This window comes from Anastrepha obliqua, chromosome 1, assembly GCF_027943255.1.
Source record: "Anastrepha obliqua isolate idAnaObli1 chromosome 1, idAnaObli1_1.0, whole genome shotgun sequence".
Classification (NCBI taxonomy): Eukaryota; Metazoa; Arthropoda; class Insecta; order Diptera; family Tephritidae; genus Anastrepha; species Anastrepha obliqua.
Genome location: NC_072892.1, coordinates 69,855,518 through 69,977,117, shown reverse-complemented (window position 1 = coordinate 69,977,117; position 121,600 = coordinate 69,855,518). Strand labels below are relative to the sequence as shown.

Genomic DNA, 121,600 nt, shown 5'->3' with positions numbered 1-121,600 from the left:
TATATATTTACTTATATTTATAAGCAGAGGTAGATATTAGGCAGTGCGGGAGGGTTTTCGGAGGCCCAAGTCTCCCTATTTCATGACAAGGCAATCTTAAAGAATAAAAAATAAAGAAATCAAAAGTATAAGTATAAGTATAAGTATAAGTATAAGTATAAGTATAAGTATAAGTATAAGTATAAGTATAAGTATAAGTATAAGTATAAGTATAAGTATAAGTATAAGTATAAGTATAAGTATAAGTATAAGTATAAGTATAAGTATAAGTATAAGTATAAGTATAAGTATAAGTATAAGTATAAGTATAAGTATAAGTATAAGTATAAGTATAAGTATAAGTATAAGTATAAGTATAAGTATAAGTATAAGTATAAGTATAAGTATAAGTATAAGTATAAGTATAAGTATAAGTATAAGTATAAGTATAAGTATAAGTATAAGTATAAGTATAAGTATAAGTATAAGTATAAGTATAAGTATAAGTATAAGTATAAGTATAAGTATAAGTATAAGTATAAGTATAAGTATAAGTATAAGTATAAGTATAAGTATAAGTATAAGTATAAGTATAAGTATAAGTATAAGTATAAGTATAAGTATAAGTATAAGTATAAGTATAAGTATAAGTATAAGTATAAGTATAAGTATAAGTATAAGTATAAGTATAAGTATAAGTATAAGTATAAGTATAAGTATAAGTATAAGTATAAATAGTTTTAAAGATTAATCCAGACTATACATACCTAAGATACCATACCCCTCAGATAAAATTTGTAAGAAAAACTTAAGAGCTGCTAAAAACTATTTTTGGTAATTTTTGTTAATTTTAGTGTGAACATTCACGTATTTGCAGCTTGCGTCATCTGTGGATGAATGCCAGTTAGCTTACACATGGTTTTATTTTCCGCTCCAAACGAAGAAAAAAAAAAATGTTTTTCGTAGCAACAACATTTTTCTCTATCGATACCCCTTTTTGTGAGTATCTAGAAACACCAGTGCGCAGATTACAATTTGGAATGATTTTTGGCGTTTTTCGAACTGCTGATTGATAGAAATATGACTGAGCTCAGCTATTTCGATTAGATAATTGCGCTACTCTTTGCATGCATATGTAGGTGCATAAACTATGCAAGTGTAAATGAAGTCCGTATCTACACTAATAACAAATCTAACAGAAAAAAATATATATAATGTACTTTTATAGGTTGAGATATTGTATATATTGAGATATATATTGAAGACATTTGTCAAAATTTTTCTTGTTTGGCTGATTAGAAAAAAAAGGGGGTTTTTTTTATTAATTTAATAAAAAAGAAAGTGGAGCAATAAGGAAAGAAAATCATTTTGAAATTACTCTTATCAACAATATTGAACAACAAGGTAGCAATTAACAAAGTTGCGGATGAAGTATCCATAACTAAGCTCCAAAAAAGTCTAACTCATTTATGTATTTATATACATACTTATATGTGATATACGAATAAATATTCCTATATATTTATAAACCTTTTCTTTCCAGAGCCCGGAGAACCTAAAAGAAATAATTTTCGACAGAGTTGAAAAACTATTTAAAATATTTATAATATTTGAGTGAAGCAATAATTTTGCGGCCCAACTCCTTAATAAAGTAAAATTCCAGTTTGCGTGCATTCGCAACTTTTCTTGGCGGTTCAATGATTTTTTTGTTTGTTAATTAAGAGTTTACCTGAATTAAGGGGCGCTGCAGCCGAAATATTCCAAAAAGTTTTATTTAAATCATACTCGGAAAAATGAATTGGCTAGGGGGGCTGATATCAAAATGCTTTGAAAAATCGTACTTATGGTTTGATTGAAGCTGGGCTGGGCTGGCTGGTGTGTATATGGTTCAAATGTTTGTTGTTATATAGAAAATATTCTTTGCCTTTTAGGATAGTACTGCTTAACATTTTTGTGAGTAAATCGAATAAATCCTTCGAAATCATTAAAATTCCTTATCTTACAGCACTGCCCTTTATTCTTGCATACTTTTACAGATCATACGAAATGTCGTCGCAGAAATGAATCGCAGTTAGAAATTGAGAATATTGCGTTTGCATTTTAGGTGTCTATCGGTCAGATCCTAAATCTGAGTATAAAAGGTGGGAAATTCATCTGGGAATATATTCATTAAAAATTTTCGATTTTTTGACTGGAACAGAAAGACGACCATACATTTCTTAAAGTAAAACATATTATTATTATTATTATTTTGAAGTGATTTAGCACTGCAATCGGAAAGATCTATTCCACCCCTTCATGGATTCTATTTCAATACATTTTAGTATTTGTCCTATTTTATTGAATTTTATTTCCTGCTCTGATAAAATATGTTTACCCAGATGTTTGTCCCGCTTATGCGTCAGTGCTGGGCACAATGGGAGTAAATGGTTGGCGGTTTCATCTTCCTCCCTCCAGAACCTGCAAGTTCCATTGGAATCCCAGGTTAGTGAGATGAAAATTCAATCTGCAATGCCCTGTTAGAGTTCCTGGGGTGGTTCCAAAATTCATCTTATTTAATTCTTCTCTAAATCGTTTTAAGTTAAGGCTGACTTTAAGTTACCCTTACTAAGCCACCAAATGGCTCTTCGCCTATAAATGAAGAGGCCGTCCCTTTCCTGGTTAATTTATCTGCTATTTAGTTCCTAGTAATTCCCGTGTGCCCTGGAACACAAATTATCCGTACCTGATTATTCTAACCAAAGACATTCCGGCACCAGCTTTGATGTAACCTTGAAACAGTTGAGAGCTTTGATTGCTGCCTAACAGTAAGAATAACTATGCTTTTGTTGTTATAGTTATAGTACATCATGAATAAATAATAGAATCATAGAAATGTTTGTATTGTATGTAAAAAATATGATAATTCGATTGCAGATGGAAATAATATTCTCAATATTTTATAGTAGAATTTCACGAGGGTTTCTTTTGTGGAACATTTTAACTCTCTAGCTTCATATTTGACAATTTTTTGCGAAAAATCCAAAAAGTCCTTCATGTGGGATATTTGAAGACTAATATATTCCCCGAAAGCATTACCAGAAGATTTCAGTGACAGTTACCAAAGACACAAAAGCCGCCTATATAAATGTTTAATTGGAATTAAGGGAAATACTCACCTTCCAATAAAGAATGTAATATTGAACGAAAAGTATAGTTATAAATTTTAAAAAATATTTTCTGATGAAAACGCAAACCAACTTTAAAAGCTTAAAATGTACAATATATACGTATGTATGTCTGTACTCGTGCGTGCTTATGTGATATATTCGGCCATGTATACAAGCAATTTCAGAAATATTTTATGTTCTACAAATATGTATTTCTACATTGTCTTTTATTTTGCATGTATATTTGTATATCATAAGAAAATTTGGTTTTTTTATCTAATCTAATCTTAATTATCTATATTCAGTCAAATATATAGCCGAACTTTATCAATAAAACGAATAGTCTTCATTTAGTGAACAAAATTTATTTTGCCGCCTTCAATAACAATAAGTATATAATAGCATTACACATATATGTATATATATATATATATAATTGACGCTTACACCCTTTTTGAATGTTTGACCGAACTCCTCCTATTTGTGGTGTGCGTCTTGAGCTTTTTCCACAAATGGAGGGACCTAAGCCGTCTTCGAAAAGCAAATATTTTTTATGAGGAGCTTTTTCATGGCAGAAATACACTCGAAATAAAGATAAAAAGCTGGTATGTGGCTCGGAAGATGCAAATATTACTTTGCAACTTCTATATGAAAACAGACTTTAGAACGTTAAAACAGATTATCTGTCTGTCATAGTAAAAGTCTGTCATAGCAAAAGTATTAACCAAAAAAGTATTATTATATCTGAAAACAATTTAAAATGTGCACAAATTAAAATAAATATTATTTCCTTCAATGTCAATGGCCTTGAAAACAAATATATCTTTCCTATGTTTTTCGAGTATATTAAAAAGCATGAAGTTTTTGGACTTATAGAGACCCACCTAACCGAAGAGAAAATAAATCAAGCAAAGAAATATTTCTCAGATTTTGACACTTACTGGAAACCAACAAGTCGGAGCAGCTAATTTGGAAGAGCGTCTAGAGGTTGCGTGTATTGAGTCAAAAAAGAGTTGCGAAAAAAGGGCATACGACATAGTTTCAAACCCGAAAATGGAGTTGATGTGATAAGATTCCACGTAAATGATGACATAATAACATTTATACCATTGTATATAAGAGGAGCAGCTTGGCACGAAGAAATTGAGATGGTCAGGAGTTCTTCAAGTAAAGCACAGAGAAGATTTCAGTACAACAACACTAAATATACAACAAAATATCGAAGGCATGTACGCAGCTACATTCTCAGCAGATATTGGAAAAAGGAACTCAAGAGACGCGGTATTAAATAATAAAGGCAAAAATTTCTGTGAAGATATGGTCTAATTATATTGAATGGCAGAACAACTGGTGATGAGGAAGGTAATTTGACTTACATAAGTGCAGTTGGTAATACTGTAAACGATTTTCAGATTTTCTAGAATTTTTTTTCTAAAAAAAAAATTGTTTTTCTAAATTTTTGGCATAACTTGAAGGGACTCCAAATTTGTAAACAACTTATTAACCTTTAATTTATTGTTTCATACAACACACTCTGTGCCGTTTGTGTGTTTGTTACAGTTCCGGAAGTTCCGATCATCTGACAGCTGCGCTACTAGGAGACGTATACTTTGACAATTGTTTTGAGTTCTGTTGCGCGAAAACGTTTTTATGTATATTTCATCTTACGAAAAATGCAGTGCCTGACTCGAAATAACTTTTGTTACGTTTGTGGCTTATTCGCGCCAAGTAAAGATTTTAAAAATATTTCGAAAACAGTGGTTAATTTGGTTCAGAAAATATTCAAGACTGCTTATGTTCCTTACTTGTGGTACACTCCGGAAGTCGTGTGCGACTATTGCTATAGAAATTTATGCAAGTTTACTGATGGAAGGTCAACAATAAAGTACTCTGTACCAACAATTTGGCTACCACCTACGGAGCACTGCAATAAACTGTGCTACTTTGCGTAACTTTTACTCAAACTAAATACTTTCGCCGCAACAAAATTCGCTATGCTAATGTAGAATCGGTTATTCCAGCGGTTCTGTACTCACCAGAAGAACGTGTAGCGGCTTCAATGGACATTTTTGATGATGTTCCCGAATTAAGGGATGGAGAAACAACAGTAGCACCAACAATGCTATCAACATTTCTTGCATCGAATGCGAGATGCGGGGAACCAGAAGTATCGGAATTTGTACCAACACCCAGTGAACTTGGGACTGCAGTGCCGCATTTAGTAACGCAAGCCGACTTCAATGACCTTGTACGAGAAGGAAATTTGTCAAAGAGAACAGCCGAACTCTTTGCATCACGCTTTAAGCAGTGGAATATAGTGGCGGCTGATTTTAAAATAACAGCCGCTCGCGATCTACGTAACAGTATTCCATATGACGAATTTTTTAAATTGCACGAAAATCGGGGAAAAATATAAAAGGCCTAAGTTTCTTTAAAAGCATTAAAATGTTTAATGTAACAATTTTTAGTTTTAATATAACAAAATTAATAAAAAAAATTCTGGGTTTTATATCTCTATTGTAATGCGGAGTGAAATACCTTTCTTTTGATACCCACATCGGCATATCTCATGCAATTTTTTTTTTTAATTTCGAACAGGTGGCAACCCTGTGAAACATTGTCAGTGGCAACACCTAGGTGAAAAGTCTAGAAATGTGATACACTATCTGTGTGCCCAATTTCATTCAAATCCGTTAAGCTAATCCTGAGATCGTGTGGCTATACAGATATGCATACAAGAATTGCTCGTTTAAAGTTATAAAATACAAAAAAAAAAATTGTGACGTGTACATGAAAATCACCGATACACGTTATTTTTATTTTTTATCCCCTTTCCGAAAAAGTATATTTGGTTCATAGGACAGAATGTGTGTAACGCGGTGTTATACTCAGTTTCATGGGAAATTTCACTTCGTAACAACGGAGTGGGGCGCTAAGGAAAATTACAAACAATCATGTCATTACTGTTTAAGAAGCCACCAGTGGCTAAAAACCAATGATTCTGGGCTCATAGCCGCAGAATATTGGCTGTCTAGAAGTCCAGATCTAAATCCATTGGACCACAGTTTGTGGTCAGATTTGGAGAACACGGCCTGTCGAAGACCTCACAGAAATTTGGAAAATCTCAAACAATCTTTAGTTGGGGTAGCGGCGTCAATCTCCATGGAAACTGTGCGTGCTGCAATAGCTTAATGGCCTAATCGTGGGAAGGTTTGAGTAAAAGCAAATGGTTACCATTTCGAATGAAACTTAAATTTTTTTTTTATACTTACTTAAATAAATTCAACTAACTCGATTAAAAAAGTATTATAATTTCATATCTATAACGAACTTAACTTGTAATAGAACTAATGGCAGGACTGAGTACATTACTCACTATGTAGAGGAGTAATGCAAATATTAGATGAAATATTTTAGCAAAAAGGGTGACCAAACAACAACTGCAGTTTTTCCAATTGTTAAGTTCAGCAGCTATCAAAGGTAGCCATGACAGCTGTCAAAATATTCAGTAAAGTTTGGCGCTTCATTATGCATGATTTCATGGTCCAGTTTTAAATACGCAGGTCCGGATTTTTGCCACCAAATCATCTTCTCGGAAAAGTTTCCTTTTTTCGCTCAGCGGCTACGTCAAGCACCGAAATCGCCGTTATTTGAGTAAACATGACCCACAAGTATTCTATCAATCACCAATAAATCCATCAAGATTGATTGTTTTGGTGCTTATGACATGGCATAATGCGTCATTACCACGAATGGCCATCGGTATAGAGCGACGTTAACAGTCTTTCTATGATCAGTGCTAAACAACATCGATATATCAAAGCTGTGTTCCCATAAGCAGCTGTTGCTCAGGCTTGGAAGTGTCTATCAATTGTCCGCCGCGATCATGTAACTGGAATCCTCCTTTATTTTCTTCAAAGCTACGTGAAGCTCTTAGTCTAGGCTAGCAAACAAACCACTTTAGACAAGCTCGTGATCAAAATCCGCAATGGAATTTTTTTCCCCCCTATAATTTTCTTAATGCACACATACGAGTATTAACACTAAATTCATATTTGTGTTCAATTCATTTTCTAGTTTTCTCAAGAAAAGTATATGCCATATTTTATATTAAAAATTAGAATAGTTCTAAATTGCATTACAAGAAGTATTAATACATGTACCAGCAGTAGGGTAAACAATATGAATAATAATCATAGAAAATATTGATGTAAAACTAAAAAATTAAAACAAAAATTTAAAAATATCAAACGAGGGTCAAGAGAATCGAAAGAAAAATCAAACAAATAAGAAAAGTACTAAAATTAGACTATTTTGTTAAACGTTGGGAATACAATATTGACCTTAGCAAGACATAGTGGTATACATTTTTATTAAATAAACTAAGAAGCAGGGAGAGAATTGAACAATTTGCACGAAACATACACTCAACGACAAAAGAAATTGTCCACCATATATTGACAAGTGACTAATTATTTATGTTTTGTTTATAATTTAAACTATTCTTTTATGAAAGCACAGTTCATACTATAAAAAAACATGTAAAGCAAAGTTTCAAACCTTCAATTTTCAAACAAATATCAAACTTTGCACTAAAAATTTTTGAAAAAATTGTAAGTATCCAATTTCATAGCTGATTATATTTGGTACCAAAATGCAAGTTTCAAGTAGGTCAAAAATTGTACTGATTTTTGCCATGCTTTCGGTCGCGGTCTGATGCATTTTCTTTATTTAACGCCTACTCCACATTTTTTGTCGTTACAACATCAACGTTGTGGACTGAGTCAACAAAAATTGGATCGACCGCTTGAGGCGCTGACAGCGAAGCTAAGGCGGTCGATTGAGTGCTGTGCTATTCAATGGCGAATGCCAAGAATGTGGATTAAAAATGTGCCATCTCACACCGTTTCGGTGTTATTTTAATTTATTTTATTGTTTTCTTCAATCTTATCTGGTCACCCTAAATATCAGTATAAATTTATAAGCAATACTCTATAAATACGTAATTTTTCACAATTTTATCTAGTAAATATGGAACTATCGTTAGTGCAATCAACAGCTCCATTATTCGGGTACTTTTAAATAAATGCACAGACACACGCAACAGTGTAGCATTGGCTGCGGTTAGTTGGTGGTCACTACTATTTACTCATCTCTGAAATATGTCTCGGTATTTTTTATTTTCTGTTACTACGCTGAAACGTTTCACTTTGGAAGCGTGAAATATTTCGAAATTGAATTTTATTATATGAACGAATTTTTTCGCGCTATTACCCCTTTCTTTTCATTTAATTTTAATTACTTTTTTACGCTTGTCTGTTGATTTTATTCACTGCATTTGATAAGTTATAGATATAGACGCGTACAAAGTTGCACACTGAACACAAGCGAATTGAGGAAAAAAGAAAACTTGTTGCAAATACTTGTGTACGTTCAAAAAGTATAGGGTGTTTTTTCTTAAATGAACCACACATAAAATTTTGTCAAAGTCAGTTAGTGTGTGCATAAAAGACTTGTAAATACATAATTGTTTGATTTCGCATTCTTCTTGATTTAACAATACAAATTTTACAATATTTGTTTGTGACTTCAAAGTAGACATTTCCAACATTTATGGCAGCTGCTTTTAGCCCACATAAACAGTAGACAAGAATTCAGCTTTGGGCGGACTTTGATGACTTTTTATGTCTGAATATATTTGGTTGGTTAACTCAAAAATGTTTTTTGAATGCCAACATACTTTTAAATAAATAAAGGGTGCTCCATCTTTTATGTCGGTATGTAAAAGCTGAATAACTTTGTCATTTACCAACCGATCGACTTCAACACACATGTTTTCGATACGCCAATTCAGTACAATTTCAACCATGGATCGCTTTACACCGAAACAACCAAAATCGACGCTATAAAACCCGAAATGCTTGACAATGTGATGACAACGCAGTTGTGATTGCTGATAAAGGGGGCCACTTGATTGATATTGTATTCAAAAAATAGTTTTAATAAATTGTAAATAACCAAACCAAATAAAAATACCTCACTTATACAAATCAGTTGTTTTTCTTTTTTTCCAAGTTACTTAATGTTTTCATACCGACTTAAAAGACGGCGCATCCTGCAGACTTCGAAGTTGTAATTTCTGGTTTTCGGCACTTTTTCCCTTTTGTTTGATAAATTTATTGGAGATCACGCCGTTGAGTTATAGTTTTAATTTTATAATTTATAACATTTTATTTTATTAATTTTTTCTATACAAATATCAGCTTTTCTTTGAATTTACAAAAGTAAACGACTTACAAAATTTGGGTTTAATACAAAAAACAACATTAAAGCGAGTTTTTAAGTCAAGTGACCCAAATGTTTTGCAGATTTTCGTAAATTTTTCTAAAAATTGGTTTATTTCTAAACATTAGTAAAATCAAAAGTAATCTTGAAAAGTATTCAAAAAGAAATTGTAATTTCGAGATTCGAAAATTTTGATATAGAGTTCTTTAAAGAGAAATATCTTCGGTTCTATCTAAATTTTTAAAATTTAGTTTCTTTTAATGTGTTAAAATGAAATATAATTACAAATATTGTTGTTGGTAAAAAACTAAATTTTGAAAATAAAATAAAATATAATGCACATACATTATTTTGGTAAAAATTTTTTCTCGAAAATTTTTAAAAATTTTTTGCGTGAAATTTTTTTTTTTTAATTTTTGAAAAACACCACAGTTTTTTTCTTATTTCTTCTCGTAAATAACGGAGACTATGCTCTGTAATCCCTGAAAGTTTCTCAGTGAGCACCCCATAACTTTCCGAGTTATATTTAAGTAGGAAAAATCTTCTGCACGCATGACTAATCTCTTCCGCTGGAAAGACTTGCAACGCACGTCGCCTTGTTATCTGCTCTAGACTGGCAATAACGTCCAATGTACGTGAAATGAATTAACTGTAAAGAAGCATGATCTTTATTTCGTAAAGCAAAAGAAATTCTAAGTCTAAGAAATATCCATTTTCCGAATTTCGGCTTGACATTGCAGACGAACTTCTACAAAATGTTAATATGCCTTAATACTCAACACGTGGAAGGACTTTTACAGATAACAAACCCTTGCGCTTGCAGGCAAAACAGTGGAGACATTTCCCAAGAAAAAGGTAGCCTAAAATGCCTGAATGAAGCTGTTAGGTATGCGCGAAATAGAACATTCCTGATTGTTTTGAAATACACCACAGTAAACAAAATTATTAATAAAATTCTGTGAAATATTATTAATTTTATTCATATTCATTTAAATGTTGTGGCTACATGTATTTATAAAACACAAAAATGTTTAATAGAAATTGTTCCAAGCAAGAGCTCGTTTACAAGAAAGAGGCACCGGATTTTGGAAATTAATATCCAGAACAAGAGGTTAAGAAACCAGCCGTTACTCATTTGCGTCACATGCTGGTTTTCAATTTTCCACCTTCTATGTCTTCAACCATTTTACACTTTAGGTCTTACCTTGTACCAGTTATTTACTGCAATGTTCGCATCTCGACTGTGTATATTTTTGGCTTCCTTATTCTTGTTTCTTTACTATTGATGCTCTTTACTTTATTTCTCTATACAACCCAACATATACATCCAGAAACATATGCAACTTTTTCTGTTTGGTTTACACCTGTACTATAGAACCGGATTTATCAATCTTTATAAATTAATCTCCAAGCAAAACGGCATGAAATTCTCAAAATTTTAGTTCTTTTTATTTTCAAAATACTTCATAAAAATATCTCGAATAAATATAAGCCGTCAAAAAAAATTTTGTCACCACGATTTTTTTACAACACTCATAGTAAATTCTTTTCGTTAATTTTGAAATTTGGCTTTTTTCCCCTGCCAAGCGTTCAAGGATTGTTTGAAAGAATAAGTACAAGACTGCCAGCAAAAAAATGTTAAAAATCGACGTGATTAGTTATATTACTCTACATACCAGAAAAAAAATTTAAAATTTATCTTATAATAAAAATTTGAAAACTTTGTTACAAATTTGATGAATTTGTTTTAATGTTGTATCAAGTTTGAAACTTTAAAATATGATGCTTTTGTTGTAGTACGAACTATATTTTTATTGGAAATTTACGAAAAAAATAGCATGAAAAACATTGCGTTCTGAAAAAAATTTACCATTTTTTGACCACTATATGCATATTTTTTCGATTAAAATAGGCAAACAACATTTCGGAGTAAATCATTCACAATGTGCAGGTCACTTTTCTTCCAAATCTGGCCTGTTTGCAAAAGCATGCCCCATCTGCTCACTGCGTTTCTAGCTCTGCAACGTTGCGACAAATGTGGCATGAATTAATTACCGCCATTAAAATGTAGTGTTAGCCGCAACAGTTTCAGTGTACTCATCTAAACACACAGACATACTAAACATCATTTTGCTGTAGCTCAGTTGTCATGCGACATTTTTTTTTTCTTTTAATTTTCTTTTTTTCGAAGTGTTGGGGAAGTTGTGGTGAGCAAAGTAGTTACTTACTTAGTTTTGTATTGCATTATTTTAATTACTGCCGCTTTGTAAGTAATTGAAATTGTTGTTGGTGCTAAGCTTGCGGTAGAGTCGTTAATATGAGGCAAAGGAAGTTGGAATTTTTTATATAATTGCTGTTTCTTTTTCACTTTTTAAACTTTACTTTTCATAAAATTTTTACTTGGTAAATAAGTTTCTTGGCAAATACGGTTTCTGGTAGCAACTTTGTGTTGTTGCACTAAACCATAAGCGCGCAAAACAAGGCAGACAGTAACAGTAATTATAGTGATTACCAAAAAGTTATATTTAGCCACACTTAAATCCATGCAAATATTGGAGTAACTCTGCATACATCCATGTTTTTTGTATGTGTGAATGAAGCTAAAAAGCCCACGTTTCAAATAAAGTAGCTTTATGAGGGCCAAATGTCGAGAAGGTTAAAATTATGTGCGCGCTTGATTGTGAAAAGTCAAATTTTGGTTTGGGCCAATGAGCTCTGGCGGCTTGCCGTACAATACAGTTGCGCAAATGTGGAGCAATAAAGTTGCGAAAGTGAAAACTCATAAAGCCAAATAGTCACCATGGCTGAGTGTGCCTGTGAGAGGTAGGTTAGCTAAGATTTTGCATTCTATGCCAATCAAGCGATTCTTTGTTTTTATCGTTGCTATGCAGCGGTCGCGGGTCGGCAGTTAATGGCCAACTTCTGTGGTAAAATATAACACTTTTCATAAGAATCATTTATGTTCTTTGGATGCAGTATAAACTTTTAAGTTCGTTCATTTGTGGAAAGCAAAAGGCACTCATCGTAGTGTATTGGCTGATCAAGTTTAAAAATAAAATCAGAATTCTGTGATGAAGTTTTTGAGCTGACTAGTCTGGGTTTTCTGCGCTAAAGTCATTCCGACTTCTCAAATCCAGAGTCGTGGGTTTTGAGAACCAAAAGGCTTTTATTATATATTGCTACAGCTCCTATTCCTTTTCAGACCCCATCCCTCCTTACAGATAATTTTTTAATTAACCTAATATTCCTTGAAGGAATAAGGCTTATCCTCATTCTACATTTTGTGTTTGCGTGTTAAATGGCTATGTTGATTGTCCGTCCCTCACTACTGCTTGCTATTCTTGTTTGAATCTGAACTTTTCATACTTATTATCCTTCTCATATCAAGAAATTATGCAAGGTATACTTCAGTAGCGCGCTACCTTAGAGAATCAAACAAGATTTGGAATTATATTATGCCTGATTTTCCTTTGCTAAGAAATGTGTTTTCCAAATGACTTAACTTAATATTATTTTAGTATTTACCCGAAAATGTTTTAATTCAGATTGTCGTTTTAGTCAGTAAGAAACTTAATAAGTAAATAATAAAATAAATAGAGGTTAAAAATTTAATAATTGATGAGAATCTTTGAATTGTCAACTCTTTCGGGTTGACCATTTTCATTATAAGTTTTAATAATTTTAACGCATTGTTCTATCTTGCAATATTGTACATCTGTCTTCTTCGCAGATGTCAAAGACGGCGTAGATGCAATCTAGGTGTCACTTTGGAAAGACCTTTTATAATATATAATAATATTCCAGTTTAACTAGACATGACTTTGGAGTTTATATTGATTCATATGCGGGCCTAAGCTCTAGGTGTGCTTAAGAAATGCTTTGCCATAGCTCAATCAATTCGACCATCAAGGGGTTAAACATAGTACTTCAACTGCACGGATTTTTAAATACCCGTAATATATGTATAAATCGCACGAAAAAATTATAAGACCAAGATATTATGATGATAAAGCAATATAGAAAAATACCCCAATATCGTTTCGTTGATTGTATATTTAAAACGGGAATTATTCTGCATTTATTACTGGTATTTTAGTAACGCGCAAATTCATGTTCTGTGCAAAACGAAATAATTATAAGACTAAAAGCGTTTGCTTTTAATGTAAAAGTGTGCAATGTAAGTTATTACGGTAAAATTATTATTATATCTCGCTCTCAATTTTATGTGGTGGTTTTGGTTTAGAAACAAAAAATATGCCATGGGGAAAGGTTTTGTCATAATTTGAGCAGGAGCATCTTTTAGAGAAGCCTTACAAGGCGAGCGATAGCTTCAAAGTAAAAAAGGAGCACAAATGGGATTTTACGTTACTTCCGAAGTGGTTGAAAACTAAAACTCATCGCTAGAGATGTTCGAGAAATCAAACGTTTAGCTTTAAATAAATCAAATAGCCCTGCCGAAAACTAAACACACTTTTACTTTAGAAGTTACTGTCCGTCGTGGGCAACAAATTATTTTTTGATTATAATTTCAATGAGGAGTGAATTTTCCACCATGATAACGCAGCCGTTCATGCTTCCAAATCAATAAAAAAGTTTTTAGTAGCGAGAGAATACCAAATTTAGAATGGCCTGCCTGAAGTCCTGACCTTAACCCAATCAAAAAGATATAGGAAATAATTTTTTAATCGGTTTTCAAAAATGGAAGACAGTTTGATAGCGCTAAAATCTATAGTTTTTGCGAGTAATGTTGAGTGGTCAAAAATTTACCAAAATATTATAAAAAACTTAATCAAATCAATGCCTCAAAGATTTCAACTAATTATAATCAAAGTATTAATATAACACATTACTATGCTCCAAATTATAAACTAACCCCAAGAGTTCTATTTATTTATTTTAAATATGTATGTGAGTGTGTATGCCATGTTTTTTATTTTCAAAAGGTATATATATGTATAGGTATATACAATGGGTACTTAAAACTATGGGAAGGTATGACTATAACATTCATATGTAGTGAGCCGAAATCATTTAAAATAAGCAAATGGTTGCACATTTTCTGCATTTTTAATTCATACGATTCTCATTCAAGTGTATTATTACAAAATGCAAACGATAGCTAAAGCTTCAGTACGCACAAAATATAATTATTTAAACTCAAAAGTGTAGTTATGAAAATTCATTTAAAATTATTCCCCGCCCAGTAGAATAAATATTTTTACAAAGCTATAATCACAGCGATTTAGGTTATTTATAATATTATATAAGATAGATCTAACGTATTTTCACCAAAATGCTCTAAATGAAAATGTTTATAAATAACGTGTTGGAGGGGTCACCCAAGTTACAAACCATGCTGGCGGTAGAAAGTTCATTCTTAAAAGGTCGCGCATTTAAGTTAAGAAGACTTTCACTCGCACGACAAATTAAGCTAATAGCGTAGGCAGAAAAATCATCACTCTAAGTGTTAAGTTAGCAAACAAATCGTGTGATTCTGATTCAACAGCAAAGTCCAGAAAAGACGAACGTTTTTTATTATTGATGGCGGTTTTAAAATCAGCAAGCTTCAAAGTTAAGTGTTTCGCATAAGAGAGTTTAACATATAAAGCAGCACCAAATACTTATATTCATTAACAATATCGATATTCTCGTCGCCAAGCTTTCAATTATAAGTAGAAGGAATTCTGTTACACTCTCTAAACACCATGTATTTCGACTTAGTCAAATTTACTTTAAGGCCCATGCTATAATAGGGGATTGCATTGATCATATCCTGCAATTCGCTCGGAGACTCAGCAAGAAGCAAGAAGTCATCGGCGAACATTAAAAGTTTGATACGAAGAGTAGCTACTTTAACCCCACCAGGCAGGAAATTGCTTAAATCATTTAAATACTTATAGAACGAGGTTGGGCTTAGCAGAAAACTTTGTCTTATGCCTTGATTTCCCTAAAAAGGGAGGGGGGAGAGTTTGACGCGGAGCCAAATGTGATTTCAAGTGTCTTCGCATAACAATTTTAATATTTCTATCATCCATAAGATGCTTTATAAAAAATAAATCAAATAATACAATAATAAAATAAAAAATGCAAAAGTTTTCTTCTTAGCCTTAAAGTTTAGATGCATAATTGAAGACAGCTTAAAAAGATTATCTGTTGTTGAGTATCCTCTCCAAAAAACCGCTTGAAATTCAGTACTTATTTTGTTCACATTCACCCAACCATTGGTGCGTGGTAAAAGAAGTCCAGTAAAGGTTTTGTACAAATAATCACGCAGGGAGAGCTCTCTATAATTTGAGGTGAGACATGGATCGCTTTTTTTTTTGAATAGACCAAAAATTATGGCTTTTCGGAACAAGGTTAGAATTTGCTATTTTAAAAATATTGTGTTGAAAATTTATAATACCACATACAAAAAGCTATCAGGTGCATATTTATAAAATTCCTAAATTATTCGATCAAGGCCAGGGGCTTTATTGTTTTTTACTTCCTTTAACACAGATTTTAGCTCGTGCATTTCCAAAGGCGCATCCAGAAAAGGATCCGAGATGGCCGGGGTGGTCCAATGTATAGGAAGCCCGCCATTCTGGCGCAACAATAAAGCTTTGAAATGATCGTGAAACTCAGATATTGAAGGTCTATTATTAACTCTGGGCAAAGGTTGTTTTATGTTATTAGCGAGACGCCACCATTCACTGCTATTACTGACTGTATTTAACTGGTCGATCTGATTACACTGCCTCAAGCTTCTTCTGGCTGCATAATTTGTTGCAAATGCTTCGGTAGTTTAAATAGTTTACTCTGTCTGAATCTAAGTTACATTATTTTACGAGCATTGTAACATTGGCAGTCGAACCATTCATTTTTTGGTTCAAATATCTTCTTCCCCATCATCTTACTTAAAATATAATGGCCTATAATTGGTCTTATACTGTTTCTTTGTAAAGATTTTACTTTTCTTAATAATTAATTTAAGTTTCATGAAATGTTTGCTTGTTTTTGGATGTTTTTAAAATATTTACCATTAGAAGTTTAAATTTTAAAAAATTGTTAGGCAAATAATAAGTAATTTATAAGGCAAAATATAAGTAATTAGTTGGTCTTAAAAATGTTCGTGTGGTGTATGTGTGTATGAATCTTTATGATATTTCAGCTTTGCCGACATAAAGATGTTACAATTTTCAATTGCAGTTACTATTTAAAGCGTGAGTATCTTCGCGAAAATTATAAGCAAAGCTGTACATATCTGTTTTTTTTTTTAATTTTATTGCATTATCGTCACGATGCAGCGATTTTTGAGTTTAATGTCTGCACACACACTTTTTCTACGATGGATGTCTCTGTAGCGCAACAGCCTCACTCTGTTTTCTTTGTTGTTTACTTATGTATGTATTATTATGTATAAGTACGTATTTGTCTATTTATTTATTATTATTTTTCTTTTGCTTTCAGCCAGTAATTAATTAATGCATAATCGTACGCTTGCCATTTTACGCGCTTGGAAGTGAGTCACTACATAGTTGGTAAGCTTTGAGCGGTTGCCATGTTAGATTGTGTATGTATATTGCATGTGTGTGATAGTGGTTACTTGTGTTGCCAATGAACTTGACGTTAATCATTCACATTTCTCTTTTCGGCATGATTTCTTTAGTGCCTCTGCAGCCTAGACTTCGCATATACACACACTCATATGCATATGTGCACATGTATGTGTGTTTACCGTTTTCTAGTTCATTGCAATTTTATTTTTAGTTTATTTGCATAACAATACAAATTGTTAAATCTTTTATAACAAGCGATTAGCTCCATTTGCAAGCCCAGCCGTTTAACAAACTGCATTGAATCGCGAATTTTTTGCTTTAACCCGTTGCTGACTAACTGGTATTTAAATACCCATGAAAGAGTGCTTCAATGAATATTACCATTGTGCCGAAACTGAAATCCATTTAACTCTTTTTATTTAAAAATATGAAATGACTAGTACAAAACCAGTACACATTTTTGAAAAAAATCCAATATTAGAATACTCCAAAAAGAAATGAGTGGAAAATATCTGAATTTATATGTATGTTTTATTTACATAAATAAAATAAAAAACTACTGGGTGGATTCTAATATTTTTTTTCAACCTGCAAGATTATGCCGATGACATCGACATTATTGGCCAAATCGACCGCGCTGTGTACTCGGCATACTCCAGCTTAAAGGAAGGGGAGATTATCTTCTGTCAACACAAAAGGAGTCTTCGCGTCATGGCCAATATGTCACTGCTGACAACCAGCAATTTGAGGTTGTGAAGGTCTTTCTGTACCTAGGGACCATCATCAACTACAAAAATGACGTTAACCCACTTTATCTAGTGGAAATCTCTTACCAACAGGTGTTACAGTAGACTCAGTTGGCAAAGAGTAAGGCTTTCTCTCGAAGGACCAAACTCACACTTTGCAAAACGCTCATCATTCCTGTCCTGCTATATGGCGCAAAAGCATTGACCATGCCAACGGCAGATGAGGAAGTTTTGGGAGTATCGTGTATGACGGAACAGCGAGCTGTATGAGCTATATAGGGGCATGAAAATAATTAAGCGTGTAAAAATGCATCGGCTACGCTGGCTTGACCACGCCATACGTATGAACGAAGAGGCTCCAGCAGGACGAACCTTCGAAATGGGGCCCCAAAAGAGAAGACTAGGAAGGGGAAGGCCACATCTTCGTTCATCTTCGTTGGATAGACCAAGTACTACAGGACCTGGCAGCACTTGCGATTTCCAACTGATATCAGTGAGCGCAGGACAGAACAGCTGGCGGATTATTTTGGATTCGGCCAAAACCGACATACGGTTGTAGCGCCTCCTAAGTACGTAAGTAAGTTATATAATATAAAAAATAACATTTTTGCTAAAAATGCCTAACCTAGCTTGACTCTACTAACATATTGGAGAACACTGAAAAAATAGTGACACGAAATGTTGAATAGAAATAAATATTTTCTTTTTGTCGAAAAAACTAAATTTTCTTTCCTAAAATTGTGTCTGAAATACGAAATACTTCTTTTACAAAAAAAAAAATGTTTCCTAAAAAAATAAAAAAAAATTTTAATTATGTTAAAAAGAACCGAGTATGCTTTACTTTAAAAACCTCTACAGTTATATGAAAATATTCAACACTGCCTAAAACGCAGCATTATTAATTTTTTTTTAATTTCCTTTTTATTATTTTAGATTAGATTAGATTTGTGGGGGGGCTGGACAAGTCCAAGCACTCAGTCAGTATACCAATGACCTGCACCCGGATAGAAATCAGTAGAAAGAATAGAGATAGGAAAGATAAAAGGTGGATAGTAAAAACGGATAAATTAGTTGAGGTCACTCTTCCACAAATCTCTTGGATTCATTGATGAATTTTAAGAGATCCGAAAGAGGAAGAGTATGAACTTTGTCCATACTCAGTGTATCGCAACCCAATATCATAAGTCTGATTCTAGAAAATGCAGGACAGCTACAGAGAAAATGCCCTGCAGTGTCGTCATCTTCAAGACAGGATAGGCATACCGGGCTGTCCACAACCCCCATGGTAGCTATATGCTGGCCACAGACGTTGTGCCCTGTGATTACACCCACCAGTACTCTCAGATCCTTCCTGCTGAGTTTTGGGAGAAAGGTCGCTGTTTTCCTGTTTGATTCTTTCACAAAGCACTTGGCAACTCTGCACGAGTTCAACTCAGACCAACGACCTCTGTGGGTAGACCTCATGAAGTCCTCAATCCATAGTTGAATCGATGTGGAATTGACACCTAGAGGGTTCCGGGCCTAGTGGCATACGTGCAGAGCCTTCATTTGCCAATTTATCAGCTAATTCGTTCCGTGCAATACCACAATGTACAGGCACCCAAATAAGTCTTACTTTGTTGTGTTTTGCAACACTGTTCAGTTTTATCTTGCATTCACCGACTAACTTCGAAGAGCAGCATGGGTTAGCAAGGGCTTTCAGTGCAGCTTGACTGTCACTACAAATTCCAATACTGTTGCCCCGCCACTTTTTCTCTATTAGGAAGTACATCACATTCAAGATGGCATAGACTTCCGTAAGGAATACCGTGGCCATCTGTCCTGTAGCATAGGAGTACTTAGTGTCTTCGTCTAAGTACCATCCAGATCCGCTTCCATCATTGGTTTTGGATCCGTCGGTGTAGAAAGTGTGCTGATATCCCGTTAATAGGTTCTCTGGACTTAACCAATGATCTCTATCTGGGATCAGAACGTCATACTTCGTACCGAAGCTAACGACAGGCACCCGATTGTCCACAGGCATCGAGAACAGTGTGCACCGCTCTGACAACTGGTGGTATATTTGACAGTGGTCAGTGCTTACTTCATTTCCCTAGACTCCGTTTAACTTGAGCCTGTACGCCGCCGAAGTTTTCCGGAGTTTGGAGAGTTCGGCGTTCCACCAAGGGACTGTCTTACCCTCTGTTCTCCTACGTTCCAGCACACCTTGTTATAACACTCGATCAAAGCTCGTCGCAATGAGTTTGTGGCTTCTTCAATCGCAGTTATTGTCCAGAGTTTGGGAACATCACGGATTTCCTCTTTAGTGAGATTCTCATATCGTGTCCAATCCGCTTTTCGAGGATTCCGGCCTGCTGGGGTCGAGGTTATCACGGCCGCAAGACTGAACTCTATATAACGATGGTCCGAAAGGGAATCTTTATCGAGTACTTTCCAACCAGTGATATGATCTGATATTTTATCGTTATATAATGTCATATCAATCACTTCCTGCCTTCTGCTGGTCACAAAAGTCATACTGGTGCCAACGTTCTGTATGACCTTTTTATTACTCAAATCTTCAAATAAACAAAATTCCAGAAGAATCAGCGAAGAAGTAAAGTAATCGTTCCCAGCTGTGCGTCTCTACCACTTCCTTGGTCGGTACTGTCACCAAGAATATTCACTTTTTGCTGCCTCTATTTGTATTCGCCCGTTCTTATATCAGAACTTACTTAAATCCGAGTAATTATAGTCAGCAGGGTGACCGTTAACAGCGTCACCTGCTTTTAGAAGCACATAGAAGATTACACTACGCTGATCTCGGAGAATACAAAGCATTTCTCGAAGCGATTTGACTTTAAGTTCTTCGAAATTACACATGACCGAGCGGTGTAATCCACCTTGGTCACAGGAGATATGGCACCTTAGATTAGATTAGATTTGTGGGGGGTTGGACTGGTTCAAGCACTCAGTCAGAAAGATCATTCAAGAATCTTTTGAATAATTGAAGAATCTTGAGAAGTCCAGCAAGAGTATGAACTTTATCCATACTCAGAACATAGGACCTCAATAGCCTAAGTGTGATTCTAGAAAATACGGGTCAGCTACAGAGAAAATGCTCTGCAGCATAAACATATTGAGTCGTCAATGATTCCCATGGAAACTACATATATGCTGACCACAGGCGTTGTACCCTGTGATTACACTCACCAGTACTCTTAGGTCCTTCCTACTAAGTTTTAGACGAAAGGTCGCTAATTTGCTGTTTGGTTCTTTCACAAAGCACTTGGCTACTCTGCAGGAGCCCAACTCTGAACATCGTGTTATATGGGTAAACCTTATGAATTGACACTTAGAAAAGGTTCAGGGCCTAGTGGTATGCTTGCAGAGCCTTCATTAGCCAGTTTGTCAGCAAACTCATTCTCTGTAGTACCATAATGTCCGAGTACCAAAATAAGAAAAATTTTTTTAAGTTTTGCGACTACGGCTCTTAGTGCAGCTTAACTGTCACTACAGCAACCTTACTGGCAGCTAGCCCCTTCTTCATTCTGTTTTGGTAGATAATCTTTGTTGACGTACAGGTTTCATACCATAGAGGTTCTGTATACAACTATTCGTGTATTTTGAATGATCCACTCATGTCCGCTAAGTCTCCATAACCCTTACCCTCTGACTGTTTAGCTGCTACTGTCAAGTTTGCTGCCACTTCTTTCAGGTACAAATGAATTTGAACTTAGTAATGAATGAACCAATTCAGCTCTTTGTGAGCTGTTTTCTCTTTGCTATATTTTTCTGCTAAAAATAAGTTTGTATCGCAATCCGGTGGGTCAACTGACTAGCTAATGCTCAAAACAATATGTCAGTTGTTTCACATTCCACGGTTAACTTTTTTATTTTCATTAATTTCTCTTTTTGTATTGTAACTTTGCAAAGTTTTCTCCATATTCCAGTTTTAAACCAACTGTCAAGAAAATCATGCTGCGGCTTCTATTGGCTGGCAGTAGCGGGTTAATGATATTCACTCATGGAGAGGAAAAACAATGTGTACACATACACATATGCTACAGGTATTCACTTCGATATTTCAAACTTACGTATTTATTGATTTAAACTTTTTGCACTTAATTACATTAAAAACGTTGGTAATATCCTACAACATTAAGGGTACAAGCAAAATTGTGTACAACTAATGCTTAAACCACTTCTTGTTTTATTGATCTCGCTTAGGTCTCTACATATACGATCGGCCTCCTTCACTTTATATTCTTCACTGACTTTTGGACTCCGCAAATGTTTTCATTTTTATTGAGTTATTTTTTAATACTTTTCTATTCTAGTAGGTCAGTTGGTTTATTGAAGTCAAACAACCGGAAGCTTGTCATTAACCATTAGAAGCTAAGTGAATAATTAAACTTATAATACAGCTTAGAAATGATTAAAAAGTGAAATCGTGCAACACTTTACATTTGTTTAATAAACTAACAAAGTTCAAGTAACTCTGTTAAGTTCATTATTAAAACAATATGAAATCTTGCAGTAATTAATAGAGCATATCGATTCAGATAAAATTTACTTACATATTTACTTTTCGATAAATAAATATAAAATATATGTCTACATCTACACAATTCAACAAGAAACCCGCAAACAGTTAACTGCTAAGTCATCGTTTCTGAAGTGTTCGAGGATTGAACGATAAGCGAAGGATCCACTGTAAGGGCAGATTTTTGTTTCAGATGACAGAAAATTGTATACCCGAGGGCACTATAGTACTTTGTTCAGGTTGCGATTGTTTGTATTATTATTATTGTTGGGCTAGAGCACTGCTGCTTTAAAATCTCCCTGTTTCAGCGATTTGTAGAATGACCTTTCTTGAAAGGGACTATTTAGTCAACTCTCTTGAATTCATCGTTCCGTCCATCATTATATGGTTTACGCACTTCTGCTCAAGTACGAATATTTTCCTTCATTTTCGTTTTCTTACTCTGCAGAATCTGCAGATTTATTTATTTATTTGCTTATTTATTATTTATCTTCTTAGAGACTAATTAAATTGTATGATTTAAATACCTAAAAAATAGTATATAAAGTAATTAACAATACACTTTTCAGAGACGAAAAATCTAGTTGAATGGATTCCGAGATTGAATTAAATTCACTTAAGGCTGGAACAAGAGGAGTATTACGCGAATACTCTGTTTTACATTCACCTCCATAGAAAAGCAAATAAGACAGTTAAAAGAATGCTGCTTGAAAATTTGCATCCCAATTTTCAAAAAAGGTGACAAATGTGACCAACCAAATTATCGGGATTATCGTCGTTTCAATCCACTCAAAAATTGTTCTCAAAAACATTGCTGCACAAACTTGCACCATATCTGAGCATGCAAGAAGAACAGCAAGGTTTCAGAAAGAACAGAACAAAAAGATTTAATAAGTAGGTATCGACTGAAAAGACAAAGAGCTTAGTCATATCAAAAACCCAAAAAGGTGCAGACTGGAAATAGATCGAACTGTTATTGAACAAATGATGAAATTTAAATACTTCTGGGTGAAGATCTTCAGTGACCGCGGCATTATTAAGTACAGCAAGGCTTGGCTATCAGAATAAATATAGAATTCTCTAAAAGTAGTCACATTTTTGCCTAACTAGACATAAATGGCTAGAATTTCAGCCCAACGCTTTCTTTTGGCTTTATCCAGTGGAACTACAAAAGGTCGCTGGATATCTAGCACAATGATTACTAGCAATCTTCAGAGGTTGCTTTCTTTACGGTCATATATCTCTTAAGTGGAGAGAAGTCAAAATTGTTTTCATTTTTAAAAGCTGGTAAAAACTCACATACCCACCCAAAAGACCCTAAGACCGATATCTCTTTCTTCTTTCCTACTGAAAACTTTGGAGAGGTTGATAGAATTTCACTTAAGCCTAACTATAGATAGAAATCTTATCTCTACGTCACAACATGCCTACACGAAAGGGAAATCGGTAGAGACAGCTCTAAATAACCTTATGTACACGGCGGAGAGTTCACTGCACAAACATTAATTTACTTAAGCTCCTTTTCTTGATATTGAAGGGGCCTTTAACAATGTTGAAGGGGGGAGTAGAGGTACACCGCAAGGTGGAGTCCTCTCACCGTTTTTATACAATGCAGTTGTAAATAAACATCTGTTAATACTGGAATCGGTGGGCTGTAAGGTGAGAGCTTACGCCGATGATGTTGTTATTGGTGTCTCTGGTAAATTTGTATCTACATTAAGAGACCTGATACAAAATGCGCTAGATATACTTTCTAGGTGAGCAGAAAAGTGTGGTCTAGGAGTCAACCCACGCAAAATAAAACTAATATTGTTCACTAGGAAACACAGAATCGCTCAGCTAAGTCCAATTATGCTCAAGGCGGAAGCTCTTGGGATTTCGGAAGAAACCAAGTACTTCAGACTAAACATAGATAGGAAATTGAGTTGGAAGTCAAACATCTTAGAAAGAGTTAGGAAAGCGAACCTAGTTCTTTATGCCCGTAAGAGAGCTTTATGTAAGGCCTAGGGAATTAAACCTAAGGTCGCTCATAGGCTTCATACTGCTGTCGTCAGACCCATTCTTCTATATGGAACCGTTGTCTGGTGGTGTGCTATGCCGAAAAAAACCTATTATAATTTATTGAATAAGGTGCAGAGATCAGCGGAATAAGCAATATGTGTCCATTGCTTTGGACATCATGCTACATCTGCCACCCCTAGATCCCTTCTGCAAATACTCAGCAGCCTGGTATAGGATCAGGGTTATATTGCGAAGAGTTTTCTATCAGTGAATCCCGGATTACTGTAGTGTTTTCAAAGCGGAAATAACCGCTATTCATGAAGCCTTAAAATGGTTAGAGATAAACAGAATATCATCAGCATTCTACGGTCCCTGAATGCGTTCCAAATAACATCAAGGAGTGTCTTACGTTGTCGCCAATCTCTTAATGAGATGGCCAAACAATATCATATCATCTTATGCTGGGTTACAGGCCAGGGAACTGTAAGGCTGATCACCTTGCGAGAGAAAGTACCTGTATGGGGGTACTTCTCGCAACTTGTAAGCTTCTCATTAAGGACGCACTAATCAGTTCTGTAAATCAAAGATGGATTAGCGTCAATACCTGTGAAATTGCTAAGCAAATATGGCCAAGGCTAACTCTACGTCTGTCCAAGAGTATTATATTATAAAATTGAGTAGACTCACAGGGCATTGCCTCATAGGAAATCATGCGAGGAGATTAGGCGTTTACATGCATGATTTCTATCGTAGCTGCAGAAATGAGAAGCAGTTGGAAATAATTCAGCACCTTTTTTGAACATACTCTAGCCAGAAGCAGGAACCGATTTTTAAAATCCTACTTCTTAACGAATATAGATAATCTATACACTTTAGATATCAACAACCTTCTACGCTTTGTCAAAAGCTCAAGATGGTTCAATATGGAGAGGGAAATGTAGCCCAGCTCCTACTGCTCACAACGGACCCATTTCATGATCTAAGTGGCATCGTTGTCTCTATGTGCGATGCGGCTGCCAAACTTAATCTAACCTAACCTACTTTTGGCTTCTTACGGTAGACACTAAACCCAACTTTATTGCTAAAATTTGAGCCATCAGCAAAGACCCGTAAGCCGTTTTTTCCGCCAAGTATATTATCAACCCATTCATATCTAGCTGGAATTCTAATATTAAATCGCCTATACAAATATAGTTCATCCAAACAATAATCAACAGCGTTAGTTAGACCCAGACCAAGTGCCATGGCCGAGTGTCCAACACCTAAATCGCGCCATTGATTAGTTGCGGCAAGTCGACCAGCAGTGTTATTTGATTTTTCTTGCCAACCAAGTAAAGGGGAGGTAAGAACCAAAGAGAGAGAAATCATTATAGACGCAATCAACCCGAAATCACACACAGTATTCACTAAAAATAGTAATATTCGCTAAGTAAGATGAACCATTATTTTTGGTGCAATCAGAAACTTCGACACTGTAGATTAGCTTAGAAATAAGTAATTAATTGCAAGCATCATTCTTACTGCCACCTTTGTAAATCGGGCTGATTGAGGTACATTTCCAATCATCTCTGAAAATTCCAGAGGATAATGACAAATTAAAAATTCTTTCTTTGTAAGGGTGAAATTAATTCGGGACAGTTTTTCAATAAAAGAACTGAAAACCCGACAATATGTGTTAATGCCTGTAATAAAATCGTTAGTGGAAAAGCTAAGCGAACCAAAATTTAATGCGGAGCTCAAGTTAGGTAAAATCGGATTTAAAGTGATTAAAGGCCCAGTTTAGTCAGATAAAAGTGCAGCCTAACACGTCTAGTAAGAGTTCCCACGATAATTATTAGATTGTTCTTAGATAAGCTTGCACGCTCCATACAGCGCTTCCAGTTGTGAGATGGCAAACGTACTCTGGAATGGGGTAAGCCTGGCAGATTATTCTAGTCCAAAAAAGCAAAATGATCCCACTTGTCTGGAACAACAAACAAAATTATTTTTCGGGTTTTCGGTATTTCACGGACGTGGTCAAGTGCACTGGCATTTAAATATGTATTTCTCAATAGCTGCTAGACCGATTTTATCTAAACTTAGTATGTCCACGTATTCTTGTAATATGTTGTTCCACAAATGGAGGAACCTACAGTTTCAAGCCGACCCCGAATGGCAGATATTTTTTATGAGGAGCTTTTTCATGGCAGAAATACACTCGGAGGTTTGCCATTGCCTGCCGAGGGGCGACCGCTATTAGACAAAACTTTTTCTTCATTTTGGTGTTTCACGGAGATGCAAACCTACCTTCTTCGAATTCCTAATGGTAGTCACGAACCAAGCCATTCGGCCACTCCATAACTCTTTAAAACTTTTTAAAGTCATTATTTAATTATACTGAATTTCTCAGGTTTGCATTTATATTCATAAAATAGCGTAGCTCGTAAGAATAACTAGGTACCAAAACATTACTCGTGTATAGGCAATGCAAAAGTGAGTGCAAACTTGGTGTCCTCATACAAATGGCTTTTATATTTATTAGTTGATTTTTTCACTCACATATCAATTTTTTGTAAATATATTAGCTTTAATGCATTTTTTACAATATTTCAATCTTACCTTTTTTGCAAGAAAAGAAAAAAAATTTGTTTATGCTTATGTAGAAATATAGAGGGTAGAATTCTAATGGAAAATAATTATTGGTCGAAAGATAGCAATTACCTTTCATTTAATGCATCACTAAGTTTGTTCGGCTGAGGGTTTATTCAGGCAACCTTCGGTAGCAATACAGGAATGTGAGTCACCCTACAAAATGTTTGATATGTTGTAGTTTGTTTATTTCTAACATCTGGAAATATAACTTTAACTGTATTTTACTATCGAAATTCACTAGTTGGGACGCACCAAATTTATGTAGATCTAAAAAGTGATTGGGTGAAATTTAGCACAGTGTGTAGTGCGCGTACTTGTTTTGCATATACAGTCATCGTTCTTTAAGAGGCCGACTTCTAGGCCAATTTCTTAACTCCGGGAGTTGAGGGTCCTACAACAAGAGCGGTGGTTGCGCCTACGAGGGTTGCTTATAGCGAGATGGCCAGGGATCACCTCCAAGTTACCCTCGTAGACGGAAAATTCTATAGTGGTAGAGAGGTGCTGGCCAATTGGGGTGCCATTGAGGGCTGTCAGAAATTATGGTTAAATACCTCATGGCAAATCGAGGACAAGTACCTCTTTTTGACTCAGGAGACATCTGCCGTGGCTGTAGGGTGATAAAGTGTGCCGATGAGTTCTCCAGGGGTTTTCTGGAGAAGTGCGTCAGCAATGCTCGGCGAGCTTCGGCCGCCTGCGACGGACGCGGTACCCGAAGCCAAGAGCTCCATGAAATCCTCGGAGCTCGGCCATAAAAAAAGCTCAGGTGACCATCCTTTAACAAAGAAATGTTAAGGGTAGCTCAAATTAACCTTCGCCACTCTGGCTTAGCTACCGATAACCTCTGTGTCATCGTCAGGGAGGAAGACATAGATATCTGCCTGATCCAAGAACCACAGGTTCGGCAGTCCAAGATTATGGACCTCCAGAGTAGACACTATGATCTTTTTTATGTCCAGTCAAAAGGTAAACCTAGGCTTGTATCCTCGTTAGGAATACTATTAATGCCTTTCTGACATCTCATTTCACCTCACCAGACGTGACAGTAGTCCATGTAGAAGCATCCAGTGGCCGCTGCTACTATTTGGTTTCTGCAAAATGCAGCACCTCCTGAGGAAGTGGGGCGTTTGGTGGACTCAGCTTTATTTAATAAAGAGGTCATCCCCATCGCCTGCGACGCCTATACGAGACATATCATTTGGGAAAGCAGCGAGATAAATGATGAAGGTGAGTCTCTTTTTGATTTCATTATAAGTCGAAATCTCCTTATTTGGAACAAGGGCAACATCCCCACGTTTGTATTTCCAGCATCGAAAACATCAAACGGTTGGGAGGAGGTTGTTGATATCACTCTCTCGACTAATTCGCCTGCCATTAGGGTTGATAATTGGAAGGTTTCTCAGAGAAATTCCCTATTCGGATCACAGGTTGATCCTTTTCGAAATCAATTTCGCACGGTCTCTGTTATAGGGTTTTCAATAATGAATTTAACAGGCGAACTTTTCCCTTGTCATCCACTGTTCAACTGGACAAGCAGGTGGAACACTTACAGCGATCCTATCGGACGGCCTTCAAAGTGGTTTGTCCAATATCTTTTAGCAAGAAAGACTTTCCTCCCTGGTGGAGCAACACGTTGACTGACTTGAAGAAGAAGGTTAGGAGGGTTTTTAACGTATGCTACCAAACTAAAAACTTTAAAGATGACCGTGTAATTTTGAATAAATACAAAAAACCCATTAAATATGCGAAACGCAACTCCTGGAAGGAGTACTGCGAGTCCATTGAATCCGTCAAGGTTTGTGCCAGGCTAAGCAAGATCCTTTCGAGAAACCACTCCTGCAGAACTCTTGTAAAAAGAGAGGACGGGGAGTGGGCGGAATCTGCAGAAGAGTCTTTGACTATCCAGGTGAATAATCACCTGCCGAAAAATTCTATTACCCCACGTGACATTGTCGACACGAGTCGACAGGTAGGGCTACTCGATGTTTCCCTGGAACCTATTCTGTCAGTTGACAGAACCACGTGGGCAATAAATAGTTTTTCTCCTTTTAAATCTCCTGGTTCTGACGATATCTTGCCTGTGATGCTTCAGAAAACAAGTACCTCGATGGTTCCTGTTCAGCAAGAAATCTACTTGGCGTGTATCGCTCTTAGTCACGTTCCCGCCAACTAGAAGAAAACGAGAGTTGTTTTCATACCCAAGGCAGGGAAGAGGGGTCACGACTCGGCCAAGGACTTTAGGCCTATAAGTCCTACCTCATTTATCCTAAAAGTGTTTGAAAGATTGATTGATTATCATATCCGAGAGCACATTGAATCCAAATTATCTCCAGCGCAACACGCTTACCTGAAAGGTAAATCCACGGAATCAGCCTTACACGAGGTCGTAGGGACTGTGGAAGAATGTCTGGAAGGCAAACAATTCACTTTGGCGACCTTCATACATATAGAAGGTGATTTTAATAACATCAGGGCGGAGTCAATTATCACTGCGTTTGATAGACTAGAGGTAGAAACCCCTATGTGTCTCTGGGTCTCGTCCCTGCTTGGCTGCAGGGAAATTAATGCGGTCGCAAGAGGGGCTAAAGTCACTAGATCACAGGGGGACGCCGCAGGGAGGTGTCATTTCGCCCCTACTTTGTAGTTAGTTGTAATTGACGAAGTTCTGATAATGCTAAAAAAGAGTGAGATTATGGTAGTAACATACGCCGATGACTTGGTCCTGATGATATCGGGACCGTTTCCCTCAGTCATGACTGAGATTTTGGAAAGGTCACTCTGACTTTCCAAATTAAACAACCATGTTCTCCCGCTCTCATCGGAAGTTAGGTATCTTGGAGTGATACTTGACTCCAAACTCCATTGGAAGGTACACATTGAAAATCGGGTAAAGAAGGCCAGTATAGCCTTCGACTCCTACAAATCTATGTTCGGTAAAAAATTGGGACTCAAGCCACATGTCGTGCTGTGGATGCACAACGCAGTGGTTTTGCCAATTTTCACGTATGGATGCCTGGCTTGGTGGGAAGCTCTTCGAAAGGGCTATAATATAACTAAACTGGAAAGGATGCAAAGGACTGCATGCATTGGCATCACCGGAGCAGGTAAAACTTGCCCCAGTACTGCCTTGAATGTCGTTGTGCAGCATCGGTGGGAAGCACCGACTTTTACGTTATTTCTATCGCAGTTCAAAGTGCAATCAGCAAACTAGAGTTTAAGGGTCGTGCTAGAGCAATCTTTCCAAATAGGCAGGATTGGGTCGAGGGGAAATCTGCGCCGAAGCTTGCTCCTCTGTCTTCACTGACGGTTCCAAGGTGAAATCGGGAGTCGGAGCAAGGGTTTTATCGAAATCAGACGTCGCCATGGTGCAGAACGAAATTAGTAAACTCTTGTTAAGAACAGATCAAATCCCTTGAGTGTGCAGATAGCACTTCTCTGTTCTGGGTTCCAGGACATAGGAACATAGAGGGAAAAGAAATTGCTGATGAGTTTGATAGGAAGGGAAATGAATTGGCCTCAGAGACCTCCTACCCAGGCATCGGAATCCCCCTGACAATTATTAAAGTGGAACTGCACAAATTATTTCTCAGGAAAGCTCAGGAAAGATGGAGCTCCATTTCTTCATGTGCTATTTTGAAAACCCTTTGGCCCCAATACGATATACGAAGGACTCAGAAAGTTCTTTAAAATCCTCGCCATTCAATTTCCAAACTCGTAGCTGTGTTTACCGATCACTGGACGATCGGCACACACCCGGAAAAGCTAGGGTTACCATCTAACCCTCATTGCAGAAGCTGTGGGGATCTTTCAAAGAAGGAGGTCACTGGGAGCTTTCTTCGACAGCCTGGGGCAGTGCGCCAACCTAATTCCAATCAATCTTCTTCATTATATCAACAGCTCTGGCTGGCTGTAGATATCTGCCTATTGGAGGTCAGATAATGGTATCAAAACGTCGCTTTTGTGCTACTTGAGGAGGGGCTGGCAGACTGGCACTTCAATCATTTCACCTACCTACCTAAACAAGAAGAATGTAAATTGCAACAACTTTTCAATAAGTTTCTGTGCTGTAGTTACTAAACACAATACAGATTCTGATATTCCAAAAATATTGTCCTCAGGGCATATTGGCAAAATTGTATCTAACTTACTATTACATTAGGCATTTATTCTGAAGCCATGAACTCTCATTCGTACTGAATTTAAAAATGCGATCAATTAAAAAAAATATTTATTCGAGCTTAGGTGAAAAACAGGTAATGCAATGGAAATGAAAATATAAATGCCAATCGAGAGTAAACAAAGCAATCAAAATGATTTGATATAATCATTTTTTGCATTTAACACAAAGCTTAGTTTGTAAAAGAAAGTAAACATGGGTCACAAATAATAATTGACTGTGGTGTATTTATAATTTTTTTTTTTTTTCAACTCAGACTCAAACTTGAAATGAAGGTGCTAAACCAGTCCCAACTGGAATAAAAATTTTTGATTTCTAAGATTTTGCAATAAAGTAGACATGCAAAAGAGTTATTTATGTTGTTGTTGTAGACATTTAGAAATTTATTTAACAAACTTTGAATTGCTTATTTCTTATTCTACTTATTTATAACACCCGCCACAAATTTGGAAGGACTACTGGGTATAGTACCGTATTGAAAGATAAGTTCATTTGCCTAATCGTGACCTCATAAAAATCCGCAATCGATGATATAAAATGTTCCTCAAGTGGTCAAGTAATGGCGTTTATCCATGGACTTATAAGCGTGAATTTGTAAATATTATACCGAAAAAAAGAAAAACAGCGCCACCGATTCTTCTTCCTGCATTCGATAAGCCACAGGAAGTAGAAAATGAGATTTATGTAAACTCATCTAGAAGAAAACTCGTTTCTCTTCTTGACGTATTTTCGTTATTAAAATTAATTTTGTGGCAGGACTCTAGCATTTTAAAGTATTCTATATCCTTGAACTCTCTCCTAAGAATACTTCTCTCTTGTAGGACCCATGCTATAATTCTTCACTACTTCCCAGGTATAATTATCTGTAATCGCACTTGCCAAATTCTACAATTTTACTTATTTCTTTTAGTGGTGAAATTTAATTTGTGCACCAAACATTAACACTAAAAATATTCCTTATCCAATGAAATTAAGATTGGAGCGGGCTGTCACAAATGAAAGTAGGACTCATTGAATCCGCTCACAAATAATTTGAAGTTGGTTGAAATGATTTATGGATTAATGGATTCGAAAGAAATCAAGAATGCTTTTGTTGCAGATATTTCGAAATTTCCGCCTTGAAAGAATTTGGCTTCCAACCAATTCCCAAACTAAGGCAGGGAGCATTTAGGTTAAATAGAACCTGATGTAATGAATTTAATGGCAGTAGTGTCAGTCAATAGGACGAGCAATAACTACTATTAAAACATGTTATATCGATTGGTTGCTGACCAGCATAATACCATTTAATAAGGTAAGCATTTATTCTTATAACCAACCGGAAATTTAGATCCAGCCTCATTGATGGCCTGTTCGAAATTAACTGAAGTACTCACATGCCACCTCAATCGCATGTGAGTTCTTTACTCTTTAGATTTAACTCAACTTTTGTGGCTACTAAGTCAGTGGAGGCATTTCCGCAAGATGTATGGCTGATGAACTAACTCAGCAAAGCACCTTTTAGGAAACGCCTTGCTTGCCACTAATCTCTCGCACGATGCTCTCCAACATCTTAAACCTCCTTTGGTATCAAACTGCTCGGAAAGGTCCTTCCCAGTTCTGATGGCGCTGCTGGTGTTGAGCAACGCCATCTTGCAAAGCCGTATTAGTTTTGTGGGGATACCAAATTCAGACATCGTGGCATACAGATAATTCCTTTTCGTACTGTCGAATACAGCTTTGAAATCGACGAAAAGATGGTGTGTGTCCATTCTCCTTTCGTGGGTCTTTTCCAAGATTTGGCGTATTGTGAATATTTGGTCGATGGTAGACATTCCAGGTCTAAAGCCACACTCATAAGGTCCAATCAGTTGGTTGACGGTGGGCTTCAGCCTTTCACACAATACGCATGCTAGAACCTTATAGGCGATATTTAGAAGATTAATCCCGCGGTAATTGGAACAGATTGCAGGATCACCTTTCTTATGGATTGGGCAGAGCACACTTAAATTCCAATCGGTAGGTATGCTTTCATCCGACCATATTTTGCATAGAAGCTGATGCATGCACCTTACCAGCACCTCGCCACCATATTTGAATAGCTCAGCCGACAGTTCGCGGCTTAACACCTTCGATATAGCGGACTTACGAGTATATATATAAATAAATATATATACATATAATATAATTGCGTACACTCGTACATTCTTTATTTTGCGTTTGACCGAGGTCTTCCTCCTATTTGTGGTGTGCGCCTTGACATTTTTCCACAAATGTGGAGACCAAAGTTGTATGTTGCCTCCAAACAGCAAATGGTTTTTGCGAGGAGTTTTTTACGGAAGAAATACACTAGGATATTTCCCATTGCCTGAAGGCCGACCGAAATTATTACTAATTTATTACCATTAAATTAAATTAAATTAGAAAAAACATTTTGTATAATTTGGTGATTCAAAAAAAATGCTACAGGCCTATCTTAATAAATAATTACCGATGGTATATGTCGAAGTTTATTTCTGAATTTATTTACTCTTTCTACAGTTGAGTAGTTTAAGATCTCCACACTTAAAAAGTCTTGCCTTTCTTGATTCAGCGTCACAACAAAAAGAGTATACTCGCACCATGCGAACTCGTTTCGGCTGGGCGGCAAGAGGGTAAACGTCGATTTATTATTACTGTAAAAAATACGTAATATTTTTTTCAATTTTCTTTCATACTCCCTTCACACCTTCTTCTGCTGATTATGTATTTCTGCACTAAAATTGAAAATACTTTTAGAAATGAAATGTCTGACCCGTGTGTGTACTACGAGGGGGTAATAAAAAGTTCGTGAACGAAAATAATGAAGAAAATAATCAGTCAATTCGTCTTTGAGATATCGTCGGATAAATAAGTAAATCAGAGAGAATTCAGTTTCTTAGCAAAATTATGTACACCAGAGGTCACATTATGAAAGGTAATTCGTCTGTTTAAGAAGACAAATATAAAAGAAAAACCATGGTTTATAAATAGCATATCCAATTCATGCAAAATAGAGCATGAATTAATACACCATCAATGCGCGATTTGGCTGGTTGTGGTAACGTTCTCAGACATTGTTGTAATAATCGAAAAACTTTTTCTGAAGGAAAATTCCCCACAATTTGCGATAATTTGAAATATATTCTATTCCCTTATTTTGGTATAATAGAACTGGACATTTATTCATTTTTATATTAAAAAAAATTTACTGCTTCCAGCAAAAACCATATAGCCCAACATTTCACACTTTGTAAGAAGTTTAAAAAAAATTCAAAAAAATTTCATGAAAACTCTAAACTTTTTTATCAGAATTTCTACAAAAATCCTTGGCATGAAGTTTTATAGTTGATTCAATTTTAGGTTATTATTGTGCAAGTTTAAGGTGGTTCAAAACTCGCATTGATTTTGGATACTTTTTTTGTTGACGGTGCTAAACATTTCCTTCCAATAAAGGCATGCTCGATATATTTTCGGCTTAGAGTTGTTTTTAAAATTTTGTTCACTATTTAGAGGTTTTCGGTGGTTGACTATTTAGAATACACCTTGTAAAAAATTCAGATTTCACTATATCGGGCGTTCACTATTTCAGATGCGTCTGTATAACATAAATAAAAATTCCACAATATTTAGATTTTCAGTTGAAAAAAAAAAATAAATGAAAAAACTTTTCTAATCGCTATGCTATTATTTGGGCCAAGTCTGTATGTATCTTAGGCAGAGAGAACAGGAATAAACTACGAACCAGACCATTAGTGAGAACTAAACGTAAATTCATCAAACCTGAATCTGAGTAGAAGCAGCAGTCGGAAAAGTGGCTTACCAAGCGCAAGGGTCACAATTCATTTGAAAGATAATGCTGTCAATACTGGAAATTTTTTCAAGGAAATTGAGTCAGTTGATTCTACAAAAAAGTGGGTAAATCTTAATAGGAAGTACAATGCAACACTTTTGTAAAAACTCAAACGATAATAAAAGAAAACCGGAGACAAAAAGGGTCTGGAGGCGGGACAAGAGTTATATTGCAATACCTGTTCCACAACTATAGTTCAAATTTAACGACGTTAGATTATTATTTACTTCCATAAAAGAAAAACGGGTTTCGACAAAAACTTTTCGGATTTTTCCGTCAGATTTGAAGCACTAGACAAAACATATTTTTTCGGTGGCTTCTATTAAGTTAATGGACATATAAGAAGTATGTTAGGCGTTAAGAAACTTATAGTGAAAAAACTGTAATACATATTTTTTTTATTGTTGTTAGTTTTTTTTATATTTTTTTAAGAGCTGAAATAACAATAAAATTTTTAAATAAACAAAAAGGATCGCAACGCTAGCAACGGAAGCTTTCAGCTGCTTTAATATTTAATTTTACACCCCTTCTCTTACATTTTTTCAAACTGTTTAGCCTTCCCTCGTACCTTCACAAGCCCCAAAATATTTAATTGTCATTAGTAGACATTCACATTTTTTACAATTATCAAAAATTAACTTCTTTCTCTCAAATTAACTGGAAAAAAATAGAAAAAAATCAATTTTGTACATCAAATAAAGAGTTCCGTATCGAATATAATTACCAAAGCTAATTTCTTCGCTTGCCTGACTTTGGCTGACTTTATGTGAGACTGAGTGTAGACATACCAAATACTGATGCATAAATAAAAATTTTCTACGCGTATGCCTACACATTCACACATAAATACATACGGGCTTACGTATAGCGAGCACATTTTCCAGCCATGATTCAAATGTGGGCAATGACAAAAACAATAAATAATATCATTGAGGGAAGAAGAAGGCAAAAACAGAGATAATATACATATAATATATGAAATTAATTAAAAATAAAAATATGAAAAACCTTAAAATCAAAAACCAAAAATAGAAGTAGGTACATGAAGGAACATCGCAGACAAGTTTTCGAGTGATTCCAAAAGGGACGAGGGATTTACTGTAAGCAGCCAAGCTAGACCAAGTGTGTTATGGCCATTTCCTTGGCTACTTCTACTAACTAGTTAATGTAACGCGTTATTAGTTTCGGTAAAATGTACATATGCATGTGTTTATATATGTATTTGTATGTGTTTTTAAAAGATGTGAAACGTCCACGTTCATTTGGCGGCTATTGACTTTCGCATGTGGGCCTGTTTGCGCGGCACTGGGTGTCGACAGCTGGTTTTTTGAGCGCATGCACTACATACGAGTATATATGTGTGTTTTAACGAAAAGTCTACACGTAAGTTTGTATGTATGTATACATGCATACAAGTATTTTAGTTTTGTTATTTTTGTTGGCTTTGTTATTGTGACCACAACTGCATATGCACTAACGCTGTTACACTTTAAATGCTAGCAGCATTTGTTGTTGCTTCTTTCAACACAGTTCATTCGCGTCTTCTTCGATTACTACTCCATCTTCTTCTCTAACAACAACAACAACAACAACATCGACAATAATACGCAGACTGACATAAAAACAGCCACAGTATCTGTCCAATGAACCATAAACGGTAAAAAAATATGAAAAGCTCTCGCTCTGTGAATGCCATGCACGGAGATCAATACATAGCAATCACTAACAAAGAGCCCGAGTGATCTCGTAAGATTTTGTTGTGGTAATTTTTTAAGATGAAATATGATATGAAGTGCCCACTTTAAGTATAGCTGTGAAATGGCCCCTCTAGACACCAATCTCTCAAGACTACTCACCCAACTCCTCTCTCTTTGATCTCACACCAATGAAACGTCACGTTCTTGATTCTTCATAGCTTGGTAGATGACCTGGGTGAAAACACTTAGTGGATCACCAACCTAAGCGAGCATGAGGAAAGCTCCAAACAATCATCCTGTTTTGTTACAGTAGGCATTATTTTTTCGTTGGTATCCGAGTACGTTCTCTAGATGGTAGGTCCAATAATTCTCTATTCTCAAGTATATTATTGGCGTTAACGAACTGTGGCTAAATGATTGACACTGGTCTGCAGAGCATTTCTCAGCAGCCGAAATCGACCGATCTGAAAACATTAGGCAGGTAGGTGAAATGATTGAAGTGCCAGTCTGCCAGCCACTGCTCAAGTAACACTAAAGCGCCGTTTTGATACCATTATCAGACCTCCAACAGGCTGACATCTACAGCCAGCGAGAGCTGTTGATGTAATGGAGAAGAATGATGGGATTTAGGTTGGCGCACTGCTCCAGACTGTCGAAGAAAGGAGCACCCAGTGATCTTAATCGTCTGGCTGTCAAGCCCGGACATTTGCAGAGAAAATGCTCTCCAGTCTCCTTCTCTGAAAGGTCCCCACAGCTTTAATAGCGAGGAGTCCAAAGAACTTTCTGAGTCTTTTGTATATTGTACTGGGGCCAAAGGGTTTTCGAAATAGCACATAAAGAAATGGAGCTCCATCTTTCCTGAGCTTTCCTGAGAAATAATTTGTGCAGTTCCACTTTAATAACTGTAAGGGGAATGCCGATGCCTGGGTAGGAGGTCTTTAAGGCCAATTCAGTTCCCTTCCTGGCAAACTCATCAGTAATTTCATTTCCCTCTACGTTCCTATGTCCTGGGACCCAGATCAGAGAAGTGTTACCTGCACACCCAAGAGATCTCCTTTTTACAGGAGCTTACTAGTTTCGTTCTAATATCTCCCTAACTCCCGCGTTCCCTAAGTATTGTGCATGCCTGCAAGATCGCAAAGACTTCTGCTTCAAAAAAAGTAGCAGTATTCGGTAGTTTAAAGGAGATAGATAAATTGGCTGATTTAGAGAAAACCCCTGCTCCGACTCCCGATTCCATGGAACCGTCAGTGAAGACAGAGGTGCAAGCTTCGGCGCAGATTTCCCCCTCGATCCAATCCTGCCTATTTGGGGAGATTGCCTTAGCACGACCCTCAAACTCTAGTTTGCGGATAGAGAAAAAGCATTATTTTTCAAGGAAATTTACTGTCCCAGATTCTTCACTCAAACTACAGCTAATTAATAATACCGAAGATGAATGGGTTGCTTTTAGAAAAGCGGAAGCAGTAGTGAAATACATCTCTTTCCCTTCCGTATCTCAATTACAACCTTTGCCACACAGGTTCAATGCGGCATTTGTCACCAAAAATTACTCTCAAAGAAATAGTAAGGAAAACTTCATTGCTCTTAATACAAGGGTCCTAAAAATATTTTTTGGAAGCCCGTGGCATTCTTAATTCTTTGAACAGATGCTGTAACTCATTTCTTTGCCAATTTCTTGCATTCGTCAATAGCTCGCTCGCGTTCATCTGTTTGTCAATTCGTTTATTTCGTGTACGTTTCGGCTTTAACTTAGTGATGTGGAACTGTGTTGTACCGCTGCGCATCGTTTAAAAGCTGCGCAACACGCAGTGCACTGGCAACACACACACACATACTCAAGCTTATGTACCTACATGTTAACACATTTTCTGTATGTGTGTGTGTAGAAGAGCAAAGTGGCGCGACGTGGTGCTTAGATGGCCGAATAGATGTCCAATTGCAAATAACGGCAACGACGGCGACGCAGCAGCAGCAGCAGCAACAGCAAAAGGCCGCATCTAGACCGGACTTATATAGCGGCAAAACATGTTTGGCAGTACTCAGTTGCAGATTTAGCCACCAACGAAGCGGTTGTTGTCGTTGTTGCTTGCGGTCGTGAAAATTTCAATTCTTGCCAAAAATTCAAAACCAAATAAAATAAAGAGCGCGTAACCAAGTGACGTGACGCTACAAAAGGATTAACACTTCAATTTTTTTATTAAATTTATAGAGAAAACTTTAAAAACCTCAAGGTAAGAGAGAGCGCCACAATTTATAATTGAATAATTAAATATTTGTAAAAACAAAAGACTTAAGCAACGAACTGGGCAGTGGATATATAAAAAAAATTAAGGAACCAAATTTAAAAGAAGAAAATTAATAAAAAAATAGTATAAATTTAAAACAAAAGTGTATTGAACAAATTTAAGATACGTCATATTTTTAGACGATGCCTTAAATGCAGTTTGTTATAAATGTGCTTACTGAGCTAAAATCAAACTACTCGTATAATGGACGTTTTCTTAAAACGAAGTTTGTTTTAAACATTTTCGAAGCCCAAAACTTAAAGAAACAATGAAAAAACTGTTTCTGGAATAATCTCACATTTTGATAGAAGTTCTCCACAAATTTGTACTATAATAAGGAGATACTTGTTCTTAGTTTCGGGGGCAATAATTAAGGAGAAATAGAATACCTGCAATATTCATGAAATAACATACTAAAAAGTGTACTTTAAAAAGTTGTATTTTTCTCTTTTAGAAAGTTTTTTTTTTGTTTTGTATGAAGAGTGCATGGCAAGAGAATATTTCTTATATTTATTAAAAATGAAAATTGTTATGCTGTGTTTATTTTTCTATACTTTGGTAGAATTTGTACAATGTGATCTCAAGTTTTAGGAGCCCCTGAGAGTAGGTGGAAGTTACGCGCTGCTAAGCAACACCTCCTGTTAAGGAAAATTTAAGTAACCAAAGCAATGAAATTATAAATTTTTGTCAAAATTACTACTTCATAGAAATGTTTCGGGAATTAGCAAAAATATTATTAAAATAAATTTAAACTATCGTCTCTAAAAAAAATTAGTAGTGAAGGTATTTTTTATTAAAATCAATTTTGAAGAAAAATTTTTCCAATCCGCATGAGAAAAAATTAGTTCAACTAAGTATTCAGAAAAACATGTTTAAATTAAAAAAATTTTGGATTTAATAAAAAAAGTTTTAAATTAAAAAAAATGTATATCTTTAAATTTTAAACTAATTTAAAAAAAAAACTTTTTTTTAAATAAATTGTTTTTTTTTTAAATACAAATTTTCTGAATATGAACAACTGTACTGTAAAAAGTAACTAGAAAAAAATTAAAAGTGAAATTAATAAATAAGACAAATTTTTTTCGAGAAAAATTTAAGGAAAAATGTACAAAAAGATTATATAACTACAATTTTCTTTCAAAAAGAAAGTCAAGAAAGTCAATATTTGAGATACGATATTTGAGATACGATATTTCACTCAAATCAAATTTAAAAGAAAAAATATATATAAAAATTATAGTAATATTTTTTCAATCTTTAAAAAATATGTATTGATTAAAGTGGCAAAACAATATAATAAATACCGTTTCTTTCCACTTTTTTTACTTAAAAATATTTAATTCAAATTAAACTAAAAGTATAAAGTATTTAAAAAGTATTATAACCATATTTTCACGAATTTGTTTTAAAGAAAATTGTAAACCGATTTGTTTTGTTCTGGTTTTGTTTTTGTTTTTTTTTTTGTTTCTAAACACATATTTGTATAAGAAATATATAACTTCAACCAAATTAGGAAAAACTTATTTAAAAAAGGAATAAAATTATGAAATAATAATAACGGTTTCCATTTTTAGTCATATACTTTTATAAGAAATATTTTACTCACAAAATTATTATTAAGAAAAAAATATTTCAAAGAATTGAAAATATTTAATTTTTTTTCTGTTGCGCTCTCTGGTTTTTAAAAATAAGATATATTCGACACAGATGTGTTCCTGCCCGTTTCAGAAGCCTTTTATTAGTTGAATTATTAAAAATTCTGATTTTTTTTATAACCGACTTTTCATTTTCCTTAACTCCTCATCTTGAGTCACAAATTCTCGCTAGAAGTGCAGGTAGTATCATAAGTAGTATTTTCGTATTCCAACTACGTGACCTTAACGGAGGGTATCCGCATCCTAAGAGTAGTAACCCATTCGGCGTGAGTGACGCACCTAAAACCTCTTCTTTGTGTAATAAGTATTTTGGGGGCCTATTTAAGTGTTTAATCTTTGGTATATTCCAATGACATTTTGCCTTAACAATTTGGTATGCATTACTTTAAAATTTTTAATTGTTACCAGTCGCTATAATTTTATTTAAATATTTATATTAGAGCCATTAATTTAAAAATAACCTGGGTCATAGACCGCAATTGATAGCTTAAAAACAATTTATAAATGTTTTTAGAATAAATTAATTTCTGACCAGCTTTTAAACAACACATAACTATTAGAGGAACAATGTCTGAAAACAGGTTATCAGCCGCTTCGGCCTTAATAAATGTATAAAATTCATACAATTTCAGCAAAAAGTTAATAAAAAAAATTCACGTCAAAAGTACTAAATAAATTAACCCTTAATTAAAAAAATCCTTAAGAAATTACAAGAGTATAAAGACAACAGGCATTTTAGTATCGAAATAGGTTCAAATAATTGAAATATAAAATAAAAGAAAAAGAAATTTGCCCTCGATTTAACGGTGTTAAAAAAATTGGAAGCATGAAGCAACTTATGTTTAAATATGTACGAGTATACCAGGAGGTTCTAATAAGTTGTTGTATGATTTTGCCACAGTAATATGCATCAAAGGTTGCACTGTTCAGCAAATAAACAATTCAATAGAGGCAGCATGACATATTCTAACTGAGGCCGTCAAGCTGACCGATCAATTTTGGAGGAATAATTAAGAAACGTGAACCAACAAATTGTACAAAATGTTTAAGATTTAATTATTAATTTATAATCTTTAGTAAAAATAATCATATTTAGAGCCATTTTCACATCTTATATTCAGTGTACACTTTACTAACCGAGATGATAAATTGTTCCTTACCTCTTTTTTGTTTTCTCAGCAATCCGTCAGATAAAAAAATGTCAATCACGAACTTACGGCGAATATAAGTTTGAATTCAACGACTTTGAGTTGAGCTACTAAATTTTTTAAATATTTGGGTCAGAGAGTTAATAAAGACTTGCGAGAACGAAAATACTAACAGTGGTTAGTTGAGCAAACAGCAGTTAAAGTTTTATTTTTAATTAAAAATTAAAACAATTTGGCGGTTTTTATTAACAACACTATGCAGCATTCCTTTTTTCACAGAGAAGAGATTAATTAATTTCTAAAAAATTTTATACCACATCAAAACATAGAGAAAATTGTTATCAAAAAATGCAGCTTCGCCATTTTTCACAACTGTTAGAGCTAACAAAATCCCATTAAAATTTGTGAGTTATTGAAAATTTAAGTTTATACTTACTTCAGTTACTTTCATTTCGTTAAAATTTGTTCGCAAGTGCTATTAGGGCGCTGTACGCATTTAACAGCGAGTGTCAACATAAAGCTACGAAATGAGCCGACCGAGGTGGCTGGCACCTGAGTGTTCGTGAAAATATAAATAGTGATCCGAGTAATTCCGTCAATTACGGACGAACGCTTATATTTATGACTTCTGTGTCTTCCGTAACCCCCAATGAAATTTTCTAATAAATATTTTCACTGAGCATGTTGGTGCTCAGATATCGCACTTAAAGGGAGTTTTAGAACTTTTCTTAAAAAAGGAGTTAAATTGGGGGGGTAAAGGATTAAAATGTTCCACAAGAATCATCCTCGTTTAATTCTACCACAGAATATTGATAGCTTATCGATCAAAAATCGACTTAGCAAACTTTTTACATGTAATGTAAAGATTTCTATACACAAAATTTGAATTTTTCGATCCACATTCTGGACTATTACTTTGCTACATAAAAGTTGTCTACACATGGCGTACTTTCATTCGGAGCCCTATAACGCTATTAATGCCGACAAGAAAATGGAATGAAAATTTATTTCTCATCAGAAGGTTCAATTATAAATGTGTGAATTAACTAGTGCTATTATTTTATATATTACTGCTTCACAATATGGACGAATTGAAGAAACTAACATTTGCGTACATATAATTATTATTTTATCATTTATTGCCAGATTTGCAGACCATCTGAATTTTTTCTTCAAAGAATTACAATAAATACTAACTTTTGGTCACTTTAAAACATAGTTAAAGTCCAGCTCACCTGTCATTTTTTTTTTTCTTATTTGTATTTGATATTCGAGGCTCATTACCTCTTTTCGCTTTTCTTTTCAATAGTATCCTATATATTTTTTCAAAAATATACAAATTTACTATTTAAACTTGGGTTTAATGCAATTTTCATTCTTTGAAAAAAAAAAAAAATAGCTTCAAGACAACAACTATAATCGCTAAGATTTAAATTTTCCTTATCTGCAAAACGCAATCTAGAACACATTACCTTTACTGTACGTCAAACTTTAAATTATAAATAACTCTCATGCATTCGCGACGAGTGCATTATTTCAACATTTTTTTTTACAAAACAGCAATGTAGAAAACAACAACTAGACACGCTCCGTAAATAAATTTGTTTGTATATACTTACCGCTTATGTATGTTTGCATAAGGTACTCCTATATATTAAGTAATCTGCCTTTACTAAGATTTTAACATTTATCATTGCACTTGTTTTTGTTGTACCTAAAGGTGTTTTTTGTTTTTTTTGTTCTGTTTTCGTAAAAATGTTGATTGAACGCCAATCGACATAAAACCTTGAGCAATGTCAAGTTCGCCGCTTGAGTCTTTCGTTTGTGCTGCTGCGAAATGTAGGTGACTTTTGCAATGACATACAAGTGCCGGTATGTGTTAGTAGCAATATGGAAGCTTGTCTTCAATATTTTCCATAAATTTGGCACAAATCAGTGACCAATGCGGAAGTTTTATTTTTCCCAATAAAAGTATCGGATATAATAATTAAACAAAATAAAGCAATAACAAAATTTTGCAAACGACAAAGACCCGGTTTCGCTAATTTAGTGATTTGCATGAGAGGCATAAATTTCGTACATGTGAGCATAAATTAGTAAATTTTATAGGTTTTGCTATTGCCGTCTTGTCTAAAGTAATATTAGCGAAACTGGATGGAGTTTTTTGCGTAAATTTTTGCCTAAGAAGTCTTTGATCTGATATGCATTAAACTAGTTGGCTGAACTTAATTTTATATAAATAATTTCTTTCTAATGGTAATGCGTAAATATTTTGTATATATTTATGCATTTGGAAATTAATGCCAACTGATTTGCTCTGGGTTTTTAAACAAAAAGTTGGTTAATGTAAATTTCTGACAAAACAGCTTTCAAATTCTTATTTATGCTTTCAAGAATGTTAGAGCCTGAATTCGTTAATAATTTTAATGAAACTGAACTCAGAATCAATGAGGTTTGAAAAAATATGGGCTATCTAAAAAATATAAAATTTTTTTACACTGTAACCGAGTTAGTGACTACTATTCGGCTGGTTCGAGCTCGATATCCACTGTGGTAATGCAACTGCCTTCTTTTAATAGCGCACGCTTCTCAGCAGTCTAACAAGCCTATAGCCGTATTTCTTGGATGAAAAAATACCTGGTGAAAAACTTTTTCGAGTGAAGGAGTGGAAGAAACCGGTTAACCGGCTGTCGCTTGAAATATTTCAATCTAACTTATCTCAAGGCTGAACTGTCTTCTATCCTGCATGTATTAGAAGAGCTTAGGGAATCGCTCATATATTTCTCGAAAGTCCTGCTGAAGGGACAATCCTTGCCTGGGCATAAATCCAAAAAAGTTTCCATAATGAGAATGCCACTGCAATGGGTATGTTTCTTTCTTTACAAAAATTGAAAATAGGACTTTTTTCCAAAGCTTTGTAAACCGCTGGGCGATGACATGTTCGGCATTATCGTGGGTACACTGAGGGGACATCAATCGGTTAATTGGCTCTGGTCTTTAGAACTCTCCAATAGAACTTTCAATTTCATATCTAAAATGCTAAACCAGCAACCAATTGTCCCAGCTGCACATTTATAGTACAACTAAGTCTTGGAATGTTGCGAAATTGCGACTACCTGGTATCGCTCATTTCCTCTTCAAATAAGAGTTCATTCTATTTTTTTCTTGTATGTATTGCTGACTCTGTATTGCAGGCTTAACAGTTTGTCACAACATAATAAATGTTTACTCTTGTATTCATCACACCCCACATCCGTTTTCTTGTAGAATTGTTTGAGTATATTGTTTTCAATGCTTCCATGTTTTTTGTTTTCAAATCTACAGATTGTTAGACTCCTCCAACTCACCTTTCATGGCCTCTCTCTTGTATGCTAATAGTTCTTCTCACGTACTTTCAAGAGCTTGGAGAATTGGAATAAATACCATTAGAAACATCCAAACTTCTCAGTTATACATAATCATTGGATATCTGTGGCGACTAAGGTAGGAATAAAACATAACCGCCAGCATTTACAACTCTGACAGGATATACGAGTAGAACAAATATAATGATCGGTAACATAAAGATATTGAATTATTACTGAGGCGATTATGAGCATAAATGGTATATAAAGGAAGGCCTTCTCTTTTACCGCTGCTATCAGTGGTATTTATAAAGCCCGGATCTTGATATGGATTTGACTAGTAGCTGATCTAGCTGGTTCTTAATTTGCTGAGCTACATATGTGTCCCCTGGTAAAACTCATATTCCTTCAAAGTTGCTAATAGGAATTACAGCGTTAGCTTCAAATGCACATTTAAATTTTCTTGTAAGAGATTCATTCTAGAGTCTACTAGTAACTGTGATCAAATTAAAAGGTGGCTTGCCAATTAAATTCCCAACTGCGGCTAAGAGTTGTACTTTTGCGAGCATTTAAAAAATAATATCATAATACCTAATACGTAACCTCAAAAATAGTCCAATTTTGTTTTCCACTTTTAAGTCGGCACATCTCGATTCTGAGGTCAGATTCATATTTAAAACGTTAAGAAACTTTGAAGTTGAGTCTCTCAAATGTTGTTGGCCTGTATAATTCATAATTTATAGCGAATGTGCAAAATTTTTAACTTTTCAACTTTAAGAGGCTTTTAAGAAGGCTTAATAAGGCAGTATCCGAGCTTCACCAATTCTAATCGCATTTTTATCTGGAGTTCACACTAACATAAATATTTCTCTTTCCTTAGCTAATAAGATGAAACTTCATAATCCGGTATTCGAAATAAAGGGATTTCCAATAAGAGGGGTTACTTTGATATTCAAAGAAAAATGCTATTTTTTAATACAATGATCCGATCCGATGTTTATTTCATTATAAAGAGAAAGATATGCCGTTAATAGTGGAAAATAACATTAGGCAAATGAGCACCACGACCACACTTACAGAACAATATCCTTTTCATGAAATTTTCCATAACCGAATTGCAAAGTGGCTGCCCTATGTCCTCGATAGCCTCACGAATTCTATCTTTGAGGTCTTGAATCGACCCTGGGCTGCTGGCGTAGATCTTCTCTTTCACGTGGCCCCAAAGAAAAAAGTCACATGGTGTTAAATCACAAGATCTCGGTGGCCAATTGTGATCACCTCTTCGAAAGATAACACGGTCCCGAAACTTTTCCCGTAAAAGATCAATGGTTTCGTTGCTTGTGTGGGCACGTAGCGCCGTCTTGTTGAAAATAAACCTTATACAGATCAATACCATTCAATTCCGACCATAAAAAAACGTTAATCATCTCTCGATAGCGCAATCCATTCACGTGTAACACCTCTTATTGGAAAAATCTTTATAAACGAGAAGTTTCCAAATTTCACGCCACTTCATCCACCTGCCTAGATAATATGCATAGCCTATAATATGCGCTAAAGAGTTCTCTAGCTAGCGTGAAAATCTCATGAAAATCGATTAAGTCATATCGAAGTTTAGCTCGTGCAAAGAGACAGACACGCACGCAGGTAAACATTTTAAAAACGCTTATTTTTTTAATTTTCATTACTTATATTGTAATTAACCAGCTGAGCTGATAATAGTTCTTTTTCTCAGAACCACATGGTATCACTAATTTCCCTTCACCTCTTTTATTACAAAATTTACAATACTCATCTTAAATAAACACTCCTCAAAAAGCAAATGTTTACAATTCAAAATTGCATTTGCACATGTATTTAAACTGCATGCTGTTTCATGTGTAATTTCATGAAAACAGGTTCAGAATTCTTAGCCAAAAACTGCCACACTAATCATTCCAATACAAAAGACCGAAAACCAATCTTGCAGAAAAATATTTATTGCCACTTCCTCGGTTACCAGAATGGCAACAGTTGACAAACAAACACAAAAATAGCTTGCCGAATGCTTACAAGCTTAAGCCAATATGCATATACCGATGTATTTTATATTTCTATATATATATATATATGTATGTGTGCATATCTGTAAGTCTATCTATCTACACACAAGCATTGGACAATAGAGTTAAACCGAGCTAAACCCCTGTAAGCCAGAGCGGTCGAACCAGTTCGTTTATGATTTTCTAAAAGATGTTGCAACACTTTGTAGCAGTAGTATGTACTCATACATACTTACAAGCATGCGAGCAACAATTGCTGCAACACAAAAAGGCAAAAGCACATTGATTGCGAATTTCTGAGTGCAATCAACTTGTAAATGCAGTTGTTGCTACAACAGAGTATGACGAATAAGTATTGATTTGAGTGGGGCACGTTCACATAAACATGCACTTACATACACATTTACAGGTAGACATAGGTATTAGGGTGCACCACTCTCCATAACAAAAAAATCGGTACTATTTTTCTAAGGGAATTACAAAGTCCATTGTATTTTATTTATTGCTAACATATTTGGGGAACATATTAAGATTTACGTGATCCGCACAATTTTAAAAGTACCACCAAAAATTACAATAATTTGTTTCCGTCGATAAAATTAAAACAAAGAGATCTATTTAATTTAATTTTGTTTTTTATGCAGATCTTTAAAAAGTATTTTGAAAACTTACTTATAATATATTTACAAGAAACACAATTTTTTGAGGTACACATACAGTAGGGAACAAAAGTGTTTCCATAGTTAACATTATCAACTTTGTGGGCCAATAAAATGCAAACGAATGAAGCAAATCAAAAAAACTTTTTGCTCTAATTATAAGTCTGTATGTATATGTATTACCAAATCGGTCCAGTTTACATAAATCTTAATATTTTCGAAAACATTTAAGCGGAATTCTTAAAATATAATAAATAAATTTTATGGTTCTGGTAGCTCAACTTTCTTTGGTGAGGCACCCTAATGTATGATTACATGCATTATTTCCGCAACAATTCTTCGAATATTCCTTCTCCAAGCGCATTAAATTCGGCTAGCCAATTCCATTGCGACGAAATTGGCCAACGCAAAGTGAAATAAAATTACTATGTAAACTTTTATTGCAATTTTACGCGCTGCAAACGGGAGCAAGTGAATGTCCGGCCAACACATTCACGCGTATCATGTGTGTTTTTTGTTTGTGTTTGTTGCATGCGCCCGTATGCGCCGTCGATTACCATCGTTCCCAGTTGGAGCGTTTGCGTCTAATTTAGTTTTCTTAAACAGAATGCAATCGATTTTGCAAGTGATTGCAACATGAAATTGTTCCTCAACCATTAAAGCAACGATAACAAAATACGTTAGCGCATTAACAGAGTTAAAAAAGTGCTCTCTATCTTAACCACTCCACCTGATTGAAAAGCAAGCAGATGCAAGTAGCGCAACGCTTAAAGCACAATCAAATCCGTCTGCTTGAATAGAAATCGAAAATAATACTCGAATTTCGGATTATTGCCAACTTGTCCGCTAACAACACTAGCCATTCGGCCATAAATTACTTTTATTGGTCATAGCCCCCGAAACGTGTGCACCAATTTCCGCAGCCGAAAGAAGAAGGCAAGAAATAAAATGCGAAAGTGCTGTTGCAAAAATGTGCTAATTACAACAATAACAAAGCGTTTGTGTTATGGTTATTATAATTTGGATTTTTTAATAACTGCTATTTTTTTAGTTTCATCGCAACTGTGCTTGAAATTGTAGAGCAAAGCGAAAACTATGGTGTTGTTGTTATTATCTACTATAGTTACTATTTTTTAATTCATTTTTACTACTAAAGAAAAATTTAATTGTTCCTTTTTTATAGCCGAAAATCTTTCGAGCGCTTCTTAATTTATTTAAGCGAAATATTTTATAATTACCTTCATACTTATGAGCAGAAAATAGCACGTTCTTTTTTATGGTTTTTTATTTACTCTGCTTTTGTTTCTATATTAATTTCAACTAACTTTTGAAAAGAGGAAATTTGTTGTAAATATAAGGAAGAAACTTATTGAGTCTTCTTAGCCGAGTTCTACTTAGCCGCTATGCGCGGCCTGCGCTTGCTATAAGTCAGTGTTTCTATTTTTTATACGCCTACACTTCTGTTAGGTGTTTGGCCGAGGTCCTGTAAGTCCCTCTATTCCGTGGAATAACATCAAGTCCACACCACAAATAGGAAGAGGAGCTCGACCAGACGCCCAATAAAGGGCGAATTGCATACAAATATATTAGGCCGGGTCGATTTGTGGGGAGGAAAAAAAATCGCCCATTGTTCTGTAAAAATCATATTCTAGGGATCAAAATAAGAAACTTTGCCGAAGGAATCATACGTCTAAAACGAATTCTGATATCCCCCAATTTGGGTCGAACTTTTAGCGTCTTTTGTGGGGAAGAAAAAAAATCGCCCATTGCTCTGTAAAAATCATATTCTAGGGATCAAAATAAGAAACTTTGCCGAAGGAACCATACCTCAAAAACGAATTCTGATGTCACCCAATTTGGGTCGAACTTTTTAGTTTCTTGTCTCATGTAAAGGCCAAAAATGGTGATATTTTGAAATGATTGTATTGGGAACTCCCCAGGGGAGTTCCAGGGGGTGTGCCACTGGGTCAAAGTGGGATTTTTCGTTCGACCCAAATTGGGGGACATCAGAATTCGTTTTAGAGGTATGGTTCCTTCGGCAAAGTTTCTTATTTTGATCCCTAGAATACGATTTTCACAGAGCAATGAGCGATTTTTAAATCGACCCGCCTTAATATATATGTATATATTTACCTCTAATATTTTCTATAAATCAACGTCGCCAGCTATGTGGTTTTAGAACAATCAAATCAACAGGTAGAGGAAAAATATTTAGCATCTAATTTTTCAAATTTTTGTTTCACTTCATTGAATTTCGCTGAGTCTGGTGGATCTCATGTAAATTGCGAAACCAGACCATTAACACACATTGTAATAAAAAATTATACCCACATTTTCAAACTGTTTATAACTTTTTAAATAACTACACATGTATGTGTGCATATTATTTCTTTCTATGTTCCACACATGATGGTTAGAAAATTTCTTAATCACCCCCTTCGAAGTTCATTTTAAAACATTTTCACCATTTACCTTCATTGTCACTTTCAAAAAAAAAAAACCTGAGGAAAAGGAAAAGAGTCAAAAAATTACCCACCAAAATTTTTGTGTTTCACTATTTTATATACTCTGCGTTGAGAAAAGTAACTGTATTGGTATGCGTTTTACACATGTGCAACGACACTCACACTCAAGCGCATAGCCAACATGCTGATTGCCGTTTTATTGCTGAGTTTTTTGTGAATTTTCAATTAGCGCGTGCAATTTTTTTTCTTTTTGGCCTTTTGCAACACTAAAAATTATTATGTCATATGCGTTATATATGTAAATATGTATTAAGTAGCGTGTGGATGTCTACTTAGTAGCCTAAATAAAATTTTTTGCCTTGCAAAAGTGAAGTAATAATCAACACCGCAAATGTACAAATAATAGGATGGTATAAATGAAGGCAACGCTTGAATGGCCGCTGTGTGGTGTTTATGTACCAGTATATATGTAATTGTTTATGCAGTTATGAAACATTTGTTTCTTTTTCAATGCGTATAAAAGTCAGTTCTTGCTTAAGCAATTTACAGTTTTTACGCTCATTTGCAACAAAGAAACTACAGAAACTATGCTTTATAAAAAATAATTGCAATACGATATCTGCGTCGGTTTATAACTTATTGTAAATTACTGCAACTACGATACACCTTTTTTCTTCCAAACTAATTTTTCATAAAAAAATTTAATACCAGAATACTCAAATGGTTAATAGAGTGTGTTGGAGCTACTGCGGTTGCACGTAGACTCCCAATTTTTCACTGCCATCTTCTTTTATGAGAAAAATCTGCCAATTGAACGACACGCCTACACATACATATTAATGAAGATTATATATTCGATATTTAAAGGCTACTTGTAAATCGATCCGTAATTCCACTTAAATTCCAATATTTTTTCAAAATATTTTGGCAGAAGTCTTTTTTCGATGAAAAAGCAGTACTGATTTTTCCGCGTTTTTTTTTTTTTTTTTGTATGGAGAGTGATGCACCCTAATACACATATATAATATTGTTTTTTTATGAGTTGCACATCTTCCTAAAACCGGGTAACCATTGCCAACGACCATTCTTCAATTCAACTCTCCACTAACATCGATAATCTCGCCTCTTTGCTCAGTCACGCTTACACTGCCAAGCCCCAAACATGCAGTAATCAGTCAGCCACTATACAGACATTCATCCAAATCAAAGCAGTGATTAATCAGCAATCAGACGATAACAATAGACTGACTGGAGTCGTCGTGATGTGTCACTTAGGCAGAATTGCACTAAACTATTTATTTACACTCCTATTTGCATGCCTACTTGTTTAGTACTAGTAGTTGCGCGCCACACCCACAAGTAGTGAATTAATTTCGTTGCACGCCACTCGCTTTCAGACAACGAGCAGACAATTGTTGCTGCTGGCTGTTTTGTTGTTGCTGTACTATAAGACAATTTGCATAAACACGTTGTCATGCTCACTACGCTGCCTCACTCTCAACACCTGCCAGTTGACGATGCTGTGAATGAAGCTTGTGAAGCTTGGCGCTTTGCCTGCGTCTATCCACTTTTTTACTTATTTATTTGCAAACAAAAGCAGGGCAGTTGTCCCATTTACATACTACTATTATGTAATACATAGTTTGCATATGTTCTGAGGGTATTGGTATTCACTATATGTTTATAAATAATAAATAAATAATATATGGAGAAAATGCAAATTTTGTGTAAATAATGAATATTAATCTTTCTTGTCGAATTCATTGTAGTTACACGGGCACATACTATATGGCCTCAGTGTTTGGAAATAATTTATCAATGAAAATATAAGCACTATTCAGACGTGCCTTTTTGTTAGAGAATTTTAGTTATTGAGATATCTACGAGCTGCCAGGAAAGTAGCAGCCAAAATTATCAATGAGCCATGTCGAGTTTCTTCCGTTGTTGTCCATTAACATGCTTGGACATGGCAAGTTATGCAAGTAGACGCAGCCTATATCATTCCTCTTGCCTTACCACACAACCTGCAAACCCTGTTGATTTCTGCTCCATATCTACGACAGAGCAGAATGTTGGTTATGTCAAAAATTTAGGACTCACTGTTGTGTCTTTCATGTATAAAATACTCGTTTCCTAAATTAAAGGAGCTTCTCAACTATCTCCCTCTCTCCCTTTCTCAATAAATAATTTTCGATGGTATTCATCTGATTATTTATTCAATTTATGAATTCTTGTTGTAGTTGAGGAATTTATTAAAAAAGAACTAGTCCCTCCCGTGAGACATTTTGCAAATTTCTCAGGTCTTCAAAGAAATAATCGCCGAGATATTTGCATAGCTTCTTTGAAGTACAGGATCTTCACAGAGGACGTTTGGCCTTTTAAGATTCAGTTTTGGCCAGAGCGCTTTAGACACCCTGCAGTTAGTAGTGACATACCACCTTCTATTAGTTTCCGTGGTTATGCTCACTCGGTTGAAGAAGCTAGAGTCAAAACTGATTAGGAGAAATCATAACGATTTTCGCAGTCAGACTACCTTTGATTTCTGATGCAGCCCAGTGCTATGAAGGCTATGTCCGATGACGTAGACCTGCTAGGTAGGAATCGTTCATTACGCATGGACACCCCGAAACTCTCTGCATTTGAGGATTAGTAGCAATTGCTTACTATTTACGATAACCCAGGACTGAAAGAAATGCAGCATTATCATTAACATCAACATCAAGTAATGGAGCCATTTTTTTGTACTAGCCACTAGCCCTCAAGAGACAATGTCGAACCTCCTAATATATAACTACCACGAAAAACTTCTCATAAAGATATTCTATTGTTCGGTGACAGTATAAAGCTATAGGAATCTTCCATTGTAGGGCAATACAGACCGAATGTGATTACTCATAGTTCCACCCAAAAGGCGACTATCCAATAATGCTAGAGTTGGGAAACGAAGAAACATCTCAATGATGTTGTTAGCCACTACGACTTTTGAGTAAAAACGTACATGTTGTAAAGGAAGTTCTCGTATTTTCTCGCCTATTTAATGACGTTGAATTCTGAGCAATTTTTGGTCCTCAGTTAACTTGTGCGGAATGAAACGTGCACAGACCTTTCGTAAGCCCAAATGATCAGTTAAAAAGCAATAAATCGATGTTTTGGGGATGCTCAACTCCCATGCCATTAGTTTCAACGATGATTTCGGTGCCTTTTGGATAAATTTTCGAACAAGTTTGATGGAGTTTTCGGTGGGCCATGTCTATTGTCATTTATGTCTTCTCAACCATCTCTGAAACGTGTAAACCACTCATGAACTCTGGCACGAGATAAACAATCATCGCCATAAACTTTTTCATTAATAATAAAAAAAAATTTGATATTCGCTCTTTGTTCGAAACTTATTTTTGTATCGATGACACAAACATACTGACACTGTCACCAAGCTTTCATTGGAATTCAGCTAGGGATGGAACTTCCAACGCACTAACTCATTAAAAATATTGCGCCATCAAAACATTATATTGAACGTTGAATGAAGTCAAAAAGGAGGAAATTGACGAAAATTTGAATGAAATTTATCGCACCAACAGCAGCATACGTTAGAAATGAAATTTTTCTTTCCATTTTCAGAGGCTCACTGAAGTACGAAGTTTTTGTTTACGTAATAACGAGCTTCTTCTTAGTTTTCTTGTCTTTATTTTAAATTATTTAATCAACGCTGTACTTTTTTACTACACTTTTTAGCTGAATTATCTGCCATGACGACCTTCATTCCACCTATGAAACAAAATATTTTGTCAATAACCTTTTCATTCATACCTGGCACTCAACCTCAAAAGCAACAGATCCAAATTATTTCATACTCAAGCAAATGTTGGTAAAAAAACCACAACAAGGATGACATGTGTATAGCTAATTAAAAAGCAATGTTATCGTTGTGGTGTCATCAAGCATAACGCCACGCCCATAAAATTCAGAAATAATCTCTTAAAATAAAGGCAAATTAAAAATCTTAGCTTTTGGTAAACAAAAACTTGTAGAAGTGCACAAGTTACACATGCACCTGCATACATATTTACTGACAATGAAATTGTAATAAATTAAAATCCAATTATTGTTGCGAATTTTTTTCGTTTATTAACTTTTTTTCTCTTTTATTATTAAATTTTAAGTTGAGAAATATTTTTTTAACAATTTCGCTATTTCTTTTTTGTCTCGATGCTTTACTGCATCACGAAATGATTGCCTGAGGAGGTTGTTTTAGTTACTAGTTTTGAACGCATGGCTGATGGCATAATTAGCAGATGTGTGGCGTGATCGAAAACAAACACATATTGTTTTAACTAATCGCTAGTTGAACTTAGTCCGCTAAGCTATTATATTTACACAAGTTAATGTATGCACATCCTCCAGTAGAACTTGATTTTATGTAGTTCCGCATTTTAATGGCGACCGAAAAATGAATCGCCTAGCGACAAGAGTTTCAACAGCCGGTTGGAGATTAGAATTTTTAAGAAGTAAATAAAATTGAGTAAGCAAAAGAATTTATTAAAATCTTGATAATGAACTGACTCAGTTGCAAATTATTGATCATTTAGTTTGCTCCTTGGCTTAACGATAGCGGTGAATAACGGCAAAAGACTATATCAGAAGTTCAGAAAGCGCGTCAAAATCATTTATGGTTTCTTATGTACCGATAAAATTATGTAACAAATAAAAATAAATAATTGCAAATGCTAAATAGACCCTAGATAAGTGGGTACAACAAATGTTACCTGAAATCAGCCGTCTTCATACTGCCTCCTTTTGTACAGAAGTCAATAAAATCCTATCAGTTAATTGGTAACTGGCTGTCTGCAGAAGCACCGAGGTTTAAGATATATTGGAAACTCATCTTTATTAAATCTACAGTTCACACCTACTTCGCCTTCTTTCTCTTGGCAGCGATTCGGGAAGCTATTGAGCTACTAGAGGTTTTCAGACTCTAACAGAACTTTTGCTGATCATTATTTCTTTCATTCGATTTCGTATTGATTATTCAGATTTAACATTTGTCTACAAAATATCTATTTACGTAGGCTTGTTTAATATACTCACTCTTTGCTTCCACTAAGACCCTTGGACCATAGTATCTATTCAACCTTATCTATTGACTTTAACCTTTAAATTAGTTAGGACGCTCATCGATTTAACGCTGACAGATGAATGAGATGTTAGTTTCCTTGAAGCACAGGTTGCTACCCACAGAACTAGACCGCACAAGAAGCCAATCAGTGAGCTTATAACAATGAGCCCAAATTTTATTCACTATATGCACACAGATAACTGACGGAAGATTGAGATTCTAGGCCGAAATTTATTTTCGCAAAAACCAAGCACCCTTATTAACGAAATACCGCTGAGTTTAGTCTGATAGCAGAATCTAACACTCTCAGTGCGGATACTTACCGGTGTGCTTTCTCAATGCTTATGAGCCTCTTATCGAATCAAATCTAAGCTCCGCTATAAGCTTTCGGTGTGCATGGTTCTTCTGATCTTAAAACGCGGTTTTTCTAGACTTTAATGGGCTCTACCTGTCAACCTCGTTCAGGATTGTCGAATACCTCGTACTTATCTTTCTCATTAAGTTAAGTTAGTTAAGTAAAGCTTAATGGTAGGCTTTTCAGCAAGTATCCCTCCCACCAGCCTTCCTATGCACACTAAATGCCTTTCGATGTAACACCACTAAGGCCTACCACCGGCTTAGTTATGGAACCAGATCGAACGATATAAGTCTTTAATGTCTATAAATCTATAAGTCTACCAATGAACTGAATTTTAAAAGGCTTAAGGCGCAGATATGAAATGTATCGTACTTACGGTCACTTAAATGTAGCGTCTAATAGGACCGTGTGTTTAACTGGAGAAGAATGATTGAGCCTTTAGTGCCAAATTTTCTTATGTAGTATTTTTTTAATATTCACCTTTTCGAAACGGTACTTTTCCAAATAAAATGTTTAATAAAGCTTTTTAAAAAACTATTTATTTGGTACTCGTTTTACAATACTTCATTTAAGTTAATTTTTTAATTTTATGCAAAACAAAAACACGAAATACCAATTGAGAGAAAAAGGTTGTTCTATTAGCGGAATAAAACTGTAGATGCCCCCATTTGTGGAACAACATCAGCACGCATGCCACAAATAGGAGGAAGACCTCGGCCAAACATTCAAAAAGGGCGTAACGCCAATTACATATATGCACAAATATAATTTTTTAGATATGTAGCAACCCTATTCAAAAGTTGTCTAAACAAAGTATTAAAATTTCTTTTTTTAAGCATATCTTTTGTATTCTCTCTTGACAGTAATTATTAAATCCAGATATGAATATACATATATTATATATTATAGGTATAAATATGTATAAAAGACGATATATATATATATAAATATGGCTACACTAATTAAATTTGTTATGAATTAAAGCAAAATAAATTTTCTAAAAGCTCAATCCACTGTCCTTCCTCTACATTTTCCTACTGGTGCATACCTACTATATTTTTTGTTTTTGTGACTTCGTTTGGTTTTAAGCAATCGTTTGACGAGATAAGTCATTGAAAGTTATCAGGGGGTTTAAAAGTGAATACAAATTAGTATATGCATATTATGCATATATCTTCTTCTTCTTCTTAACCGGCGCGATAACCGCTTACACCATTTCTTTCGTGCTAACCAGCGCCAATTGGACACATCAAGTGAAGCCAAGTCCTTCTCCACCTGATCTTTCCAACGCAGAGGAGGCCTTCCTCTTCCATTCGGACGACATGCCCCAGCCAACGTAGCAGCTGGATCTTTATTCGCTGCGCTATGTCTATGTGGTCGTAAAGCTCATACAGCTCATCGTTCCATCGCCTGCGATAAATGCATATATACATATGAAAAATAAACATATTATATTTATTACAACTCCTCGCTGTTATGCAAGACTCAAAACGGGCAGCTGCATTCAGTTTAAACTAAAAAGCATAATTACCATATCATAGAAGAACTACCAGCATGCAACTGAACTCTGTTCTAAAGAAAACACAGGTCTACTTACCAGTCGACGGAAATGTTTATCGACGTCAAAGCTAACACGCCGCTTAACTTAGCTAAGTTTTATAAAACGTTTTCATTTACGTATATGCGTATGTGAATTTGGGCAAATGTACATATGTAGCTACGTATGTATGGGCGCTCATTTGTACATCTCCTGTTTATTTTTCTTCTTTGGTTGCCAACATAGTATTTCTCACTCTTTTTCTGAACGTTTTATTATTTAAGCAAAAACATGCAAATATTTATTTCAGTTTAAGCCATTCATTGTTGAAAAACTTCTTACAACACTTTGCCGTATGCGGTTGTACGACCCCAATAATGAATATTGCGCAACACGTCTGCAGACACTGTCACAGAGTGTATGCAGGACAAACTCTGTTGTAATCTTGTGCGGACTTCAACGCGTAAATTTGTTATTTTAACATTATGAAGGTCACTTGTGAGTTTTTTCCTCTTGATGCTGTTAATTTTTATATTGCTTTTAGTTCATTCACATATGCAATTATGTTGGCAGAAAAGTTGGTACAGTAATAATCACGTGAAACTGAAAAGACGCATCTTTTAAAACTTTTCATGGCAAAAACTCACTACACTTTGTCCGACTGCTTCCGATAACCCGCGGAACACATAAACGTGCAAGTAAAAGAATTTTCTGAACACGACATCGGCTACTTTTTATCCTCAAAATTTAAATGTATGTATTTCTGATCTTTCATATTCAGTTTAGTTCGTTTTCAGTGCGTTTGATAACTTTGGGACTTAACGACAAGATAAACATTTTTTTTTGTTTCTAGTTTAATTTTCGTATTTTTGTTTTTTTTTTTTTTGAGAAAATATATTTCATTCTTCTGCAAAAGCCATATAAGTCCAAGTTTTAAACTTTGTGCAGATTTCAAAAAAAGGTTCAAACAATTTACATTGAAATTTCAATCTTTTTCGTCAGAATTTTTAAGTTTTTAGTCAAAATTTCGAATATACTATACAGTTTTAAATCCCATTGAATTTGAAAAAAATGAAAAATTGTGTTGGTGTTTTCAACTATTTTTCTCATACTGTTGGGTGTTTTCTCCATAAAAATGTCGACCATTTGTTTTATTGGCTAAGTGAAAACAAATGATTTTCTAGAATAGTTCGCAGTCTAGGTGCGGTAGGTGCTGGTAAAACTAAGATACTACAATGTGGATATCAGGTGTTTGTGCTGTTTTTGTGGCTTAGTTTAGTTAAATCGAAGATCACCAATTTTAAGCTTTCCAGGTCTACTATTTAATCAACAGCGGCCTCACTGTATCAGAAATATAAATAAAATAGAGTCTATAACACTCACGAATATTGAAGTATTATATATTATAAAGGTGAAAATTGTTGGAATTAATTAATTGTTTTGAGAAATCCCTAATTACATATAAAAATAAATACAAAAAAATCTTAAATTTACTTATCTAACTTTACACCACCCACCTCTTCCCTCTTTCAGATGATGCTCGTTCAGCCCACACCCCAACAACGCATCACCATTCGCGAGGAACTGCGCGAACCCGAAAATCAATCGGACATCGATCGTGACATCAAACTCATACGCGAATGGTTGGACACACAACCGCACCTGCCCAAGGATATGGATGATGGCCGTTTAGCTACATTCTTGCGTGGCTGCAAATTCAGCTTAGAGAAGGTGAAAAAGAAGCTGGACATGTACTATACTATGCGCAATGCTGTGCCGGAATTTTTCGCCAATCGTGATATTAATCGACCTGAACTAGCCATGGTGTTGGATTATTTGTAAGTGTGGTTTGTGTAATGCGAAACCTTCTTTATTCTTAAAAAATATTCCTCCATCTTCCTCTTTTAGACACTGCCCCACTCTGCCCGGCCTCACACCCAATGGTCGCCGTATTACTTTCGTGCGTGGCATTGATGTCGACTTCCAAGCGAACCACATTAACGATGCCGCCAAAGTGGCGCTCATGATCGGCGACATTCGTCTGCTGGAGGAGAAAGTCGGCATTGCTGGCGACATTTTCATTGTTGATGCCACACTCGCTTCAGCTCATCATTTTGCCAAATTCACGCCAACTGTGATTAAGAAATTCCTCATTGCTGTGCAAGAGGCGTACCCAGTGAAGGTGAAAGAGGTACATGTATTCAACATCTCGCCATTGGTAGACACCATCTTCAACTTTGTGCGTCCATTTGTTAAGGAGAAGATCCGCAACCGTATCACCTTCCACAGCAACATGGAAAGTTTGTACAAGGCGGTGCCACGCGATTTGTTGCCCAACGAATACGGCGGCAAAGCCGGTTCGGTAGTTGAATTGAACCAACAGTGGAAGAAGAAGTTGGAAGAATACACACCATGGTTCAAGAGCCAAGAGGACAAAAAGGCCAACGAAGCTTTGCGTCCCGGCTCGCCGAAGACTACCGATGATCTGTTTGGCGTAGAGGGTACCTTCCGACAACTTAACATTGATTAGGTTGCTCGGCGGGCTGATCAAATTTACTCGTACTTGAGATTAGTGCTAGGGTAGAACGGATGTACGGATACGGTTGCGTTCCGCGGCTTTCTCATGCTTTCGCTTTGGAGCTAGCTGCTGCTTTTTTGTGCTCAATTTCGTATTATAGCTTAAATAAACCACTGACATCGCTCCATTTGTATAAATGACATTCGCTTGTGTGTGGATAGAAATATAAATACAAATAAAAATATTTTTAAATGTCTACTTATTTTTTATCATTATTATTGTTATTGTTTTGTTATTATTAATCCGTATTGTCTCGTTCCTCTTGCACTTTGCGGATATGTATCAAATTACTATTACTTACATTTTGTATTTTTTAAATTTATTTCATTTTGTTAATTTGTAAAGTGCGCATAGCTCACTGCACTCACTTCATTTTCCTTTCTTGTGTACTATTTGTTTATGTTTAATTAAATAAAAAAAAATATTCTGAAAAAACGAGTTTAATTTCATTTCAGTCAAATGTGTTGGGGACATCGGGTCGCATGTTTTAAAGGTAAATAAAAACTACTATTAAGTACTCCCTGTTGCATAATTATAAGCGCGCAATAATTTTACTCATATTTTTTTATGGCCTTTTAAAGAATTTATTTTTACAAGCACTTTGTGGACAAGTGTGTTAAGGAAAAAAATGCACATAACAAGCAACAAAAGTACCATCATTTGTATTAGGCAAAAGGTAGTTAGGTAGGATGTTTAATGCACCACTCTCCCCAAGTAGCACTAACGCGCCGTTTTGATACCATTTTGAGAATTCCAACGGGCAGATATCTACAGCCAGCCAGAGCTGTTGATGTAATGGAGAAGATTGATGGAATTTAGGTTGACGCACTGCCCCAAGATGTCGAAGAAAAGTGCACTTCAATGCCGGTACGCGAGTGCACCAAATGTTTTTTTGTCTTGTCCTAGTTCACCACCAGATTTATTCGCTTTGCTTCTTTATCCAGCTTAGCAAAGGCAGAACTAACAGAGCGATTGTTAATATCATCGGCACACGCAAACCATTGTGCCTGAGCAATTAAGTCCTGCGGCACGCATGATCTTTTCCAAAATCAGATTAAAGAAGTTACGCCATATCAAGTCATCCTGTCTAAAACCTCGTTTGGGGTCAAACAGCTTGGAGAGGTATTTTTCAATTCTGACTGCGCTGCTGTTATTGAGCAAAATGACGTTGCATAGCCGTATTAGTTTTGCGGGGATACCAAATTCAGTCATCGCGGCACATAGGCAATTCATTTTCGCGCTGTCGACTCAAGCTTTAAAATCGACGAAAAGATGATGTGTGTCGATGTTCCTTTGAAGGATCTTTCCCACATTAGTGTATTGTGAATATCTGGTCGGGGGTGGACTTTCCTTGTCTAATGCTACACTGATAAGGTTCAATCAGTTGGGCATCAGCCTTTCGCACAATACGCTCGCTAGAACCTTGAACGCGATCTTTGGAAAACTAATTCCGCGGTAATTGACACAGATTGCACGAACATCCTTCTTATGGATTGAGCAGAGCACACATAAATTCCAATCGACGGGCATATACAATAGATTAGCGTTCATTGACGCTGAATTGTCCACGTGCTTTTAATTATTTAGTCTAATTTCTCCAATTTGTCGTGAAGCCAAATTCAGCAAATTGTTTTTTTTAAGCATCATTAATAATTAATCTGAAGGTCCTCCTTTCATTATGCAATTTGTAATAAAAGAGTACTACTTTGACTTCGTTCAAATTTGTTACTGATCTCATAAGACTACTAGTATACATATATGTACATGGACGTTATACCAAATTCCTAACCATTGACCAAGGCTGAGTAAGCACATGGGATGCTTTCAAATATACTCAATTTCTGATTCCAAAATCTTACAACAAGTTGAGGTTCGGTTAAGTAACCTGTAATGAAACGGTTAGTTTTTTTTTTTTTTTAATTGGCGCGTACACTTCTGTTAGGTGTTTGACCGAGCTCCTCCTCCTATTTGTGGTGTGCGTTTTGATGTTGTTCCACAAATGGAGGGACCTACAGTTTCAAGTCGACTCCGAACGGCAGATATTTTTATGAGGAGCTTTTTCATGGCAGAAATACACTCGGAGGTTTGCCATTGCCTGCCGAGGGGCGACTGCTATTAGAAAAATGTGTTTTTTTTTTTTATTAATTTTGCTTTCACCGAGCTTCGAACCAACGACCTCTCTGTGAATTCCGAATGGTAATCACGCACCAACACATTCGGCTACGGCGGAAACGGTTAGTTATTCTCTACAAATCGCTTTGAGCTAGTTTGCCAAATGAGTATCAAGAAAGTTTCACCAGGCTGAGCCTTCTACTTCACTATACTTAGTTTTAAGATATTTTTGAGCTCGCCCATTCATTCAATAGCCTATCAAAGGCATAGCAGGTAAGGTCCCAACTTGGTCTCGGTTCAAAGGAAGCAGTAGATGAACCTAAAAACCTCTGTTTAAAGCAAAGCAGCTGAGAAAATATTAGGAAAAGAGCTGAAATGGGCGATTCGGAAAACAGGACTTCAATATTTTGGATACTCACTAATTCTTCAAAAGCTGAATATTATTTCATTTCTAGCATACCAAGCGCACCTTGTTCTATATACATCAGCAAGGAGATATTCAACAACAAGTTGAATTGAGGATACAATTAAGCCGCATCAATGAAAAATGTAAATGCAAAATGATAAATGATAAATGAAAAACGGAAGTTGTACACAAGGCTTGAAATGACAACTGGAAATGAAAAGTTGTAATAATGGGTATTGTGCATTGCTGAGATACAGATGGAACCAAATGCATTTTAACATCACACAAACAACAAGCATTGAAAAGTGCTGCATGCTTTTATGCTCACTTACCTACAAGTACACATATGCAAATCCTAGTTCTCGAGAGCCTGGTGGTGATTGTCACTTTGGAAAAGTTTTCTGCTACTCGTATAAAGCTTTGAAGTGAGGGCTGGACTTTTTCTATTCAATGAAATTTGTCTGCCGATAATATACGTTGGCAATTGAAGGTGAACTCGATTGTCTGTAACTTGGCATATTTTTGTTCATTTGTTTACCCATTTTTGATCCACTTACGGTTAGAGAGATATAAATACACATTAGGGAAAATCCAAACTTATCGGACATTTGCTAAAGAAACTTGTGTATATCTGTATTAGGTGCGCAACTAAGTTCTCGCTGTTTTTTTTTGATGAAAATACAACTTTATTCTGGAAAAATGGTTACAAGTGAATCATTGAAAGTACTGCCCATCGCTGGCTACTACTTTTCCCTATCTTTCTGGTAGATCTCGTATACCGTCGCGGTAAAACTGTTCATCTTTTGAGGCTATCCACGGATCAAGCCATTTTTTGATGTCTTCATATGAATGGAACTGCTGGTCAGCTAGACCATGTGCCATCGATCGGAACAGGTGATAATCGGACGGTGCAATATCTGGATAACATGGCGGGTGGGGTAGGATTTCCCATTTCAGTGTTTCCAGGTAGGTTTTAACGAGTTTGGCAATGTGAGGCCGAGCGTTGTCATGCTGTAGAATCACTTTTTCATGCGTCTCCGCGTATTGTGGCCGCTTCTCGCGCCGTGCTCGGCTCAGCTGCATCAATTGAAGTCGATACCGATCCCCAGTGATGGTTTCGCTTGGTTTTAACAGTTCATAATAAATAACACCAACTTGATCCCACCAAATTCATAGCATAACATTCGCAGCATGAATATTCGGCCGAGGCGACGACGTGGAAGCATGACCGGGCAGTCCCCATGACTTTCTTTTCTTTGGATTACTGTAATTAATCCATTTTTCATCACCCGTCACGATACGAGCAGTTGGAAATGGATTGGCGGGTAACTCCTAATACTGAAGCAAGCTCTTCTTGCGTTTGACACGAATCCTCATTGAGCAATGCCTCCAATTCAGCGTCTTCGAAGGTTTTTGGCCTTTCTTCACGCGGACGGTCGTCAATATTAAAATCACCGTCTTTGAAGCGTGACCTTTTTTGGGGAATTTGGCGGAGCTCCTCTTCAAATTTATGGTGTGCATCTTGATATTTTTCCACAATGGAGATACCTACAGTTTTACGCCGACTCCGAACAGGTTTAGGTCGACTCGAGATATTTTTTATGCGGAACTTTTTCGTGGCAGAATACAGTCGTAGGTTTGCCATTGGGTTCTTTTAAGGTCTTTTAGATCTATTGTGATTTCCTTAAAAGCTCTTGAAACTTTAAACTTTAATCTTGAGATGGGGAAATATACACAAGTTTTTGCACATTAATTTTCTTATTTATCGGTACTTACTGCTAACTGATAATGGAATTAAATCTCTCATATCCAACTTTAGCATAGCATTTTTCCAGTTGAGGTCTAAGCTGCAACGAAAGTAGCTGAGTTGGCAGCCAGACTAACCAACTCTCTGATGGTTAATCTTCATTGACAACCCAGCTATGAACCCAGAGCCAGCAGAGACTAACCTTGAGCAAATAGAAGAATTATTATTATCTGACTGCCTAGGCTCAGAGGAATGGATAAGATGAGCGGACTGATATGCTAGTGCAAAGTGGTGCAAACCTGTTATTGGTCAATGTGGCGCACAGTCACGCTCCCTCAGCTACCTTTGCGTTGAGGGAGAGATAATATCCCGACGTTGAGGACTGAATTAACATATTTTTGGGATACCAAATTATACTACATTCACAAAACGCGACACAATCACTGTCATCCGCTTATCATTTCAAATTTGGCCAAAAATATACTCAAAATACCAATGACAGACATCTAGTATAACATCTACGTGTGTGTCTTAAAATACCAGCAAAAGATCAAATTTGAGTTCAGAATACTCGATTATGGAAAAATCGGTCGTAAAGGTGTATCTAATTCTAACCACAGAAACATTATCGTTCATTCCAATCGCGACTACAAGTGGTTACTGGCTTTGATTTAATAATATTGGTGCGTTTGCATACAGCAAAATCAGTTTGTTATGTCTACCGTCCCATTCCGGCCGCTTTTCTTTGAGAGCTCGATTCAAACGCATTAGCTGCAGTCGATAACGATCGCCAGTGATGGTTTAAGGAGTTCATAATAGATGACACTATTCTGATCCCACCAGATGAACAACATAAGCATGAATATTTTTTTCGCTGTCGATGGACCTTTTCTTTTCTGCCGTTCAAGAAGCATCTCACACGTCACCTAACGTCTCCCGATAATCCTCTCCTTCAATTGATGTGGCACCCAGTTACCTGCTTTTGGACCATTCCCATCGCGTTCAAACGTTTACCGACGGTTTGTCTGTCAACATCCAACTCTTTAGACATATCATCAAGGGTCTGACATGCATCTTCATCCACTTTGGGAGTGTCGAAACCACTCTTTAGAAGTTGTATTTTATGGAGCTTGATTACCGTAAATATTGATCAATATACGACACGTTTCAGCTGCACTTTTCTTCAAAAGGTAATAATGAAGCATGGAAGACATTTTTGACGTCAGATAAAAAAGAATCTTTACGCTTCAAAACGAATGTCAATTACTGCGATCGAGACCTCACTTATACACCTTCAAAATACCAGTATATTACCAGAGCGAACACAAAAATAGTATCAGCAGCGACACCTCTTTTATGAGGGTAGTTGACTTAAAATTGAAATAAAGTATGAAAAAAAAAACGTGAAGCGGTCAGTGCTGTTTACACGTGCACAAAATAAGCAAACGGCTGTTAGTTTGAAAAAGAATTTCCAGATGATCGAATATAACATGTCTAATAGCATTCACTAGAAAAATGTTGTCAGATGGTTTAAATGTAGATTAAATAATATGCAAATGTAAATTTCGTATATTCGTGAACATATTCTCCCTTACTGTACCTAAGTGTTTTTATCCAAATATTTTGTTGATTCCTATTTGCTACTGAGAAACTGTAATCCAACACAATTAAATTAAATTTGAAAAGTAAATTTATTTATTAAGTTTAGTCTAGCTTTTTTCAAAATATTGGCTTCAAGTACTTTATTTCAATTTAAAAGAAACACTCCTTTCTCACTAAACCATCTGTCCAACTCGATTGATGCCTATTACACTAATAGTGGACTTAACAATAAAGTGAAATTGAATCAACTGATCATCTAAAGGTGATTTTTTTAATATTTGCCTACAAAAATTGCATACTGACAAATTAACATAAATATCAAAACCACAGGCGAACACGAATAATAATAATATTATATAATATTATATTTGGGGCTTACGATTTGTGGTGTACGAATTGATGTTTCCCCATAAATGTAGCGAACTACAGTTTAACGCCGTCTCCGAATGAGGAGGAGGTTTTTCATGGCAGAAGGTTCGCCGGCCTGCCGAGAGCGACCACTATAAGGAAAAGCATTTTCAATCATTTGGTCAATAAAAGTACGCGGGGTCTCGCACACCAACCCATTCGACTACGCCGGCCGGTTCCCACGAGAGTCGGTTCTACGTAACCGGAACGACCCGGATTTATATCCGACCATTTTAGCAGCATTTCCCGTACATGTATGTGGAATGTTTATGCTGCTAAAACAACAACAACAACTACGTCGGCCGACAGGTATTATTACGGTCAATTGAATAGCCGAAAATCGTCGAACACGCAAAAACACTTGTCTTATTTATGCCTCTCACAAACAAACTAAACATGTTATATTGCTAAAACTGGGAACATATTTCCAAAACGAGTGTACCAACTTCAAAAAATAAATAATCGAAATTTTAAAATTTGCCTTCTTTTTTGAACACACCTCGTACTCATGTAAGTATAATTGGCGCATAAAAAACAAATTCGAACCTCAATACGAGTACTTTGAGGTGCTATCATTTTGTAACAGGCTGCATTGGGATGCTGACTCTCAGAGGTAGAAACAAATTTTCAAAAATCCCACGTGGTCTAGTGTATGGATTTTTGGCGTCACTAGAGTCAGTGTACATTTTCGGTAAGAAGTGAAAAAATTTGTAAAATTTAAAATTTCGTCACATATTTCAATGCGGCACATCGATAAACATTAATAATTATTTTTTGTCTAATTATCAAATATTTTCTTAAGTTTTCAGAACCGTTTAAGGGTTAACATACAGTCGGGCTAATAGAAGTGTGGCCGACAAAATTCAAACTTAGAATTCAGTAACAAAAAAAAAAATTAAATGCTGCTCAGTAGGCGTATCCTTTTCGCATTACGCATTGCGCAATTGTTAGTTTTGTGCGAAATTTAGGAAGCGAAAGTTCTTTTTACATGGCGGTCGCCGTAGCCGAATGGGTTGGTGCATGACTACCATTCGCAATTTACAGAGAGAACGTCGGTTCGAATCTCGGTGAAACACCAAAATTAAGAAAAAGATTTTTCTGCCATGAAAAAGCTCCTCATAAAAAATATCTGCCGTTCGGAGTCGGCTTGAAACTTTAGGTCCCTTCATTTGTGGAACAACATCAAGACGCCCACCACAAATAGGAGGAGGAGCTCAGCTAAACACCCAAAAAGGGTGTATGCGCCAATTATATGTATATATAAAGGGTGTTTTTTTAGGGGTTAGGTTTTCAAGTTGGCACTACTTTTTTCGTAGATGGTCTTTTTGACAGCTGTCACTTGATTTATGCTCAGTTTGGTTTGCCATTTCATAATGAATAGACTTACACCTGAACAACGTTTGCAAATCGTGCAAATTTATTACGAAAATAATGGTTCGGTTCGCGCGACGCATCGAAGAAAATTTTGTTCAGCGATGAAGCTCACTTTTGGTTGAATGGGTATGTCAATAAGCAAAATTGTCGCATTTGGAGTGAACATAATCCACAAGCCATTGCTGAGACGCCGTTACATCCTCAAAAAGTCACTGTTTGGTGTGCTCTATGGGCAGAGGGAATCATTGGTCCATATTTCTTTAAAAATGAAGCCGGCCATAATGTTACAGTCAATGGAGAGCGCTATAGAGCCATGATTAATGACTTTTTCGTGCCTGAATTGGACGATGTTGATGTGGACGACCTTTGGTTCCAATAAGACGGCGCTACATGCCATGCAGCCAACGCAACAATCGATTTATTGAAGGAAGCTTTTGGTGAGCGCATTATCTCGCGCCGTGGACCTGTGGCGTGGCCTCCAAGATCGTGCGATATAACACCGCTGGACTATTTCTTGTGGGGCTATGTGAAGTCGCTTGTCTACGCAGATAAGCCCGAGACGATTGACGTCTTGGAAGAGAATATTCGGCGCGTTATTGCTGACATACGACCCCAATTGCTGCAAAAAGTGGTCGAAAATTGGGCCTCTCGGCTGGAATTTATTCGAGCCAGCCGCGGCGGCCACTTGCCCGAAGTTATTTTTAAAACATAATGGCAAACCCTTATCTTTATAATAAAGCTGAATTCGTGGCCATAACATTAAATTATATACGTTTTATTTCATCTTGAAAACCTAACCTCTAAAAAAAACACCCTTAGGTATAAGTTGTTTTTACAAAAAGAATGCCACGTACTAAAAACGATTTGCAGCAGTGTTTTTATGTACACATCTTAACGATCCAAGAATATCACGTGCATCTTCATCAAAAATTTTAAGAATTCAGAGATTTTAGAAGTTAAAAAAGTTGACGACATCCCCGGACGAGGCAGATGAAGACAAGAAGAGCCTTGATTTGTTTGTGACAAAGCCAAACTGATCACTGCGTAAAACTGAAGCAGTTTTAAGGGAAAGTGGTGTTAATATATCTGTTATATAGGTATAAAGGCACTATTCGAAAGCGTGTACGTGCAGAAAACATGAAATTCCGGAGTAAATTGAAAAAGCTGCTCTCATTATCACATATTGAAAAAAGAGTAGCATGGGCTAAGGTAAATTTAAAATGGAATCGGACAAAGGAAATATTCTTGAATGAATCTTCCTTTCGGACGAATAGTTGCATAAGTCGGGCTTAGTATTCTGCTGATAATCGAATACTTCAACGAACTGTTAAGCACCCAGTTAAGGTTCGTGTTTGGGGCTGCTTCTCCGAAAAATGATCTGGCCGCTTATTTGTGTTTACCGCTAATTTGAGTGCACTTTTGATGGACACAATTTACCAAAAAACATAATTACCGTCGGCTGCGAAGATGTTTGGAAGAAGGAGCCAACCTTGGGTTTTAGAAGAAGACAATGATCCCAAGCATCGAAAGCGCGTAGAGTGGAAACAGCAAGAAGGGATTGAGAATGGCCTTACAATATACAGACGCCTGATGCAAATTTTATTAAAAATGTTTGGCCAATAGTTAAGCAAAAATGCAAAAGAAAATAAATATAGACGGTCAAACAGTTATAGTTTTAAGGCGAATTCGACTGATTTGAAGCCGATTAGCTCCATAACTTGTGCTGAAATTAAAACAAAGTATGACTCGGAGATCTGGCATTATGCGCCCAGTGATTGGCGTGATAGCAATTAATCATCACCATTATCATGACCCGAAAATGTGAAGCTATTATAGTTATGGTGGTGACTGTACCTATTGTTGCATATGTTGCGTATATTAAATATTATGCGGCCATACAATGCAAGTTGTTAGAATGGAATTGGTCAAATAGTTTCTAAGTTATAGCGGTCACGCTTCTATTAGACGAACTGGAAATAAATAAAAGTAAGAAATTTAATTTTTGTTGCTTCATTTGAAGTTTTTTTAAATTAATCTTTTGAATTTGAGATTTGGCTTAATGCTTATAAGGAAAATGTATCAAAATCTTACCAAAGCAACAAATTGCCATGTACTTCGCCATAGTGAAAAGTTTGTCTTAGTTACTCATTGGGCTTTAGTCACAAATCTCTCATACCCTAATAAATACGTAAATAATCCCTTTTAAATGTTTTCATGTTTGCAATACATATTAAGACCAGTAAACTTTCGCCTTTCAAACTTTTTAATTGACCAATTATTGACACACAACGTTGCACTATATGTTTAACCCCATTCGGAAGAAATACTTCAAACTTTAATTATGATAATATACGGCACGAGTTATTTTATATCATAAGCCGATTTAAGGTATAAATAATACAATACTTGAACACCCTCTATTCCAAAAAACCACCAAAATGTTCACAAATGAAATAGGCCGTGTATATTTTCCGACAAACATTTTTTATCAACCAAGCTCAATGAGCCTGTTTGAAGTTGGGTAGAAAGGTTGGTGGAGGAGTATTTTGTGAGTAACTTTCAAATAAGCTCAAATTAAGATCCCCGTATCGACGCAGTGTTCTCTAAATGGATGTACCCTCTATTAAAGAAGGGGCCTGCGGGCTACTGTAATACCCTTTAGAAAGATGAACATTTATTTATTTATATTTACTGATAGCCTAGCGATAGTTCAGGCTTCAGCTCACTGGCAGTACGAACGAAATTAATCCAAACTTCCTTTCGATCGCAAGTGAATTTTTCGGTAAAGAGCTCATGTGGGTGCTATGCTAAAATGAGATTGAAAAGATTTCTTTCTACATTTGGTCCGTTCGTTAAAAGAAAGGCCTCGTTTCAGCGCAGCGGACGTTGGGCGCCGCTTAAAGAGTTACAAAAGTCTTCTCGTGACCTTTGGATCGAAGATGGTCGAAACTTAACAAAGCCAAAAATCTTCTGGTCACGATTCGATCGAAGATCGTCGAAACCTAACAAAGTCGTACCTGTTATTAGTTCCGGGAATTTTAACCGGGTACTGTCCTTCTGTACAGAAATTGTATGGTGAATGATGAAATCATCTGCTCCCAAGTCTTTCTGCTCTCATGAGGCTTATATTTAGGCATTTCACATCTTTCTTTTAACGCAAACCTGAGAAAGTTTCGGGTTTCATAAACCGCCTACCGCCAACGGAATTTTCTCAGATTTTTCACTTTTTCATTTCCTAATTGGTCCTGCTCTTTCCTGTTTTGAGTTTTCTCTGATAGTATCGCAATGAGCAGTTTCCATATTAACTGCCTAAGGAAGACTTATTTAAAGTTAAAATTAGGGGATATCCAAGGGTACTTCTCCAATCCTTGGCCAACATGTTCTAAATCACTCGATTTTTTGCTGAATCCAATCAGTTCCGCCAATCAGACAGAGCTTTAGCTGACCAGCTCTTTGATGAATTGAATACTGACAAAACTGAAATAGTTTCTTGAAAGTGTGGACAGAGCAACTTTTCATTTTTCAATAAATATTATACATATATTCAAAATTAAACCGAACGTTATAGAATTTGTCGAATCAATCACGAAAAAGATGAAAACTTCAACTAATTAACATTAAATTAATCTGAAATGAATTAGAAGTGCGAATTTTCTACTGGGATTGTACACATTGGACAGCTAAAAAGGCAGGTGTAATTCTATATAAAGGCCAGCGCAAATGTTTTGAGTTTCGATTCACTTAAACACTTAGCATAAATGGAGTCAAGTCCAGTAAAAACTTCGCCACTCAAACAGTATCCGCCCCACTCAAATCATCAAGGCCATCCGCTCAATGTGCAGCGCCGTGATATGTTTAGATTCATACGCTGGAATTTTTGGTTTACCGCCATGTATCGTCTGCCACTCGAACGATATTTTCCAACTTGGCTCCGTCACGTGGCCATCATTTTAGATTGGGCTTATGAACTGTTTTTATATTTCACACTGCTACACATCGACATACTCTTTATGTTCACTATTTATTTAAATCAGGAAAAAGGTGACTTGGAGCTGATAGTCAGTTGTATGATACAGACTGTTATCTATACGTGGGCGTTGGTCATAAAAGTTTTCTTCAAGCGCATACAATCTAAACGTTTACAAAATTTAATGGAATATCTCAATAATGAGTCTCAAATGCACTCAGCCGCTGGTAAGTAATGGGTATAGTTAAAATGGAGAAACTTTTCAGTCTATTTTAAGGATTCACCTATGTCACAATGGACGACACCGCCGCGCTGTCAAATACATGGATTACTGTATTTTTGATTTGCTGTTATGCTGGCGTCACATTTTGGCTAGTTGTTCCAATCTTAAATAGAGATCACAGTTTGCCACTAGCCTGCTGGTATCCAATCGATTACAAGGTGGGTTTGTTCGAACCAGATGTGTATTGGAAATCTCGCATAATATAATTTTTCTCTTGCATCGAAACTCAAATTAGGTTCCATATATTTATGAAATTGTTTACTTACTCCAAATTATTGGGCAACTACAAATCGCTGGTGCTTTTGGCTGTACAAGCGCCTTCTATCTGCTAGTTTCTGTGCTAATATCCGGTCAGTTCGATATCCTCAACTGCAGTCTCAAGAATATATTAGCCACCACATATCTGTATTTAGGAAAATCCAAGGCAAAGCTTATGTAAGTTTGGATTCAATTGAAAAAATGAATAATAATTTTCGTTTTCTATTTTTCGTACTATTTTTGTTGTTTTTTTTGTTTTTGGGGTCATTTACCCATTTGCTGTCCTTTCCGATTTTCTGTTTTCCAATTTTTGTAGTAAGTCTGGCAGGAAATTAAAAAAACAAAACAGACTTCTAAGAAACTTATTGTGTGGTGGTAAAGAGGTAATAAAATATATAATATGTAAGTTTTTGGTCTTATGAACATATTCAATCCGATTGAAGTTTGAGTGAACTTTGTGCATACCACTGAGAGGTTAATACTACAATATGTATCAGTCAATATCGTGAATATCATCTTCAATGAGCTGATTAGATTGGGCTGCTCATCAAACGAATATTCAAGATACAAAAAATCCTGTAAAATATCTGTGACAACAGAATCGACACATTTTTTCTCCTCGTCGAGTTTAAAGCCATTTTCAACACCACGAAAAGGTGTTGGCTGTATGTCACCGCCGTGGTTCTTAACCCCGGGCATAAAGATCAAATTATAGAAAAAGGTGTTTTCTGAAGCGGTCGCTAATTGGTAGGCAATGGCAAACCTCCCTCTCTCCATTTTTGGAAAAGCATCAAAACACATAACACAAATTGGAGGAGGATGTCACGATGCCTAAATTTCACAACCCCGTTAAAGATAGAAAATTGAAAAGCAACTCTCTAAGCCTGTTCGAGAGTTTTTGGATGATTCAGACAGATAATAAAGAAAATTTAAGGAAATAAAAAGGAAAATCCAATTGCTTGCAAATTGGAAGAAAATTTATGGAACTGCAGATTTAATTGCCCTACCGGCTTTTAAAGGCAAAAGTAAAGGAAGAGGAAGAGAATGGCAGCCTCATTTTGTAAAGATGAAGTGAAGGAGGAGTTGATTTCAGTTGTGCTTCTATCAAAATAAATCACTTGGGTGTTTCTCGCGCCCCTTCAATTCAGGTTTCTTTTGTATAGCGTTCAGCTCACCACAAATTAATTATAGGCCTGATTGATACATACAGTGTATCTTAGGGTAGAAGCGTCACATCTAACCAGCTTAGCTAATCTTTTAATTAAATACCTCTTTATATAAATCTTGTTTAATAGATTTCTGAATCATTTCTTTTTATTTTTCGAGCATGCAGTTGTATAGCAATTAAATTTTAGTAGAATAAAGTGAAAGTTTGAAGTGATTAAAAAATTTATTTTACTACAATTTTTTGCTAACGAAAGCTCTTTCATATGGAAGAAAACACCCAACACAGTTAGCAAAAAAATCAATGCGATTTCAGAGCCACCTTAAACTTGAACTTTGTTATACCAAGATTCAATGGGCTATAAAACTGCATACCATTAATTTTTCAAAAAACTCTCCTAAACAATTTTTAAATTTTGATGAAAATTTGTGGAATTCTTTTTGAAATTGCCCAAAATTTGAAACTTCAATTTAAAGGAGAATGAGCTATACCAAATTTTCAATACAAAATTATTAAAATTAGTAAAAACAAAAGAATAGTCAAGAGTTGTTATTAATCCTCTTTTATATAGTTATTTAACAAATTGGCGGGCGGCCGCCGTAGCCGAATGGCTTGGTGCGTGACTGCCATTCGGAATTCACAGAGAGAACGTCGGTTCGAATCTCGGTGAAACACCAAAATTAAGAAAAAGATTTTTCTGCCATGAAAAAGCTCCTCATAATAAATATCTGCCGTTCGGAGTCGGCTTGAAACTTTAGGTCCCTCCATTTGTGGAACAACATCAAGACGCACACCACAAATAGGAGGAGGAGCTCGGCCAAACACCCAAAAAGAGTGTACGAGCCAATTATATATTGTATATATATTTTCTTTCTCGGTTTAAGTAATTTTTCTATTTCGTTAACTCTTTCGTTTAAACTAATTTTGTTTATTTCCTCCTTATTCCAGCTTAATTTTCACTTTTTCACAACATCCCTTCTTCTTTTCTCAGAGAACTGCGCGAAGCACAGCAAATCGCCAACTGTGAGCTCAATCAATATTATAGCGCTAAAGAATATATCACCGATCTAGATTGCCTTCCACATTTGATGGATGTGAGAACTATGAAACCCAAAAATTTCCACGCCGCTTTCAAAATGGCTTTCGTACCCTGTATAATGCATCATCGCTATATACTTGTCGGACTTCATGAATTGGAGAAGCTGTACAGCTTCGTTTGGTTCCTCAAAACATTAGAAGTAACACTGCTGATTTGCTTAGTCGCATTTGCTTGGGTCAAGGTGAATTTAATTTATAATAGAATTTATAAAATTTCTAACGTAATAGTTTTCCACTTTTCATTTTCAAAGTCCACTGCTGCCAATTCGTTCCTTCGTATTCTCTCACTTACGCAATACTTGCTCTTGGCTCTCTGGGAAATGTTCATGATCTGTTACTCGGGTGAAATCGTATTTGTAAATAGCCAACGTTGTGATGAAGCATTGCAGCGTAGCCCTTGGTACTTACATTCTCGTGAGATAAAAAACGATGCTTTGTTTTTCATACTGAATGCTCAGCGACCATTTCGATTGACCGGCGGGAAGATGTATAACTTGAATGTGGAAAAATTTCGCAGCGTAAGATTGCATTTAAAAGTAAAATGTTTCTTTCAAATAATTGTGTAATATTTCTCCGTTTGTTTCAGATTTTAACTACTTCCTTTTCGATTTTGACTATTCTGCAAAAAATGGATCAGAGAGAAGCACAGTCAAAATAATTGTATTATCAAATAAATCGCTTTGTTATCGCGTAATATGGCAAGGATAATCAAGTCATCAAAAGAGATTTTAGTTTAAAGTAGATACAGATATAATTTTTTAACTTTTTATTGAATTTTTACTGGTTGTTCCATCAAATTCTTCTTATATAGGAGGAGGGTTCAATAAGTAGTCGAGTTAGAAATGAAGACACCATTTTTTCATAATTTTATTTTTTATTTCTCAACATAGTTCCCTTTTAGAAAAATACACTTCTTCCAACGCCTCCAAAAAATAAGATTTGTGAACTCTTCAAACTCTCTGTCTCGGGATTGAACTAAATCTTTTTCCCGCGAGTCATTTCTTCATGTTAGGGAACAAGAAAATATTGCAGGAAACCAATTCGGGTGAATACGGGGTGCGGCACAAATTCATAACGTAATTTATGTATTTTGGCGGCGACAACTCGAAATTAATATGCTGGTGCGTTTTCGTGGTGAAACAGCACCTTCTTTTTCGCCAAACGCGGCCGTGTCAGTGATAAGACACATTTTCACCTCAGTGGATTCGTCAATAAGCAGAATTGCCGCATTTGGGCGAATGATAATACAAGAGTGATTGCCGAAAAACCAATGCACCCACAAAGAGTGACTGTTTGGTGTGGTTTATGGGCCGGCGGCAGCATTGGGCCGTATTTTTTCCAAAATGAAGCCGGTCAGGCAGTTACTGTGAATAGTGTTCGCTATCGTGAGATGATAACGAACTTTTTATGGCCCGAATTGGAAGATATGGATCTGGTCGATATGTGGTTTCAACAGGACGGTGCCACTTGTTACACAGCTACCGAAACAATGGCTCTTATGCGCGAAAAATTTGATGGCCGAATACCTGTAATCTCACGTCGCGGCGATTTCAATTCGCCGCCAAGATCATGTGATTTGACACCGTTGGACTTCTTTCTTTGGAGTTATTTGAGAGAAAAGGTGTACGTCGATAAGCCAGCAACAATTCAAGAGCTAAAGGATGAGATAATTCTGCACATTAACGGCATAGAACCTCAATTATGCCTGAGCGTCATCGAAAATTTTGACCATTGGATGGAGGTGTGCCGCCGAGGCCGCGGAGGCCATTTGGTCAATATTTTGTTTCATAATATAATAATTTTGTTTCAATGACAATAATTTCCTAAAAAAATAGTATTTTATTCAAAATCAACACCGGCCCTTAAGACTTAACCACCCTTTACATATATAGCGTTTTTCAATAGGTGCGCTTCAACTTTTTTCCGATAGGGAAGGCGAACGACGCACTATTTTTTATTTTTCGCTTGTCATTTGTAAACTTCATTAGTATACATTTCATCATGGAACGCTACACACTTGAGCAACGATTGCAAATTGTGCAAATTTTTTATGAAAATTTATAAATTTTCCAAAAAATCATCTTCAGTGATGAAGCTCACTTTTGGCTCAATGGCTTTGTCAACAAGCAAAATATGCGTTACTGGCGACGTAATTGGCCCATATTTTTTCGTTGACGAGAACGATCGCCACGTTACTGTGAATGGAAATCGATATCGCGACATGATAAACGATTATTTTTGGCCGCAATTGAATGGTATGGACTTAGACGACATGTGGTTTCAACAGGACGGGGCCACAAGCCACACAGCACACGCTACAATTGATTTGTTGAAGAGTAAGTTCGATGAGCGCATTATTTCCAGAAATGGACCGGTCGAATGGCCGCCGCGCTCGTGTGATTTGACGCCTCTAGACTATTTTTTTTGCGGTTATGTGAAGTCATTGGTCTAACAAGCCGGCGACGATTTGTGAGCTCAGAGCCAATATTGAACGCGAAATTGCTGGAATTTCGACCGATTTATGCAAAAGAGTGGTCGAAAATTGGGTTCAACGATTGGACTTCGTAAAACGTGCACGCGGTGGTCATGCAAAATAAATCGAATTTTATACTTAAATGTACATACATATATGTTCAAACTCGATAATAAAAAAAAATTAGTTAAAAAAGTCAAACCGTTTGTGTTTTATTCAAAAAAAAAGTTGAAGCGCTCGTACTGAAAAACGCTTTATTACAAAAATAAAAGAGAAAAGCCTTCGAGTGCACTTCTGAAAAGCTTCCCATGAAAACCATCTGGTATTGGCCGTTGGCAAAAACTGTAGAAGTCTCCATTCAATGGGCAACTTCGAGACGCACAAATATAAAGTGGCGTATGCCCCAATTATATACCTATATACATAATCATGTATGGTATATACATATTTATATGCGTATAAAACTCCACCCATTTATTAAAGTCTCATTAACACTATTTATACTTGAAGGTGTAAACATTTTATCGCTAATGACCATAATAGTCGGACTTTGCAATTTACGGGCCGTACTGCATAAATCTATAAAATGTCTCACCATTGGTGCCATTAATTAGTATTTATAGGATACACTGCTGCAAAGGACTTTGATGAAATGTTGCCGGCAAGGAATCAAAACTTTAGTGCAACTCAGGTTTGTGCCAATCCCAATGGCTGTATTTTGAATGTGAAGCGCCAGGATCTGTTCAAATTTATACGCTGGCTTATGTGGTTTACCGCCTTTTGTTCAATACCGCTCGAAAATTGTCTACCAAGACGATTGAAGGACTATAGCGCGCACCTTAATGTGGCATTGGAAATATTTCTGCTTTTGGCGGTATTTCACATCTTTGTGCTCTACATCTTCACCTTTTACTTCAATTATGAAAATGGCGATTTGGAGTTCTTAGTTAGTTGTTCCATTGAAATGTTGCTCTACTCCTGGGCGCTTTCGGTAAAGATATACTTTCGACGCATACGACCCGATCTGGTCTGTGGAATTATGGAATATGTGAATAGGGAGCATATAACACACTCGGCAGTGGGTAAGCTGTGCTAGACTGTAATATTATAACTTCTGTGAATAATTTTCTATAGCGGTATTCATTTTAAAGGCTTCAGTTATGTAACAATGAAAGATTGTTTGGAGAAGTTGAATGCAGGAACAAAAACCTTCGTTTGCTGTTGCTTTTCGGGTGTAACATTTCGGCTCTTATTGCCGATTTTCTATGAGGAACGTTCGCTGCCACTGCCCTGCTGGTATCCTATCGATTATAAGGTTGATTAATAAATATTCATACTCAATTAACTATTTATGATCTTCTATGCATCCATTCTATGCATACATAAATTCCTACCCTTCCTACTTTTAGACGACTTTCATCTACCCAATGGCTTACTTTCTGCAAATCGTAGCCCAACTACAATTGGCTGCCACATTTGCTCTCAGTAGCGTCTACTTCATGGTGCTTTGCTTTCTGCTCTCGGCACAATTTGACATTCTCAATTGTAGTTTAAAGAACATAATGGCCACAGCCTACATTTATATGGGTGCCAGCAGAGATGAGTTGATGTAAGGAGTATTTCTGTAAAATGCAAGATACACACGTACCAACTGTTTTACAATATCGTATGGTTATGACCAACATTCCTTTGTTGATGCAAAGGCGGGAATGTTTATAGCATGGTTGCTCTATTAGTCCGGGAGCCAGCGGTCATTTTGACCTTATCATTTCATGCCGACTGATTTGAATACTGAAGGCAGACGCCATCCAATGGATGACGAAACCAACCGTCAGCAAGAATGTGTCATTGCGTTCATACATCTCGGCGGCGCGCGGAATATTCAATGCTTCGGCTGACGGTCTTCCCATTTTCATATGTGTCCAAAATTATGTAAAAAAATTTCAATCGGCATGAAGTAGTTTTACTTTTTAATTTATTTTACAAGTTCAGCTGACGTGTTTTCCCCCCTCTACGGCGCAGCTGACTATTTTTTTTTATTCTACTAAATGTCAACAATACAAAAAAAAATTTCAGCCGGTATAAAATGAGTTGGTAGAAATTTTTTTTCGACATGTTTCGTACCCTCCCACAATCACACCCACCGCGGGTGCGCCAGCTGATGTTCACTTTCGTTATTCATGAAAGCTAAATCACATATATAGTCAAGAATTTAACGGTATAAAAACGCAGTCCAAAATCGACCCCTGGCTCCCGGACTATATAGATTCTTTCATTAGTTCAATCGTTCAATGAAAATTGAAATGTTTAAATTTTTATTGAGATCTACCAGCTGCTTGATGAATTGGAACGTGTGTGCCTTACTTTAAGCTGTAGCCTAAGCACAATAAAGTCGACTATACATTTTTTTGTATGGAACGTCGGTAAAAAGGCCTTTAAGTTTGCTTTCTTTTTAATTACGACCACTCGTCATTCGAATTTGGGATTTTTAATGGAATTTACAATAATATTCACTTCACCTCATCCAGCCAATTGCGGGAGCAACAGTATATCGCAGACGCGGAGATCAATCAGTATTTTGTTGTCAAAGAAGTGGCTGTGGATCTAGATTGCCTACAACATTTATTGAATCCACAAATACCGAGGTCGGCGAATTTTCGTGAGGGCTTTCAACGCGCATTAAAGCAATGCGCTGAGCATCACCGCTTCATATTATGCGCCCTACAAAAAATTGAGAGTTTGTATTCGATGCTGTGGTTCTTCAAGACACTCGAAGTTACTTTCGCCATTTGCACAATAGCCTTCGATGTTGTCAAGGTAAGTTGCTTTCGTTGGAATTAAGGGAGTATAATATCTACATATGTCCACACACTTGCACTTATTTTTTTTTTATATGCATATATTGTATATATATATATATATTGTTTTTGTACATTGCAGTCCTCAAATGGCAAATCCATCTTACAAGTGCTTTCGCTGGCCCAGTATATGGTTTTGGTGCTTTGGGAAATGCTTATGATTTGCTACGGTGGCGAGATAATCTATGTGAATAGTCAACGTTGTGACGAGGCTCTGTTGCGCAGTCCCTGGTATTTGCATTCTCGCGAAGTACGTGCAGATATTTTATTCTTTTTGATGCATGCGCAGCGCGCTTTCAAATTAACTGGTGGTAAATTTTATCCTCTGCAGTTGCAAAAGTTTCGTGAGGTGAGCGAATCTGGTAAACCAAAAATACCTTTATTAATATATCAAAGCCTAAATAGTTAATTAGGTGACACTAATAAGATTTTCCTATAATACTAACCCTAAGAAGCAAGCCTAAAGTACTGAGAAAGTAATTGAAAGTTAATAATTTTGCTGAATTATTTGTCGTATTTGCGAAAGTTTATTAGACGCCAAATAAGATAATCTAAAAGATGCCTGTGAGCTAGAGCGTTCAGTTTATTTTTAGTCTACCAACTGAATTGTCGTTCCGCTACCCGACCATGACGAGCTGAGAATAGCAATAACACGGCTAAAGAACAACAAAGCCGCGGGCGCCGACGGACTGCTGGCTGAGCTATTCAAACATGGCGGCGAGGAGCTGGCAAGGTGCATGAATCAGCTTCTATGCAAAATATGGTCGGATGAAAGCATACCTGCCGACTGGAATTTAAGTGTGCTCTGCCCAATCCATAAGAAAGGTGATCCTGCAATCTGTTCCAATTACCGCGGGATTAATCTTCTAAATATCGCCTATAAGGTTCTAGCATGCGTATTGTGTGAAAGGCTGAAGCCCACCGTCAACCAACTGATTGGACCTTATCAGTGTGGCTTTAGACCTGGAAAGTCTACCATCGACCAAATATTCACAATACGCCAAATCTTGGAAAAGACCCATGAAAAGAGAATCGATACACACCATCTTTTCGTCGATTTCAAAGTTGCATTCGACAGTACGAAAAGCAGTTACTTGTATGCCGCGATGTCTGAATTTGGTATCGCCACAAAACTAATACGGCTTTGCAAGTTGACGTTGCTCAAAACCAGCAGTGCTGTGATACCAAACGAGGTTTCAGACAAGGTGACTCGCTGCCGTGTGACTTCTTTAACCTGATGTTGGAGAGCATCGTACGAGTCGCAGAACCTAATCGCTCAGGCACAATATTTTATAAGAGCGTACAATTGTTAGCGTATGCCGATGATATTGACATCATCGGCCTTAACAACCGCGCTGTTAGTTCTGCCTTCTCCAAACTGGATAAGGAGGCAAAGCGAATGGGTCTGGTGGTGAACGAGGACAAAACGAAGTACCTCCTGTCTTCAAACAAACAGTCGTCGCACTCGCGTATCGGCACCCACGTCACTGTTGACAGTTATAATTTAGAGGTTGTAAAAGACTTCGTGTATTTAGGAACCAGCATTAACACCGATAACAATGTCAGCCTTGAAATCCAACATAGAATCTCTCTTGCCAACAAGTGCTACTTTGGACTAAGTAGGCAAATGAGTAGTAAAGTCCTCTCTCGATGAACAAAACTAACACTCTATAAGGCTCTCATCATGTCCGTTCTAACGTATGACGCAGAAGCTTGGACGATGGCAACATCCGATGAAGCGACGCTTGGAGTGTTTGAGAGAAAGATTCTGCGCAAGATTTTTGGACCTTTGCACGTTGGCAGCGGTGAATATCGCAGGCGATGGAACGATGAGCTGTATGAGCTTTACGACGACATAGACATAGCGCAGCGAATAAAGATCCAGCGGCTACGTTGGCTGGGTCATGTCCTCCGAATGGATACAAACGCTCCGGCTCTGAAAGTATTTGATGCGGTACCAGCTGGTGGTAGCAGAGGAAGAGGAAGGCCTCCTCTGCGTTGGAAAGATCAGGTGGAGAAGGACTTGGCTTCACTTGGTGTGTCCAATTGGCGCCGGTTAGCACGAGAAAGAAACGACTAGCGCGCTTTGTTAAACTCGGCCAAAATCGCGGAAGTGGTTATAGCGCCAATTAAGAAGAAGAAGAACTGACAATGAAATTTTAGAGAACGGTTAAGATTCAAAAAATTGTTTAACTACTTAACGCTTTTAACTATTTCGCACGCCGTTTCATCCTAAAAAAGAACACACCTTGGCCTCCTCCTCCAAAAAATAAACGCAGACATAAACTTTAAAACCTTGAACTCCTTTACATATTACTTGGTCGTACAACGTCATTAGTCTTACACCAATATGGTGCACTGAGGTACGATATTTTACAAAATTCCTTACCTAGAACTATTCACGCGATAGAAGAGGGGATACCCTGAAATCATTTCAAATATTTAGTAAGAATAAGAAGTTACAAATATTTAATTGAAACGAAACCGATTTTCAGACATATTTAAAGGCATTTCAACCAGTGTTTCCACGTTTCGATGGCTTGCGTGCCGTATATCCTTCGAAAAAATCGCCCTCTTTCATTTTGCTTGAATATTTTCCTTCTTGATTGACACGATAACGGCCTAAAGGGCTTTGGCACTTTAACAAGACCAGGGGGCCCTACTCTTCCTCTACTACTACCAGCTGGTACCGCATCAAATACTTTCAGAACCAGAGCATTTGTATCCATTCGGACGGCATGCCCCAGCCAGCGTAGGATCTTTATTCGCTGCGCTATGTCTATGTCGTCGTAAAGCTCATACAGCTCATCGTTCCATCGCCTGCGATATTCACCGCTGCCAACATGCAAACGTCCAAAAATCTTGCGCAGAATCTTTCTCTCAAACACTCCAAGCGTCGCTTCATCGGATGTTGTCATCGTCCAAGCTTCTACGCCATACGTTTGGACGGGCTTGATGAGAGCCTTATAGAGTGTTAGTTTTGTTCATCGAGAGAGGACTTTACTACTCAATTGCCTACTTAGTCCAAAGTAGCACTTGTTGGCAAGAGAGATTCTGCGTTGGATTTCAAGGCTGACATTGTTATCGGTGTTAATGCTGGTTCCTAAATAAACGAAGTCTCTTACAACTTCGAAATCATAACTGTCAACAGCGACGTGGGTGCAGATACGCGAGTGCGCCAACTGTTTGTTTTATGAATCGAATAGCTACCAGATATCTTTAAGAGCAGCTTAAATATGATATATATTTAAGATGTACATAATTTTTTACTCTCTCTTTCTTTCAGATCGTTACGACATCATTTTCGTTCTTCACATTGCTGCAAAATATGGATATGCGCAACTGAAAAGAATTTCACTCGATTTACAGAAGGAGAAAAGCTTTCAATTTATTATAACTTAGTAGTTGCTACTCTCAATATATAGGGCTTTTAGTCGCTAAAGCACTCAGCACTGTTTTTCATTATTGTAGATGTTAATTGGGCACACTGGATACTAACACTTACGATGTCAACGATCAACGCGAAACTCGCATTTTATTCAATGATATATTCAACTATGTACATACCCGAGTTTGATGAAAATTTTTTCCCGAGTTTTTACAAATCTGATACAAAGTTCTAAACTTTGATTTATATGGTTTTTGTTGTACTATGTCTATACTTTTATAAAAAAGTAATTGAAATTACAAGATAAATAAATAAATAGTCAAAACTTACCAAACTCCTTTGACGCTGATAGTATGTGGATGTGCTTATGGTCGAAACAAGTCCATATTCTGCCGTAGAATGACTCTCGAAGCATGTTGATCTCAAAGCAATTGCCTCTTTATCCGAACTCCAGAACCTATGAAAAATATAGTGGATCGGGTAAGGTGCCGTTGAGTAGAGTTGACGACTGCGCACGATTTTCCTGCACTTTTTACCCGGCTGCCTGAAAACTCCCAAATTTCCCCGTAGTGGCGAAAGGGAAACTCTTTGCTGAAGTAAAGGGTATTTCAAAAGACGCGACCGGATGTTGTTTTAAAATAAAATATGTAAAATTTTCGATTCTTTAAGTTTCATTATTTTTATTAAAAATACGACTCTTAACAATTATAAGTGAAAAAATAAATCATTTAAATGTCCGCTAAAGAGTCGATTCATGAATGTTCAATATCTGAACGTCGAGATGGCGATATTGAAGGTTTTCCATTGCACTACACTACCAATATTCTCAACAGAACGTACAATTTTTGGTCTGTTAGTCCTTTTTCTATCCACGATAGAACATGTATCTTGACATTTTTTCTTCAACCTTTGATTTTCCGACTCATTCGGACGATTATTTCCACTAAAAAATCACGAATTTTGCGATATGTTGTTTTCTTAAAAATCGACCATTTTTTTAATAAGTTTTAATAATCTAACGCGTTGTTCTATCGTGTAAAATTGTACATCTGTCTACTTAACACATGCCAAAGATGACATAAAAAATGAATCGTCTATGAATCATTCACTACTGACATCTAGGCGTCCCTTTTGAAATATACTTATATTATATATGTTATATGTATATAATTCGCGCTTACAATCTGTTTTTTGTTTTTTTTTTTGGCGTTTGTTCAAGCTCTTCCTCCTATTTGTAGTGTGGGTCTTGATGTTGTTCCAGGTATGGTGGGACCTACATTTTTAACCCGACTCCGAACGATAGATGGTTATTTATGAGAAGCTTCATGGAGCTTTCATGGCAAAAATACTTTCGCATGTTTGCCATTGTCTGCTGAGAGACGACCGCTGTTAGTAAAAACTTTTTCTATCATTTGGTGTTTCCTGCATTTGAAATCCCCTTTATAATTGGCAAGCCCCAAAGGATTCCGCAATCGCAAAGTTCTTTACAACCTGTTTTCGTTGATCGAATATGTAAAAGCATACCTATGAGTGTATGTACATTAGAGTACCTCATCAAAAAAGTTGCGGTTTTCCACCAGAATTATAAAAGATTTACGTTTAGCTGGGCGTTTTGAAAATACCTCCAAAAATCGAATTTTTAGAAATATTTGTTCCAATAAATAACCTCAGGCCACAGAAAAGTTTAAGCTTAAAATGTCTTCATAAACTTTTTTTTAAGATAAATTTAAAGAGATCGTAATCTTGACCGATTTAGGTTCTTAAGGTATCGTTGAAAAGGTACTTTCTCATTAATTACATTTTTTGAAAAATAGACCCATTCACAGGCCTAGTTTTTGTTCTAATATATCATTATTCTGTTGAAATTTTTTTAAATATTTTTATTCAGACCTTTTAGGATTAAACACAAACTATATGATTTCTTGGAAAAAGAAATTTTTGAAAAAGATTGTATTTCTAAAAAACTCTTTTTGGAATAACTTTCAAATCGGACCAGCTGACGTAAATCGTAATATTTTTCTGAAATATTTTAAAGAGTCTTAAAATATTAGTTTGAGGAAAAAGAAATCCATTATTTTTGCGACAATTATTTAAAACTCTTTTATTGTCGATCTTTGGCTCCTGGGCGATGCTGCGACTACTAACATGTCAGTCAACTTCGATTATTTCTGTGATTTTACCCACCTTTTTTTTGAACAATTGAATTGAATTAGCAGTTGCAGTATCGGCACCATTCACAATTTCAGCGGACTGACTTGCATGTTCGCCTTTCTCAAATGAAAACTGTAAAATGTACCAAATTTTCTTCTTCCGTTGTTAAAACCCTGTAACTCGCAACTGAATGGGACAAACAAAAAACAGCCAAAAACGATCTATTGACAAAATAATGGATTTCTTTATCCTCAAACTAATATAATAAATTTTATAATTCCGATTGAAAAAGACTACCGATTTTTTTCTTATTTGGCAAGTAATGCACCCTAATGTGCGTGTGTTCTTTAAATATCCTCATTCATATCATAATTCTAAATAAAAACAATACTTTAAAAGCATTAGTTTTCTTCATTTCGATATATTTCAGTATATTAATTAATTTTTTACTTAAATCAAAATACACTATTCACAAAAGCATTCTAAAACGTATCAATCCTTATATGTTTACATTATTTCTGATTTTCTTACAACTTCAATACACTGATTATTATTTGTTTCCTACGAGTTACTTTCCATTTGTTTTCCCCCAACTTTTGCAATTTTACAAATTTTATTTCGCTTGCATAGATACCGAATGTCATGGTATGTGTGTAGAGAAGTGCAAAAATTAGCTAATCAGCGCTTTGGAAAAAATTAAATAAAATATACTCTTATGTATGTATGTACATAGACATTTTATGGGGCTAATAAATTGCAACGTTGGAGCAGAATAATTGCGTACACAGGTACAATACATACAAGGATAATAATTCAAATTCACAAACAGCTAATTTTTATAATTCCAATATAATGCCTACACACACAAGTACAATATATATATTATATATATATATATAAGTAGGTATATATAAATATTTTGCTTTCCTTAGTAATTGTTCGAATATATTTATACATAAATATATATGTTTTTGGGCGTTAAAAGTCTCTAAATGCAATTGAAGCTGGCAGCTCAGGCGCGTTTAGAAAATCAGAATCAACTAGTTAGACGAGTCATCAAAGTCCCTTTGAATTTTGAAGCTAGGCTATAAACCACTAGCCATCTGTGAGCTTTTAATGCACACAATCTGAAGCTGTTCAAAAATGGTTCCCTTTGGGTTTGATAATAATAATGCTTCTTTATTAACTGAAACCAACTGAAACCTTTCTTTAGAAATTAGAGACACCCTTCGACTTTCGCGCTTAGATGAGGAAATTTTATACGAAGTGGATCTATTGCGCTACTCGACGTATGCCGATTAAGTAACGAGACTGACGCTACAGTTCACTGTACTTTAATTTCAGGCATATTAACGCTCTATGTGAATCCACTATTATTCGAAATAGTGGCATAAAATATTTTTTCTTTTGAAGCGCATTTTACTTTAGGAAAAACATGAAAGTACGAGGGGTGCCTTTTATATTTCGGGATTTGGCAACCCTGGTGTTGCAATCTGGCAACTGACAGCTGTATCGCAAAGTTTGACATTTTTTGGCTTTTACGTACTCAGAACGTTTTGAAATACCAGCGTTATTTGTGTTGTTTACAGTAACTTAAAAGATTCATCTCGGTCCAAAAATGGAATTAAATCGTGAACATTTTCGTGCGATTGTTTTTTACAACTTTCGACGTGGATTAACTCAGCAACATTGCATGGATGAACTTAATTCATTTTTTGGCGATGAAGCTCCATCAAGGACCAGTGTTTATCGATGGTATGGTGAATTCAATCGTGGTCGTAGTTCACTCCAAGACGAATTTCGTGAAGGTCGTCCAAAATCAGTTGTTGTTCCGAAAACCATTGATGCTGTGCGCGAACTGATATTGCAAGATCGTCATGTGACCTATCGTGAGATTGAGACAATCTTAAGTATTAGTGGGACCAGCATACATTCAATATTGCATAAACATTTGACTGTCAAAAAAAGTTGTTCGCGTTGAATCCCACACAATTTGTCAATCGCTCAAAAAAAAGTTCGTGTCGATTGGACGAAGGAAATGCTCAAAAAATACGATCGCGGGGCTTCGAAACACGTCTATGACATCGTGACAGGTGATGAATCATGGATTTACGCGTATGAGCCTGAAAGTAAACAGCAGTCGACTGTATGGGTGTTTCAAGATGAACCAAATCCAACAAAAGTTGTTCGCGCACGAAGCACTTCCAAGCAAATTGTCGCCTGTTTTTTCGGAAAAACTGGACATGTCGCAACCGTAACACTAGAACAACGCAGAACAGTAAATTCTGAGTGGTACACAACTATTTATTTGCCAGTTGTCTTCCAAGAAATTAGGAAAATCAATCGCCAAAGACGGATCACTCTTCACCAGGACAATGCGAGCTCTCACACATCGGCTCAAACAACTGCATTTTTGAGCACCCAAAACATCGAATTAATGGGTCATCCGCCGTATAGTCCTGACTTGGCACCGAATGACTTCTTTTTATTCCCGTACGTAAAAAACAAACTGAGAGGTCAACGTTTTTCGACACCTGAAGAAGCGGTTGCGGCATTCAGAATGCATGTTTTGGAGGTACCTCATTCAGAGTGGCAAAAGTGCTTCGACAATTGGTTCAAACGCATGCAAATGTGTATAGATCTTCATGGAGAATATTTTGAAAAACAATAAAGTGATTTTCGATTATTAAAATTTGTTTTTGTTCTCTAATCCCGATATATAAAAGGCACCCCTCGTAGCGCGACACCGAACCCGGTGAATGAAATGAATTATTTGTTACGTCTATTGGGCCAAAGTGTAATGCGACCTATGAAGTGGTATGCTGTAATTGACCATGATTGAAAGTTTCCAATTAATTTGAGCACCTCCTGAGGCTTTTTGTTCGCTATAACCAACGAATTTAAAGTCACACCACCCGAGAACTGCATATCTGCAAAGGAGCCTCATCAGTGCTGGGCACGATCTGAAATATTAAAATCTACCGAAGATTTTCTACTTTAAAAAAACTTTTCCACATTCACTAAATCCCAAAATTACAAACTGTTTATTCAAAAATTGTGCAGTTTACTTCTTATTATGCTTAAGGCCACAAATAAACAAATTTTAGAATTATACAGGATAAGGCCTAAAATAATTGGATGACTTGACACTGAATCGGCATACTTCTGTCACACAAATAAATGTTTAAATGCAGCTTTACGAAACACCTTTTATTGGAAGCACGGATTGCGGTAACCTTCTTCAGAGCAGCCAACTGTAGAACACACCTACGGACAGATACGTATGGACCTATGGACAGATACGAAAGACAAGAAGCGAGTAGACACACTCGCAAAATCTTTGAATTTGGTGATGTCCCTGGTATTATTGACCTACTTCTCCGCTTTGCAGTTGGCCAGTCTTCTTGTTGTTACTTTCTGGTCTGTGCACCGGCCGGGGGTCTCTCTAAACGTCGCTTGAATTTATTTAATTTCTTACTCCTCCCGTGGGAATTATCTAATTGCTTTTTATCGCCTTCTCAAGTGATCTGCACCCTCTCTACCACGCCTACTGACCGCTAAGCTCATGTCTCATAAATTCACTTGCATTTCCTGGAATCAGGAGCCATCCCTTCTTCCGTGTCCCATAGATAACCACCGAGTTCTTGCTTTACTCATCCGTGCTTTGTGTAATTGTTTATCATTTGGCTGTTAATCCCGAATCCTTAGGTGGAGCTTCCCCGATATTACGTCGCACTCGAAAATACTGGTTTTCTCTACAGACGTGATTTTAAATATTGTTGCATTTCAAAAGGCATTCGCTAATGGACATGGACGGTTTTTGTTGTACATACATGTTTATCTGCTGCTATCCGATTCAGCCTTGATCACAAGTGCTCCAAGATTTCCGTGTGTGCTTTCGTTGCGGACGTACCATGGCATTTGTATCAATGTCCTTATCGCATATTCGATTGAAATGCGTGCGTTGAGAAAGACTATGTTGCTGATGTTGCGAAGAACCTGGTTATAGTTTTCAAACGCATGGTTTATCTATAAATTATTTCATGAAGGGGTATGAAATAGTTGAATGAAATAAGGTGAACCACATAGCCTCGAAAAGGGAGCTCAGTGTCAAATCAATCCAAATAGAGCTATTTTGCTTACCAATAAGATTTTCAAATTATCTTCCTAAATGAAGGTCTTGACACTTAGGCATCATGGTTGACGCATGAAAGTGGTGTGCCTAGCCAGAAGATCTTCAGCACACAGAGAATATATTTCCGTTTGGGTCTTTCCGACTCAAAAAGTCAACAAAATAAATTGGATGAGAAAAAGTTAAAGTGGAAAGTAAAAATGAGAACAAAATACAGTATCTTCGGAAATGCATCAAGGCGCGTTAAAATTTCGATCTTACAGTGCATGCAGGATGTTCAGGAAAGTAAATATTGCAGCACTGCAAACGTCAATCATTCTAAAATGTATTTTCTCTAACAAGCGTCAGTTTTGAAAAATGTCGGAAGAAAAATAAGTAGAAACAATTTTTTTGTTTTGATTATTATAGTAACAATTTCCCAAATGTCTGAGTTTTATGCAATTTAATTTTATATTCTAATATTTTTAGCGAAACCTTATCTGCGAATAAGAAGGAAGAGTTCGAAATGTTTAAGCGAAAAAAAAAGAAAACTATAAAAGTTGATAGAAATTTTGCACAAAGAAATTTTAAGCCTGCCAGTGACATACAGTATTGGCCAAAAATATAGCAACCCCTAGTGCTTTTTTGCTGATTTCCTCTAAGCAGTGAGATCCGAAATGAAAATTGTTTGCCCTTTTTTGTAGTTACATATATATTCACTTTCAAGAGAAATTTTTTTTTATTTCAAAAGTTTCACGGAAAATAGTTCGAAGTAATCAAAAATGCAAAGCGAAAAATTCGGCGAAAGTATGCTGTTTTATTAAATTTACGTATTAAATAAGCACAAATAAAATTCAAACAATTTTTTATTCTTTTTATTGTTTTGAGAAAATATAGAACCACAAAAAAGGCACTAGAGCGGTGCTATAGTTTTGGCCAATAATGTATAAAGAAATAAGAAATTTTGACAATTATTGAAAAGTTTCGCAATTAAATGCATGTCGTTAAAAACTACAAATAGCATTTCGTAAAAAAGTATGCCACAAGTTTTTTTAAAGCGAATCGGTTCATTCGAAAATGGGAATAAAGAGTAAAAAATGAGAACAATATCACTGGGATATGATTTTGCTGCCCTATCTTCTTACTGGGATAGTTTTAAAAATAAAGCGTTTGCATCTTCATATCGGGTGTTTTTTTAAGAGCTTGAGACCTTAAAATGACTAACACTAATAATTATAAAGTTTATCCTGGCTATGTTAGGATTGCATCATCTGAATAAATACAAAACAGAATTATTGTTAGAATGAATTTTTTTCATTATAATCTGGTAGAAATTTCTCTTTTTTTTTTGCGGGACAAAAATCCACAAATTGCCAGGGTATTCCATCTTATTTTAATTTAAGTTTAACATCAATTTAATTTTACTTGTCTAACTGTACTCGACTATCTATAAACTAAATAAATTTTATGATTTCGTAAAATTTTCCACGACATTTCGACATTTCACCGTCTTCTTCAGCACTTCGCTATGTGAAATTTGCGAACACCGCCAATTATGAAATTCACGCAGCAAAAAAAGCGGTCTAAAATGCAACCAAAATATAAACAAAATGTAAACATTTATGTCCCATGCATCGAATCTGCAGCGTTGCCAGTTCAGCGCATACTGCAAATCGTGATGCTTTTCCGAAGATACCCATGCATTTGTATGTTTCGGTATGACGTATACAGCTAACGGACTCTCTGTTACGTATTCTTTAAAGTATGAAGCCTGACACTGAAATTGAAGAATGCAGATGATCCGTAAACAGTAGGCCGGGTCGATTTGTGGGGAGGCAAAAAAATCGCCCATTGCTCTGTGAAAATCATATTCTAGGGATCAAAATAAGAAACTTTGCCGAAGGAACCATACCTCTAAAACGAATTCTAATGTCCCCCAATTTGGGTCGAACTTTTAATGTCTTTTGTGGGGAGGCAAAAAAATCGCCCATTGCTCTGTGAAAATCATATTCTAGGGATCAAAATAAGAAACTTTGCCGAAGGAACCATACCTCTAAAACGAATTCTGATATCCCCCAATTTGGGTCGAACTTTTTAGTTTCTTTTCTCATGTAAAGGCCAAAAATGGTGATATTTTGAAATGATTGTATGGGGAACCCCACCAGAGGAGTTCCATGGGGTGTGCCACTGGCATGGGTGGATCGGCCGTCCAAAGTTAGTGGGGGTCGGTCATACATTTAGAATCGATTAGAGCACTATAAATGGGTCAAAGTGGGATTTTTCCTTCGACCCAAATTGGGGGACATCAGAATTCGTTTTAGAGGTATGGTTCCTTCGGCAAAGTTTCTTATTTTGATCCCTAGAATACGATTTTCACAGAGCAATGAGCGATTTTTAAATCGACCCGCCCTAGTAAACAGTCTTCTGTATTAAAATTCAACTTCAGCGCATTAAAATCCTTCAAACCCTACACTCAATCGCATATCAAAATTGATTGACCCGACTAACCTAACTGCAAATGCAAGATTTTTAAGGGTTTTGATCGGGGCTACACCACCGAAGTTAACCAACACGCACGCCACAATTAAATTTAGTATCTTCAATTTTTATTTATTAATCAAATCTAACAGCTTTAAATATTTATATTTAATTATTTCTAATTGAAAGCGTAATGGCGTTCGTGTAGCATACATACGTACTTATCTACTTATAAAAAATCGTATGTATGCTTTAAAATATAAGGCATTAGGCCCCAAGAATCTAACCTAAAGAAAATGAAAGCAAATTGCCAACAGCAGAATACAATAACTTACATAAATAATAAACTAGTCGCTTATGCTATGTAAGTGTGTTACATGTTGCTCTTCGTTAAGAATTAAGAATTAAGGTACATTGGGATTTTAGAATTTGGGCGAAATACAATAAATTAAAAAATTGTGCTCTAACCTTCTTAATTTCATTTTGTTTTCTTTCTTTTTGCTTATTGTTGTTACACTTCATGTGTGGGATTCATTTACTTCTTTTTTGTTCTTTTTTTGTTTTTTGTTTTTGTGTTTATATTATTGTTTGTGTTTTCGTTTGTATTTGTATTTGTTTATTCTATCTTACACAAGTTACAACTTTTGTTTCAAAAAATGTATGCTAATTGTTCGTTAAACATCGACCGAAGTTGCTAGCATTCATACGATTACAAAAAAAAATACTTTTATTTCGCTTATATACATTTTCTCTGTTTATATTCTGAATTTATGCCTGTGTAATTAGTGTAAGTATGTGTGTTGTATTATTGATTTGGTTGCATTCAGATGGTAATTTCCAGGGATAGGCAATGTAATTTACAAATTAAAAAAATATTTTTACTTTGCGATCAAGTTTTTTTTCTTATCAAATTAGTAATTGATTTCTATTTTTTGTTCAAGAATACTTTTTCTTTGATTTTTTGTTTCTCAAACCTAATAAAGATTTTATAATTTTAGTTTTATTTTGTTGTAATCAAAAATAATGCACAATTTTTTATTTTAATGAAGTTTTTTGTACTCAAAAATTACGTAATATTAGTAATTGAATTATATTTTTCGTTAAAGAATATTTGTTCTTTGATTTTTTTGTTATTTCTTTTGTCTCAAATATAATTAAATATTTTCAGTTTTTAAATTTTTTTTTTGTGCTCAAAAATAATGAGCAAAAATATAATTTTTGCACTCAAAAATTAAAGAAAAAAAAAACGTTTGTTAATATAGAAAAAATTACATATTCATGAGCAAACCAAGATAAAAAATACAAATTAAAATAATCATCTTTGAGGAAAAATAATATAGCAAACAATTTATTAAAATTTATTTAAAAAATATATAAGCTTTGAAAAGTATGTATGTGTGTATTTATTGAAAACTATTTTTCTGCTGTTTGAATGATATATCTATTCAATTAAAAATAAAATAATCATAATTTCCTGTCCCTGGTAATTTTTTCTAAGAATTTTTATTTTCTTCTTTTTATTTATTTCTTTCTTTCTTCACGCTATTTTGAAAACACTTCATGTATTTGTATTTTACACTTCAGTCATCGGCTAAAAAACAAAAACTCAAAACTAGTTGTAAAAAATGCTAAATATAATATTAATGCTCTGCATACAACTTCTTGCATTAGGAATTACTAATTTGAGTTGATTTTAACAAATTAAATTACAAAACTTTATTTTATTGTGTTTTTTTTTTGTTCTAAAATTTCAAACCTTTTTTCTATTTCAAATAAACACTTTCATTTTTTTACAAATTTTGCATATTTTCATAACTTTCCTCTCAATCAAACATTCATTCTATATTATTTAATATATTTATATATTTGTAGACGTGTGGATGTGTGTGTCTGTATGTGTGCTTGTAATATCTGCTGCACAGTCTGTTGCTCGAAAGCAACAACAGTCGGGCGGCAGCAACAACAACAACCAACAAATGCATGTTGGCGTACAACAACAGCAGAATTCCGAAATAATTTTCCACGATTTTCGCAACGACAGTAAGCCTCATTTAATGAACGTATGCATATAAATTCAAAAGAAAGGAAAATGTGATGCAATCGTGGAAACTAATAGAAAAATGACAACAATTAATGCATTCAAACGATTCTTAAGATCGTAATCTCAATGTAAATACAACAACAATGCGCGCCTACACACTAAAGCGTCAGTTTAATGCCCGCTTCAAGTGAATCGTTTAAATTTACACAGCGGTGCTGTCTGTTATACGTTTTCGTTATCTCATTCATACTTAAAACGTTAATAAATATTTTGAATATGACGCATGCAAATGTGACACCGCCATTGCACACAGCTGTTATGGCTATTAACATTGTTGATGATGTTGTTCTTGTTGTTGTTGTTGCTGTTGGTGTTGCCATAGCAGTTCTAGTCGCTAATATGGTATGTTTTACGCTGGCGTAAACACTTGGCTAGCTTGCAACCGGTATAATTGTACTGTTGTCGTGATTATAATGCTCCGTGTTCACGATGACTTGCACCACATAACCATTCTGTATGCTGCACTCGTCTATGGGCACTTTGTCGCCGAGTAATTTGCCACTGTAGAACCAACGCTGACAGCAGGCATCGATGCCTTCCACAGCCTACAAAGTAGAAAATAGATAAGATATTTGAGAATATATTTATTTTGTTTAATTATGGTAAATGAATGTTTCCCCCCACTACTCACCTGTAATTTCTTTTTACACTGCCCAACAGTGTCTTTTGAGTATACTGGTAATTTAATATCAGACATTGTGGACGATATTCGTAATTTTAAGAATACCTCAGTGCCACCGTCGACTGGCTCTGAGAATTCCGCTGGTGAATCGCGTCCATTCTCCTCTTTAACAATATTGATAGGATACGATAGACAATAGATTGGCACTTTGTATTGTGTGCCGAGTTCATCGTAACACTCTGTGAGGTAACTGTAAGTTGAGAAAAGATTAAATTAAATTAAATTCAATTGAAATTTAGGTAAATAAATGGTGCATAAAAACTTGGTTTTTCAATAAGAAAATCGCAAGTATACAGTTCTTATCAAACAGAGGTAAGCACCTATTGACTCAGACTAATGTAGTATTGTTGTGGTTATAAGTTTTTGGTGAATGCTACTGAAGTAACAGTCCTTGGCCGGATATAAATCGGGGTCAATTCGCAGGCTGTGGCCGGTCTATAGACTAATTATTTCTTACAAATTAGAGTCCTGAAAAGCGGCATCGATAGTTCTCGATAGAATAGTTCCCATATAATAGAATACAAGACTGTGTAAATAGACTTGAAAAATTAGCACAACTTTGACGCTACGTAGTTGTAAAAGAGGCGTGTGAGAGAATTAAGAAGACAATGTCAAAATATTTTTCAACAATGTAAAAAATTTCTTTGTAAAAAAACACATTTAACAAAACACTACAAATACGTCAAGTCAACAGCTAATTCTGTTAAATTTACTGAGAGCCCAGTAAGGGTGCAGCGATATGCGTAACCTTTTATATTACGTCAATTGCACCCAACGCATTCACACAATTTGCGCCGATTTCATTACAGACCTATAATTAACGCTTTGGTTGACTGAAATTGACTTTGATCTTTGTTCGATAATCCTGTTATCAGCGTTGTTACTGATGTAAATTGGCAGACGTTACTCTATTTGTGGGTTAAAGCTCGACGATATGTGGTAATCCAGAAACGAACCAGACGAATATCGGTCCAGCTATTTTTGAGATGGAGCCATTGTGGAAACTTAGACAAACTAAACAACTAGAATCACTTGATTTCAAAATTTTACAAAATAAAAAAAAATTATAAAAATGCAAAAAAATACAATAAATAAACGGGATTTCTCAAAGTAAGACTTTTAAAATCTATATAAATACATAACAATTATCACTAAACGAGATATTTTTTCGTTTACTATATTCGCTTCAAAGAAAAATTTAACTCATTTATTCTCATGTCATCCATGTGCATCCCCAGCAAACAAAAACTCCATTTAAATGAAGCTGTACTTTAAAATTGATCGGACTTTACTCTTTCTAATGGAAAAAATCATCGAAAAATGTGAATGGTGTTTTTTCTAGCTCTCTCCAAAAACAAAATAGCGGATGAATAGCCCACTCTGTGAGGGTGGAATGATGGATTTGTGAATACATAATTTCAAAAGCTTTTATTGTCCATACAAAGGAGTGCTATATTTTGTGCAATAAATTTGTTTGTTCCATAAATTCCTTTCATTCCAAATATTTTCCTTAATTCCATATTTTCATAGGAAATGCTGAATTTGATTGTCAATAATAAAAGTGTATAAAGTATCGTTATTTGAATAAAAAGATTTACTACTTGAAAAAAGTAAACTAAGGTGTGCTTAAGTTCCACACACACTGTGTGTAAATGAGCGATAATTTATAATATGAAACTTTGGGTTTTACTATACTCGTAGTAAGCTGATAAATAGAATAATAAATACACGAGCAGGTTTGTCTAAAACCGCAAAACGATGCTGTTTATTTAATGTGTTATTTATACCATATCTGTATATTCGAGTGAATGCTTGTAAAATAGTGTGCTAAGCAATGAATCAACATTATTGTTGGACCTATTTTGAAACTGATGCCATGCGATGATTAGATTTTATACTAACTCAAATTGAAGCGCTACTTATTTGCTTTACTAAGCTCGTTGTGATTGTTTTTTTTTTTTACTATATTATATCCAGCAATTAATTCCTTTATTGTTCTGTCTTCGATAAATATAAATTCTTAAAAGGAAAACGAATATGGCCTAGCGAAATATAAGATAACGGAATTCGCTGAAAATTTAAATTTTTTTTTCTTTCTTTCTTTCTTTTATTACAAAAATCCTGCCACACAAAACTTAAAAAGCGGTCATAAATCACCGCTCTTTGGTTTTTATATCGGCTGCTTTTAGCTGCATGCGAACTATTGCAATATTCAAGCCACCATTGACCATACGGCCAGATTTATTGCAAAAAGTAGTCAAAAATATTTATAACTGATTGAACGGACCATGAAACTCATAGCTGCGGCGGACATATGTCGGATGTCATATTCAAAAAATAAATGGAAATTATCTACCAGATTATAATAAAAAATGTGTTCCTTAATATTTCTGTTTTGTATCATCATTTATGGTACTGATCTGGACGTTTACTTTCAACAAGACGGCGCTACGTGCCACACAAGCTACGAAACCATTGATCTTTTACGGGAAAAGGTTCCGGACCGTGTTCTCTCGAAGAGGTGATCACAATTGGACACCGAGATCTTGTGATTTAATACCTTGTGACTTTTTTCTTGGGAGCCACGTGAAAGAGAAGATCTGCGCCAACAGCCCAAGGTCGATTCAAGACCTCAAAGATAGAATTCGTGAGGCTATCGAGGACATAGGGCAGCCACTTTGCTATTCGGTTATGGAAATTTTCATGAAAAGGATATTGTCCTGTAAGTGTGGTCATGATGGTCATTTGCCTGATGTTATTTTCTACTATTAACGGCATACCTTCTTTTTTATAATGAAATAAACATCCGATCCTTTATATTAAAAAAAAGCATTTTTCTTTGAATATCAAAATATCTGTTTGGAAAGCCCATTATTTTTTTTTTGAGATTTTTATTTCTAAGCATATTGACCAGCACTGGAACCCAATAAATTGGAATATTACAGCCGAAACCAAAAACAGCCAGACCACAAATTGGCTATTTTAGCAATGCGAGCTGAAAAGATCTATGCTGCTGCCATGTAGCCTACTTAAAAACAGTTTAAGCCATTACAAAATCCTAAAACTGGTGTAGGTTTAATTTCTGCCCGCTTCCAGATAATTTCGCGCAGTGCCACTGCTGGGCAATCGCATAGAACATATTCTGTTGTTTCTTGTGCCTCTTTACAGAGTCTAGATGAATAATTTTCTATCACACCTATATTTTCCATGTGGTAATTAATGTCCTGTTAATCGCTCAGTGTAAAGTTGTATGTCACTTCTACTGAGGTTTAAGATTGCCACTACCTTTATACGTTCTGGATCAATGAGTATTATCGATTGCCACATGTCGGTTTGTGCTCTCCAGCACTCTATTAGGCCTCGCTGTTCCCTCTCCCGTAGAAAGACACTTTTGAAGCTATTATTTACCCCGCAGAAAGGTTCAGGACATATGAAGGCAGTGTTTAGACGCTTTTTCGCTAAAGTGTCCGCAACTTCATTCCTTTCGTGGACCTCATGACCCGGTACCCACAACAGAGAAACAAAGTGCCTTGATGTTAGAGTATCGAGAATTTGAAAGCATTCCCAGGCCAACATTGATTGAAATGAGAAGCTATCTTGCGATTTTAAGCTGCTTGACCGTCAGAGGGAATGTTGACATTGAAACAACGCGTGTCTCTACGAAAACATTCTCTAGCACATAGTTCTAAGGCATGAACCTCCGCCTGGAAAATGGAACTCGTTTTCCCCATTGCAATTGCCATCTTCAAATGTGGCCCAACAATTCCAGCCCCAGCACTGTCGTCTTCTATTTTGGATCCATCAGAAAACCACACCTGTGGAGAATTCTAGTTTTCTTTTCATCTTGTCATAGACCGTCACGCACGGAGAGTTCAGGATTCTTCTTTAACGCGAAATAGATTAGGACGACTTAGGGCTGCATTAGCTGCCGACCCTTTGGCTACAAAGTGGGGTGGAATGAGTTCAATGTACGTGAATATGTGAATTCACATATTTTATTCAAATTACAGAACTTAAGTACATGCATACACCCGTCGACAAAAGAAAACCCACACATCCCTTGTGATTATACATTTTGTTACTTATTTTTTAAATTTAATTTTAATCAATTTTCATAAAAATTGTAGTGCATTTTTGGCAAAATTCGAAAATCAGAAAAATGCGTCAAAATTTCCAACTATACCATTCAATTTTAATGCGATAAAGTAAAAGTTTGAGGTGCCCCAAAAGTTGGGTTAATTTTGGATAATTTTTTTTTTGTTTTGCTTACGGTTTCGAACTTTTCATTCTTTTAAGAAATGTGTGATATATGGAAGAAAATGATATACATTTCTTTCAATCAAATATATTTTTGCGGCACTTCAAACCTTCACTTTATTGGACTAAAGTTTGATGAGCGATAGATAAAACTGTATACTCAAAAGTTTTCTAAAAATTTAAATTACAAATTTGGCAATTTTGATGAAACATTTATGAATTCTTCTGAATTTCGTACATAGTTTTGAACTTTAATTCATACAGCTTTTGTCAAAGAGTGAACTATATTTTTATTGAAAAATTGAATGCCAAACTTTATAATCACAAGGGCTGCACGGATTTTTTTTTGTCTACGGGTGTATGTATACAAACACAACGTAGAGAACTCACATACATACATACCATACCTTACATACCCAGCCAGTAACCTTGTCAATGCATATGAATTTAGCACATAATGTGCTGAACAGGTTATGTAATTTTTTTGTCAAACTGTTCGCACAACTTGTCGATAAAAATAAAATTAAAACTTTTACTTGCACACGCCACAATTCACACTTTATTAAATACTACCAATCCCCGCTAGTTGTGAGGCCAACTGCCTGGATTTGCCCCACTCGCCACACTATACAAATCAATAAAAGTATCATGCAATTTTAATTTCATTGTGGGAAGGTGGCGCATTACCGCCAGAAGGGAATCCCACTCAGGTCAATAGTTATTTGCGCTTTCAAAACACAGTTCTATGTAACTTCGTTAAAAAATTTAAAATTCCAATGAAGAAAAAAATTATAAAGGAAACCAAAAACGAGGATAACGGAATGCTTACAAGTAACGCTATGTACGAAACTCAAGCTGGCAGCCAAGCGAAGCCCTTACTGAAAGGATACAATAAGAAAAGACAAACTGAGAATTCTCACAGGTGCTCCTAGTGGTCATTGCACACTGCGTAGTAATTTGCACAAACTGAGGATAAGGTCGAATGACTCCTGTTGAATCTGCAATTTATCCCTAGAGACATCGCCACATTTGCTCCTCGAACGCGTTACCATTTCGAGAAGAAGAAGCAGCATATCGGCCCTGTACGACCGGACGCAGACGCTCAGCCCAGCACCATCCTAGGATTATTGAAAGAACTGGTTCTAGATAAGATATTGTGAAGAGTAGAGGACACAGAAGATCTTTAGGTCGAAGTGCAAACTTCTTTCCGTACATCTATCTAACATCACTTTCACACATCAGTTTCCCCGAAATTTAGCACACAAGTAGTTCTTTGAATAACATAAGACATTTATTATCACTCAAAAGCTGTTTTAGAGGTGAAAATTGCATGTATACATCTTTGAGTTGAGTTACATTATTTGACAAAAATCTGGTTTAATGTTGGCAAAATACGATATCTGTTAGTTTTTGGGGACGAAACTGAAATCACTTTTCAAAAATTCAAAATGGAGGATGCCCTTTCAGATAAATTTTAGATACATATTAAATATTTGTTTCAGGTTTTGTGTCGCTGATTACTATATCAACAGATCTTATTTAATTTATTAAAATTCTAAATGGCGGATCTAATATTGTAAGCTTTAGGGTGAAGTAAAGTTACTCTTTGGTGTGGTACATTGGAAACGTTGTAGAAGAACTCCATATTTTAATAAAGATATGATAATTATAAAGAGATAATGCAATTTCAAAAAGGTTTTTTAATAAAATTGTTATGCCTGGTCTATTAATTCTTAACATAAAATGCAAGATTCAAGAAACAAGTGGCTCTCAAATTAATAGTCTTTCAACAAATTTCGGACTTTTTCTAAGTTGATTAGTAAATTCAAGTATACCGCTTTCAGCATAACCAGAAAACAACGACGCGAACGTGGTGGTTTTCTCTTCTCATTGTTATTGCGGTGTTTGATTAAATGTGAGTTCACTTGTCTCGCACATATCTAGATTCGTATTATCCACAAATCACAAACCAAGGAATATCAAGCAACCAAAGCTCAATTTTAATTATATTTACCGATGTTAAGATCCTCTGAAATCATGGAAAAACAGAAAGCCATCTTTCCGGTAGAAATATATGCAATAGAAAGATGTGCAGACCTCAATATCAGGGCCAAATATTGGGACTAGTAAACCCCTCAGATAAAACTAGGTAACCACTTAACTGGAGATGAAATGTTTTGTGCACGAAACACAATTGGCAGTCCAACAAAGTTTAGACTCCCTGGATACACGGTCACATTGGCACTGAAAGAAAATAAGATTGCTGACAAACTCGCAAAGAAGAGAGTATAAACTGGCTTTACAAGTACAAAGCTCTTCTGCAGCAGAGATAGGGTAACACTGTCCAGCCTAATAAAAGAGAATAAAGAAATTCGTAGAAATTTATAACGAGAAAATCGACCAGGTTTGAAGAACTACGAAGTATTTCAGCACATGAGCATGAATTCAAAAACAGGGCAATTTTGACTAAACTAGGAACTTGAGAGATATTTTAATATTCTGGAAAGGACCCTTCATTAATGCATCAACGCACCTTCTAATAACGAACGGTTCTAACTAATTAGCTTTTCTCAGAAGCATTATTAAAGAACATCCTTTAATCCAACAGAATATGGTTGCAGTGATAGTAATATAATAGTAATAATAATTTCACACCAAAAATTTATTTGAAAATATTCTCAAAAATTATACTACAATCTATAAGCGTAGGCGGTTGAATCGGTTGACGGTGGTACAGCGGTTGAATGAGGCCTGTAATGCGAGGAGCCATTGTAATAATGTTTATTTATTTATTACCTGCATCTAAGTTGTCAAATTTAGACATTAGTTCCCCATTTAGTCTCTCGCGGGACTAGTAGTAGGGGATTGTTGCTTTATTCATCTTTACAATTAATCCAAATTGACCGTCTTTACTAAAGTCCTAAGTAGTAAGACTTCTTACAGCGAGAAAGCACTTAAGTTCGGAGTGATAATAGTTTACTTTTAAATACAAGCTTTCAGTGCCAATATTGGACGCATCAGGCGGGTAACCATCAGCATATAAAATTATGAAAATTTATGCTCATAGTTATGAGGGTTTGGTTGTTGTTGTTGTAGTTCAACAAGCTCTACCAGTACGGTGTAGTTACCGATCGTCAACGTCAAGCCCATCCAACGGTAGGCCCAAGAAGCGTACTGCTTACACATGTTGGGTCCAAAGGAATAGGGGTGTTAGATGAGTCGGTTTAAGGGGGCATCTGAATAGGAAATTAGTATGATGCAGCGTAGCTTCACATTTCAGACATATATTGAGTATGTCGGAGTCTATTCTGGATAAGAAGAAGTTTAACCTACTACAATAACCTAACCTACTACTGAACATAATTGTGTACCGCGGGTCTCACTAGGCAACTGAAGCCCTTCGTCTGCAAGGAATGGTGATTGGACTTCAATGACGGCATTCGGAGATCACGAATTTAGGAAGGTAGTAAGAGACTCTCGATATATTATATATTGTTTAATGCCTGTTTATAAATTGTCTGGTCAAGTAGTTATAGTTGTGTTTGGTATTGGGTTTGTTAAGAAGGTTTTTAAATTTGACTGTTAAAAAATAGTAAGGGGAAGATACTATGTTATTCTCCATTCTTCGTTAAATTCACTTCTAGCACAATCAGGTCTACATTAACGAAACGAACCGGATTTCTATGTATCTAAAGCTGGCCGCAAACACGCAACAAATCATAAGAGTCGGTGGAAATTGAATATGAAGTGTATACTTATACAAGAGCGGAAAAATGGCAACATTCATAATAAACATCGCCTTACTGGCATTTATTTTCCTTCCACGTTCCATGCTTATTCGACGGCGAACAACGTGAAATGAAAATTGTCAACCGATCCACGGTGTGTGGTGATGCGAACTTCAACCGATTGCTGTGATTTGTTATATGTTTGATCGAGAGTTGTCACCAGCATTCCCTAAAAGTTCAAAGTAAATACCCTTACAATAATTTTCTTCTACGAGTAATTTACAACTTTTCTAATTTTAGAGTTTTTCGACCTATCTTACTGTTAATAGATTATTCCTGCAAGAATTTGTTGACCTACGCTTAAGCCCCGCTGGCAGTGGGAAGTTCTCAGTGTCGCTTCAGCTCTGTTTTGTTAGTGGCTTAATTTCTTCGAAGTGAGGGCAGATTTGGTTGCTCCCTATCGCCACATTGTTTTTGATTTAGCCTTTTCCAAACCCTGTGGTTTTTATTATATATTACTGCATCTGGATTACTAAAAAGCATGTTTCATTATAAAGTCAATTCCCTATGGCTGTGAAATGTAAAACTTTTCTTGACATTAAAACAAAGCTGCGCATCTGGTTATTTTCCGGTACAAACTTATTTGTGAGGTAATTATGAATGCGTTTTAAATATTTTTTTTTTTTTTGTTCAAGGTTATGACCAAACGTAATACATATGCATATATGCATATGTGCCTGTATTCATGTAAGTATTTGTATTTGCTTGTTATTATAAACACACAAAGTAAGCACACAAAACTTCTAAAACATTAAAGTCGTCGAATTTATTCAAAATATATCTTATCTTTGTTTTAGTTGCCTGGTCGAATACGTTATGAAGTCATAAAACAAATACAAAAAAGACAGTAAAGACGTGTGTATATCACCAATTTTGGTATGCAGTCGTTTTTGGTAGCGCGTAGAAAATTATGAAAAGAAACAATTTTGTATATTTTTATTTGAACAAATAAAAAATCGAAGCCGCATTAGCAGTCTAACTGATATCAGTTAGCTACTCAAACAACGATAAACTTGAAATGTATTAGTAAGCAGCTAAATGTAGTGAGGCAGCGCAAGGCAAAATTTGGTGCTAAAGGTGGTTTTAAAATTAATAAAAAAAGATGTTTAAAGTATTTATTAATCAATAATATATTTTCCTTCATTATTTACAATGTCTTCCCAATGTTTAGGCAAATTTTGAATTCCCTGCTCAAAAAATTTGTTGTCCTTGGAGCCAAAATACGCTTCGATATCCCTTTTTATAGCTTCTTTTGAGGAGTAGTTCTTGTTACTCATATGGGATTGAGGTCCACGGAAATGGTGATAATCACAATGTGCAATATCCGGAGAGTATGGTGGATGCGGCATTAGCTCCCATCCGAGCTCGTTTAGCTTGCCTAATGTTTGCCTTACGGTATGAGGTCTTGCGTTGTCGTGGTAAAACAAAACATTGCGTCTATTCACTAAAGACCGTCGATTTTTGTTAAGTGCCTCATTCAGGTTTGATAGCTGATGGGAATAATAATCAGCAGCTATCGTCTGGTTCGATTCCAGAAGTTCATAATAAACAATACCGGCCATATCGCACTAAATAGACAGGAGAATCTTCTTGGGGTGAAGGTCATCTCTAGGGGTCGGTTCTGGTGTTTCATCTTTATCTAACCATTGGCGTTTGCGAACAGGATTATTGTAAAGGACCCATTTTTCCTCACCAGTAACGATACGGTTCAAAAAACTTTCATTTTCAAGCTGTTGCAGCAGCTGAGAACACACGTTCATTCTTTACTGAAGGTTGGCGACAGAAAGTCTATGCGGAACCCATTTTCTCAGCTTTGAAACCTTTCCCAACTGAACCAGGCGCCTGTTAACTGTTCCCTGCGATGAATTTAACCTCAGAGCTATCATATCGACTGTCAAATTTGCCTCAGCTTCCACGAGTTCGAGCAAGGCGTCGGAGTCTCGTTGGAACAAGTGTACGAGTATTGATATTCAGGGAGACTATACTGAATAATTAAGTGTATTGCAAACCATAATATTATGTTTTTCTTATCGAACCGCAAAAATTATTGGATAATCTAGTAAATAAGAACCAAAAATCGAAACAAAAGGTTGCAAAGAAGCGCTTTCAAAGCCAGAGCTAAGAAAAGTTCTAGCTATTGTGGGCGAAAGACCCACTATTATGCCTCCAAAAGGATTAGAGATGAGCTAAATCTTAATGTGGAATCGACAGTAATCAGAAAGCTCATTGCAGCTAAACTTTACGGAAGAAGCCCGAGAATGGTAGCATTAGTTCCGTCTCAACTTACGTACACTGGTGGCAAAAAAATTTACTATTAGCCTTTGTACGCTTTCAAAAATACACAATAGGATTGAGATCTGGGCTTTATGAAGGCCATTCCAGCACGAAAATACCATCAGCATGCAGCCATTTCTTGGTCGCACCAGCTTAGGATCTCTGTCCTGTTGAAAGCTCCAAATTATCTGCATCTCCTCTGTAGCAATTTGTTAATTTTGCAAAATATCCGAATTCATTTTGTTACCGATTCGATACAATGGCTCAACACCATAGTATGAAAAAGAGGCCCACACTTCCGCCGAAAATCGCGCTGTAAGTTCTTTCCGTGGAGGTCTGTGAACTACTAAAAAGGTTTATTTTGCACGCATCAGATCACAGAATATTTTGCTATTTGTTGTTAGGCTCATGTATTCTCTGGCAAAAGAGATTCATTTTTGGAATAAGGTTTTCAAATACTGGATTTTCACTTTCAGTACATGGCGGCGGCGACCCATTTGCCATTTAAGTGTACCAATCGTGTTTTCTCTTATTTTTCATTGGAAATCTTAATTTTGTGTTGTTGCTAAAATGTTGTTGCTCAGAACAAAAACACTGGTATACAACAGTTCATCATCAGTGCATTGTAATTGGGGATATGAAAAGCGTACAAAGACTAAGAGTCAATTTTTTTTGGCACCAGTGTATATTGGCCAGTATAAAATTAGCTGAAGAGTGCCTGGACTAACAATTTGTACAAAGGCAAGAGAATGCTTTTTGGCCACAGAAATGCCAAAATTAATGTATAGAAATGCTTCTCAAACTAAGGTTCTGGCAAGAAGACAAGCAATTGGCCCCTTTTAAACTCGATTGAGGCAAACTCAAAGCTTATTAACAAAATTCGACGTGCAAGAACTCGAAAAACGTATAATCACCTAGAAAGAAAAAATCAGAAAATTTTTTTACCGAATGTGGATTACAAAATCGGAGTCCGTACCAAGGCGTATCTATGTATAGAAGCTGGTATGATTACAGGAGTTGATTTCCTCTTTTTCCATTCGCCTTTAACTTATAAAGGTCAGTAAAACGGAATGACGGAAACTTATTGTTGTTTTGTGAATGCGCGACAAACTAGTTTTATCTATTTGACATTAATTCCATTTATCTATTCTCTTTCCCTTGACGGTTCTAGTTTAAGAAATGTTGCTGTTGTATATATTTGCCTTGGTCCATACTGTAAAACGTCGTTTAAAAGAGTTCGGTTGCTCGTACTACACGCATGCGCAAAGAACAGAGTCTAGATTAGCGTTTTCCAAAGTGCACTTTAATTATACCGTGGAAAATACTGATCAAAGTAATACAATTGTTTTAGATTGCATGGAAAAAAAGAAGATTTCAACGAAATTATGTAAAACCGATTCTGAAATAAAATGGAGGTTCAGTAATGGTTTGGACCGGTATGATGAGCCGAATTGATGCAATTATTATATTTGCAGAAGAAAAACTTGACACAGATTGGACTATTCAAGCCGACTATAATCCAAAGCATACTCTAAAAAGTTCAAGGCAGTTCCTCGAATATAACAGTGTCAGCATTATGAGTAGCCCTCTCAGTCATCGGATCTAAGTCTGATGGAGCATTTATGGAATGCTATTTAGAAAGATATTAAAGGGGAACCCGGTTCATTTGGATAGTTTACACGAAAGTATTAAATATTTCTGGAAGGGTACTCCTATTGCACGGTGCCTATCATTAATAAGTTTTATGTCTAGAAGTTGTGCAAAAATTATAAGGAATGGAGGTGTCATCAAGCGTTAACAACAAAGTTAGTCTAACATAGTTTAGTTAAAATTAGTCTTTAAAAAGCATCAGAAAGAGAACTCAATATTTATGTGCTCGTCTCTTCTACTATTTCCAAATTAATAAATGTAGTTTAATTTAATAAAAGCTTGATTTATATTCTCTTTTGCTTGTTTTCATTGCAAGTAAATATTAGCTGTAGCATTGCTTTATAACGGGTGTTTTTTTAGCTATTATCTTTTTAAACAGTTGGTTTAAACAGCTGACGCACGTTTCGTGTTTTGTTTCACTGTCAAACATCTTCAGTTTGGTTTATAATTTAACCATGAATCGTCTTACAAACGGGCAAAGCTTGCAAATCATTGAATTTTGTTATATAAATGCGTGTTCTGTTAAGAAAGTTTATCGCACGCTTCTTCCATTTTATGGTCAGTTTAATCGTCCCACTGAAGCGGCTATTCGAGCTATTGTGACTAAATTTAGAACCAAATTTACATTATTGGACATCAAACCACCAACACGCTTACATAGAGTGCGAGCTGAAGAAAATATCGCAGCTGTATCGGCCAGTGTTAATGATGACCATCAATTATCGATTCGTCGCCGTTCGCAGCAATTGGGCCTCTGTTACTCAACAAAGTGGACAATTTTGCTAAAGGATTTAGGTGTGAAGCCTTTCAAAATACAGCTGGTGCAAGAATTGAAGCCGAACGACCTACCGCAACGCAGAATTTTTGGTGAATGGGCTGTTGGAAAGTTGGCCGAAGATCCACTTTTTATTGAAAAATTGTGTTCAGCAACGAAGCTCATTTTTGGATCAATGGGTATGTAAATAAGCAGAATTGTCGATTTTGAAGTGAAGATCAGCCAGAAGAATTGCAAGAGCTACCAATGTATCCAGAAAAGGTCACAGTTTGGTGCGGTTTATGGGCTGGAGGTATCATTGGACCGTACTTCTTCAAAGATGCTGCGAATCGTAACGTAACTGTGAATGGTGAGCGCTACCGTGAAATGATATCCAACTTTTTTTTGCCCAAAATGCAAGAGCTTCACTTGCATGACATGTGGTTTCAGCAAGACGGTGCCACATGCCACACCGCACGCGTAACAATGGACTTGTTGAGAGGCGAGTTCGGTGAACATTTTATTTCACGTTCGGGACCTGTCAATTGGCCACCCAGATCGTGCGATATAACGTCTTTAGATTATTTTTTGTAGGGCTATGTTAAAGCTCATGTCTATTCAGACAAGCCTGCTTCATTTAACGCATTGGAAGACAACATTAAAGCATTTATATGTGAGATACCGGCCGAAACATTGGAAAGAGTATGCCAAAATTGGACTAAGCGGATGAACCATTTGAAGCGCAGTCGCGGTCAACATTTGCATGAAATAATCTTGAAATATTAAATTATATGGACTGTACTATCGATTTAAATAAAAATTTCATGCAGTTTTCTGAATTTTACGTGTGTTTTTTGAAAAACTTTCCTATAGCTCTTAAAAAATCACCCTTTATATATAAGTATAGAAGTCCCTATTAAATGCTCGCCACTGTATGTACTACTTAAAGTCATGCATACAGACTAAGTGCAGCAACAAAAAATTGCATAAAGCATCAGCGATGGCAAGTAATATTCCACTTACTATGTACATACATCATACAAATATATAAGTTTGTAATATAGAAAGTATTTGCACTAGTTGAATCACGGTCCCGCTGCTATTTGTTCGAGTTTTTATCACCTGATTAATTTGATAATTGAATGTAGAAGATAGTTTTGAGTAATACAATATTGTATTAGACATAAATATGCACATACCTATGTTATATATCTGAGATTGTATGATTGTAAGTACTGCATATGTATGTATGGGAGTTATGTATATTCAGAGTGCACCATTCTATTCATATAGATATTAACACATATGCGCCATGCGTATTATCAAACAAGATCACTGGGCGTCTGAAGGCAAAGTAACAGGTGAACGGTAAATTCAGTGCAAATAGAAAAATTATGGAAATTTTACATATTGATAAGACGTAATATAATAATAGCTACCGAACAGGTGGCTGATGCCAGTATTTATGATCTACTTTAGGACTGCCGCTGAATTCTATTACAGATAAAAAAATATGTAAAAGGCGAAATATTCAACAACTGAAGGGAAATTAGAGTTCCCATGCAATCTATCGTCAGCTAGATCCGGGCCATACGGATTGATATCCAATTACGGACTGTGACTCTAGCAGCATTTCCCAAAAATATTTCAGCAATAGCAAAAAAAGTCGTAGTAACTTTTATTTATCTCTGAACAATCGCAATCTATTGATTGATTATAGCTACCCTTCTAATGAGGTAATTCTTATGAGCTATTCCATGTCGTTCCAAAAATAGTCTGTTCTTCGTTACCAAATTGAGCCGGATTTACATCCGACCAAGGACAGTCACTCCAGCACATTCCCGTACATGTATGGGGAATATTTATGCTGCCACAACAACAGCCACACAGTCTCCTTTTCACGGGCGTCATCCCGAAAAAAAGGTACGCGCGAGCTCGTTACTCATACGCCCGAGCTATTCGAAAATGTGGGAACAAAATCGGGAGCTCTAATTTGCGGGCTAGAGTATGATAAGAAGTAAATTTTAAAAATTTTAAGATTTAGATATAGTACAGATATTTTTGAAGAGAAATTTCTCAGATGTTTTTAATGTTTTAATTTTTTTTTTATTTGAGAAATATATATATATTTTTTTTTAATTCGAAAAGTTATGAATTACCACAATGATTTTAAAGCATTAGCGGCTAGGCCATCAGATTTGAAAAATTATTTAATTAATTCTTTTAAAAAATTTTTGAATTTGAATTTTTTAACTGAATTGAAAGTTAATTTTGAAGTGCCTCTGAAGATAGCGCTGCCTTATTTTTAGTTTATATAATAATTTCGTTATAATGTAAGCTTTTAAAAAGGGTGATATATAGGATACTTTTTCCAATAGGGGGTTTTTTCACAGATCACTCGTGACTACTGTAAAACTAAATACATAATTTTTTCAGTATTCATTGACATTTCATCATGGAAAGACTTACGCATCAACAACGTTTACAAATCGTACATTTGTATTACGAAGACACCCTATGAAAAGTGTTGAAAGGGACTATCTTTAAAAAATAAATGTAAATATTATATATATGGTTCTATGGCTGTTGTTTTAGTTCAATTTAAAATCCGATTCCCCTAAATTGATCGGCCTTTACAATAAAAATTAAATATTTTGGAGAGAAAAGTCTTACGTCCTTTTTAACACATTTTTAATTTTTCTTTCTTTTGTAATGTTTATAATGAATATAACTTGGACCCAAGAAAGCCTAAGCTAATTAACCATCCCACGTCTCAAGGTAATACAGTCGCCAACTCACTCGCTTATTAATTAATTATTAATTATAAGCGGACAATAACTTTACTCATATTTTTTATTATGCTTTAGAAGTGTGTTAAGAGAAATAATTTCACATTACAAGCAACTACAACAACACTATTTGTATTAGGCAAGAAGAGAGCAGACAAATAGAACTGTTGCAATTGATTGATTGATTATATCGTGCGAAATCAAAAAAATAAAGGAGCTACAAATAATCAGCGTGGATGAAAACAAATTTTAACACCCGTGAAGTGCGAAAAGTTATTCGCGTGGCGCGAAACAGTACAAAGAGTTTACGTGATATCAAGGCTGAATGTGATCTCAATATTTTTCGGGCTACTTTAAATCAAGTTTCAAAGTTTGTTCGGGTAGTATTATGTTCTCTAAAATGACGCCACCTCCAAAACTTACCACTGGCCACAAAATGAGACGGAAACCCTTCGACCGTTAAAATATGGACCATTTTTGATTGTGCTAGTTTAAAATAAATAAAACAGTTTTTCGAAAATTTATAAGTTTTCTAAATTTTAACATTTTTTAAGGTTATATTTTCTGATAAAAAAATTCAACTTATGTGGGCCAAATGGATTTAAGTATTGGAGAAATTTGCGTTAGGTTAGGTTCGAGGTTATATTTTATGTTGCAACGTTTTTATGTCTAAACAAACCAAATCTCATCTAACGGTAGGCCCAGTAAACATGCTGTATCGTCGGGGTGAGCCCAGAGGGAGGGATGTCAGGTTGGATAGATGGTTACAGTCGTGCTGGGTACATTCACATGATTCTGGATAGGTACAAGTTTAACCTGCTGCAGTATTCGGAAAACTGATATACTCGGCAAATATGGAAGTAATAGAGCCGTTGAAGTACAAACTACGAGAACAGTTAAAGGAAACTAGAACTTTCACCCTATGAAACCTGCAGAATACTAGCACAATTAACTCATCAAAATACGCCAGCAAATTTTCATGAGAAAACGTATTCCTAAAGAATATAACATACCATATAGTCGACAGAGATTCTCCTAAAAAACTGGACGGACGACGAAAATATAAAGTGCATTGTGTTCCCCCGTCTTCGTAACTCTAAAAATTCAGATTCATGTGCAAATATCTGGTAAGGGACAGTCAGAAATCAGTATCCAAAAATTTACAACAACAACGGTAAAAAACATAGATTTGCATGTATGATCATTTCCCTTGACGTGGATATTCAACTTAACCCTGGATCACTAAACATTCGTCTAATGGACTACACACGCCTGCAAACACGCAACAAATCATAAGAGTCGGTGGAAATTGAATATAAAGTGTATACTTATACAAGAGCGGAAAAATGGCAACATTCGTAATAAACATCGCCTTACTGGCATTTTTTTTCGTTCCACGTTCTATGCTTGGTTGACGGCGAACAACGTGAAATGAAAATTGTCAATTGTCTTCTACGAGTAATTTACAACTTTTCTAATTTTAGAGTTTTTCGACTTATCTTGCTGTTGATAGATGATTCCTGCAAGAATTTGTTGACCTACGCTTAAGCCCCGCTGGCAATGGGAAGTTCTCAGTGTCGCTTCAGCTCTGTTTAGTTAGTGGCTTAATTTCTTCGAAGTGAGGGCAGATTTGATTGCTCCCTCTCGCCACATTGTTATTGATTTAGCTTTTTCCAAACCCTGTGGTTTTAATTTTTACTGGATCTAGATTACTAAAAAGCATGTTTCATTATAACGTCAATTCCTTACGGCTGTGAAATGTAAAACTTTTCTTGACATTAAAATAAAGCTGCGCATCTGGTTATTTTCCGGTGCAAACTTATTTGTGAGGTAATTATGAATGCGTTTTAAATATTTTTTTTTTGTTCAAGGTTATGGCCAAACGTAATACAGTTTTGCGAGTTCGACATATCAGGTCAGTCCATAAGTTCGTGCGTTTTTTAAAGAGGGTTTTAAAATTAATAAAAAAGATGTTTAAAGTATTTATTAATCAATAATATATTTTCCTTCATTATTTACAATGTCTTCCCAATGTTTAGGCACATTTTTAATTCCCTACTCAAAAAATTTGTTGTCCTTGGAGCCAAAATACGCTTCGATATCCCTTTTTATAGCTTCTTTTGAGGTATGAGGTGCGTTGTTGTGGTGACACAAAACTTTGCGTCTATTCACTAAAGACCGTCGATTTTTTTTAATTGCCTCATTCAGGTTTGATAGCTCATGGGAATAATAATCAGCAGTTATCGTCTGGTTTGGTTCCAGAAGTTCATAATAAACATTGCCGGTCATATACCACAAAACAGGGGTGAAGGCCATCTCTAGGGGTCGGTTCTGGTGTTTCATCTTTATCTAACCATTGGCGTTTGCGAACAGGATTATTGTAAAGGACCCATTTTTCATCACCAGTAAAGATAGGGTTCGAAAAACTTTCATTGTCAAGCCGTGTCAGCAGTTGAGAACACACATTCAATCTCTGCTGAAGGTTGAATTCGGAATTTTGAAAACTACTTTTGCGCAGGCCTTGCACTCACGGTATCCTCTCCGTGAACAGTGTTTATTTCTGCAGCAGCAATTGTTGCATTTTTACCACTTTTATAAAAAAAATACAAAATATGCCTCTTTCACGCGTTCGAAGATTCCATTTTATTTTTTTTATCCGCGACTAAAATCACTTGTTGAATGCGCAATATATCAAAGAAAATATAAATAGTTCCGTTATATTCCGCGAATAATTTTTTGTATGCAAAAATCGTACAAAAGTGAAATTATGGGTAAAATACGCACGAACTTATGGACTAACCTGATATTAATATCACACCACCTCACTAACGGAACTTTCATAAATAATTAAATAGAAATAATAAAATACCTCCCTTAATTTACAGTCATTTGTATGAAATAACATAACAAAAGGAAATGAAAAATATACTTGTCGTTAATTTGTAGTCCGTGAGACGAATGCTTAGTCAGAAAGTAACACTAATATAAGTTTAGTGATATAGGATTAAGTAACTACTAAAGACGTTCGACCAAGACAAATGGGAAAATGCTGCTCGAAAGACAATTCCTACCCGGAAATATTCTTAGTTCATACTGTTAACGTTGATCCGAAAATGTAGACGAAGGTAATAAATTGGGAACTATAAGCAGACCTTAGAATAAAAATTAAATTTACGTTTGAGTATAGAAAACATGGTTGTTTTACTATTAATGCAATAGCATAAAACACTGCACATCAGTATTCAGTGTATTCTACGAGTATATATGTTAATGGCGTCATACAGAAGAACACAGAGTCAACCAATTCAAAAATATTTTGTAGTAGCTTTACTAGCAACCCTTGCTTAGCTGGATGCCCCATTCCCATGGCAGCCGGTTCCGGAATGACTCGGGTTTTTCCCGACCAAGGACTGCCGCCCCAGTAAACTAGCCCTGTCTAGAATACCGTACCACACCCCCAATCTATCGTCACAGGAACAATCTCTCGCAGCATGTTTGCTCCAAATACTTCTCTTCAGGGCCCTACCCTGGATCAGAAGTATTCTATTGCTGCATATGCCACAAACGGCTCCACCCGAACTCCACCTCGGTTAGGTGCAACAAGTGCAACGGGTGGTGCCATCTTAAGACCTGCTCAGGCACGTCGAACTGCCGCCACTAATCAAACCTCAACGGTTAGGAGCCCACAGGTGCAACACAACTCCCTCACTGACCCACAACCCTCCTGCTCCAATCCCAGTGCGGGGACAAACCAGCAGCTCTTGGTTCCCCGCACAGTCTGTTCCGTGTGTCAGACCAGAGTTCCACGGAACCTGACAACAGTCAAGTGCAATCCTTGCAATGGCTAGTGCCACTTTCGGAGGTGCTCTAGCCTGCGCACCACCCGTGAGGGGACGAGCGACTACGTTGCCCCCTGCTGCAGAGCTCCCCCGGGGCGCGGCCGCCCGTTAACATCAGGCCGCAACAACTACAGCGGAACGCACAGCAGGACCAACACAGACAACCTCACGCGCCCCTCACACCCCGTGTTACGACTATACTCCCGAGGCGTTTCAAGCTCCTCCAACTGAACTGTAACGGACTCATTAGCAAGATCAGCTGCGGTCTAAGAGACGAGGGATGGCTACAACGTGCACAGAAAGAATCACGAGCGAGACAACGGTGAAGGCCTAGCGTTCATAGTCTACCATACAGTGCAGTATCGTCTCATCGATGAAGGCATCGACCGCCGGGACAGCACCTTAGAATGTCAAGGTATAGCTGTCTGGTCAGGCGATGCCGAGCTCGAAATTTTTAATATATATATATCCCCTGTCACCTGCTGCCCGGCAGGATATCCCCTGAGGTAGGTGCGCACATCAGGGGTGAAAACCGATTGGTAGTAGATGACTACAATGCGAATCACGATCTTTGGAATTCAAGCCTACCAAATGATCGTAGTGGACATCAGTTGGCAGATCAGCTAAATGATTCGACATTCAGCACAGTAAACGACGACGCCCCCACCAAAGTAGTAGGCAATTGCAGCAGCTCGCCTGACATCACTATTGCTAGCGCTGGTCTAATAAATAGCATAACCTGGCGACCTATGCTATTACTTGCATCAGACCACTTGCCCATCATCATCTCGATCGAGAAACCTGCCGACTTTGTTTCCGCGGATCACCGGTCATACATCAACTTTAATAAATCTGATTGGACCAGATTCGCGGAATTTACTGAGGACACCTTCGCCGCTCTCCCCATCCCCACTGATGTCCGCGCAGGCGAACGCGTATTCCGCAAGGTGATCATAGCTGCCGCGGCTCGCTTCATACCTGCTGGAAGGATCCGGGATATACGTCCAAATTTCCCAGCTGAAGCAGCTGTTCTGGGAAACGAGCGTGACCACGTACACCAGGCCGATCCCGGGGATCCTCACATAAAGGATCTCAATTTGGAGATCCGGCAACTGGTAACTCAACACAAGCGGACCGAATGGGAAGAGCACTTGAAGTCTTGCAGCTTCACCTCTGGAGTGAGTAAGCTCTGGTCCACCATAAGGTCCCTGTCGAACCCGACGAAGCACAACGACAAGGTGGATATCACATTTAACGGTTGTACTTGGTCGGATCCGTAGAGATGCGCGAGCTATTTTAGCCGGCAATTCATTCTGCATCCTCCGACCGACAGATCCAAGCGTAGTCCCACCATACGGCTGCACAAACTGACGAAAAAAGTGCGCCACATGCTTTCTCCAGTGATGAGGTTCAGGGGGCCATCAATCATATGAAATCATCTAAAGCCATTGGCCCTGACGGACTAAACATGCTGATGTGGAAAAAGCTGGGTCCATTGGGAGTAGAATACCTCACAAGGGTCTTCAATATGTCTATAGCCACTCTCATTATTCCTGACAAGTGAAAATCAGGGAGAGTGGTCCCACTGCTGAAACCTGGGAAACCCGCCAACCAAGGGGATTCTTATCGTCCGATACTCTCCTTTTCCCAGTAGTGAAGACTCTTGAAGCCCTTCTACTCCCACTCTTCACGAAATATCTTACCCCAGCCTCACACCAGCATGGCTTCCGAAGAGTGCACAACACTCATCGTCAATAACACTCAGATAAGCCGCGGGCTCACCCAAAACCGCCCCTGCGAGAGGACTGACCTCGTAGAGTTGGACCTAAAAAAGGCATTCAATCAGTCAGCCATGCCACGCTACTAGATGATATCTTACAGTCGACACTCCCGCCAGGGCTGAAGGGTTGGACCGCAAACTACCTGAGTGGTCGTCATTCGTCGGTACTATTTCGAGACCGAATCTCTCACAGAGGAAAATAAAGCAAGGAGTCCCGCGGGGTGGTGTCCTTTCCCCCTTGCTTTTTAACTTCGACATCGCGAAACTCCCCCAGCCACCAGAGGGATTATCCCTGGTCTCCTACGCCGACGACTGAACGATAAAGGCGTCGGGCAATGACATTGATGGCCTCTGTTCCAAAGTAAATGGATACGGTACACTAGACAGGGCTAGTTTACTGGGACGGCAGCCCTTGGTCGGGAAAAACCCCGAGTTATTCCGGTAACGTAGAAACTCCTCTCCCTCTGGACCCACCTGTCGAAACAGCAAGTTACCTAACCTTACCGTTAGATGAGCTAGACGAAGACGACCGGTGATTATACTACACTGACAGGGCAAAGCTACTGCTACAACAACAACAACAGCGCGATGCTCAGCAAAGTGCTTTTACGAGGTCTTCTAACGGTAAGCCGATGTGTCTTTTTGGGTCTTTACTCTTCGTAAATTTCAGTAAGATATATTTGGAGTAAACTGAATCAAAAAATCGCAGTTACTTTAGCATATGACTTCTTCTATAAACTATTATTAGAAAATGCGAAATCGTAAAAAACTACAAAGTAATGTTTTTTGATCATTTTTTTACAAAAACCTCACGCAGGGAACACGATTAAGAAATTAAGAAATAATTATATATTCTGCCTTAGATTTTCACATAACATCATATTTCAAGTTTTATTTATGAATTTAATTAACTGAAAAACAAATTCGTAATGAAAGAACGCTTTATATGATTCAAAATAGCGGCGTTTTGCTCGTTTAAAATATATCCTCAACCGCCTTAATCGCTAGCGTGGCTGGTTAACAATAAAGGATTTCCCTTTTGTAGATTCTCCCTTTCTTAATAATGAGTTTTACGCTTTTCTAAGCCCGAAATCGGATTATTCCAAGGATGTAAAGTCATCTTCATGAAAGCAGTAGTCAGACAACCAAACATCGTACGCATATAAATTGGCGGGCAGGAAGCAATTGAGCTTTCAATTTAGTAGGAGAATAAAAACTTTCTAATCGTTTTGTACTGGTTTTTGAAAGATTCATAGTTATCTAATATCGGATGTTATTTTAAGAGCTTGATCACCATGATGACTATTTGATCAGGCCAATTTTTGACTGCTTTTTCCAATAAATCTTGCCGTATGGCGTGGCTTCAATATTGCCATAAATCGATTGTTAAGCGCGTTGTGTGGCAACGACTTGTTTGAACTAAATTGGATTTGGAGCAAAAATTTACTCAATAAGGCTCGATAGCACGATAGCGTTATTCAGGCGTTAAAAGATTCATAATCACTTGTCAAACCTTATTGAACAGAAGTGTCAACACAGTTTGCCATTCTTAGCTGTCAAACCAAAGCAATCGGTATCGACAGTTCCCATGCAGCTAAAAAAACACCCTATACATCCGAAGCAAATAGGTATGTAATATTTGGAAATATTATTCCGTTAAGATGTTCTTCAGTAAATTGCCCATTATATGCCTTAAAATAAGATCAATAACTTGGTGCTCACTTCCAGTCTACTGATGTTGAGGTAACGAAATATTGTTGAATTATGCTTTCGATGCATCAGAAACTATATTTCTAGTGGATTTAAATAAATCAAAGTATATTTTATCCATTATACTCCTATATGGTTGATGTCTCCCACTTTTGCGTACGAGGGTAGCCAACTTTTCTTTCCTATTTTTATATTTGAGAACTGTTACTTGAACCTTCTTTTTTCCAAACTTCCATTTTCCATCAAAATGAAGACAACAGCACCAATTGCGCAAATGTTACATTCAATACAGTAAAAACTTTCAACTAAATAAATTCCGTAACACACCGAATACGTTAGTATCACTTAACTTGCTTAACGTTGAACACGAATAAAGGCAGTTACGCTGACGCTTAACACTATTATTAACACTATTTAACACATCGACTATAAAACTGTTCGTAGTATTTCATTACTTTTGCATGGTCTACCGCTGACCACGATTATTGCTATTGGGCGGCACACTAATGCATTTAATATATTGATTTTTGGTTTTGTTTATCATAGATGTAGATCCAAATAATAGGAAAAAAGGTAAATACAATGATTTGGGGGTAACCCCGCCCGCGCCATCACAACACTAATATCAACAAAAAGGAGTAAAAACTTAACGTACCAGAGCAAAACAAAATAAGTTTATGTAGGATTATTTAAAATACTGTGTCGCTTGCTTGGGATATTCGCATAAAGCACAACTGCTGCCAACAGCAAACACTTCCCGCTATGATTACGGGGCGATTCAAAATAAATGAGGCTATTAAAGTATGATAGCCTACCTAGCGAATGACCGGGGGACGTTAGGTAGCCTTAGAATAGAACAAGAGTTGAGTTCCACGCTTCAAACCTGGGATTGAATGTGGATTTGTTCGATATGTGCGCGTAGGTACGTCAAACTGAATAAAACAAATAATCCACTATTAGCCGGTTGATGTTGGTCATTGCGGTCGCTTATGGGATTATTTATAGGGTGGTGTTAACGTTAAAAAAAAAAACAAGTTTTAAGATTAGATATGCCATGAGTTTAACAGACTTAAATAAGTAGGAAATTATTTTTAATGAGTACAATCTCACAAGCTCACACATTAGTCCTAAAATTTACACTACCTAGCATTGTCTTATAGCTGGAAATAATTAGCCAAAATAAATACCACTGTTCACTCACAGCCATTCCCAGTTTCTTTTTTGGGTAATTGTTCAGAAGAGCGGCCCTTCAGAAAATCAATATTTTTGTAAAATTTTTTCAATGATATCAATAAAATGTATTGTAAAAGAGTGTTTAAGATCGGGGGAACTATACTTTTATGTAGGATTTTGCGTAGAACTGCTTTTCGCGTGGGCGGCCTTCGGCCGCGCTTCAAAAAAATAACCCTCATCAGTCCAACTCCGGCTACGCAATCCACAGTATTTTTGCATAGAACTCCTTTTCGCGTGGGCGGCCTTCGGCCGCGCTTAAAAAAAAAAACCCTCATCAGTCCAAAATACTGTGGATTGCGTAGCCGGAGTTGGATTGATGAGGGTTTTTTTTTTGAAGCGCGGCCGAAGGCCGCCCACGCGAAAAGGTGTTCTACGCAAAAATACTGTGGATTGCGTAGCCGGAGTTGGACTGATGAGGGTTATTTTTTTGAAGCGCGGCCGAAGGCCGCCCACGCGAAAAGCAGTTCTACGCAAAAATACTGTGGATTGCGTAGCCGGAGTTGGACTGATGAGGGTTTTTTTTTTGAAGCGCGGCCGAAGGCCGCCCACGCGAAAAGGAGTTCTACGCAAAAATACTGTGGATTGCGTAGCCGGAGTTGGACAACATTTCAAAACACTTATATAATGTTCAAGCGGTAATTCTTGTTGTGTCGCCCGCCGGATTTGATATTCATATTAACAGTAAATCCTACATAAAAGTATAGTTCCCCCGATCTTAAACACTCTTTTACAATACATTTTATTGATATCATTGAAAAAATTTTACAAAAATATTGATTTTCTGAAGGGCCGCTCTTCTGAACAATTACCCTTTTTTGTATTTCAAACCTACCCATTGGGCACGGAGATGTTCGCTCCGTCAAGTATTGCCTGCGCCAATTCGAAGTTCAGTTCTTCTGCCGCATTTGTTGCTGCCCGCAGCGCATCCCAAATTTCTTTGCGACCATCGAACGCCGGCGCAGTATCCCAGAATTCATCGCGTTTTGAACGCAACTGTCCCTCGGTCAGTGGCACATCGGAACGCCAACGTATAGTCTCATTGCACAGTGGCCGATTTTTGCGTAATGGGCCCATTGGGCCGCCGCCTAAATGCATAAACAAGGAAAGGAGGTTACAGTATTTTGCACACAAGTAAATGTTTGTATAGCTAAGTTTTTTGGTGGACGCCTCACTCACCCGCCGCTGTTGCTGGCCTCGAAACGCTCGCTGAGGACACGCTGACTGTCTCATTATCGGTGCTGTGTATGCCGATGCAACCACCCATATTTCGCGTATACTCGATGTGTTGCGCGTCCACCAAGTCAGCGTACCAGCGCCGGAAAACACGTTCACACGTACGCCCGTATATGGCCGAAAATATTGATGGACACAACGAAATTATATCGGTTCAAATTGGAAATGCAAATTATTTTACTACGCCTCACACTGCTGCGATTAACTGTTGCTGCTCGTGATCTTTATAAATTTGATTCTGTTGTTTCTTGCTTTTTTTAACACAGCGCCACTCGGGTTGACGACTTTTTTACATATTTTTTCTTTATAATTTTCACGTTGTCTTACCCTCGACTGATGCACCCGCGCGACCAAAAACCAGACGCACTTTTGATATGTTTTTACAAACGTGTAAAATTTGGCAATTAATACATTTAATCGGCGTTAAATTTTTTTCGATTTAATATTTTTTCTATTTAACACTTACAATGTTTTCAAAGCTCAAATTTATTAACCAAACATTTCCGCGAAATTCCCACAAACTTTGCTCAGAATTTTTTTCTTCTTCAACTATTTCCAATTCAATTCCATTCACTGGTTTGACAGCTCAATACGGCGTGGCCACTTGAAGCAATTTGTGGTATAAATTAACCAAAAGCATCGAATTTGGAATGATATATCGAATTTTGAGACATTACAGATATGAATTTTTAAGAGATGACAATAAATCATAAGAAAACCGATGAAGTTACTAATCTAGCTTATTACAATTCAGCTGAAATCTTTTACACAAAAACGAGTTAAACAGAATGTAATATTATTCTTTTATGTATGTACACAGGTACAATTATCATTTTCGCCTTTCTGTTTGTAATAATTTAGATATAGTTCATTTTAAAAGTGAAGCTATAAATACATTTCAAAAAACAAAAAAGCTGTACACTTCACTTTGAAAAGAAATTGCGTGGTAAAGAGGCATGTGTTGCAATTTGTTTTCGCATGAAATCGTTACTAAAAACGTTTTGGGAAGTCCTAAATCATATTGTTCCGTTTATACTTTCGATATGGCATGTGCCTACGTAATTCCTACGACGCGAATTTAGTAAAAATTGCAGGGAACACTAGAAATGTAATCGTTACAGATATGTGCTGATACAATTTGAAATTTGCTAATATTTTCAACAGGCCCATCATGGAGGACTTCTTCGGAAAATGCGGCCATGGTATCGTCATCATTCGACAAATGGACATATTTTTACTGTGAAAAATGCAGCATACGTTAAAAATTTTAACAACTTTCTGGGGAATATATGACAAAATTGTTTGCAAACATTTAAAACGACTTTTAAGTACACTCATTACTCTTTCAACGATGTTACGAGTTGTTGCATGTTGCAAACTAAATTTTTATTATGAAATTTATATGCTAAAATAGCCTTTCCTATTAAAATATATATTATTATTATCGCGCGATGTTACCAATTTGATGTGCCTCCCATCGATTCTGGCAAAATCTCTACATTTTCATAAGCAAAACGACAAAGTCTATGCTAAAACTTCTGAGGACGTAAAAAATGTTGTTCCAAAGATTCAGCGTGATCACCATCCAGCTTCCGTAATGGTTTGGTGGGGAATTGGAGAACATGGCCTATCGAGGATCTCACACAAATTTGGAGAATCTCAAACAATCTTTGGCTCAAGCAGCGACGTCAACATCCCTGAAAACCGTGATTGATGCAATAGCTGAATTGCTTAGTCGTTTGAAGGCTTGTGTAGAAGCAAAATTTTTTTTTGAAGTAAAACTTCTTAGGCGTCGATGGACGAGCGAGAATGGAGAGTAAAATTTCAAGGCCATGCAACGTTTAGGGGATTTTCGTTCCGCGAGAG

General features: G+C 36.3%; 4 protein-coding genes across 5 annotated transcripts; 3 read left to right on the top strand and 1 right to left on the bottom strand.

Moving 5' to 3' along the window:
• The first annotated feature begins 38,650 nt into the window (after positions 1-38,650).
• Positions 38,651-60,008, top strand: LOC129249808 (alpha-tocopherol transfer protein-like). Its single transcript, XM_054889460.1, has 3 exons — positions 38,651-38,809; positions 58,721-59,025; positions 59,096-60,008. Exons 2-3 carry the CDS (start codon positions 58,721-58,723, stop codon positions 59,715-59,717), a joined length of 927 nt encoding a protein of 308 aa, XP_054745435.1. The 5' UTR covers positions 38,651-38,809; the 3' UTR covers positions 59,718-60,008.
• Positions 60,009-71,172: 11,164 nt separating this feature from the next.
• LOC129253490 (odorant receptor 83a-like) lies at positions 71,173-74,843 on the top strand. The gene is made up of 6 exons (XM_054891893.1): positions 71,173-71,608; positions 71,659-71,822; positions 71,900-72,099; positions 74,079-74,367; positions 74,575-74,703; positions 74,772-74,843. Exons 1-6 carry the CDS (start codon positions 71,173-71,175, stop codon positions 74,841-74,843), a joined length of 1,290 nt encoding a protein of 429 aa, XP_054747868.1.
• Positions 74,844-77,310: 2,467 nt separating this feature from the next.
• On the top strand, positions 77,311-82,862 carry LOC129239004 (odorant receptor 83a-like). The gene is made up of 6 exons (XM_054874262.1): positions 77,311-77,740; positions 77,810-77,973; positions 78,068-78,267; positions 79,187-79,475; positions 79,599-79,865; positions 82,803-82,862. The coding sequence occupies exons 1-6, from the start codon at positions 77,311-77,313 to the stop codon at positions 82,860-82,862; spliced, it is 1,410 nt and encodes a 469-aa protein (XP_054730237.1).
• A 10,469-nt stretch (positions 82,863-93,331) lies between these two features.
• On the bottom strand, positions 93,332-120,418 carry LOC129253044 (ubiquitin domain-containing protein 1). Of its 2 annotated transcripts, XM_054891274.1 has the most exons (5): positions 120,201-120,418; positions 119,678-120,100; positions 119,334-119,586; positions 94,377-94,617; positions 93,332-94,290 (listed from the first exon to the last, which is right to left on the bottom strand). In XM_054891274.1, the coding sequence occupies exons 2-5, from the start codon at positions 119,763-119,765 to the stop codon at positions 94,117-94,119; spliced, it is 756 nt and encodes a 251-aa protein (XP_054747249.1). In that variant the 5' UTR covers positions 119,766-120,100; positions 120,201-120,418; the 3' UTR covers positions 93,332-94,116. The 2 variants fall into 2 exon arrangements, with proteins under 2 accessions (XP_054747249.1, XP_054747248.1); XM_054891273.1 differs by having other exon boundaries at positions 119,678-120,418.
• Between the last annotated feature and the right edge of the window lie 1,182 nt (positions 120,419-121,600).

What these genes read in the sequence shown, in the direction of transcription:
- LOC129249808 (XM_054889460.1), top strand. Translation starts at nt 58,721, where the DNA reads ATGATGCTCGTTCAGCCCACACCCCAACAACGCATCACCATTCGCGAG. An exon ending in GCCATGGTGTTGGATTATTT is followed by an intron (nt 59,026 to 59,095) that starts GTAAGTGTGGTT and finishes TTCCTCTTTTAG; the next exon opens with ACACTGCCCCACTCTGCCCG.
- LOC129253490 (XM_054891893.1), top strand. Translation starts at nt 71,173, where the DNA reads ATGGAGTCAAGTCCAGTAAAAACTTCGCCACTCAAACAGTATCCGCCC. An exon ending in GGTATCCAATCGATTACAAG is followed by an intron (nt 71,823 to 71,899) that starts GTGGGTTTGTTC and finishes AACTCAAATTAG; the next exon opens with GTTCCATATATTTATGAAAT. An exon ending in AAATCCAAGGCAAAGCTTAT is followed by an intron (nt 72,100 to 74,078) that starts GTAAGTTTGGAT and finishes TTCTTTTCTCAG; the next exon opens with AGAACTGCGCGAAGCACAGC.
- LOC129239004 (XM_054874262.1), top strand. Translation starts at nt 77,311, where the DNA reads ATGTTGCCGGCAAGGAATCAAAACTTTAGTGCAACTCAGGTTTGTGCC. An exon ending in TATAACACACTCGGCAGTGG is followed by an intron (nt 77,741 to 77,809) that starts GTAAGCTGTGCT and finishes TTCATTTTAAAG; the next exon opens with GCTTCAGTTATGTAACAATG. An exon ending in TAGCCTTCGATGTTGTCAAG is followed by an intron (nt 79,476 to 79,598) that starts GTAAGTTGCTTT and finishes TGTACATTGCAG; the next exon opens with TCCTCAAATGGCAAATCCAT.
- LOC129253044 (XM_054891273.1), bottom strand. Translation starts at nt 119,765, where the DNA reads ATGGGTGGTTGCATCGGCATACACAGCACCGATAATGAGACAGTCAGC. An exon ending in GAGGCCAGCAACAGCGGCGG is followed by an intron (nt 119,587 to 119,677) that starts GTGAGTGAGGCG and finishes TTATGCATTTAG; the next exon opens with GCGGCGGCCCAATGGGCCCA. An exon ending in AACATCTCCGTGCCCAATGG is followed by an intron (nt 94,618 to 119,333) that starts GTAGGTTTGAAA and finishes CTCAACTTACAG; the next exon opens with TTACCTCACAGAGTGTTACG.